Source organism: Jaculus jaculus, chromosome 17 (assembly GCF_020740685.1).
Source record: "Jaculus jaculus isolate mJacJac1 chromosome 17, mJacJac1.mat.Y.cur, whole genome shotgun sequence".
Taxonomy (NCBI): Eukaryota; Metazoa; Chordata; class Mammalia; order Rodentia; family Dipodidae; genus Jaculus; species Jaculus jaculus.
In genome coordinates this window covers 1,575,508-1,719,686 of record NC_059118.1, presented here as the reverse complement: position 1 = coordinate 1,719,686, position 144,179 = coordinate 1,575,508, and the positions used below count along the sequence as shown (strand labels likewise).

The following is a 144,179-nucleotide window of genomic DNA, read 5'->3' as shown; positions in this document are numbered from 1 at the left end:
AGCCCACGGCTTGCATTCCCGTACAGTGTGTGAATGGAGTGGGGGAGCCTTTGGCTAGGCAGCCCCGAGGTCCCCTATCCTCAAAAGATTTGCCAGTGATCTTTGCCCTGCTGGCTTCCTCTCTAATTGGCCCATGCTGTGGCGAGCAATTGAGATTAAATGGTTGCGTGCTGGGTGGCTGAGAGGCAAGGCCTGAAATGCTAGGCATGTGTGTCCCTATTTGGTTCATGTGGCCTGTGTATTCCAGGACTGAATGGAGTAAGTGCTACTGTGGAAGCTTGCTCACAGCACTCCTTTCGGCCCTGTCAAAGCAGGCTCTTCAATTTGGTTTGTAAAGCAGCCTCCACCATCAAAGTGGCTCATACTGGAGCCATTTGAGACACGGGGATGTTGTAAGCAGAAACTAGAAGACACAGAAAGAACTGGGAAGGAGGGTTTTTAAGGCTATCAACTAACAACATAGGTTCCTGTACTATTGCTTGGAGTAGCCACTGAGGGATGGGGATGGGTAACTCACAAAGATCTTGCATCTCCCTAGCGATGTTGGACAGCTTCTGGGGTAAAGGTTGTCACAATTCCACACTGTGGGTACCAAGACCCTAACCTGGGTCTCACTAACACTCTGCAAGAGGATGACCAAAACACACCAGAAACCAAAAATGGTTCACATCTTATCCTGGGAGGATTCTCACATCTTGGCTCCAGGAGTCTGGTTCAGACCCATAAGGCAGAATGGATGAAATGTTCTTCCATATATGAGCCCAGATAATGCCAACCCCTTGCCAAACCTAGAATCAGACACTTTTTCTCCCCTGCATAGTCACACCCCTCCTATAAGCCTCCCATGAGCCCCCTGGATTCATTTGCTACTTTCCCCATCCTCACACTCAAAAGACCATTGCCTTTGCTTTTGTAATCGGCAGAAATAATCATTTCCATCTAACAAGGTTCTTTTTGGTCCCTGTGCAAACAAGTTACAAGGCAAATGAGGAACATTGCTCCTTGGTATTATGAGCTACACATTATACAATGAGAATTGTCTACCATACAGAAACCTTTTCACTCAACCCTTGGATTCTAGGTAAATTTAGCTGTAATATATAAGTAGTATGCTAAGGTCTTTTCTTTTTGTATGTAGGTGGCAGAGCTCTCGCCCTCTTGTCTTTGTGCCCAGCTTAATACAATGCACCAGACTATCTATACATTGAAAAGTACCCAGGACAATGAGCCTGTAAAAGGTGAGGTCATAGGAGAGCAGAGTGGGAATCACCCCTGTCCACCCAAGATAATGAGGAGGAGCAAAGCAGCGGAGCAGACAGTGACAAGCTGCAGCCAGGTACTACAGGAGCTAGAGGGTTTGCTCTGTGGGTAAAGTGCTTGCCATACAAGTGTTGGGACCTGAGTTCAATCCCCACTACTGACATAATATACCAGGCATGGCCATGTATACTGTAATCCCAACACTCGGAAGGCTCAGGTAGGTGGATCCCTGTAGGTCACTGCCCAGCCAATCTAACCTAATTGGTGAGCACCAGGTAATGAGAAACCCTGTCTCAAAGGAGATGGATGACACACCTGGGAGTAACACTGAGGTTGTTCTCTGGCTTCTACATGCACGTGCATACACGTATGTGCCTACACACACACACACACACACACACACACACACACACCGGAAAAATCAATTACTATTCTATGGGAATGTGGACCTTAGTGTATCATATAGCATTCTTCCATATAAGCCAGAAGTCTCAATTTATGTAAACTTCCCATTATTTTAAAGATTAGCAAATAATCTAAATTTAAAATATGGTCTGGGGAGATGGGTCAGTGGTTAAAGGCACTTGTCATAAAATCTTCAAGTCCAGGTTCAATTTCCCAGTACCCTCCTAAAGCCAGATGCTCAAAGTGGCATGTGCATCTGTAGTTCATTTGCAATGGCAAGAGGCTCTAGTGTCTCTCTCTCTGTCTATCTATCTATCTATCTATCTATCTATCTATCTATCTTCTAGTTCTCTGTCTCTCTCTCTCTTCACATACAATTTTTTTTTTTTTTTTGCAAAAGGTAAAAAAGTCAAAATGAAAGTTTGGGCAGACTGAATCTGCAGCCTTGAGCTGTAAAGATTGCTCAGTGGTTAAAGGTGCTTACTTGCAGAGCCTGGCAGCCCCAGCTTTCTTCCCTAATACCCATGTAAATCCATATGCACAAAGAGGCACATGTGTGTGAACTTCCTTTGCAGTGGCAGAAAGCCCTGGTACCACCATACTCACTCTCTATTTCTGTCTCACTCTCTCAAATAAATGTTTTTGTTTTTTATTTCCTTTTATTTATGAGAGAGAGACATGTGTGCCGCCTTGTTGCATGTACCACCTGTGCACATGCATCATCTTATGTATCTGGCTTACATGGGTTCTGGAGAATCAAACTTGGGTCCTTAGGCTTTGCAGGCAAGCACCATAACCACTAAGCTCATCTCTCCAGCCCCCAGATAATTTAAAAGGTTAAAAAAAAAAAGAAAGAAAGAAAGAAAGAAAGAAAAGAAAAGAAGTTGCAGCCTTCATCTTGTGACTTCTGAATTTACACTGAGCCAGTTACAGTGACTAAAGAGGGTGGCCAGGGTGGTTCCATAAGATGCAGAATACAGAATGAAGACCTCCTGAGCAGAAGATGGGTCACAAGATGGTGCCTGAGTGACGTGACTTAAAGCTTCAAGCAGGTGTATGTCCAACTTGGAGATGGCACAGCTGAGGCATGGAGGAGAACTGCGGGCGATATGGTATCCAGTGGCTGAAATGCAGGAAGCATGCTGGTACATCAGGGTGTCTTGCTGACCTTTTGGTTGTCTGGGTCTCCACCTTTCAAGAATATGCACTTACCTGTGTTTGTTGCCTTGAAACACAGGCACAAGTAACCTGGGATTCTACAGGGCTTGTCTCTGAAGACCGGAAGAGATTCCCACACAAAGTATTCTGGTGGGTGGGGGGGAGTAAGTCTGTAAGTATCAGGGCTGGGGAGATGGCTCAGTGGGTAAAGTGCTTGCTACACAAGCATGAGAACCAGAACAGATGTGAAATGCCAGGTGCGGTGGTGCACGCCCGCAACCCTGGTATGAGGAGGTGGAGACAGGGAGTACAGCGCAAGCTGGGCACCACAAAACAGAGCGGGTGATTTAAGGTAAGACCAATTTTCAAGAACAGCAAATCTTTGCAAGTCACTTCTTCGTCCTCCCACTCTTCAAAAAAAAGAAGACAGAAGGGGAACATTTGCTGTTTCTTTAGTGCCTAGAGCCTTCGTTGCATCTGCCCCCTTGCCATGTGGCAACTGACTCTGATGGGGCTTGCTGATTTCCCATCACCATTAATCACTTACTTACATCCCCTGTCATAGCAGGATGGAAAACATCATTGCTAAAGGGCCTCACACTTCATCCCTATGGATCTGGTGTTGTCTCCTGTGGCCAGTGAAGCTAGTGTGTGCAACCCAGAGGCTGTGAGCTCAGGAGAGAAGCCAGAGGAGAAAGCCTGCCTCTACCACTCTGTAGAGATTTCCCTCGGCCTTTCATCTGTGACATCAAACTTTGCTCAGGCATACCCCTCAGTTATGGGAGACATCCTGTAGGAAGGTACTTCCTCAGTGGCCTAAACCATGAGTGGCAGGTGGCCCCATTGCTGTTACCTCTTTTAAAAGTTTGCAGTCCTAAATAAATTCACTTTGGATCCTGAGCTTTCAAGGGACTTTTCTAAATTAACACAGGGGTTCCTTCATTCTGATGATTCCTCACTTCAGGCATGTGGTAAGGCATTTGCAGTGGACTAAGTTGGAATTTGAACACTCTTAACTTGGGGGTTGGAAGCTTGGGTTGCATTGCATAAGTTTGTGGCATCCGACATTGGCCTGAGCTTCCCTAACAGGCAGAGCAAAGCCCCTCACTCTGCACTTCTGGGCAGGTCGGGTCTTTTGCTTCATAAGTGAAAGAAAAGAAAGGCAAGAATGGTGAGGAGAAAGCAGGCTGGGAGACAGCTTTTAGCCCAGCTCCATGGACAGCGCTGAGCAACTGTGAGTGGGGACACTAGAACGAGAGCAGTTCATGAGCCATTGGATGACCCTGCGGACACAGAGAACAAGGACCCAGCAGATGGAATTGGACTCAGTGGTGAAGAAAGCCATTCTATCCTCAACAGAACGGACGCAGCTCCTGGCCCTCAGACAGCGGAAGTCCTGAGACCATTTGCATCCCCACCTTCATTTGCTCACCCCTGGATTCCATACCTAGATGTCAGTACATTTGCTGTGTAAACACCTCACCTCACTCAGACCTAGAAGCATCCTCAAAGACCCAAAAGATATTACCTCCTCTCTTGTCCTCAAGAACAAGTTTCATGTCACTAGAGTCAGCTACCAGTCGTGAGGTTTAAGAGGCTGGAGTCTGTAAAACAGTCTTCTTGCATGGAACTTCTTTTGTTTTGTTTTTTGGTTTTTTGTTTTTCAAAGTTGCCTGGTACTACTAACCTGCTTCTCTGGCATTACTATGGGTATGAAAGAGTTGGCACTGGGTTAGTGTGATGATGTGAATAAGAAGGTTCGTAAGTTTGATGTGACCTCTAGCGGGTTGTCTGTCTTGGGAAGCTGTGGAACCTCTGGGGACATGGAACCTAGCTGGCAGAAGTAGATCACTAGGGAACAGCCATTGAAGATCATACCCACTTCTGGTTCCAGGCCAAACTTATGCCTTTCTGTCTGCCACTGTGATGTGACCAGCCACTTCACACTCCTACCATGTAGAGCCAAGCAGATCCCATGGTTTGTCTGTCATGATAGACTATATCCCCTGAGCTGTGAGAAGAAAAAAAAAAAAAAAAACAAAAAACTTTCCTGCCTTGTTGTTTCTGCCAAGTATTTGACCACAGTGAATGAGAAATGCAACTAATACAGCTCGTGTCAAAGCTTAGCCACTTAGCCAAGCTATCCATGAAAGTCATGTGCTGTCTCAAGTCCCATATGTGGTGATTACATGTTTAGGACCTCTTCTGGCCACATATCTGGGAAGATGTTTTCAGAAGGCTCTTGTACATATTAATTCCCTGATCTTTCATTGCCTGTGGACGTTCATCTCCACAGGGTAGTGGTCTCTAAACTGACTCAAAACAACTATAGGAACCCCATTGTGGGCTAGAGAGATGGCCCAGTGGGTAAAGGGCTTACTCTGAAACATGAGGACCTGAATTCAGATCTCCAGTACCCAGGTAAAATGTTGGATGTGGTGTCACGTGCCTATAATCCCAGTGCTGGGGAGGCAGAGACAGGCACTCCTGGGGGCTCATTGGCCAGATAGTCTAGTCAAATTGGTGAGACCTGGGTTCAAAAAGAGACCTTGAAGCCAGACATGTTGATGTACACTTTTAATCCCATCACTAAGAGGCAGAGGTAGGTGGATCTCCATGAGTTCAAGGCCAGCCTGAGACTACATAGTAAATTCCAGGTCAGCCTGAGTTATAGGGGGACCCTACCTCAAAAGAAAGAAAGAAAGAAAAGAAAAGGAGACCTTGTCTTTCCTGGTAGAGAGCAGTTGAAGAAGACATCTGATGTTGACCTCTGACTTTCAATGCACATACAGCTGCATGCACACACATGCGCATGTACACACATCAATGTCTGGCATGTTGGCAAGCATTTGTAATCCCAGTAATGGAAAGGCAAACATGAGTAGATCCCTGGAGCTCACTGGCCAACCAATCTAGCATATTTGGTGCATCCAGGCCAGTAAGAGACCCTGTCTCCAAAAAGGTGGATGACATTCCTGAGGAACAGCGCCCAAGGTTGTCCTCTGGCCTTCACAGGCACCGGCACACAAATGCACATGCACCCACACACATGCATATGTGCACTTAAAAATGAATAAATTGTTAAAAAGAAAACCAAAATCTAAATTCTACCTACTGTTGTTGGAGACAAGGCTGGCCCCAAACTTGAGACATTCCTGTCACAGCCTCCTTAGTACTAGAATTTCAGTCATGTACCACCACTCTGGGATTAATACAAGAGATATTTAAAATATGAATATATAAATGGGGGCTGAAGAAATGGCTTAGCAGTTAAGGCACTTGTTCGGCGTCAATAAATCCAAAAGCGTGAGATGTAGCTCAGTCGGTAGAGTGCTTGTGTGGCATGCGGGAAGCCCTGGCTTTTATCTTCAATACCATATAAAATGGCCATGGTGATACATGCCTGTAATCCCAGCATTCAGGAGGTAGAAGCAGGAGAATTAGGAGCTCAAGGTCAACTACATATGGATTTTGAGGCCAGCCTGGGCTACGTGAGACCCTGTGTCTAAAAAATAATGGGCTGAAGAGATGCCTCAATGGTCAAAGGTACTTTATTACAATGCCTGAAAGCCTGGCTTCAACTCCCCAGTGCCCAAGTAAAGCCAGATACACAAAGTGGTGCATGTGTCTGGAGTTCAACTATAGTGACAGGAGGCCCTGGTATGCCCATGCTCTCTCTCTCTTTCTCTTTGTCTCTCTCTCTCTCTCTTTTTCAAATAAATCAATAAAAAATCCAAATGTTTGAAATCATACTGCACATGTTGTCTGTCCACAATGAAATTAGAAATTAATAAGATACTTAGGAAAAAATAAAATATCTAGAAATTAACATACCTTTAAACAAGTCAAGGAAATTAGAAAATGTTTTGACATGATGAATAATTAAAATATGTGAATTACAGCTAACAATGTTTAAAGGCTCAGAGAAAAATTATAGCCACAAGCATTCACTTTAGAAAAGAAAGATCAACCAGGCATAGTGATGCATGCCTTTAATCCTAGCACTCAAGAGGCTGACATAGAAGGATCATTGTGACTACATAGTAAATTCCAGTTCAGCCTGAGCTATAATGAGAACCTACCTCAAAAAAAAAAAGAAAAAAGAAAAGAAAAGAAAAGAAAAAGGTCAGCTGGGCATGATGGCTAACATCTGCCATCTCAGCACTCAGGGGCTGAAATGGAAAGATTGCTATGAGTTCAAGGCCAGCCCAGAATACACAACAAAACCCTAATGAAGCAAAGAGAAAGAGAGAAAGGAGGATGGGAGAAAAAGGAAAGAAAGTAAAAGAGAAAAAGAAAAGAAAGGTCATCAACTACTTATGATTTCATGTAATAACTATAAGCAAAAGCAAACTAAACTTAAAGCAAGTAGAATATAAGAGGAAGCTAATGAGGTAGAGATAATAGTTGATAGAGGCTAACAAAATTGGTCTTAGGGCTAGACAGATGGCTTGGTAGTTAAGGTGCTTGCCTGCAAAGCCAAAGTACCAAGGTTCTATTCCCCAGAACCCACGTAAGCCAGATGCACAAGGGAGCGCATGCATCTGGAGTCCATTTGCAATGGCTGAAGGCCGTGGTGTGCCCATTCTCTAAAATACAATATTTTTAAATGATTTGAAAAAGCAGTTACACTAGTTAAAAAAATACAAATCACAAATATTAGGATTCAAAGACCTTAAAGTGATAAGAGAACATATTAATAATATATGACCATAGAAAAAGAATCCAGGTGAAATAGACAATGTGAAAACCACAACTTATTAAAGCTTATAGAAGAGGAAATCAACCTAGAGATAACTTGTTTCATAAGGCCACAGTGTCATTAGTACACACTAGACTGAAACAATGGTGTCACCTCAGCTGACACAGTGGCCTTCACTGGTGACCAGATAAGGGAAGTGCAGCAGGTGGGTTCCTGAGAACACCACATGGGCTCAGTGCCAAGAAGAAGATGTGCCCACGGCTGAAGGTGCCCCGTAAGCCAGCACTGAATGAGAGAAAGAACAAAATTCCTAATGTGAAGCCATCTATTAAACTGAAGAAGCGAAACACAACAAGGACATGTTATTAAGTGCTTTAGAATATCTGGAGTTGAATGAAAGTAGGTTTTAGGGACAAAGGAGGAAAATTTGTGGCCACAAACTAACTCCCAATTCAGTGACTACAAGGATATGGTCAACCGGAGTACGCCGAGACTGGAAGAGGCTGCAGTGAGGCGGGTGAGCACAACAGAACCGTGTTCAAGAGGCGGCCGGGCAGGCGGCACGGAGGCACGGCATTCACCTGGCGTGCACAAAAACAAAACCAAAAGGTAGGAGGCGTTGCTTAATAGAAAGTACATTGACACAGTTTGCTTCTCAGAGATAACACAGGGCATATAGTTGAATATGTTGTCTGCATATAGATCCATAGTGCAAAGCCTAACACACATGACCCTGGATTCAATCAGCGGGTGGAGACAGGGAAGGGAAAGGAAAGGGGGAGAGGGAGACAAGGAGGGGGCAGGAAGGAAAAAGAGAAGGGGAAAGAGAGAGAGGGAAGGCTGGGGGAGAGAGGGAAAGGGAAGGGAGAGGGGGAAGGAAAGAGGAAGAGGGGAGATGGAGGGCAGAGCATATCTAGTTAAGGAAAGCACTGCTATTTGTTACACTGTTTGCAGAATGGGATGGTGTGTAGTTTTTGGAAGATGCAAGATATATTATAATTGTGCCTATTTGTGTTTTTCAAAAGAAAGTTTGCTGGGAGCAGAGCAACCTGATTGTGCAGGTGCTATTAATGCTTCTAATGAAATAGGAGTGTACAGATCAGTTAGAACTCAGACTTTTCCATTCAGCTAAAAGCTCCTTCCTTGCTATGGGCCTATGAAGCACATGCAACAAGCCACAAACATACATTCAATGCAGTAATTCATACCAGACCTTCAATTTTCCTCTGGAAACCAGCAGCTCAGGACAGGAGCACATTTTCATTAGGTGCATATGGAAGGAAGAGGATGCAAACACTTCATAACCCTATTACATTTTTAATCCCTGTGTAGGAGACAAGAGGCACCGTTCCAGTTTAGCCATTTGAATGTTAATTATATATGAGTTTTAGATGAAGTTCTTTAGCCAAAAGACTCATCTTGGTATCCAAGTGCTGGAAGGGGGGCAATAAAACATTTTCACATCTCTACTGAAATAGCAACCACCAGTAAAGTGGTACCACTGATTAAAGAAAAACTCATAATTGAATGAGATTACTTTGGGTCTCATTGAACAACAGTAACTTCCTGTTATTCATGGGGCACACCTTCCAAGATACCTAGTGGATATCTGAAACCCCCTGATAGTACCAAACCCTGGAAATGCTGGGTTTTTCCTGTGCATGCTATGATAGTTTAATTTATAAATTAGGCACAGTAAGAGATTAACTGTAACTAATAATAAAAAGGATAATTATATGCTGTAATACAGCATTATGTAAAATGTGAATTATTGGGGCTGTGGGGACGGCTCTGTCAGATAAAATGCTTGCTGCACAAGTATGAGGATCTGAGGTTGGACCGCAGGGCCACGTAAAAGCCACCTGGTCTTGTTTTCATGCCTGGAATCCCAGCACTGGGGAGATGGAAATAAGAGAATCCTCAAGATTTGCTGACCAGCTAATCTAGAGGAACTGGTAAATCTTGAGTTCAATGATACTCCATCTCAAAAACAAATTAAAAAGATGGAACAGTGATTGAAGAAGACACTCAGTGTCCACCTCTGGCCTCTCAATGAATGTGAACATACACACACACACACTAATAGACATACACACATGCATCCATACCACACACATATATACATGGAAAAAAAAACACTTTTATGACTTTATTTCTGGGATTTTTTCCATTTAGTGGTTAATCACAGGCGCCAGAAACTATGAAAAGCAAAATTAAGGCTAAGGGTTAACTAGTATACTCATGTATGCCTTCAAAAAGCCACCTCTGGGGGCTGGAGAGATGGCTTAGCAGTTAAGGTGTTTGCCTGCAAAGCCAAAGGAACTCGGTTCAATTCCCCAGAACCCATGTAAGCCCGATGCACAAGGGGGCATATGCTTCTGGAGTTCTTTTACAGGGCTTGAGACCCTGGAATGCCCATTCTCTCGCTCTCGCTCTCTGCCTATTTCTGTATCTACCTCTCTGTCTCAAATAAATAAATAAAAATAAAATATTTTTAACGCCACCTCTGGGTTAAGGCACTTATCTGCAAAGCCTATGGACCCAGGTTCCATTCCCCAGAACCCACATAAAGCCAGTGGCATGTGTGTCTGGAGTTTGTTTGCAGTGGCTAGAGGCCTTGGAGCCCCCTTAGGGCTCACTCGCTCGCGCTCTCTCTCTCTCTCTCTCTCTCTCTCTCTCTCTCTCTCTCTCAAATAAATAAATTATTTAAAAAAAAAAAACATTGACAACTTTTTTCTTTCTTTTTTTTTTAATTTTAGTCAGAGAGAATTGGCGTGCCAGGGCCTCAGCTATTGCAATCGAACGCCAGACGCTTGCGCCACCTAGTGGTCATGCGCGACCATGCACTTGCTTCACTGTGGATCTGGCTAACTTGAGATCTGGAGAGTTGAACATGGGTCCTTAGGCTTCGCAGGCAGTGCCTTAACGGCTAAGCCATCTCTCCAGCCCTTGACAATATTTTTTTCAATTTTTTATTTATTTTTATTTCTTATTTGAGAGCAACAGACACAGAGAGAAAGAGGCAGACAGAGAGAGGAGGGGAATAGGCGTGCCAGGGCCTCCAGCCACTGCAAACGAATTCCAGATGCGTGCGCCCCCTTGTGCTTCTAGCTAACATGGGTCCTGGGGATGGAGCCTTGACCTGGGGTCCTCAGGCTTCACGGGCAAGCGCTTAAACACTAAGCCGTCTCTCCCGCCCTCAGTTTTTTTAGAAATAGCCACACTTTGTTTTAGAGAGAATAGGAGCCACTCACTTTCCAGGCATTGACTAACCAGGATCAAGATGGGCCTTTCATGCACATTGGGTTTAAATGGCCCACACTAGCCACAGAGTAAATGTTTTTTAGGGGGAAAGATCTGGAAGCAAGCCTACATGGGAACTGCAAGCAGGCTTGAGAAATAGGAAATGGAAGGTCTTCGGTACCAAGAGGAGGGCCTAGAAGGGAAGTGTGAGCTCACTTTGGCCACGCAAACTTTTGGCCACAACTGCACTTGGGTTTCTGAGAAGACACCCTGGTGTTGGGTTCAGAAACAGCGCTGACGTGTGTCAATCCCAGGTGCTCTCTCTCCTGAAGCTGCGTCTCCTTCCAGAGTTACTTGTCACCTGATTCCACACCAATGTGCCTCGGATGAATGTAGGAAAAGCCCAGGCAGGGTGCTTTCTCTGTGTGACGGACCTGAGCATTGTCCAGTCTCACTGCTAAGAGTCTATGGAGCCCATCAGATGACAGAGTTCATGATGAGCTGGGTGTCTGCACATGGTGTCTGGTGAGGGGCTCCTGCTGTGGCCGTGGCTCTATGTCTCAGGGTAGATGGTAGAAAGTATAAGGATGGCCATCTTTCCCTGTTCATGCACATGAGGACTACCTTCCTTATTTAAAAAATATATATTTAATTTAATTTATTTATTTGCAAGGAGAGAGTGAGAGAGAGAAAGAGAGAGAGAAGACAGACAAGAGAATGGGTGTGCCAGGGCCTCTAGCTACTGCAAACAAACTCCAGATGCCTGCACCCTCTCCTTTGTGTATCTGGCTTACGTTGGTCCTGGGGAATTGAACCTCACTCCTTTGGCTTTGCAGGCAAGCGCCTTAACCATTAAGCCATCTCTCCAGCCCTTTTTTTGTATTTTTTATTCTGTTTTTGAGAGAGAGAGAGAATAGGCACGCTAGAACCTTCAACCGGCTGCGAACAAACTCCAGACACGTGAGCCCCCTTGTGGTGCATGTGTGACATTGCATGCTTGGGTCACTGCATCTCGCTACGTGGGTCCCAGAGATTTGAACATGAGTTCTTAGGCTTCACAGGCAAGCACCTTAACTGCTAAAGTCATCTCTCCAACCTTACCTTCTTTTCTTTAAAAAAAAAAAAAAGAATATTTTTAGTTATTTATTTGTAAGCAGAGAGTGATAGAAGAGAGACAGACAGAGAAAATGGGTGCCAGGACCTCCAGCCGCTGCAAACAGAGTCCAGATGCGTACACCACTTCTGTGCATCCGGCTTTTTTGTGGATCCTGGGGACTCAGACTTGGGTTGTCCTTGACAATATTTTTTAAAGCCACTTCCTTGCTTCCTGTTTTTATTATTTTTCTACATGGGGGGGGTAATCTGAAAGCTGCAGATAACAGCAAATAAGACCCACGCAGGACTTCGTTGGAGATGACAAAGGAGATGATGGTAGGGGCAAGAAGTTCCGGAACTCTTGCCTTCTTGCTGACTTCATTATGCAGCGTTTCAGGGTATGATTAACGTGTGGACACGTTAATCTGTGGACACTGGAAATGTGGTGAAGATATCATTAGAAGGAAGTATGCATCCATCCCACTGCTGCAGAGGCTCAGGAAAGGAAACGGGTTGCACGGAACTGAAGCAGATGGGGCGTCTCCTTGAGAACTACAGCCCATAACCATGAAGGAGGCATTTGGTTTGAGTTGTTTAGGGCCGAGGGAGGATGGGCTGGTGAGTGGACAGGTGTGTATAGGTTACGCCTCCAACTGAACTCCTGAGCTTGTTTGCTTGCTCAGTTTGTTTGTTCGTTTGTTTGTTTGTTTGGAGGGAGGGTGTTGGCTCCCATACTGGAGCAAAACTGAAGTGCATTGCTGGGCAATGAGTATCAGGGAGGAAATAGCCTTTGGCACACTGCCATCTAGTGGCCACTAAGAAGAATTCACTCTAGATTCCTTTTTTCTTTAAATCCAATGCATAGAGAATCTTGTGGGTTGCCCTCTCCTAAAATCAGATGCCACCAGAGTTTAGTAAGGGCTGCTCATAATGGCTCGTTACATAAATCCTTCTTTCATCGTCTCAGACGAGGCATCATCTTGTTGTAAAGATAAAGACGACTCATGTGCAAGGTTAAACCTGCTGTCTAGTTCAGGGCTGAGCTGGGACATCCATACCAACAACCTGTCTCACAGCCCATGACATTATCTACATTAATGACCTGGCTTGGTAGAACATACCTGTAATTCCAACACTTGTGACGCTGAATTGGGAGGATTGAGAGTTGAAGGCCCGTCGGGTTACATAGCCAAACCTATCTCAAAAACAAATAAATTTTTAAAAACTACTCGCCACTCTCTAAAGTTAAGCAGCCTCCTCTAGGTTTTCCAATGTATCTTCCACAGGACCCACAAGTAAAGGTGACTCCTCTGTGACACATGCAGCACACTCCATTGAGCAAGTACAGAAGCCATCCAAGTGAAACTTCAGTAACCTATGGCTAGAATCCTTATGACTGTCACACAGAATGTCAGTTTTTGCCAGTTGGGAGTTGTGGTGGTTTGGCTCAGATGTTCCTCATACACTCATGTGTTCTGAATGCTTGGACCCCAGCTGCTTCCAGGCACTCTTCGCAGTTGTCTCTGCCTCAAGAAAGTGAATGACGTTGGATGAGCAGTGTGATAGCTCTTGAAACAGTAGCCAATGCCACCCTACCATTAACTACATATGGAAAATTCTATTGAACCTGCATTTCAACTGGAAAATGTGTAAGCAGAAGTGTCCAGGTGTGGTGGCTCACACCTGTAGTCCAAGCATTTGTGGCATACAGATAGGAGAATTTCAAGTCCAAGGCCAGTCTGGGCTGTGTAGTATTCTCCAGGGGGAGAGCATTTTCCTAGCATGCTTAAGGCCCTGGGTTTGACCCCAGCACTGAAAAGATAATTGTTAAAACACAAAGTGTTGGGCTGGAGAACTGGCTCAGCAGTCACATGCACTTCCTGTTTGAGGGCCTGAGAGGGCCTAAGACTGCTTGAGTTCCAATCTCCATAGCCCATGTAAAACAACTTGACATGGCCATGCACACCTGTAACCCCAGTCACACAGGGAAGCTGAGACCAGAGAGTCTTCAGAGCCCTGAAAGCTCCAGAATCAGTAAAAGGAGATTCCGGCTCAAAAAGAAGACCAGGTGAATAAGCAATGGATCAGGACACCTAAAGTTCTACTCGGGCCACTGCAGGTGAATGGTCCCTGCTACAGCAAGCACATACATATGAATATGCCACACACATACCACACACTACCACACCACATACATACAAGCTAAAATTAATAAGAAGAATAATAAGAATAGAAGGTGTTGAGCTGGGGAGACAAAACTCGGTCTTGTGAAGTGCTGGCCTAGTAAAAGCCAGAAGAGTTGAATTGGATGTACAGGACCCAGGTCAAAAGCCAGTCATAATGACATGCTCTTGTCATCCCAGTGCTGCAGGCACATATCTAGGGCTATCTGGTTTCAAGCCAATAAAAGAACGTGTCTCAAAAAAGTAGACACTGGAGATTGTTCTGTGGCCTGCACACTTATGTGCACACATGTACATATATGCAACATATATAACATGCAAAAAGAAAATAAAAGTTACTTGTCCTTTATAAAAGGACATAGACGGAACTAACAGTGGCACAAAAACAATAAAAAGTAATCCCCTTTATAAAAATCAAACTTGGCTTTAGAGACTTTTTGTCACATCTCAAGGACATAGGAAGACACATGTTCTTGGCCACTTCATCCTCATCCACCTGCCTCTGGACTGCACAGCATCATAAGCCACTGAACAATGGGAGGAGATGCAATGATGCCTCCAGGTCACTACTGACGGCACTCCCTTGTTGAACATTTCAAGGAATAACAACCTTCCACAGAAGGGGGTGAGAAAAAAAGCCATGGACATTTGCAACATAGATAAAGTTGCTACAGAGACTTGGACCAGCACTTATCTTTTGGCTCAGGACCTTGGCAGGCTGCAGTGATACAGAGGATAGGTGGCCAAGGAGGTGACGTTTCATGCCAGTGAGAGTCACTCTGGAGCTGCAGGTGGAGGTTAGTGGTAGAGCACTTGTCTAGCATGTGCAAGGCCCCAGGTTCCATTCCTACTGAAAATAAATAAATAAATATTAATAAAAATGAATGATGAAGCCCCTATTTCCTCCGTTGTCTTACACAAAGATGTCAAATGAACAGCAGGGTGTGTTTCCAAATCTTCAATCCATACTTCTTATGATGTCAAAGAACATATGAGGTGAGTCCTTCCTCCAGAAATATGAGGTTATTCTTCAAGGTTAAACAGTCAGCCAGAGAAGCTACTACCCAAACAGTAAGAGCATGTACAAATGTGGGTGAAAGAGGTGGTCTCCAGCCTTCATACTCACAAATAGGGGCTAGAATCAAAAAGACATGGAAGTGTTGATAAGGATGTAGACATGCAGGCTCCTTACATACTGCTTGTGCGGATACTCAATAGCACATCAGCTTCACAAAGCAAAGGTCAAAGATAGCATGGAGTTTCCACGACCTGTGGTCCTACCCCTATGTGCCCACCCCAAAGGACTGGAAACATGTCCACACAGAAATGTGAATGTACATGTTCACTGTAGAATCCTTCAGAGAGGCCATAAAGTGAATGCAGCCCTCATGTCTGTCGACCGACGAGTAGATAAACAAGCTATGACATAGCCAAGTAATGGAATACCACTCAGCAATAAGAAGGAATAATGTACAAGTATATGCTACAACATGGATGTGTCTTAAAGACGGCAAGAGAGAGAAAGCCCAGAAAAAATGTGCCATTTGTAGGAAAATGGGTAGATCTGAAGATCACCATGTTAATTGAAATAAGCCAGGCTCAGAAAGACAAATATCATGTTTTCTCACATATGTGGATGGATGCTCCCTGGTGGTCTAGTGGTCAGGTTCACATTGCTGGCAGAAATCTCCCAACCAAGAGCAGCTTGTGGGACAAAGAAGTATATTTTGGCTTACAGACTTGAGGAGAAGTTCCACGATGGAAGGAGAAAGCAATGGCATAAGCAGAGGGTGGATATCACCCCCTGGCCCACGTAAGGTGGGCAATAGTAACAGGAGAGTGTGCCAAAAACTGGCAAGGGGAAACTGGCTATAACACCCATAAGCCCGCCCCCAACAATATACTCCCTTCAGGAGGCATTAATTTTCCAAATCTCCATCAGCTGGGAAACTAGCATTCAGTTTCTGGGGGACACCTGAATCAAACCACCACATATGTGTGTGTGTGTGTGTGTGTGTGTGTGTGTGTGTATGTGGACTGACTCTCTTCATACAGATAGAGACTATATATCTACATACAGTTCCTCTGTGTATTTAAGACAAGAAAGTAGAAAGTATTTGGAGGGAACATGGAGATAATGGGGAGGGAGAAAATAGACAGTAGTGGGCAAATATGAATTAATGACAAAGGTATTTATGAACGAATATGCTATAATGAATAAAAAATATAGAAATGAAAATAAATGTCAGTCAGGAGGATCAGAAGCTTGAGACCAGCCTGTCTCCTGTCTTAAAAATCAAAACAAGGACTGGAGAGATGGCTTAGTGGTTAAGGTGCTTGCTTGAAAAGCCTAAGGACCCAGGTTCAATTCCCCAGTACCCATGTAAGCCAGCTGAACAAGGTTGATGCATGTGCCTGATAGAGGCCCTGGTATGCCCATTCTTTCCCCCTCCCTCCCTCCCTCCCTCCCTCTCTCTCTCTCTCTCTCTCTCTCTCTCTCTCTCTCAAATATAAAATAATTATGTAAAATATATTAAAAATCAAAACAAAGAAAGGGTCTCTCTGTTAGGGTTCTGGAGGGGGATGAGGAGGCAGTAAATCAGCATAAGTCCTCCTCCGAACAGTCAGTGGCTCCCCTGGTTGTGGGGATCTAGCAGAAACTAAGATATCTTCCCATGTGAACTCCAGCTCATCTGGAGATGCGAGTGAAGAAATCCTAGCAGGAGAGAGTGGGTCTGGACTGCACAGCTGGATGCGGAAGTTCTTTTTTAGAACTTAGAGGTGATGCGTTCGCTGTCCTCACCATTGACAAAATTAAGGTAACATCAAGGTCTAGGAGCTATTGGAGATAGGAAGAATAGGTCACATCTCCTTTTTATTTGTGTCTTATATGCATATGTATATGACATATATGTGTGCATGTGTGCCAGATATGCATGTGGAGGTCAGAGGACAACCTCCAGGTGTCTGTCCTTTCAACCTTTTTGATTCATATATTTTGTAATTTTTTATTTATTTATTTATCTGTGAGGAGGGGAGAGGGAGAGAGACATACGTAAGCATGCACCAGAAAGAATTCCACACATGGGTCATATTGTGCACTTGGCTATGTGTGTGTACTAGAGAATTGAACCCCCTCCAGCCCCTCAGCCTTATTTTTGGAAAATATTTTATTTATTTATTTATTTGAGGGGGGTGGTGAGAGAGAGAATGGGTGCGCCAAGGCCTCTAGCCACTGCAAATGAATTATGAACACAGACACATGTGCCATCTTTTGCCTCTGGCTTACATGAGTACTGGGGAATCAGATGTGGGTCCTTTGGCTTTGCAGGCAAGCAGCTTAACTGTTAAGTCATCTATCTCTCCAGCCCTTCAACCTTCTTTTGAGACAGGGTCTGTCTTGTTTGCACTGAGAAGCCCGTCTAGCTGGTCCATGAGCTTCCTGATTCTCCTGATTCAACCTCCCTCCCATTGCCCTGGGCGCTTTGGGGTCATAAAGCATTCTTGCCATCGTGTTTGCAAGCAAGCGCCTTTAACCTCTGAGCCATTTCCTCAGTCTTGAAAAATACACATGTTACGAGAAATATTAGAGTCGCTTCCCTGCTGGGTTTGCCACCCATCTGAGGAACCAGAAATAAAGCTCAGGGAGGAAAACACAGTTAGAGACAAAATCCAGTTCTTTGAGACTTGAGACGCGAAAGGAGCGGGCGCCCCCTGCCGGTCTCACGTTAAATTGTCCTCTCTGACAGAGAAGAGGCCAATTGGCGTTCCGGGCTGAAAGGCTCTGTTTGACACCAAAGACCTTGAAAATGCTGTGCTGGACTGGGCCGGTTGAGGACAGCCACGTCCAGAACAGACAATCATTGTATGGTTTTGGCTGTGTTTGCAGTGACCATGGAGAAAGTAAGGAGGACTCTCCTACTGCAGGGAAAAGCTACAGAAGGGGAGTACCTGATAAAGGAGTTAGAGTTTGCTCATCTTTTCCTAGCCATGGCCTCAGCTGATTTTAAATGAGGCATGGGGTGGTAGGTGACAGTTACTGAAGTACAAGGCAATGTCAGGGGGAATGAAAAAAACAAACCCGCAAAAGGTAGATGTATCTTAGTCCAGTGTAATAGATTAAAAATTGTGGATGCTGAGCTGGAGAGATGGCTCAGTGGTTAAAGGTGCTTGCTTGAAAAGCCTGCTGGTCTGGGTTCAATTCCCCAGTACATACATAAAGCCAGATTCACAAGGTGGCACGTGCCTCTGGAGTTTGTTTGCAGTAGCTGGAGGACTTGGCTCATCCATTCTGTCTGTCTGTCTCTCTTCTATCTCTCTATCTCTCCGCTTGCAAATCAATTTTCTTAATTTTTTTAATGTGGATTATGCTCAGAGTTAAAAAAAAATGCTTCTAGAACATACTTTATGCCAAGCATCACAAGAACTCTATTTTACTTAATCTCACAGAACACGCAGGAAATGTTCTGTCACTCAAATCTTAGACTTTGGTTCTCAAACTTGAGCTTGCATCAGAATCCCTAGAGGGATTATTACAATGCAGGTAGGGGTGGAGAGATATCTCAGCAGTTAAAGGTGCTTGCCTGCAAAACCTGCCAACCTGGGTTCAATTCTTCAACACCCACATAAAGCCATATGGAAAAAGTAATGAGAGAGAGAGATTAAAGCCAGACTTGGCTCAATGGCTCACGCCAATATTCCCAGCATTTGGGGCATTAAGGTAAAAGGATCTTTGTGAGTTAAGACCTTCCTAGGTTACAGTGTAAGCTCTAGGTCAGTCTGGGTTAGAGGGAGTCCCTGCCTCTATAAGCAGGCAGGGAGTATGATTATGGTCTACAGTTACGAGAGCTGTCAATAAAAAGTTAAAAATAAAAATAAAGGGGGCTGGAGAAATGGCTTAGCAACCAAGGTGCTTGCCTTTGAAACCTAAGGACCCAGGTTAGATTCTCCAGTACCCACGTAACCCAGATGCACAAGGTGGCACACGGAGGTTCTGATGCACCCATTCTCTCTCTCTCTCTATCTGACTCTTCCTCTCTCTTTCCCTCTCTCTCTCCCTCTTTCTCCTTCTCTCTCTCTCTCTCTCAAATAAATAATAAAAATATTTTTAAAAATAAATCAAAAAATAAAATAACAGACTAATAGGACCCACACCAGTTTCTTATTCAAGAAGTCTAGAGTTGGGCCAGAAAGTTTGTATTCCTAGCAAGTTCTCTTGTGAAGCTGGTGTTGGCTGGGAATGTTTCTAGATGTTTCTCATGAACAGAAATAGTGTACATAGGAAAGATCAGTCACTTCAGTAGTGACATAGGTAGGCCTACAAGCAAAAGAGAGTTCTTAGAGATTTTAGTGGCTACAAAAGCCATTGCATTGCCTTGATGCACTGACTTCACAATAGATGGGTGACTCCAGCTTGACAGAGACCTAGTTCTCCAAGGTGAATTTGTGTTATCGCCCCATTGTGAAGACATCAGTTCAAAGCTGTGGCTGTTTCTGCCTGAAGTTTTTACCTCCAACTAGAACTGCTGAGATTTTAGAGAAACAGTGAGTTGAGACAGTTGGAGCAGGGTAAGACCCTGCAACTGGTACTTAGAAGTAAGGACTGGGCTGAAGAGGTGGCTTAGCAGTTAAGGGGCTTGCTAGCAAAGCCAAAGGACCCAGGTTCAAGTACTCAGTACACACATAAGCCAGATGCACAAGGTGGCACATGCATCTGGAGTTCATTTGCAGTGGCTAGAGGCCACAGTGTGCTCGCTGTCTCTCTCTCTCTCTCTCTCTCTCTCTCTCTCTCTCTCTCTCTCTCTTTCTTTTTCTCAAATAAATAAATAAATAAAATGAAAGAAATGACCATTGTTCTGATGCTTGCTTTATCTAACTGATGTGTTAGTGATTTGAAGTACCTGTCAGTACAATATAGCTGAATGTGTCCTAGATAAAAGAAGCTTGCATAATTAATCTCATCTCCTCTAGCTCATTACCTGTACTCCTGGAATTCACACCTGTGTGGTAAAGCATGCTGTGGGATAAATTGCTGCTCTGCCTTTCTTCGGGTATTTTATGGGCACATTGTACCACTTATAACACACATCAGTAATATTCTGATGGATTCAACTTATAGGCTATTACTATATTCTTCAAAACATCTGAGTTGCATGTTTGTGATTCTAAGTTTGCCTCCTCCCTTTATCTGAGATGACTTTGAGAATTTGGGAAGTTTTGGTAGAAGTTATAAGAAATAGCTTAGGCAGGCAGTTCTTCTAATATGATATGACCACTGATCTCTTGCAGTGTACTCAAATTACATTTTCTAAAGAAAAAGGTGACATAGGGTCTATTTGGAGAAAGGAAGGAGAATAACAAGAGTGGGAGGTTACCAACTGCTGACTGATTGTGTTTGAGTCCTGTTCCACAGGAGAGAATTAATGCCTAGTATGGAAAATCTACTCAAAAGCCTATGACTAAGAAGGTCATGGACTCTGGGGTGGGGGAGGAGGGCTACTACTGTTGTTTGGCTAAATGGATATGTTGTACCCATTGAATTGCTCTCTAAATATTTATGTTTATACTCATAGATTCATGCTGCTTTTACCTTTGGTTACAGAAGCTTCTTTTTGCAGTTGGCAGGGACCATTGTAGAGACTGAAAATTCATCATAATGCTGAGAATTAGTGACTATTAAGTACCCAGCACTAAATGAGACATCTATACCATGCCTTCCAAGGCTTAGGGAACATTGTTGAAGAGGCAGAAGAAAGAATGTAAGAGCCAGAGGATGGGGAAGAGTGTGTGAAATGCTGTCTTTTGAACATGAAGTGGCCATTGCATTCATGACCTCACAGCAGCTATCATTACATGAGCCTATGGGGGACATTTCACATTCAAACCACAACAGTGATGATATGGCTTGGTTTTGAAACTCTGAATGTAACTTATGAGATGTAGGAGAGCAAATGTATAATTGTGGACTATTCTAATTGATTAGTTTTTGTATCCTTGAGAGCCAGGATTCTCTTTGGGGAAGGACAGATATAACAGAAATTTTAAGTAAAAATCCTGTGGTCATGAATTTGAATTAGGAGTTGTCACGCAAATTTAAAATATTTTCACTTAACTTTTTAATACTGTCAGCTAAAGAGACTTAGAAACATTGAATAGGCTGTTAGCAATAAGCACCCAAACTGTGGTCTTAGAATACAACTTCTTTTTTAAAATTTTGTTTATTTACTTATTTGCAAGCAGAGAGAGAAAAAGAGGGAGGGAGGCAGAAGATGGGTGCATCAGGGCCTCTAACCACTGCAATGAACTCCAAATACATGTAACACTTTGTGCATCTGCCTTTACATAGGTACTGGGGAATCAAACCTGGGTCATTAGGCTTTGCAGGCAAGTGTCTTAACCATTTAGCCATCTCTTCAGCCCCTGAAATACCACTTCTTGTGCAAAAGGCCCCAAGGGTTCTTGGAGAAATGGGATGATTTCAGGAACATGAAAAGCAATGTCCAGGAGTAGCCTAAAACATCTTCTCACATCAGCAAACAGGGACACTATCAAAGATTAGCAGAGCAGCCGGGCGTGGTGGGACACGCCTTTAATCCAAGCATTTGGAAGGCAAAGGTAGAGGACCACCATGAGTTTGAGGCCACACTGAGACTCCATAGTGAATTCCAGGGGTCAGCCTGGGCTAGAGTGAGACCCTACCTCGAAGAAAAAAGAAAAGATTAGCAGAGCAGTGTTTTTTGACTAGGCTTCCTCCGGCAGGAGCTAGGAGGATTTACCCAGCAATAAAAAGATGATAGTATTAGAGGAACTCAACTATATGAGTCTCCAGTTAAATCCACAGAATAAAATGGCAAATTACATCAAGGATTCAAATCCCAAAATCCAGTCTCTAGGACACTTTGTAAATGAGTCCATTTCTTCATGAAAAAGAAGAAGAGAGGGGGCTGGAGAAATGGCTTAGCAGTTAAGCGCTTGCCTGTGAAGCCTAAGGACCCCGATTCGAGGCTCGATTCCCCAGAACCCACGTAAGCCATATGCACTAGGTGGCACATGCATCTGGAGTTCATTTGCAGTGGCTGGAGGCCCTGGCATGCCCATTCTCTCTCTCTCTTTCTCTATCTCTCTCTCTCTCTCTCAAATAAATAAAAACAAAAATATTTAACAAAAAAAAGAGGGGAAAGCTATAGGTTGAGAGACCTAAAGATGTTTAATTTTATTTATTTAATTTTAAATTTTCATTTATTTGAGAGCAACAGACAGACAGAGAGATAATGGGTACACCAGGGCCTCTAGCCACTGCAAACAAACTCCAGTTGCATGCACCACCTTGTGCATCTGGCTTACATGGGTACTGGGGAGTCTAACCTGGGTCCTTAGGCTTTACAGGCAAATGCCTTAACTGCTAAGCCATCTCTCCAGCCCAGGTGTTTAATTTTAAATCAAAACTAAGCCATTGCATATAAGGATGCACATTTGTGGGTTAGGATGTACAAACAAAAGTGAAGGAGGGATGACTTGTTCTAGGGAGGAAGTCAGACCTGGGGCACAGAAGTACTAGACTATTTCCTCACCTGAGTAGTGATTCTAAGAGCATGCACTCTTTTTTTTTTCTTTTTCTGTCTTTTTACTTATTTGTTTTTTTATATAGGGTCTCATGTAGATCAGGCTGGACTCACTGTATAACTGAAGATGACCTTGAACTGCTGATCCTCCTGTTTCCACCTCTCCAGTGCTGGGATTACAGGTGTGCACCACCATGTCCAGTTTTGTATGCCATGCTGGGGCTTTAACCAGGTCCCCTCATATATGCTAAGCAAGCACTCTACTGGACATTCACTCAGGAGTCAGAGGTAGGAGGATTGCCATGAGTTCAAGTCCAGTCTGAGACTACATAGTGAATTCCAGGTCAGCCTGAGCAAAACCCTACTTTAAAAAAAAATACATATATTTATAGATATAAATTAAGGTTTTATCATATACTCAAGAACACACCAGCCTGCAGCTGGTTAAGCCCCATCTTTCCTTCCTTCCTCTCCTCTCTTCTGGTCTTTTGTAATTTAGGATATCTCAGAATTTTTCATTTATCAGTGAAGTGGCAGTTCTCCAAAACAAAATAGACCGAAATGATGGCCTGAGTCCAACTTGAAAATTGAAGGGGGTTAATACAAGACGCCTTCCAGAGATGGCAGCTTAGGACATTCTTAGATGTGCAAGGCAATGTGGAAGCAACGTCATCTCCTGCAGGCCAGCCAGGAGGTCTTGTGTCCTGGAGCATGATCACTTGAAAACGCTAGTCGTTAAGCATCTACCAAGAGGAAATACTTAGGAAATGATGGATTGGCTGCACGTGCAATTATGTAACTCCTCTTGCCTGGAATTAGTAGAGAAAAGAAGTTACACCTGATTACACTGAGTAATTGAGTTCTTCCAACCCAATGGCCCAATCAGCGAGGCTCAAGGTAAAAGAGCACCAGGTGCTTACAGCAGAGTAGCCCTGGGAGTCAGCAGGCTGCTCTGAGTCTGACACTCTTTCGTGACCAGAAAGTTAACTGAGATTCCCAAGTCTAGAATTAAAGTGAAGCAAAATATTTTGGGACAATTTGGGTTTTGAAACCTGTTTGGTTGGTTGGTTGGTTGGTTGGTTTGGTTTGGTTTTTGCAGATAGGGTCTCACTCTAGCACAGGCTGACCTAGAATTCGCTATGTAGTCTCAGGGTGGCCTCAAACACATTATGATCTTCCTACCTCTGCTTCCCAAGTGCTAGGATTAAAAGTGTGTGCCGGGCTGGAGAGATGGCTTAGCGGTTAAGTGCTTGCCTGTGAAGCCTAAGGACCCCGGTTCGAGGCTTGATTCCCCAGGTCCCACGTTAGCCAGATGCACAAGGGGGCACACGCATCTGGAGTTCGTTTGCAGAGGCTGGAAGCCCTGGCGCGCCCATTCCCTCTCTCTCCCTCTATCTGTCTTTCTCTCTGTGCCTGTCGCTCTCAAATAAATAAATAAATAAATAAATTTAAAAATATATTTTAAAAAAAAAGCGTGTGCCACCACACCTGGCTTTTCAAAACCTTTTGGGGTTTTTTCTCAGAGGTAAAAATATTACCATCAATTTATTATACAAATAATGTGATATAGTACTCCACCTTCTCTTATTTACAGAAAATCTTTTTCTTCCTTTAAAAATCTAGAATTTGGGCTGAAGAGATGGCTTAGCGGTTAAGCACTTGCCTGTGAAGCCTAAGGACCTTGGTTCGAGGCTCGGTTCCCCAGGTCCCACGTTAGCCAGATGCACAAGGGGGCGCACGCGTCTGGAGTTTGTTTGCAGAGGCTGGAGGCCCTGGCGCACCCATTCTCTCTCTCTCTCTCTCTATTTGCCTCTTTCTCTGTTGCTCTCAAATAAATAAAGAAAAATAAACAAAAACAATTTAAAAAAAAAATCTAGAATTTCATTATGGCAGCCTCACCCTATTGGCTCTATGGAATAGAAATGGCCTCTCACAAGTCTGCTGGACGTGGTGGTTCATGCCTACAATCCCAGCACTCAGAAAGGAGTCAGAGGTAGGAGGATCACTGTGAGTTCGAGGCCAGCGTGGGACTACATAGTGAATTCCAGGTTAGCCTGGGCTCGAGCAAGACTCTAACAAAAAAAAAAAAAAAAAAAAAAAAAGGCTTACATCCAAATAGCATAGTCAAATCCAGTTTTAACCTTTTTAATACTTCACAATTGTGGTGGAATTTCAACACATGAACCTTGGGGAACACACCAAAGCAATACAAATACACGTAGCCCAAGGTAATTTGGCTCTGACTTGCAACATTCCATCTCTCTCTGATCACAGTTTTATCGGTCCATTCAGCTTTACCAGAGGTAGATATAGCATTCTGGTGGGGTGGGGGGACTTCAGTTCGCACCAGGCGGTAACCCTGTGAGAAAGCCAATGGTGCGTTTTGCATGTGTGAGTTTGAGGTGCCTACCTTGATGAACATATTGGGAAATTACAAAGGGTCCCTAGGAGATTAAGAAAGCAGTCAGAAGTCATAGGTTGACAGTGGTTACTAAAGGGCCCCCAAAGTGAGGACCAACTGTGAGAAGGCACCCTCAACAGCTCCTGGAAGCTGGGGCTTAGCGGAAGGGGAAGGCGGTGGATGCCCCCGGAGCACTTGCCCCACAGCCCCAGGCCTCGGAACTGGAACCTCACGGGCCTCCCCAGGTTGCTCCCGGCTGAGCCCATCTGACCGACCCACTTCCGCTTCCTGCTGCGCGGGCTGGGCGGGCGGTGAGCGGCGGCCACTCAGAGGGCGTCCGCGTTGGTGAGGCCCGTGGGCTTCTGCGAGCCGGCCAGGTGGGCGTCCGGGCGGATGCGACTGCCGACACCACCGTCGTCGGGCCCCGCAACGGCCGCGGGGCACGAGGGTGGCACACGAGGCCTGCGGAAGCGAGGCCTTACGCTGGAGCAGGACGCCATGGGCGGCTGCAGCCCCGAAGCGCGGTTGCGCGAGGACAGCAGACTGAAGAGGAGACTGCTGGCCCCTGCCCCGGCGGCGGGGAGAGAAGACGCGGGAAGGGACCCGGTCGCTGCGGCGTCCTGGGCCGGGAAGGCGGCGAGGCGGTCGGCGGGGGAGCCAGGGGGAAACCAGGTGGGCCCAGCCGACCCTCCGAGCAGAGAGACGACGAAGGTGGAGGAATTTCCTTTGCATCCCCGAAGACACAGTAAGAAAGTTCTTTGCCAGTCCCTCCTCTGGGCTTTGCACCTCAGCGGGCTCCATCTTGGTTTTACGTAGTCCTTAATGGGTGCGCGTGGTAGAGATGAGGTGAGAACAGGGTGGAAAGAATTTTCTTTCAAGGATGCTTGCCCAGGTAGGATTCCTTTGTTATGTATGAGACAGAAAGAAATCCTGCTAGTGTTTCAGTTTGACTAGCGTAAAATGAGGATGATTGTAAGGGGTTTTCATCTGTCTTACAATTTATACCGGTTTATATGCAGCTCTTTAACAGTAAGTAGACCTTTTAGCTGGGACTTAGTGGCATATGCCCATAATCCTAGCACTCTGAAGGCTGAAGCAGGAAGATCGCAAATTCGAGGCCAGCCCAGCCTATGCAATCAACTCTATTTTTAAAATGAAACAATTAATTTAAAATCTGTGTGTTTGGGCTGGAGAGATGGCTTAGCGCTTAAGCGCTTGCCTGTCAAGCCTAAGGACCCCGGTTCGAGGTTCGATTCCCCAGGACCCGCGTTAGCCAGATGCACAAGGGGCGCACGCGTCTGAAGGTCCTTTCAGTGGCTAGAGGCCCTGGCGTGCCCATTCTCTATCTATCTATCTATCGGCCTGTTTCTCTCTCTGTCTGTCGCTCTTAAATAAATAAATAAATAACAAAAAAAAATTTTTTAATCTGTATTTCTACAGGACAATTGAACCATTTAAGTGATAATTTCTTTCTTTCTTTTTTTTTTTCCTGCCTGACATAAAAATGTTTTCTGGTATATTTTGTTGTTCTGATCAGCCAAAGAAAGAGGAAAAGGTACGGATGCCTCAATTGATGATCCACAGCCAGAGATTGACTTGGTAAGAAAGGAATCATTAACCACTGGGGCATCTTTACCAACAGTGGAGTGCAGTGAATTGCAAAATGTGGATTGCTTGCAGTCATTAGCTAAGGAAGATTTGGTAGAAGGCATGAAAAGAAAAGTTCGTATTAAAAAATCTAAAAATTTAGAAAACGCACCTCTCAAAATAATTGAAAATGAGACAACACAAAATGTTAAGGATGAATTACAAAATGAACTGTACAAGAATACTACAAAATACAATTCTTGTAATAGCTTGTCACCTGAAGTAGAAAATAATTCAATTTTTGAGTTACATGCCTACAGTTTGCTCCACTCCAAGGTTTGTAATAATGAAAACACCTTTGGTCATAATCCTGTTGATGGATGTACACACATAGTAAAAAATTCTTCAACATTGACGAAAGAAAACCTTAGGAGTCTTGCAGAGACGAATGACACAGATACTGTTCCTAAGCTCTTAGAAACTGAAGAAAATTTAGTAGGAATAAATAAGTTACTGCTTGAAGAAAATGATTTGTGCCAAAATAAAAATAATAGCTTACTTTCCTGCCTTCAAAGTGAAAAAAAGAAGTACTCAATAGTGAACACTATTGGGAGAAAGCACAGGAAAAAAATGAAGTCTGAACACGGAGAAGGAACAGTTAATGATCTCAATTTCTCTAATGTGTATAACAAGTCTGAGTTAGCATTGCAAGGAAACCAAATTGATATGGAAGAGAAAGAAACAGAGACTATAGAGACTGAAAAAAGTCTTTTAAAAGCTTTGGGGAAAACAAACCATAATACAAACTCTCCAGTGGCTCATTTAAGTCTCCCAGTGACAGCAGAAAAAAAAACAAGTCCTGGACATCATGAAAACACTATGTTTCAGAAAGCCTTTGAATCACATTTGAAAGAAGAAACAAAGAATGCTTTAGAGTCCTTAGAATATAGAAGTATGGAGCCAGAAGAGTATTTTAAATCAATGATAAGCTCTACAGTGAAGTCATTCAGTGATAACCATCATGTTGAAAAGAAATCTTCACGGGAAGATTTGAGAAGTGAAGCTGAAGAATCAAAGGTAAGCTGTCGCAGAGTAATACCAATGACTGGTAAAAGAACTTGGCCATGTTATTCTTGTGCTAGAATATCTGCTTATTGTTGGAAGAAGACTTCCTTACCACGCTCTGATTACTTGTTTCAGGGGTCTCTGGAACATGTTAGGCCACATGAGTCTCTTAAGCACCAAACAAACCAGACTCACTTAACTGACTCTAAAGTATTGCATGACTCTTTAACAGAAAAAACTATTGAGTCCTCAAGTAAAGAAATATGTGATTCTGATTTAAAATGTTTGTCTTCAGTTTCTTCAGTAGAACCTGCTTTGATGATTATAAAGGAAGCTATCAGTAATGAAAAGATAAAATCAGAGGAACCCAGCAGAAGTGAGTCAGAGGTAGCTTCTACTAGTACCGAAGACACTCACTTAACTAATGTGACGCAAAGCCTAACAGCAAATAAAAAAAAGAGAGGGAATGTAACAAAATTTAGTTTAACAGTAGCTAGTCAGGAGGTTGAGGAAATAAATAACTCTACAAACAAATCTATTCATCGAAAAGCGTGCATTGCTAAGCAAACACTTGCAGTTCCAGATGTGGCTAAAATATTAAACACGGGACGACTGACTAATTTTAAAATACCTTTATTGAAGAATAAGACAGGAAAAGGAAAAGAAGTAAATGCCAAGTCATCTGTTAGAGAAGCCTACAGTCCCTTAGAACTACTTGATAATTTATCTGGAGCAGAGGCAAGACAGAATAGGAGTAAAGAAAATATCTCCACAACATCTTCAGGACGTCAGTTGTTGAGCATACATAATAGTGTAACTCCAGGGCCACCTAGTTCACATTCATTCTACAATAAGAATCCCTCTATTCCTCCAAGATTTACAAAGCAAGGCTATGGCAGCAAGCCATCTAATCACATCTCTGAACCAGGCAATATTATTTCTATTAAGGAACCTGTTCCTCTCACAGTTGAAAATAATACATTTTCTTGTGATCTTGGGTATACAGAGCAAAGTTCTTTCTATTCTAAGGAGCAAGAAACATTTGAACCAATTTCCTCTAAAGTTAGTGGCAGAAAAATGACTAAGAGCATTTCAGATCTCAAAGTGGAGTTTCCAGATATTCTTAAAGCATATGAAGATGATGTCCTCTTAATTGATGTAATTCAAGATGACCCAGAGCTCTTTGGAGTCTCCAGTGAATTGGATCTCTCATTAGCTTCGGAAGACTCCAAGATAAGCCAGGAACCCAGTGCTGTTGGAGAGCACCAGTCAGCAGACTTGATTCCCATGCAGCTTCCAGCAAAAAGAGAACCAAGTGATTTGAGGTATGCATGTTCACATATACCTTTGTTGCACATTACTGTTGGGAGTTCAAAGCACTGTCTGTTCTTAGGTGTCACTAATCTATGTAGTAATCATTGTAGCTACAGTATGTTTTAATCTGTTAAATATAGCATGTTTCTGCTGATACCTAGATAGGTCACACTGAAACCTGAGTCAAAATAAAGGAACATGTACATATGTTTCTTGGAAGATAAAATAGAGCATATTAGCATTTAAATTCTAAAATGATTTAGAAAGTAAATTGGATTGCATCTAACAGTTATTTTCATATTGTCTTTATTATGAATATGCAGATAAACTTAGTTTATCTATACAGATTGATGCTGTATATGTTGGCCCATTTTCTACAACTTCCTTGTTAGATTAAAAAGAAAATTGCCTTTCAGGGAGCAGAAATGCCTTGAAAATTGAGATGAGTATGACATGAAAGTAAAATCAAAAGGTAATTTATGGAGCCAGGTGTGGTGGCACACGCCTTTAATCCCAGCACTCAGGAGACAGAGGTAGGAAGATTTCCATGAATTTGCAGCCACCCTGAGACTCCATAGTGAATTCCAAGTCAGCCTGGGCTAGAGTGACACCCTACCTCAAAAAAAAAAAAAAATTCATTTATGGGCTGAGGAAAATGGCTCAACAGGTAAGAGCTTGCTTTGCAAGCATAAGGACCCAAGTTTTATCCCCAGCACCCATGTAAAAAGTCAGGCATGGCACGCATGCTTATAACCCCAGTGTTGAGGGGAGAGGAGAGACATGAAGGTCACTGGAGCTCCCTGTTCTGCCAATGTAACCTAAAAACAAGAGAGTTCCAGGTTCAGTGAGAGACTCTGTCTTAGGGAAATGGGACTGAAGAGAGATAGAAGAGGACACCCAACATGCTTCTCTAGCCTCCACATATTTTTCACATGGCGATTGTACATCTCCATACACATACCACAAAGTATACACACACACACACGCCCCCCAAAAGTTAGAATTTTTAAAGAAAAAGTACAAATATTTCTCATGTATTAAGGTCATTATTTTAAATAATCATTTTGCCCCCAAATAGGACTAGTTTATCTAAAGCAAATTGGTTAGGGTCAAGTAGTAACCTTTATGCTCAGGAGTAGTACAAAATTATATACTATCATATTTTACTTCAACAATTATTTATATCTGAGTGCTATAATTGAATATTGGAATTTTTTGTAAGTAAATTCAAAAGGAAACCTGGAAACATGTCCCACTAAAACTCAATAATATAGGACTTACGTTTCTGATCCAATTATCATTGAGATATCATACTCTTCTCAGTATTATTAGTACTTTGAGAACTTGTAACTGAGTAAGTAGGTTTTCTCTGTCTAGTGGGGGACCAAGAGCTTTATTTGTATAATTAGTCAGAATCTTCCCATTTTGAATATGAAAAAAATAATGAAAAGTTGTCATTTGCCCAAGGTCATGCAGCTTTTAACATTGAGTCTAGGCCTATCTTAATTCTAAAACTAGTGTTTAAGAACTTAACCATTAGAACCTGACTAGGATTTTGAATCTTTGCATTACCAGTGAATAGCTTTGTAGCTTATGATAAGTTTAGTGGTATGTGTTAAAGGAGAAAGCATTTCTGTCAGAATTATAAGGACTAAATGGATGGAAAATATTTTAGCCTAACATTGAGTAAGCAGTAAGGGCTTGTGTTAGCCTTTTCATAGTTTTGACACAAACCTGAGAGAAACAGCTTAAAAAAAAAGGGTTTTTTTTGGCTCATGGTTTGAGGGGTTTTGGTCTGTTGCTTCAGGCCTGAAGTGAGGGAGGTATACTGGTGGGAGAATATGGCAGATGACAGCTTGTCTTGTAGTGACTAGAAAGTGGAGAGAGTAACAGGAGGGGGCTTCAGGCAAAGGACACCACCTCCCCAGTGTCCTATTTCCTTCAACCAAGATGAACTTCCTAATTTCCTACCACCTCCCAATGCCACAAGATTATTAATCCATCAGTGAGTAAGTCATTGTTCAGATCACATCAGCCATCATCATCCATTCACCTCTCAGTGACTGGCTCTACCAGGTGAGAACCAAACCCGCAGTACCTTTTGGGGTGCTTTGAACACAGCTTTCTGATGTGACATTTCATACAGGTACCACCCACTAACTGATTGCACCACTGGAGCTCCACAGAGAAAAAGAGAGGGGCATCTTCATTTGTGTCACCACTGTGTCTGGCACTATGTGCCAGAAGTCTGTTAAATGCTTTGTCTACACCGGGCCACTAAACACACAGAGATGAATGGTGATTTAGTTCAGTGGTGGATCTCTCACCTTCCAAGCATAGTAACACCCTGGATTTTTCCCTAGCACCATAAAAAGTGCTTTTTAATTGCAAAAAAAAAGACCAAAGGGGAAAAAAGTAACACAAGATCAAGACATACAGGCCTCATCTTCACAGAGTTTTACTATATCCAGGGAGACAAATGATTAGGCAACTACAAGATATGATGGAAGAAGGACAAAATTGTGAAGACCTACTGAAGGTAGCTTTTAAGATGAGCACTTGTGAGTAGGCTTTAGCCAGGGGTAAAAGAGAAGCAAGTGCTGTCATAGACCAAGTGTCCAGGTGCTAAGATGAAGAAGCTACAAAGTTGGCCAGCACGGTTAGGAACGATTTAAGCAAAATGACCACAAAATTGACAAATTCCATATTGAAAACCTTTTAACAGGGAAATGGGGAATTATTAGTAATGGGCAATCCTAGGCAAACAAGAGCTCATAGTAAGTTGGAACTTTATCTAACTGTACAGGTTAAGTGCCTTTTAAATGCACAGGAAAGTGCCTTAACCACTAAGCCATCTCTGTAGCCCAGTAAATACTTTCTTTAAAAAAATTATTTTCGGGCTGGAGAGATGGCTTAGCAGTTAAGCGCTTGCCTGTGAAGCCTAAGGACCCCGGTTCGAGGCTCGGTTCCCCAGGTTCCACGTTAGCCAGATGCACAAGGGGGCGCACGCATCTGGAGTTCGTTTGCAGAGGCTGGAAGCCCTGGCGCGCCCATTCTCTCTCTCTCCCTCTATCTGTCTTTCTCTCTGTGTCTGTCGCTCTCAAAAAAAAAAAAAAAAATTAAATTAAATCTTTATAAAAAAAAATTATTTTCATGCTGGGTGTAGTGGTGTATGCCTTTAATCCTAGCATTTCACAGCCTGAGGCAGAAGGATCACTATAAGTTCCATACCAGCCTGGGCTATAGAGAGACCTGCTTCAAAACAACATTATTTTTTATGTGTATTTACATGTGTGCATGGCAAGCATGTGTCATGCTGTGTGTGGAGGTCAGAAGACAATTTTTAAGGGACTTTTAAGTAGAGAAAGAAATTTCTCAAATTTTCATTTTAAAAATTGCAGCTCTGGGCAGGAGGGATGGCTTAACGGTTAAGGCACTTGCCTACAAAGCCAAAGGACCCAGGTTTGACTCCCCAGGACCCACATAGGCTAGATTCACAAGGTGGCACATGCATCTAGAGTTTGTTTGCTGCAGCAGAAAACTCTGGTGTGCCCATTCTCTCCCTCTCTGTTTCTACCTCTCTCTCTCTCTCTTAACTCTCAAGTAAGTAAAATAAATTTTAAAAAATTGCAGCTCTGAGTGTAGAATAAATTGGCAGGGAGCTTTTTGTAATGATTAGACCAAAAGGACATGGTGACTTCAAACAGAAGTGAGAAGTAAAAATTGATTATACAGATGGGGATAAGCAGGAAGAAATTAAGGATGGTGCCTAATTTCTTCCTTATTCAGAAAAGAGCATTACCATTCCCTCCCTTGCAACAAGGCAGGATTAGGGAGGTGATATTGAGACATTTGGGCTTGAAGTGCTCTTTGAGATACTGAAGTGAAGAAGATAATTGACAGATAACAGTCTAGAGAGTTCTTCAGTAGGAAAAAATTACATAGATATGTGCTTTCTGTTTATTATTTCCCATCCTTTAAACCATATACTTGTTGATTTTAGGGTTTCTATTAGAAAAACATACTTCATGTTTTCCAAAGACTTCCAAAAATGGTGAATCTAGAATATTCTGTTTAGTTTTTCTGTGTCTTGGCTAGAACATAATTCTAAACCAGTGAGCAGGTGTAGATATGGAGGATAAAACTCATTTACTGGGCTAGGAAGATGGCTCAGCAGTCAGTCTCTTGCTTGCAAGCCTACTGATCTGAGTTCGATCTTCCTCAGTGCTCACATGAAGCTGGATACAAAAATAGCACACACAACTCTAACCCCAACATGCCTGTGTCAATGGCAGGCAGAGCCAAGAGAATCTAGAATCCCAGAAGCAACAGCAGAAAAAGACCCTGCCTTAGAAGGTGAAAGGAGAAGAGAAACACTCCAAGGTTGTCTTCTGACCTCCACACACAGCATGACACATGCTTGCCATGCACACATGTAAATACACATAAAAAATAATGTTGTTTTGAAGCAGGTCTCTCTATAGCCCAGGCTGGTATGGAACTTACAGTGATCCTTCTGCCTCAGGCTGTGAAATGCTAGGATTAAAGGCATACACCACTACACCCAGCATGAAAATAATTTTTTAAAGAAAGTATTTACTGGGCTACAGAGATTGCTTAGTAGTTAAGGCACTTTCCTGTGAAGCCTAAGGACCCAGGTTTAATTTCCTAGTATCTACATAAGCCTGATGCACAGGGTGGTACATGTATCAGGAGTTCATTTGCAGTGGCTAGAGGTGTGCCCATTCTCTCTCTGTCTCTGTCTCTCAAATTATTTTTTAAAGAATGAAAAGAAAAGTTCTTTTTAAAAAAAGAAAACATTTACTAAATGCAGAATGCTGGGAATCGTTTTTTTTTTTTTTTTTCTGTGTGCCTTCCTATATATAGTTTTTCTTATTCTTTTTTTTTTTTTTTTTTTTTTGGTGCGCATGTATGTGTGTGGTTTTTCAAGGGAGGGTCTCACTCTAACCCAGGCTAACCAGGAATTCACTATATAGTCTCAGCCTGCCCTCAAACTGACAGCAACCCTCCTACTTCTGCCTCCAACATGCTGGAATTAAAGGCATGCTTCACCACACCCAGCTTTTGTCAGATTTTGAAAATGGAAATGTTTGTCCACTTATATTTTAGTATCTTCCATTTGTAGTTTTCATTTGTTGAGCCCTTTGGATTTAAGAATATCTCAATCCTTAAAGTAACCTTATAGATACATGTTATAATCATTTTATAGATAGGATTAGACCCAGAGAACTTTTAGTGCTGTTGCCACAGTTACAGTAAATGTGGGAATAATATTTGGACCCAGATTGGTCCGATTCTAATTTCTACAGCCTTAACTTTGAGATTATAGGACAAGTTTAGAAACAACAGGCTAAGAGAAACACTATACTCGAGCTGTCTTTTTACATTGGGAACAAGAACACATCCACATGCTTGTAAGTGGGACATCTAACACTCAAATGGGTGTAATACTTTAAGATTTTTAAAAGACGTTTCTGTTTCTGCATGCGTAGTATGTGTGGCATGTATAAGAAGAATGTATGCAATGTGTATGTGCAGATACATGTGTGGAAGCCAGAGGAGACCTTCAGATTTGTTCATCTACATATTTCCTTAGAATGAGTCTGTCTCTGAACACAAAGCTGTGGTTTTTTGAGATCTTAGTGATTTTCTTGTCTCTGTTCCCCATATGACTGGAGTTACAGAATTTCGTGGCCTTGCTCACCTATTTATGTGGGCCCTGGGGAATCAAGCTCAGGTGGTCTCAGGCCCTCATGCTTGGTGCAAGTGCTCTTACTTCCCGGCTCCATAAGATTTTTTAAATGCCTGGTGTATATATACTCAGGTTCTTTCTGAGTAACCAAGTTGGAGTGGCAGCACTTCCTAGCAGTGGAGGCTTGCTAAGATCAAAGAGCCAGATGAAAAACTAGAGCAGATGTGCTGGGTTCTGGGTCCCAGTGATTTCCTCTGTCCTGGAGGACCTGATGATGTTGACCAGCTGCAGAAGCTGGGATTATATAGTTAGTGTCCTGAAACATAGATGATCCTGCTAAGATCTGATCAATGTTGAGTTCTGTTTGCTTTATAGTAGAGGACTTGCTGTGCTGGACCCTGGACTACCGAAGCTGGAGATCTGTGCCTCCTTGTCAGCTGGTATGTAGCACTGAAGTGTCTGTACATCTCTCTATTCAGACTGGGTCGGAGGGAATTCACTGGAGCAGAAGCATTCCACTAACCATATGTCTTAGAGTTCCTTAATGTCCTCAGTTCTAACCGACTAGTTGGCATATCGGTTTTTGAGATAATCTCATTTTACTTATTTAGTGTAAAAATTTGTTATGACTTACCTACAAAAAAATAAATTGACCCTTGCAATTTTTATTCTTTGAACTTGAAATATATTTCAACTTTATCATATCTTAAATCTTGTCATTTCAAAAATTACACTCAATATCAAATAATAATTTTAGTTAACCAGAATCATTCAGAATTATAACTAATATGGATATTAATTTTTATTTTGACTTTTAAAAATAATTTTTTGTGCTGGGGAGGAGATGACCATGTCTATAATTATGGGAGTTGTCAATAAAAAACTTTAAAAAATGATTTTTTGGGTTTTTTTAATATTTTATTTATTTATTGGAGAGAGAGAGGATGGGCACACCAGGGCCTCCAGGCACTGCAGATGAACTCCAGATACATGTGCCACCTTGTGCATCTGGCTTACATGGATCCTTGGGCTTCTCAGGCAAGTGCCTTAATGGCTAAGCATCTCTCCAGTCCTTGTTTTGTTTTTCAAGGTAGGGTCTCACTCTAGGCCAGGCTGACCAGGAATTTACCATGTAGTCTCAGGGTGGCCTGGAACTCATGGCAGTCCTACTTTTACCTCCTGAGTGCTGGGATGAAAGATCCGTGCCACTGTGCTTGCCTTAAAAAATATTTTAAGATAGCTGGAACTTATAAAATCTTACCGTCAGCTCTCTTTCTAGCATGTAGCACAGTTATTTTGGTAGGGACTACATTATTTGCTGAACCTCTACTTGGTATACCTATTATATTAGATCTTAAGAGCTTCTGAGCTCTCAATTTTTTTTAGAACAGTCTGAATAGCCTACTTGTTCTGTTTAAAGTTTTTATAGTTGAATACATTATTTCTTTTCAGTAAAGGAGATAAAACATGACTCCAAAGGTGCAAACATTTCCTCTGGAGTGAATGAGACTATTGTGATTGAAAACCCAGGAGACCTCAGAGAACAAATAAAAGATTCAGGCTGGGATGAAAAGGTACTAAGGAATTTTTTTTTTTTTTTTGCATTTTCTTATCTCTTTGTCTTAAAGAGTAATACAGAAATTCTTCTGAACAGTGCTGTGAAGAGACTAGTGTAGCACCTTGTTAATGAATAAAAGAGTCACATCACTGGTCAGGTGATGCATCTCTTGTTGCTTCAGATAGATAAGCACAATATAAACAGTGATTCTCTGGGGGAAAAGGAAGTACTATATAATTACATATTGTGCTTTTCAGATTCACAAACCTGTGTTGTCTTTTCAAATAAAATATTATTTATTTCCTGTTCATTTGACATGGAGTTATGAGCATCATAGAACCTATAGGCTGACACATCACTTATGCAGCCACAGATACAGAGGGCTCAGGGATCACAGCTAAGCCCAACTTGATGCTGGAAAAGACCACTAATACATGATATGGGGAAACTTTGATGTTGAGTTATTTGTTTAAACTTTCTGCCTAGAGCTAAGAATGTAACTCAGTGATAGATTGCTGGCCTAGTATTTGCAAGGTCCTGGTTTCCATCCCCAACACAGTAAAAAAGAAAATATTGTCAGGTAATGTGTATGATTATCTGAACCTTCTGAAAAAATGTAATTGATCCCTGATCCTCTATTGTATCCTTCCCAGAACCCTAGCATGCTTCGATGAACTAGCCAGGTATAGTTTCCCCACCTCTGCTAGAGTCCATCTCTTCTCTCTTTTTTATTATATTTTATTTTTATTTATTTATTTTTTGACAGTGACAGAGAGAAAGAGGCAGAGAGAGAGAGAGAGAGAGAGAGAATGGGCATACCAGGGCTTCAAGCCACTGCAAACAAACTCCAGATGCATGCGCCACCTTGTGCATCTGGCTTACATGGGTCCTAGGGAATTGAGCCTCGAACTGGGGTCCTTAGGCTTCACAGGCAAGCACTTAACTGCTAAGCCATCTCTCTAGCCCTCTGTCTTTAAATTTTATTCTAGGCTTATCCCTTCACTGCTGAATCATTGTCATTAACATATAAACATGAAATCCTTTTGTGGTCCATTGCCCTTTTCAGTTGTTATCCAGCCTGTTAGAATGCTTGTCTGTACCCACTATCTCTTGTTTCTCTCCTCAAGTTCTCTTGAAAGAAAACCTTTCCACATCTACAAGAACCCATTTTAACCTCTCAGGAGACACCCTCATTGCTGAATTTAATGGTTACTCTCTGTCTTAATCTTAACCTACCACCAATACTTGACATGGTTTTCTGTTCTTTCTTGGAAACTTTTTCTGACTTGGCTTCAGAACAAATATACTTGCTTGGTTTGCTTGCTGAAACTTGTCTGCCATATTTCAGGCTGCTGTTTTCTCCTGCTCTCCCTGACATTGCATAAGGGGGAAACCCAGAGCCCAAGCCACAGATCTGTTTTCTATCTAGATTTGCCCCTAGGTGGTCTCATCCCAATTTGCTACATAAATGTCATGTATGCACTAAAACACACAAATGTGTGTCTCCAGCCCAGCTCCTTAAGTTGTAGACTTTCATGTCGAGGCATCTGCTTGCTTCCCCTGCTGGGATGTATAGTTGGATATTTAAAACATGAAAGTTCTCTGCTATGCATCCCCTCCCTACCATCGATCAATTCTTACTGCAATCTCCTGTCTTAATAATGACCCCATCCTGATGACTCAAAAGGCAACAGTTCTGAAAAGAAGTGATGGAGGACTACTTAGCACTGAAACATCTCTACCATACCCTCCAAAGCTTAGGGTCCATTGTGGCAGAGGTGGTGGAAAGAATGTAAGAGCCAAAGAAAGGGCACCACTCTTACAGTGCAGCTGCCCAGACAGAAATTGGCCTTGATATCCATGACCTTGCAGTGCCTAGCAGTACCTTCACAAGACCCTCATGATAGGAGAATGATATCAAAATAAACGATAGACTAATGGAGAGAGGGAGGGGATATCATGGAGAGTGGAGTTGTGAAGGGGAAAATGGAGGAAAGGAGGGAAATATCATGGTTTATTGTCTATAAATATAGAAGTTGTTAATAATTTTTAAAAAATAAAATAAAATAATAACCCCATCCTTTTTCATTACCCAGGCTCAAAACCTTGAATTTCCTTACTTCTCCATTTCCAGACTCTAGGGAGATGCTGCTGATGTCACCTTCACATGAGGTTTAGAAACTGCCATGTTTTATCACCCATCAACACTGCACAATTCCAGACAAATGTCACCTGTTGCCCAGATTGTTACAGTAGATCCCTAACAGATCTGCTTCTAATCTTGCTGTCTTAAAACTTATCACAACATAAGTCTAATGCTGCTGCTCATTCTTCTGCCTTGCGTTCTTCAAAAGCTTTTAATATGGGGCTGAAGAGATGGCTTAGCAGTTAAGGCACTTGCCTGCAAAACCTAAGGACCTAGGTTTAACTCCCCAGAACCCACGTAAGCCAGATGCACAAGGTGACACATGCGCACAAGGTGGTCCATGTGCCTGGAGTTAGTTTGCAATGGCTAGAAGCCTTGATGCACCAATTCTCTCTCTCCTCCTCTCTCCCTCTTCCTCTCTCTCTCTCTCTCTCCCCCCGCCCCTCTCCCTCTCTCTCTCTCTCACTCTCTGGCACATGTACACACTCTCTCAAATAAAATTTCATTTACCAAAATAGGCAACGTGCAGGCCATCCCTTGTCAACCCTTACTCTAAAGTATTGACAAGTATGATTATTAATTAGAATTATAATTTTTAAAAAATATATTTATACTTGGGGCTGGAGAGATGGCTTAGCAGTTAAGGTGTTTGCCTGAAAAGCAAAAGGATCCTGATTCAATTCTCCAGGAAGCATGTAAGCCAGATGCACACGGGGCACATGCATCTAGAGTTCATTTGCAGTAGCTGGAAGCCCTAATGTACCCATTCTCTCTATCAAATAAATAAATAAATAAAATTTTTTTCAACAAAATATATTTGTGTGGTGGCACCCACCTTTAATCCAGCACTCGGGAGGTTAGAGTTAGGAGGATCACCATGAGTTTGAGGTCAGCCTGGGCTAGAGTGAGACCCTGCCTCAAAAAAACAACAAATGTGTGTATGTGTGTGTATTTGTACTTATTTATTAGCAAGCAGAGAGACCGAGAGAATGGGCATTCCAGGGCCTCCAGCCACTACAAACTTCAGATGTATGCGCCACTTTGTGCATCTGGCTTTACATGTATACTGGGGAATTGAACCCAGGTGGTTAAATTTTATAGGCACGAGCCTTAGTCACTGAACCATCTCTCCAGCCCATTAAAGCTTTTGATTTCACTGTGTGTTTGCTTTTTTCTTTTCTATTTCACTTTGATTTTGATTTTCTCCTTCTGCTACTTTCGATCTCATTTGCTTTTTCACCTAAAAGCCATTTAATGACTGAAGCACTATTTTCTGACTGAGGCATTAGTGTTATAAATTCATCTGTAAGTACTGCTTTTACAGCATCCTGCTTTTTTTGAAGAATTATATATTCACATACAGTGCTAAAAAAACACATAGAACATACTTTTCCTCTAGCTTCTTTGAGATCATATTGTAAAACCCAAGAGGAGACCTTGCCTGTAATACTGTCAAGGCATAAAACATTTTGCTTATCAAAAGTGTTCCTTATATTACCCTCTTAGTCATACCTACTTCCCTGCTGCTGTCCCTGTGCCCTCCCTAACCAGTAAACACCACTGACCATTTTCCATTTCTATGTTTCTGTTATCTCAAGAAATTTTTTAAGTTTTTTAAAAAATATTTATTTATTTGAGAGAGAGAGAATGGGCATGCCAGGGCTTCCTGCCACTACAAACAAACTCCAAACACATGATCTACCTTGTGCATCTGGCTTATGTGCGTACTGAGAAATCAAACCTGGGTCCTTAGGCTTCACAGGCAAATGCCTTAACCACTAAGCCATCTCTCTAGCCCTCAAAAATGTCTTATAAATAGTCATATAGTTTTTAATCTCAGATTTTTTTTCACCCAGGGAACTATTCATTCTTTCTGTTGCATGTGTCAGTAATCAGCTCCTTTGACTCTTCAGCAATACTCCATATTGTGGGCTGTGCATTTATTGATGAGCATCTGGATTGTTTCCATTATGGGGAGATTACAAATAAAGCTGCTGGCTGTAAATGCCCAGATATAAGTTTTCATTTCTGTGGGATTACTCACTGTGTTGCATACCTAGATTGAACTTGCTGAGCCTCTGCATTATTCCCTGGCAGTAGGAGACAGTTGAAATCTATGTTTAAGATTTTTTATTTTATTTATTAGTTGGCATATCCTTGAATATCCATGTTTAGTTTTTATAGTCTTAGCTGGACTCTTTGGAGTCTCTCTCCCTTAGGTGTGGTTCAGACACCAGCCTGATTAGAGCCAAGCTTATGATTAGGTTACATGGCTTCATCTCTTAGGCTTCCCACACCTCCACTCCCACCCCCACCCCCAGGATTTTCAGCCTCACTCTCCAGTTTCTGACTTTGCCCCTAAGTGTTGTTTCAGTAGTACAAATTTTTGGCCTCTCAAAGTTGTTCCAAAGGGAGTTTGCCTTTGGGATTAAAGCCGTAAAAACAACAGTTACCCAGTGCTATTCTATGTATGTAGGCTTTCTTCCAGGCTCTGCATTTTGTTTCTCTGGAGGATTTTAAAATATTTTATCCAGAGCTTACAGTTTTCTACAGAAAGATAAGCCTAATAGGTGAGACTGTGCCATTTCTCACAGTAGACCTATGTCGTATTCTTTTTAACTTTATGCTAATGTAGCTTACCATTCATATCTTACTTTACTTTTTGTTTAATATATAACAAAGACTTTTCTTTTTGAATATGTAGTGATGCTGTTTTTACAGTTATGTAACAACTGTGTGAATATACTTGAATAAGTACCACTATTAATAGATATTTTATTTCTATTTAAATATTCTGCAGTATCCATTCGCAAACATAAGGCACTTTGCATGTGAGTAAACATTTGTGGATTAAGTCCGAGAAGTAGAATTGTCACACTGCTGCATGTGGAGGTGGTTAGGACTTACACTCCAAGCACTCTGATGAGAGAGTTGTTTGATCCCCATGTGCATTACCTCATTAAGTCTTTAAAATGTTCGTCTGTCTGCTTATTTTCACAAATCACTTTTAATCTTAAAAAAATTGCATTTCTGTCGTGAATCTAGTTAAGCATCTTCTAGCATGTTTCAAAGCTATTCCCATTGTATGAGCTTGTTTATATTCTCTTGCATTGGCAATTTCATACACGTATGTAATGTATTTTGGTCATATTAATCCCCATTGCCTTCTCATCCCCTCCCACTGCTGCTGAATCCCGTTTTTCACAACTAGTCCCCTTCGTCTCTTTGTCTATAAATTTATATTAATATTCTTTGCCTATTCCTCTGCAACTTCTAGTGTGTATGGGAACATGTGTGTGCATGGTGTTGTAATTTTTTTGAGTCCTCTCAGCCTGCATCCAGTGACTAGCTGGGGAGGATGTTCTCCCTCCACGGGACAGGTGTCTCTTCACTGTTGTGTCTTAAAAGGCTGCACAGAAGCTTTGCAGTTTCTCACAGTCCCATTTGCCAGTTCTTGATGTCTTTCTGGGCCACTGGAGTCCTCCACCTCACCTTGAAGTGCTTCCCCCTTTTTGTAGTCGCTTCAGAGTTTCCAGCCTTGCATTAAGGTCTTTGGTGCATTTTGAATTGTCAGTTGTTTTCATTGTGGTAACTCATCATAAAGGAACATGCTCTTTGTAATGTGTTGTCATGTCCTCTGCTGGTTTTCATTGACTGTGACTTGGTTAGAATTCTTAGTGCTACCTTGCAGAATTCCATGTAGTTTTATTTTGTCAAATATATCCCTTTTTTGTTTGGTTGGTTTGGTTTGGTTTGGTTTTTCGAGGTAGGATTTCGCTGTAGCCCAGGCTACCATAATTCACTATGTAGTTCCGGGGTGGTCTCATACTCACAGCGATCCTGCTACATCTGCCTCTCGAGTGCTGGGATTAAAGGTGTGGGCTACCATGCCCAGCTCCTAAATACATCTATTTCTATATAATATTTGAGTTATGAATTATTTATACAGAAGTCATCGTTTCAAGATTAAGACTTTTCTTGTATATATTTTCTTTTGCTATGATTTTTTCATGTAGGTTAATTATATTTTAAATATTATTATCAAATTAAAATCTATTTTAGGGGCAGAGAGATGGCTTAGTGGTTAAGATGCTTGCCTGCAAAGCATAAGGACCCAATCTCAAATCCCCAGTACCTATGTAAGCCAGATGCACAAGGTGGGGCATGCAGTGGCTGGAGGCCCTGACATGCCCATATTCTCATTCATTTATATTCTTCTCTCTCTCTCTCCATATACACACACACACACACACTCCACCCCACACCACACCACCCCACCCCTACATACATACATAAAAACTTCCTCCATCCCCCTCAAATAAATTTGTAAATTTTTTAAATTTATCTCTGGAGAAAGAAGGTAAACACAAAGTAATAACTTTTTTGTACATCTTACTCTTGATGTGTGAAAATATTTGAACTTCTGCCTATTGATATACTTCATGGTTTCTGCCTCTGGCATCCTATTTAGGCTACTCTGTGCCCTTGAAATTATGTGTATCCATTTTCTGCTTTTTAAATGTTCTTTTGCTGCTATCAAAATATATTTTTGGCCGGGCATGGTGGCGCACGCCTTTAATCCCAGCACTCGGGAGGCAGAGGTAGGAGGATCACCGAGAGTTCGAGGCCACCCAAAAAAAAAAAAAAAAAAATTTGGTAGCCCTAAATTTTAAAAGACCTAAAACCTTGGCTTATGGTGAATTGACCTCAAATTTAATCATCTTTTTTAATAATTGTTTATGAGAGAGAATTGGCACACCAGGGCCTCTAAGCCACTGCAGTCAAACTCCAGACCCATGCTTCACTTTGTATATATGTGCAACCTTGTACGCTTGCATCACCTTGTGTATCTGGCCTATGTGGGATCTGGAGAGTCTAACAGTGGTCCTTAGGCTTCACAGGCAAGTGCCTTAACCACTAAGCAATCTCTAAAGCCCCACATTTCTTTTAATTAACCAGCCAGCTCTACCATTGATTAGGTCATTTGTCAAAGTTTTCAAATGCTGTCTAACATCTTCAAACTTTTATGTATGAAACTATTGCTTTACTTCTCTTTCCTTTCAATTATTTTAAAAGTAAAAATAGTCAGGCATAGTGGCTCATGCCTTTAATCCCAGAGGTAGGAGGATCATTTTGAGTTTAAGGCCAGCCTGGGCTAGAGTGAGACCCTACCTCAAAAAATAATAATAATATAAAAATAGTAAGGAAGGCTTGCTCATATATTATTCTAAGAGTGCTTTAAGCTCATATCATAAAATAGTTTTTAAATACATAAATCACTTAAGAGGAATTACAATTTTGCCATTTAAGTCTGGAATATGATATATTTTTCTGTGTGGTATTGTGGTTTGTTTTTTAGTTCTGGGGACCAAACCCAGGACCTCATGCTTAGCATATGCCCTACCACTGAGCTGCACCAGTGCATTCAATTTGTTCGTGTTTTATAATGTTTTTTATTTGCTACTGTTTGCTTTTTGAGACTTATGTAGCATAGGCTGGCCTCAAACTTGCAGTGTAACTAAGACTGGCCTTGAACTCCCAATCCTCCTGCCTATACCTCCCAAGTTCTATGTGAAGCCTAAGGACCCAGGTTCACTTCCCTAGTACCCACTTAAGCCAGATGCACAAGGTGGTGGTACATTTGGAGTTAGTTTGCAGAGGCTGGAGGCCCTGGCATGCCCATTCTTCCCCTCTCTCTCTCTCTCTCTCTCTTTCTCTCTCTCTAGCTCCCCCCTTGTCTCTCTAATAAATAAATAAATATATTTTAAAAATTCTTCACTGCTGAGGTGACTTGAGGGTGTATTTTTTTAAAGTTTAATAATTGAGTAAAAATAAGCTTGTTTGTTTTTTTTTTTTTCTTTTGGTGATGGGTTGAACACAAGCCTTGCCCATGCTAAACATGTGCTCTACCACCTAGCTACACTCTCAGGTCCTAGCATGTGTAACTTTCTTTCACAGGATGATTACAACCCCTAAAACTCTGTGATATGTCTTATGTAGCATATCTTTGTTTAAAGTATTTCTAGTGAAGAATAAATTTTATGTCCATACATACTAACCTAAAAATCACACAAAACTTTTTCTGAATTAAAAGAAATAAAACTTCAGTTACCTACAATAACATAAAGTCCTATATAATTAAAACATTAAAAAGCTGGAACATATATTAATTGTTTCATCAACAGTAGAATTTTATTTTTGTTCTTGTTTTGTTGTGTGGGTGTATCTTTTGAGACAGGGTCTCATGCAGGACAGGCTAGTCTCAACTCCATAGCCAGGGATGACTTTGAACTCCTGATCCTCCTACTTGTATTTACCAAGTGTGAGATTACAGGCATGTACCACCATACCTACTTTATGCAGTGCTGAGGAGTGAACCCAAGACTTGTGAATGTTAGACAGGCCCTCTACCAACTGGGCCACATCCCCAGACCAAAATGGCTTGTGTGTGTGCATGCAATGTGCCTGCCTGTCTCATATAACCCAGCCTTATCTGTAATTTGCTATATAGCTGAAGATGGCCTTGAACTCTTGACCCTCTGCCTCTACCTCCTGACTGCTGAAGTTACAGGCACATGCCACCACTAGCAACAGTGGAAAGTTTAAAGCCATTGTTCAGGATTTTAAATTATATAGAGAATTGTTTTCAGGGTTGTCATAATGTAATTGTTTCCTTATATCTAATACATTTTCAATAGACCTAGCAAGCCTCATAGTTTAATAAGTATTACAGAAATACTTATTATTTAACCACACCCTCTTCACAGTGCAGAGTTTCAGACAAGGCAAGTATTAAAGAAGAGAAAGAAGATACTAATGAAGTTTGCAAAAGGTCTGTAATATAGTTTCTAATAACTTTAAAATAGTCAATTACCTAATTTATATTTGGTGGTATAATTATGTGAGATGTACCCAGCTGCAAAATAAATTTTTTGAGCCATTAAAAAATAGTGATAAGGGCTAGAGAGATAGCTCAGGGGTAAGGCATTTGCCTGCAAAGCCTAATGACCCAGGTTTGATTCCCCAGGACGTGTGTAATGTCATATGCACAAAGTAGCACATGTATCTGGAGTTTGTTTGCAGTGGCTAGAGGCTCTGGCATATCCATTCATTCTCTCTATTTGCAAGTAAATGAGTAAATATTTATTTATTTAAAAGTACTGATAAAGCCGGGTGTGGTGGCGCACGCCTTTAATCCCAGCACTCGGGAGGCAGAGGTAGGAGGATCACCAGGAGTTCAAGGCCAGCCTGAGACTACCTAGTGAATTCCAGGTCAGCCTGAGCTAGATTGAGACCCTACCTCCAAAAAACAAAACAAACAAAAAGAAAGAAAAAGTAGTGGTAAGTAAAACAGGACATGTGTGACTTTTACAAAGGTCAGAGTGTCTGGAATCAAATGAGCTACATTTTGCAAGTGTTTTCCATGTATTCAGTGACTAGTATTGAACACCCACTGGAACATACAATACCACCCAATTTAGAGGTGAAGGACCCCTTAGAATGCATCTGTCGGAGCCATCCTCCATTTTCACATAGCTGCTGTGCCATGGCACCCCCAGGCAGGGAATGTAAGTGTTCAGGTCCATTTATGTTCAGGCTGTGGACAGCATCAGCACATGGGAACTTGTCAAAAGTAGAACTCTAGGATCCTACCTCAGACACACTGAGCCAGAAACTGAGGGGAGAGATAATCAGTCTTTATTCAACAAAAAGGCATCATGGTACATGTTCAGGTTTGAGAACTACAGTATGAAGATAGGGCAGGTAAGAATGAAATTGTTGTTGGACTGAGAAGATTGTTCCATGGTTAAACATGCTTGCTTGAAAGTCTTGTAACCTGGGTTCAATTCTCCAGCACCCACATAAAGCCAAAATCAAAAAGTAGTACATATATCTGACATTCCTTTGTATTGGCAAGAGGCTCTGGGGCATGCTCGTGCAAATAAATTAGTATTTTTTTAAAGAATTAGATTGTTCTTGACTGTATAAAGACTTTTTTTAAAAAAGGAGAAATAACATGGCTGACTTTTTAAAAATATATTTAGTTAGTTAGTTTGAGAGAGAGAGAATTGGCATGCCAGGGCCTCCAGCTACTGCAAAGGAACTCCAGATGCATGTGCCCCTGTGTGCATCTGGCTTACGTGGGACCTGGAGAATTGAACCAGGATCCTTTGGCTTTGCAGGCAAACGCCTTAACCACTAAGCCACCTCTCCAGCCTATGGCTAACTTTTTATAACTTAAGAAAACATTTTGTTTATAAACTAAAATGGTACCATTGCAATCTGCAGAGGTTCGTGATCAGCCTGGCTCTGCTCCAGTGACAATCACTGTAGCACTGCTCAAGTCACCATTCAGTCAGAGCTGACCTAGATAATCTCTTCATCAGGGAGATTTGTTTCCTTATGTTGCTGCTTTTATTTTATTGGGGAAAAATATTGGTTACACAGATCAATGACATCTCAAGTTGAGAAGACAAGTGAATATTTTGTTAAATTTTCATTATTGTGGATTGGAGAGATGGCTTAGCAGCTAAGGCATTTGCCTGTGAAGCCTAAGTACCCATGTTTGACTCTCTAGGTCCCACATAAGTCAGACATCAAAGGTGACACAAGCACAAGGTCACTCATATGCACAAGGGGCACACATGTCTGGAGTTCAATTGCAGTGGCTGGAGGCCCTGGCTTGCCAATTCCTCCCCTCCACCAAAAAAAGGATAGTCATTGGACTTGCCTCAAAAAAATTTCATTAATGTGATTAAATTTCAGCTGTTATAAGCCCTGCTTCTTTCTGATTTTACTCCTCTACAACCGAAACCCCAAGTAGTAATACCATGTAGTAGTAGGGGCTGCATTTCAAAAACCCCTATGATACCTAAGAATGCAGATAGTACCAAACCCTCTGGTATACTGTACTTTTTCCTATGAAAATTTCATAGTAACTTTTTTTAAATATTTGTATTTATTTGAGAGAGAGAGACAGAGAGAGTGAGTATGGACACACCAGGGCCTTCTGCTGCTGCAAACAAGCTCCAGGTGCATTCACCACTTTGTGAATCTGGCTTTACATGGATACTGGGGAATTGAACCTGGGTCACCAGCCTTTGCATGCAAGCTCCTTTAACCTCTGAACCATCTCTGCAACCCCCATAATAAGTTTTAATTTATAACCAAGGCACAGCAAGTGTTTAACAACATATTGAAAGAACAATTACAATAGTATGCTACAGTAAGGATTATGTGAATGAATACAGTTGCTGGACTGCTGTCACAATTCTTGTGATGATGTGAGATGATGCAATGGCTATGTAAAGAAGTAAAGCAAATAACAAGGTAGGCATAATGATGCAGTCTTAGTAATGTAAGGGTTACTTGAATAAAAGTGATGTAATGCTGAGAGGTAGCTAAATGACTAGCCAGTGGGTAGACACACTGGACAGGGTAATTCATGTCCCCTGCAGAGTAAAGCAAGATGGTAAGGTTTCATCACACTCTGCAGGATAGCGAACAGCTTAAAACTTACAAGTTTTCCTAGAGTTCTCCATTTAGTATTTTTGTACCACGGTTGACCGTGGGCAATTGACATGGACAAGGCAGTCTGTTGTACTTCATTGACTTCATCTCACTGTCAGTTGAATGAGTGGGTGCTTTTCCTAGATTAGAATGTTAGCTAGTGCCTCCCTGACCCTTTTAGCAGGCATAATCAAAAACACTGAGCCAAACATGGTGGCAAATGCCTTTAATCCCAATACTTGGGAAGCAGAGGTAGGAGGATCACTGTGAGTTTGAGACCTATCTGAGACTGACTGCTTAATGAATTCCAGGTCAGTTGGGCAAGACCAAGACCCTACCTCAACTCCCCCCTCCCACCAAAAAATTATCACTTTGAGCCAAGCACAGTAGAGCATGCCTGTGGTCCCTGTTACTCGAGAAGCTGAAATAGGATGGTGGCTTGAGGACAGGGGTTCACGGATAGTACAGGTCAGGAGGAACATAATGAGACTCTTTTCTACAGGGTTTTTGTGTAATTTGGAGAAGAGGTTATTTTGTCTTACGTAATCCACTGTGGCCTCGAACTCATGATTCTTCTGCTTCACATTGCCTAGTGCTGGGATTGCTCTAGCATTTTCCTTACTACCCTATGTTAGTTCACTTTTCTTGTCACTGTGACAAACAAACTGACAGAAGCAACTTATGGGAGAAAAGATTTATTTTGTCTCATGGTTTGAAAGGGGACAGTCCATTGTGGTGGGGAAATTCCTGACAGTAGAGTGTGGCTAGGGCTCCTCACATATCAGTGGACAGGAAGCAAGAACTCAGGCAGAAGCAGGGCCAGGCTATATCCCTCAAGGTCTGCCCCTGCAGCCACCCACTCCCTCCAGCCAGGTTCCACAGCCTTCCAGAACAGTGCCACTGGCTGGGAACCAAGAATTCAATCTCATGAGCCTGTGGGCACATTTCACATTCAAACCATAACACACCTTACTCATATCTCTACCCTAACCACTTAATTTGTATTAGTCTTCTATTTAGAGAAAGGAACACCCTATTAGAAATATTGAAGAAGGGCTGGAGAGATGGCTTAGCGATTAAGCCCTTGCCTGTGAAGCCGAAGGACCCCGGTTTCAGGCTCGGTTCCACAGGTCCCACATTAGCCAGATGCACAAGGGGGCGCACGCGTCTGGAGTTCGTTTGCAATGGCTGGAAGCCCTGGCTCGCCCATTCTCTCTCTCTCCCTCTATCTGTCTTTCTCTCTGTGTCTGTTGCTCTCAAATAAATAAATAAAAAATGAACAAAAACAAAAGAAATATTGAAGAATCACAATCTATAATAAAATATATGACCTGTGCATAACAGTAGGGTGTGTTTCTATTTACATGAGTCTCGTTTTGCTATTTTTAAAATAAGCTTAAATTCTGATTTTAGTTTTTCTGCTCATATAGTATGGATCTTAGAAATGCAGAGGTTGTGGTTGGTGAATGCCAGTTAGCAGCACTGGGCCCCAGACCTCTGTGCTCGTCACTGCCTCCTTTGAACCTAAGTGGCCATCAGGAAGACACAATACCAAAGCTGTGGAAAAATGGTAATACCTGATTCCTTAATAAAACCCTACCACATAAGACATGGCCACTGAAAACAAAAGTATAAAGAGAAAATAGAAACTAGTACAGAATGTGTAGAAGTCTTATTCACCTTTACTTAGCATTCTTGATGGCATGATTTCTGAGATATCTGTATTTATATGACAGTGGTACTGCAGAAAATATCTAAATTATTCATAACTTAATTGAATTTTTGTAGGACTTGTGTCGGGTTTTTTCATAACTCATAAGGTTCTGAACAAAATAAGCTCTGATGAGTGAATTTGAAAGCTAAAGTCACTTTATAGTAGGCACCTGAATCTTTTGTACCTTCCAGGACTCATTTCATGCCACCTGGAATTATGTACTGTGGCAGCAAGTGGCCATGTGTTCTGTGTCAAAAAGCCTTGAGCTTTCATATTGCAAGTTACTGAGTTACAAGAGCTATGCAGCAGAGCTTCAGCTTGTTCCAGGTTATGTCTGGATACTACAGAGGTTACAAAAAGATTTAGAGAAGATATTTTTATTTTTACTTATTTTGCCTTTGGGAAAGATTGTTTTCAAATGCCCTAGATCTTAGTTTTAAAAGACCACTAAAGAACATAGTGTTGGCGATTTCACTTAGCTTGGGCTGCTACAATGCATCACAGACTAGGGAGCTTCAGCAATTGAGATTTACTTCTCACCATTCTGGAGGCTAGAAGTCCAAGGTTCTGGCAAGTTGGGTTTCTGATCAGGGTTCTCTGTAATTCTCAGAAGGCTACCTTCTTGCTAAGTTCACATGCCTTTCTCTTGTGTCCATGAGGAAATAGTGCACTCTCTGGTGTCTCTTCTTATAAAGCCACCCAGTCTCAGAACTTAGGCTTAGGCCTAGTTCCATTGGGGCTTTAGAATATGAGTTGTCAGACAGTCCAACTGAGTCCATAGCCCTGGGCTTGTCAGTGTCCTTCCTTTAGAAAGGATTACATACCTGCACTGTTCGTCATGTTGCTTAAATGAAGTTCTTGGTGCTACTGTGTAGGCTTTGAAGAAAGTCATCTGTAGTTATGAAACCTTCATATCTCACAGGAGCCCACTTGGCAACACAGTCTAAACTGAGTAGGAATGTACCACAGTGGCTGCTTCATGGTCATGTCATTTTTATACTGTTCTGAATCATTTCAGATTTCAGGTTTCCTGGAAGACATTCTGTCCTGCCACTGCAGAGTCCGGAAACCTGTGAAATATTTAAAAGAGAAAAAAATATAGGGGTAAGTCTCTTCTCTTCCAACAGTTATCTTGTGGGGCTAGGAAGATGGCTCTGTGATTAAAGGAAATTGCTTGCAGAGTCTATTGGCCCCAGAGTCAACTCTCTAGCCATCCACATAAGGCTAAATAGACATTTGTTTACAGCGTCAAGAGACTCTGGCAAGCCCATTATGAAAAAGGCATAATAATAATAATAATAAGCTATCTTAAAATTATAACCTACACTTAGGGAATTGTAACTAGAAGCTTCAAGCAGATCCAGACATACAGATTTTGGATGGGGATTAGACTGGAATAAAGGCAAAAAATAAGTAGCAACTTAGAAGATGTTTGCTAGCAACATAAAAGGTTGAACGAGAAGAGCGAAAACCTCTGCAACAGAAAGTACAGGATTATTAGTTCCCCGTGATGGAAGAGGAAGCTGCACTGTGCTCAGCTCATGGAGAATGTTCAAAGCTTTGCCTTTTATCACTTCTCTTTTCCTGCTGATCAGAAAAGCTGAGGAAATTTTTGTTCTTTTTTTTAAACATTTTTTTGAAAACAATTTATGAGAGGAAATTGGCACGCTAGAGCCTCCAGCCACTGCAGCTGAACTCCAGACACATGTACCACATAGTGGGCATGTGAGACCTTGCACGCTTGTGTCACCTGTGTGTCTGGCCTACATGGGATCTGGAGAGTCGAACATGGGTCCTTAGGCTTCGCAGGCAAGTGCCTTAACCACTAACCCATCTCTCGAGCCCCAAAATTTTGTTTTAATGAGTACATCTGAAATATAATGCATGCTGTCATAGAATTAGTGTTTTATGAAAGGAAAGGCAAGAACAGCTAAGGAAGAAGAACCTATATAAACTTACAAAAACAGACAAAGTGTGTGGGGCATGGAATCTATGGGGTAGTTCCGTGATTTCCCATTTGCTATGATCCTAAAAGTGTTCTAGAAACAAGTCTTTAAAAATATGAAGCAAAGTAGCAGCAATTCTGATGGAATATTTTATGGACAAGGAATTGAGAAATTTACTGATAAATCCCTCTAAATTGGTTTGTCTTTATTTTAAAACCCAGGAAGCATCAAATGTTTTCTCACTTGACCAAGGGAACTTGTCTGATTTTCCAGGTGTTCCAGAAACCCCTAGGGTTGGTGATACCCCATAGATACTGCAAATTTCATTTTAACACGTTGCGTGGCTGTGAGCGATCACAGTGCAAGTTTGTCCATGTGCCTGAGCAAGGCGATGAAAAGGTAAAACACATTTGTCAAGGGGGACGGCGCTCCTGTCTCAGTCATGCATTTTACTACTGTGTCCTCATAACTTGGGGTAATCTTCACCTCATCTGTGCTTTTTACAAATGGAATCATACACTGTATTTCTTTGTATTTGGCTTCATTTTTACCTTTTCTTTTTTTTACTTTTTATTTTTTGGTTTTCCGAGGTAGCGTCTCACTAGTTCCGGCTGATCTGGAATTTACTATGTAGTCTCAGGGCAGCCTCAAACTCATGGCAATCCTCCTACCTCTGCCTCCCAAGTGCTGGGATTAAAGGCTTGTGCCATTACGCCTGGCTTATTTTTACCAATTTTTAAAAATTATGTTTGTATATGTATATGACTATGTGTGTATGTGAGTGCAGGTACACAGGTACCACACAGTATATATGTGGAAGTCAGAGGAAAATCCCAACTCTACATTATTTGAAGCAGCACCTCTTATTCACCAATGTGAATGCCAGACTAACTGGCCCATGAGCTTCTAGGATTCTCTTGTCTCTACCTCCCAACTCATAGTAGGAGTGCTGGGATTCCAGGCACACACTACTGTCTGGCTCTGCATGGTTCTGGTGATCCAGACTCAGGTTGTCATGCTTGTACAGAAAGTGCTTTACCCACTGAACCATCTCTCCAGCCCTCTAACTTTTTTTAATAAAGTGTTGCTATGTTTTCCAGGCTGGTCTTGGGACTCCTGGGCTCAAGCAGTCCTTCTGCTTCAACCTCCTGAGTAGCTTGGATTACAAGTGAATTATTGCCAAGCTTGCCTACTTTCACTCCATATTTTTTTAATATGTCTATATTTTTATTATTATTTTTGTTTTTGAGGCAATAAACTTACTCTGTTACCCAGGCTGAACTTGAACTCATGGTGATCCTCCTACCTCAGCCTCCCAAGTTCTTGGATTAAAGGCTTATACCACCTCACTCTGCTTATATATTTTTTACATAATTGGTAATGTGTCATCTTTCTCCTCTGTAAGTAGTTAATATTCTACTGTATGAGTACCAAAATTAATTTTATGGATAAACATTACTATTGATGGGCAGTTGGGTAGTTTCCATATTTAGATAGTATAATAGTGATACTATCGTCTTCTAATAACTATCATTATTCTTCTTGTGTCTCTTGGTGAATGTCTGCACACATTATGGTAGGTCGTACTTAAAGCTGGTATCTCTGGGTCACAGAATCTGCATATGTCAAGGCTTAGCAGATAGAGCTAAACAGACTCCAACTTGATGGTTCCAGAACCCACTCAAGCAGGGTCTGAGGGTTCTGGTTGCATTACATACTTACCAGAACCCACTTAAGCAGGGGCTGAGGGTTCTGGTTGCATTATACCTTAACTATCCTAGATATGATTACAGTTTCATTTTTTTCTTTTTTTATTGACAACTTCCATACATATAATAAACCATGGTAATCCCCTCCTCAAATTTCCCCTTGGGAATTCCGCTGTCCACATTATACCCCTCTCAATCAGTCTCTCTTATTTCAGTGACATCATTTTTACCTCCTACTATGATGGTCTTGTATAGGTAGTGTCAGGCACTGCAAGGTCATGGATATCCAGGCCATTTTGTGTCTGGAGAAGTGCATTTGTAAGGAATCCTACCTTTCCTCCGGCTCTTACATTCATTCTGCCACTTCTTCTGCAATGGACCCTGAGCCTTAGAAGGTAATGACCACAACTTCATTTTAGCCATTCAACCAGAATGGTGGCACACACCTATACAGCACTTGGGAGACAGAGGTAGAAAATCAAGTCCAGGGCTGGAGAGATGGCTTAGCGGTTAAGTGCTTGCCTGTGAAGCCTAAGACCCCGGTTCGAGGCTCGGTTCCCCAGGTCCCATGTTAGCCAGATGCACAAGGGGGCGTACACGTCTGGAGTTCGTTTGCAGTGGCTGGAAGCCCTGGCGCGCCCATTCTCTCTCTCTCCCTCTATCTGTCTTTCTCTCTATGCCTGCCACTCTCAAATAAATAAATAAATAATGAACAAAAAAAAAAGTTTAAAAAAAGAAAATCAAGTCCAACCTTGACTATACAGCAAGTATAAGGCCAACATGAGCAATATGAGACCCTGTTTCAAAAAAAGAAAAAGGAAAAGAAAACTCAGGCTGTAGAGATGGTTTAGCAGTTAAGGCGCTTGCCTGCGAATCCTGAGGACCCATGTTTGACTCCAGATCCCACATAAACCAGACACACAAAGGTAAGGTAAGTGCAAGGTCACAGGTGCCTACTAGGTGGCGCAAGTGTCTGGAGTGCAATCACATTGGCATTCTCACTCTTGCTCTCTCTGTTAAAAAGGGGGAGGGGGGGCTGGAGAGATGGCTTAGCGATTAAGCGCTTGTCTGTGAAGCCTAAGGACCTCAGTTCAAGGCTCAATTCCCCAGGACTCACGTTACCCAGATGTACAAGGGGGTACACACGTTTAGAGTTCATTTGCAATGGCTGGAGGCCCTGGCACACCCATTCTGTCTTTCTATGTGCCTCTTTCTCTCTTTGTCACTCTCAAATAAATAAATAATATAAATAAATTTTTTAAAAAACACTCTAGCCATTGTGGTGGAGGAGAATGATGCCTTCCTGATGGTGTGAAGTTGAGCATCTTTCAAAATGCTCACATTTGGATGCGTGTTTTTTAGAAGCATCCAGGTATGCCTACATTCCCTGGGATTATCTCATACAGTCTATGAGAACTCAGTACAGATTCTTCATTATACATACATGTTGTCCTTATTTTTTATTTCTTTGTAAGTTTCTTTTTCATCCTCTTTAGTGTATTTTATAAGCACTACAGATATCTTTTGAGAAACAGAATTCTTTAATTTCATACATCCATATTTATCTTTCTGTCCTTTTGTAGTGTTTCCTTTTAGCATCCTACTGAAGATATGTTGCCAAAATCATGAAATTGAGTTTTTGTGTGTGGTAGTGGGGTGTTTAAAAGTTTTTTTTAACCCTTTCCTATAAATCTCTAATCTAGCTAACATTGATTTCTATTTATGAGAGTTGGAATATGTTGTTTGTTTGTTTGTTTTCCATGTAGACTTCTAGGTGACCCAGGACCATTTACTTAAAAAAAAAAACTCTTGGCTAGGAATGGTAGTACGTACCTATGCTCCTAGTAGTACTTGGGAGGTAGAGGCAGGTGGATCAGGAGTTCAAGGTTATCCTTAGCTACATAATGAGTTCCAGACCAGCCTGGGCTATATGTGACCCCTTCTCAGATAGTCAGAAGATGCATTCTTTCCCTGCTGCACTGTGGTGTCACCAGGTCATGATTAAAATGATATGTATATGTGGGTCTCTGTGTGCTCAGTCAGCATCTTTAGCATCTCATTAGCAGTTATTTTTTAAATAACTTAAAAATGTATAATGAATCTAGTATGTATTTCAAACCTGTAGGTTAACTGAACATCAGCTTGTTTATTCCAGTGCTCTAAATCATTGTAAAATTTTGAAATAAGCAAAAAGATAGGGTAGAAATTTTTCTAATGCTTATAAAATATATAATTTAGTATTTATATGACTTTTGTAGGTTTGCATGGATGTGTTTAAGAAATATATGAGTGTCAATGAGCTGTGCTTATTGCAGCGTGCAGGTACGAAATAATTAAAATGATGTTGATTTATAAATGTGCTGATTTTCCCACAATGTGCTATTATGTCATAAAATGTTAAAATTTATTTTCAAACTAGGTATGACCTAAGTGTGGCTCTGTTAGGATTTTCCCACAATGTGCTATTATGTCATAAAATGTTAAAGTTTATTTTCAAACTAGGTATGAAAAATGAATACCTACCTAAGTGTGGCTCTGTTAGCTTCAGAAAATATTAAAAATAAATGTGGTAGTTTGGTTAATTTGGGCATGGTGGTACATGCCTTTAATCCCAGCATTCAGGAGGCAGAGACAGGAGATCACTGTGAGTTCAAGGCCAGCCTGAGACTACATAATGAATTCCAGGTCCGCCTGATCTATATAGCAAGACCCTACCTCAAAAAACCAAAAACAAAAATTATAATCCTGGTGTTAGAGATTTAGCTCAGAAGAAATGCATTTGTCTAAAAGCACAGGCCCTGGGTTCAGTCTTCACAACTAAAAAAAAAATTTATTCAGGCTGGGAGTTGGTTCAGTCAGTACCGCACAAACATGAGGACCTGAGTTCAGATTCCCAGCACCCTCGTAAAAACTCCAGCATGGTCAGGAATACCTTTTATCCCAGCACTTAGGAGACAGAGGTTGGAGGATTATGTGAGTTCAAGACCAGCCTGGGTAGAATGAGTCCCTACTTCAAAAAAAAAAAACAGCATGATGATACATGCCTGTGATCTTACTGCTGAGGAGGCAGAGGTGGGAGGATCACTGAGGCTCACAATATAAAACACAGTACAAGAAAAAAAAAAATGTCAGAAAGCAATGGAAGAAGAAACCTGAACCTGACCTAAACCTCTGGCCTCCACATGCACCTGCACACACACATGCGCCCACATAAAACCACTCATACATACCACATACACATGCAAAAATACAAGTACAAGGTCATCCTCAGTTACATAGGCAACTGTGTAAATACAAAAAAGAAAACAAGAATCTATTTGGGGGCTGGGGAATGGCTCAGTGGAGAATGCACTTAATGTTCATCATGGAATGCCCAAGTTAGATCCCCAGGCCCCATGTTTAAAAATAAAACTGGAAATTTTGCTGGGCTTCTGTAATCTCAGCATACTGATGGTGAGGTGAGAGTTGGAGACAGGAAGATTTCCTAGAAGTTTGTGGAGAGCACAGTAAAGAATAGTGGATTAAAAAACTGATTAAAATGAGGTGAACATGTGAGGACTCCCCTCCATGTGTGCACACATGCATACACATGGACAAATAATAAAATATTTTCAAAGGTGGATGTGGTAGCCCACAGCTGTAGTCCCTGTACTTGGGAGTCTGAAGGTTCATGGTAGACACAACACAAAACCAAAAGTCATTTTTAAGGCAACTTATTTAAGATGTACACATTATAACTGAGGAAATTTTGGAATGAGAAAAAATGATCAGTGAAATAATCCCAATTTTAGTAAAATGATGAGGGAAATTTGGAAAATATTTGTGTTACATGGAAAATAAGGAATTGACTGGACATAAACTACTTTCTCAAAGTAAGTTAATAATTTACCACCCTGTAAAATTGAAATCAAAACCATTTTGGAAAAGGGGAGAGGCTCATGAGACACTACACTCCTTGAGAATTTAGAAGCAGTCAGTGGTTGCTGGGGAAAAGACAGACATTTTCTTCAGTGGTGGGGCCACTAGGAAGTTGCCCATGCTTCTGTAAATAACCTTTTACTCATGTTCTATAAGTAACTAATAAATTGATTGAGTCACCAAAAGCAAAACACAACAAAACCAAAAGGTAGATATGAAAGTAGAAGGTTGACAAGTTGGGAAGAGAAATGGGTCCATGAAAGTAAGAGAGGGCTAAGAAAGGGAAATGTGGGGCTGGAGAGATGGCTTAACGGTTAAGCGCTTGCCTGTGAAGCCTAAGAACCCCAGTTCAAGACTTGATTCCCCAGGACCTACGTTAGCCAGATGCACAAGGGGGCGCACGCATCTGGAATTCATTTGCAATGGCTGGAGGCCCTAGTGTGCGCTCGCTTTCTCTCTCCCCTTCCCCCTCTCTCTGCCTCTTTCTCTGTCTGTTGCTCTCAAATAAATAAATAAAAATGAACAAGAAAGGGAAATGTGGATGAGTATAATTAAAATTTATTATATAGGGCTGGAGAGATGGCTTAGTAGTTAAGATACTTGCCTGCAAAGCCAAAGGACCCAGGACCCATGTAAGCCAGATGTACAAGGTGGCACATGCTCTGGAGTTCGTTTGCAGTGACTGGAAGCCCTGGCGTGCCCTTTCTCTCCCTCTCTCTCTCTCTCTGTCTCTCTCCTCTCTCCCCCCTTTCTCTGTCAAATAAATAAATAAAATATTTTTTAAACTTATTATATACACGTATCAAAATATCATAATGAATATTGTTATTATATATCAATATGTACTAATAACATTAAAAAAATTCTCAAGGTTAATATGGGGTTAAAGCAATAAGAATGAGTAGCATGTCTCAAAACATCTCCACCAAGTTACAGTTCCACATGCATATGTACAAACCTGAAGGGCTCCCTGGGAGCTTGGCTCTCAAGAGTACATGTGGAGGCCATGGTGCTTCAAGGGTAGTACATGAAGCCGGGCGTGGTGGCGCACGCCTTTAATCCCAGCACTCGGGAGGCAGAGGTAGGAGGATCACCGTGAGTTCAAGGCCACCCTGAGACTACAGAGTTACTTCCAGGTCAGCCTGGACCAGAGTGAAACCCTACCTCGAAAAACCAAAAAAAAAAAAAGGGTAGTACATGAGTAAGCTCCCAGTCTAGTGCTGATCCTGCTCGCTTGACTTCAAATGTTATTGGCAGCTTTTTTTTAAATTGTTTTTGATACAAATCCAGCAGAGAGAGAGAGAATTGGTGCACCAGGGCCTTCAGCCACTATAATTGAACCACCTTGTATAATTATAATTGTGCCACCTTGTGTGCATGTGTGACCTTGCACTTGCATCACCTTGTGCATCTGGCTTACATGGGATCTGAAGAGTGGAACAGTCCTTAGGCTTCGCAGGCAAGCACTTTAACCACTAAGCCATCGCCAGCTTTTTTTTTGCTTTTTTTTTTTAATTTTTATCGGTCAAGTGTGCTTGTGAATGTAAAACATGTAGAGGTCCTTGCTTTCCACCTCATCCAAGGCAAGGACTCTCTCAGTGTCACTGCTCCTCCATTCAGAAGCTTCTGGGAAATTCTGTCACCACCTTTCTTATTGGCATAGGCACAGTAGGATTACAGAAGTTTCCAGCATTTATGTTACTCAGATTGCATAGCAAGCATTATATCCACTGAGCCATCTTCACTAGCCTGTTACTGCCATTCTCACTTTTTTGTTTCATTCATCAAATATTTCATTTGAAGAAAATGAATTTATATAATATCTGAATACAGAAAACTCAAGCTGGGTATGGTGGCACACACTTATAATCCCAACACTTGGGAAGCTGCAGTAGGAGAATGGCCATGAGTTTAAGTTCAGCCTGGGCTACAGTGAGACCCTGTGTTTTGTTTTGTTTTGTTTTGTTTTGTTTTGTTTTGTTTTGTTTTGTTTTCAAAAAAAAAATACAGAAAGTCTTTTAACTTAGGCAATATGGATATCTTAAAATCAGCAAATGATTATATTTTTTTTCCTTTTCAGTAAACATATTTATGGAATACTACAGGAAATTCCCCCCAGGGATACACTTTGATTTACAAGTACTAAATGACTTTATACTTGCTTTACTCAAGCACTGTTTATTGAAGGAAGTATTTCAGATAGTGAACCTCAGCATAATGGCTAAAATGCTGGTGAGTAACCTGAAAATGTACACATGCTTCATTTGAATTTGGTGGTCAAACTTCCATTTTTGTTGAACACTTCTTAAAGGATACATTTTTCAGCATATATGCACTTGAGAAACATAAGGTATATTGAAAGAAGACATGAAATAAGTGTAGTTTTTTTTTATTTTATCCAGCCTGCTCTGAAAATATTACTAAAAATATTTGAGCATGTGGCTGCTATGAAGTTGAGGAATGCTGTGCCTGCTTTGATTGAGATTTTATGCAAGGTATGTTCTCTCGCCTTTATTCTCTAATATTGAATTACAAAAAGAACTATTTTCGTATATCCCTTGATCTGCCCTTTATTCATCTTCCAGATGCAAAATAATCCTATTTTCAGAGATGTTCTTTTTCTCCTAATACAATCCATAGCACACTCTGTAACTGAGCAGCCTCCCCTCCGTGAACTGTTCCTAGCACTAAAGCAACTGCATCTAATATGTAAATTGTCTTCATCTCTGCTCCTTAAAGAACTAAAGGAAACTCTTTCTCCAAAAGATTTGAGGCCACAGTAAAAATAAATCAATATGTAAATAGAAAACTGACTAAAATAAACAGAAACACAGTCTCTAGGAATTAATTTTAAATTTGGTACTAAACAAAATAAGAATTTTTAATGCTGTCAAAAATACATTAAAATTTTAACATTTGTTGACTAGTTCTTAATATTTGTCCCTCCATAGCCATTCACTTGAAAACAGACTGATGAAAGAAAAGCCCCCAGTCTTTCTTTTTTTTTTCCTCCAGAAGCAGCACTGTAACCACTCTAGCATTAGTGAAAGCCTCATTTTGACTAGATTATTATCAGGAAATTTTCTGAATTAGAAGCTACTTGCATCTATAGTAGTTGTAGAAAATCTCAGTAAGGATCTCATGAATTGTCTGATACTGAATAACTTGTCTCTGCAAAATTTATGCTAGTTACCATCTAAATAAAATTTCTCTTAATCGAGTGTTCTGGAGTTTTCTTTGTTGTTCTGCACAGTTCGTATGGAGCTGACATTTCTAAAAGTTGTTTAAGGCCAGTTTCAGCATCCCTGCTGGGACGATAGGGTTTGGGGATGATAAGACCATATTATTATCACAGAATAAGGTGTCTTTCCTGCTGACATTAGCAGTCTGCCAAACCCCTGAGAAAGAAGTTTAGAGCTGATTTTTATACTCCCATACGGGATTGCCTAGTTTGTCAGAGAAGAGCTTATATTTACATTGGCTTTTGAGCAGCATCAAAGGGTACGTATAAAGTTTTCAGTAGCCAGGTAGCTCATTTGCTCTTTCACAGGTTAGTTTTTCTTATTTATTTATTTCAGAGAGAGAAAAAGAGGCAGACAGAGAGTGAGAGAGAATGGGTATGCCAGGGCCTCTGGCCAGTGCAAACAAACTCCAGACACATGTGCCACCTTGTGCATCTGGCCTATATAGGTACTGGGGAATTGAACCTGGATCCTTAGACTTCAGAGGCAAGTGCCTTAACTGCCCAGCCATCTCTCCAGCCCTCACTGGTTAGTTTTATGGTTGGCCTATTTGATCAAAACTCCTGGTACGGCCATGGAATGCAGAGACCAACAGGTATTCTTTCAGACATCACAGAGCAGAGCAGTCGATGGGGATAGTATTTATTATATTACCTCACAAATTGAGAGAACTGTTTGCTGTAGGCTTAATAGGTAAAGTGTTTTGTTCTGTTTTGTTTTGTTTTTTGCCTCCAAAGTGCTGGGACTACAAGAAGCCGCCATGCCCACCCAACATTTATGTGGGTGCTGGGGATCTGAACTCAAATCCTTATTCATGCTTGCATGGCATGCACATTAGTAACAAGGCATTTCCCCAACTCCTCCTTTTTAAAATTAGAATGGAGGCATGGTGGTACATGTCTTTAATCCCAATACTTGGGAGGTCAAGGGAGGAGGATCACCAGCCTGAGACTACATAGTGAATTCCAGGTCAGCCTGGGTTAGAGTGAGACCCTACCTCAAAAATCCAAAAATAAATCAATAAATAAAAATAGAATGGTAAGCATGCTGTGCATCCAGAGAAGCTAACATAAGGAGTTTAAGGATTAGTATTTATAACAGATGTGAAACAGTTATTTTTACAGTTTTTCACTAAAACTGTTTCAGTTTAAGTTGTTTTAATCATATGGCTTAGCTTGGAGTTTCTAGGACCCACTCAAAAGGTGCCATCTAACTTGCAGTAGTTGTTCTAAGAATCAAAAGACAGAGAAAGATCTCTCAGTAACTTTGTATTTTTATTCTTCAGTGAAAGAAAGTCTCACAAAATGTCAGTTTTAAGTTCCAGCAACCAAAAAGCAGCATCTCACATAGACTAGGTAATGTCTTCACTCTCCCCTGCTGGAACTGTGTTATCCCAACCCAAATTCTCCATTCCTAGTACTACTTTCAAATCTAGATGAAGAAGGTAAAACATACATTCTCTCAAACATTCAAATGTATTTTATATTTAAGTAATTTCTAAACAGAAAGTGTTTGTGCCTTCCTAAGAAAGTGTAGTGTTTTCCCTAACATACATCTCTGTGACATATAGTACACCCTGAGATTGCCAATCCACAATCTTGAGCCTTCCCATTCTCCCAGAATAGTAGCTGGGAGACACCTGCCTCTCACTCATCCATCCTTATACCAGAAGCATCCAGATACTTCCATTAGCTCTCTCCATTAGAGCTGAGGTACATGGCAAAGATGGGAATGAGGCATATGTGAATTAAGGAGAAAATCTTTGAATTGATTTTTTAAATCAAATACTTTATTATATGTTGCAGCCTGTCACCAAGGTTATTTATTTAATAAGTAATCACCAGTTCTTCCCTGGCCAAGGCCGTGGGTGAGGCACAGAACAAACTTCTCAGGAAGTTTACAATCAGAGCGCTATACTAGGACAAACTGATACCAAATAAGAATTACGGGCGATAAAGTGATTGAGATAACTAGGAGAATGGTAAGAAAATTCAATTTTATATTCAAAATTATTGTTTTGATTTTTACTTTAAATTCTTAAACAAAGGCATCTTTTTGTGGTTCTCCAACCTTTGAAGAAATTGTGCTTTCAGATGTTTTCAATGAGCTCTAATTCCACTTTTCACCATGTTTTACCTCTTCCATCAGTCTCTTAGTCATTTCTCATATGTTGGCTTCTCCATTCTTTCATGTTTTTATAAGAATAACTATTTTTTTCTCTGTACAGTTTATTGAAGCTGGGATGATGCTTGACCCAGAACACTTTAATTATATTATTAAGCTTTTATGTCAAGCAAAGGCTTCCCAACAAGAAATAACTACAGTTCTGGAAATCAGATCCAGGTAAGAAAAATCATTGCAGCTAAAGCTCACAGCTGTATATTTTCATGGGATCTGAGAGGGGTGCCGGGGAAGCACTTATACTGACTCATGTGACAGATGTACCCCTCTGGTCATCATGAGCCTTTTTCCTATCTCTTTCCCACTGAACCTTACTCAGGCTGCCTGCCTCTTCTAGGACATACCACATCTTTCTGTGAACATGATTTATGCTCAAAGCCTGCTCCATTAAGAGCAAATAGACTCTCTTACCTTATCTTTACTACTTCCTTGATTCCACTTAAAGCACTTAATATGTGTGTAAAATACCTTAAGTGTTTTTTTTCTCCCTTGCTCACTTCTTGACATGTTAGAATAATGTTCACACGTTGCCCCCATTCACATTGTCTGTTCAGCATGTGAGACTCCATCAGCCTTTTCATAATTTCATCTCTGGTGATCATTATTGGTAGACGATGTGCCACATGATGATGTAACTTGAAAATATATAAGGAACTGTACCACATGCCCTGTGAGTCTGCTATAGCACCCTGAATGTCTTGTGTAGTCAGATGCAGCAACTCTCATCACAGTCCTGTCCTGTAAGCACCTGCATTAATGTCAGTCTTAGCTCTTCATATTGAATTTTTGTTTTGTTTTTCCAAGGTAGGGTCTCACTCTAGCTCAGGCTGACCTGAATTCACCATGTAGGCTCAGGATGGCCTCAAACTTATGGCAATCCTTTTCTAAGAGATTGTCCATCTTCCTCAACATTTGTTTAAAAAGTACATCTTAGGCTGGAGAGATGACTTAGTGGTTAAGGCACTTGCCTGCAAAGCCTAAGAACTCATGTTTGAATCTTCAAGTCCCACGTAGACAGACTCACAATGGCACAAGCACACAATGTCGCACATGTGCACAAGGGGGCTCATACATCTGAAGTTCATTCACAGTGGCTGAAAGCCCTGATACTTCCATCTGGTTCGGGGACGAGGAATGTTTTTGTTTGTTTGAGTTTATCTTTGTGTCTTTCAAGAGTGTTTAATAATTTTCCTCATAAAAATATTCAAGCTGGGCATGGTGGCACATGCCTTTAATCCCAGCACTCTTCCCAGTTCTCTTCCATTTCTCCCAGCCATTTCTTTATGGCCTTGTTCAATTTGTTTAATGTGCTTATTGTAATTTCACTTTGGTATTCTGTGTCTGGAGTTTCCTCAGAGTTTTCACTGGAGCATGCCACTTTGTGACTTGGTATTCTTAGTGGGGATATCTTGCCTTGCTATGTTGTATTACTTGTTTGCATTGGGATTTGTCCATCTCAAGATAGTCCTCTTGTCTTGCTAGGAATGCATCAATAGCACCTCTTGTGGAGCTTGTGTTAAGTTGCTTTGTAAGGTTTGATCAAGGTGGGTGTGGGGTGGCAGTTTATCCACGGGTTAGAGATGGGTATACTTGAAGCTGAGTAGGCTCCTCCTTGTGTGTGCATCATCCAGGCAGGTCTGGGCTGGACCCTGGAAGGCCTGCTGTACTCAGTGCCCAAGCTCTGGAGTATGATCAGCTGGGAAGTTCCTGCTCAGAAAGATGCAGGCCAGGTCATAAGGGATTGGTACTTGCAGAGTGGTAGAGGGAAGTTCTCCTGGGCCCTGGCCTGGGCTTTGAAGTAAGATCAGCTTCAGGGTCTCTACTGGTAGTGAAAAAGGAGTTTGGGGGAGAGGTTACCACATATAGTGTGGCTAATACCTGATCCCAGCAAGTAGAGGCTGGATGCCTGTATAGGGTAAGGGGGAAGTTTACCTGGGTTCTGGTCCTTCAGTGCCACCACAACACTGCCAAAGGCAAAAATGAGATCAGCTCCAGAATCCCTGCTGATGAACACTGCAAGGCTGGAGGAGGGGCTACTGTGTCATGTGGCTTATACTTAGTCTGGGCAATTAGAGGCCAGGTCCCCATGGGGTCACATGGAAAGGTCACCTGGGCCCTGGTCACTCAGCAGTACTCACTGCCTAATGCAAAAGTGAAATCAGCTCCAGAATCCCTGCTGATATCAGCAGTGATGTTGAGGAGGGGTCTCCAAAGAATTTTAAGACATATTAGACATTACATTTTTCCTCTGGCCTTTTAGGTATAAACTATAAAACATTAGGATTATAATGGCAAGTGAGCATAATTAACCCTTTTCTATCATTAAAGGCTACGAATGAGGCAATTTCAAAAGAACTGGAAGTGTGATTTAGACTCAGCCTTGAATGAAGTAGAGGTATGACATTTATCTTTTAAATAAATTGCTGGGATTTCCGAAAATCAATAACAAAATATTTGAGTAATGATACAACTTTTTGAAAGTTTTTTAAATGTGACTGCTAGAGAAAGTGTTCAAGGAAGATATTTTCTCATTCTTACAAGTTAACATTGCAGTGTAGACCTTTGAATTTCATGGGCTGTGGGGTATGGGTGGACCTTACTGGGAGATCATGTGCCTAAAGTACTCACAGTCCAGGTTTCCACTCCCAGCAACACAAAAAAAGTAAATCTCACTGGGCATGATGGCATACACCTTTAATCCCAGTATTCAGGAAGCAGAGGTAGGAGGATCGCCAATAGTTTGAGGCTAGTATGAGACTACAGAGTGAATCCCATGTCAGTCTGGCTAGAGATAGAGAGACCCACCTTGGGGGGGTGGGGGGGAACCTAAACTAAATCTATGGTTGTAAACTATTTTAAAATTAATCTAAAAGGAATTATTCCATTTCAAAGTTAACATCTAAGAAAGTAAAATGCTAATAATAATGAAAGATGTAGCTTGGCAGACTCATTGGTCAGTGGTTTGCTATGTGAAGTGCTGGAGAGCCAGGAACTACACATAGAGTAAGAAAGCCAAGACCGCATTGTGCTCCCCCAGCACAAAGAGTAAGAGCCAGGACTGCAGTGTGCTCTCTCAGCACACAGAGTAAGAAAGTCAATACCACAGTGAGCTCTCCTAGCACAGAGTAAGAGCCAGGACAGCAGTGTGCTCTCCCAGCACACAGTAAGACAGCCAGGACTGCAGTGTGCTCTCCCAGCACAGAGTAAGACAGCCAGGACAGCAGTGTGCTCTCCCAGCACACAGTAAGACAGCCAGGACAGCAGTGTGCTCTCCCAGCACACAGTAAGACAGCCAGGACTGCAGTGTGCTCTCCCAGCACAGAGTAAGACAGCCAGGACAGCAGTGTGCTCTCCCAGCACACAGTAAGACAGCCAGGACTGCAGTGTGCTCTCCCAGCACAGAGTAAGACAGCCAGGACAGCAGTGTGCTCTCCCAGCACACAGTAAGACAGCCAGGACTGCAGTGTGCTCTCCCAGCACAGAGTAAGAGAACCAGGACTGCAGTGTGCTCTCCCAGCACACAGTAAGAGAACCAGGACTGCAGTGTGCTCTCCCAGCACAGAGTAAGAGAGCCAGGACTGCAGTGTGCTCTCCCAGGACTGCAGTGTGCTCTCCCAGAACATAGAGCCAGAGAGGCCTAAAGGATGGATTTTCAGTTCTCAGGTTTTTTGTTTGTTCGGGTTTGTTGGTTGGTTGGTTGGTTGGTTGGTTGGTTGGTTGGTTGGTTGGTTAGTTTGAGGTAGTGTCTCACTCAAGCCCATGTTGACCTGGAATTCACTCTGTAGTCTCAGGCTGGTCTCGAGCTCATGGCAATCCTCTTACCTCTGCCTCTCAAGTGCTGGGATTAAAGGCGTGCGCCACAACTCCCGGCTTCTTAATTTTTGTGGTACACTGCTAATTGTTGGTTTAGTCTTAATTAGTATGTTCATGCCCTTGAAATAATTTTTTTTGTTGTTTTTGAGGTAGGATTTAACTCTAGTCCAGGCTGATCTGCAATCAATATGTATTCTCAAAGTGGCCTCAAATTCATGGCAATCCTCCTACCTCTGCATCCCAAGGCATGTGCCACCATACCTGGCATGAAATAATTTTTTGTTGCAAGAAAGTTTTCTTAGTTTATAATAGAAAATAATAAGAGGCAGTAAGTTTACTAAAATGCACTTTGTAAGCTTCATTGTAAAAATGTAACACCTAAAATTGATATGTGGGCCCAAACCATAAATGGCAAAATAACAGTAAAATTGATCTTTAAAAAGAAACAAAGAGGGGGGAGGGAGGGAATTACCATGGGATTTTTTTATAATCATGGAAAATGCTAATAATAATTTAAAACTAATAATAAAATAATAAAAAAAGAAACAAAGAAATGTGATGCTATGGAGACAGCTCAACCCTGCCACTCACAATCCACTCTCAGTTGTCTCACCTGTCAAATCTAGGTTGGGGAGTGATATCACTGAGTACTTGAGGAACTAAGTAATTAAATGTGTTCATCACTACCTAGTACGCATGGAGACTTCGCTTGGTTCAGAAAAGAAGTGAAGTTGCCAATTCACTCCTCATGTAGAAGTTTGTAAGATTCACAGTGGGGCCTTCTTCATTTCTATATACCTAATGCCTCCATGTGCCTATCTTGTAACATATGTTTGCACGCCTAAGAGTTTTTATTTTTTCTCTTTCTTCCTTTCACTTATAACAATTTTAATAGACTTGTAAAGAAAAAGATGACTGGACCAAATTGGGAAGCCTATATATTAGCATAAAAATTGGCTGTGAGAAACTAACAGAGTTCCAGACATTTTGTGCTTGTGTTGCTGAAACGCTTTCAAAAGATGATAAAGAAGAAAGACCAGGGGTTCCTTTTTGTGAATTTGCTGAAGCAGGTAAAACATCAGCATTTATTCGGGGGCTTGTGGGAGGAAATACTGTTCTTAACAGGCATCTGAAGCACTTGATGATACTGCTATGTGGAGTCTAAAGCAGTGAGCAAGCTCCACACAGCCCTTTCTCTCAGGGTGTTTCAACTTGTTTACTGTTAGGTTATATTACATGAAAAGAGCTAGATGTTAGTATCAAATGTTCCAAAGAACATGAATATATACTTTTAACTTAGATGGATACTGTTATTGCTAGTCAATTATACTAGGATACCTGGATATTTGAAATCACTGAATTTTTACTCTCTTCACTATTGCAAGTCAAATAAATTGAATAAAAGCTTTGAAATATTTTGTTGAGACAGTCTCATGATGTCTGGCCTGCAACTTAATATCTTCCTGCCTCAGCTTCCAGAGTGCTGGAATTACAGGTGTAAGCTACCATATGCAGCTGGAGTATGTGTATGTACTCATCACTGTGACAGTGTATGTATATGTGTGTGTACACATGTTTATGTGTGTGTGCTCTTCATTGTTACAGTGTTTACTGAGAGATGATAGACTTTTTCTGTAAAAAGCCAACTAGTAACTATCTTGGCTTTGGACACACTGCATACAGCCTCTCCCTAGATTCATCCTGCAGGCTGGAGTTTGCTGACTTATGGTTTTGAAAGTGGTTTTGAAAGTAGCGATAATCCTATGTTAGTTTCCTTTCTCTGTCACTTTCAGTTAACTATCTCATTTCCATATGCCTACCTTGTGTTTTAGTTAGCAAAGATCCACAGTATAGTGAAGTTGATAAAACTTTGCTGGGAAGAATCGGGATCAACGCTATGTACTTCTATCACAAGCTGTTGCAGTGGTCCAAGGTACTACATTAAAGGTTTGCTTTTTGGAATACAAAACTTACTTTGGATGCAATTGAAAGAATATAGATTAATCCCGCAGGTGGGAAATTTTCTAATAATCATTGCAGAGAACAGAATGGAACATAGACACAAAATTGAATCCCCAAGTGGGAACAAAACAGATGTGAGATGGTGTCATGAGGTCAACAGCTCTTAAAAACCTTATTATAAGCCAGGCGTGGTGGCACACGCCTTTAATCCCAGCTCTTGGGAGACACAGGTAGGAGGATCCCTGTGAGTTCAAGGTCACCCTGCGACTGCATAGTGAATTCCAGGTCGGCCTGGGCTAGAGTGAAACCCTACCTCAAAAAACAATAAATAAATAAATAAATAATAAAAATAAATTAAAAACCTTATTATAAGTGATGCTTAGGAGGTTATGCTAAATGTCATACTTAATTGAAGCAGTTTTAATCCATAATTTTTTTGGGGGGGGGTTTTCGAGGTAGGGTCTCATTCTCCATAATTTATTTTTTATCATCTATTATTTATTTATTTGAGATAGAGAAAGAAAGAGGCAGTGCCAGGGTCTCTAGCCACTGCAAACAAACTCCAGATACATGCAGCACCTTGTACATCTGGCTTTATATGGGCACTGGAGAATTGAACCTGGGTTCTTAGGCTTTGCAAGAAAGTGCCTTAACCACTAGGCAATCTCTCTAGCCCTCATATATTATTGTGACAACCCCTGAGTATAAGCAGCTTTGTAATTTTGAAAGAGTTCAAAACACATTTCTTAAGATGAACTCAAGTGCTCACAGTCAACAGAACTCTGTCAAGCCACATCCTAGAAAAGCCAGGCATGATGGTGTGCACCTGCAATCCCAGCACTGAGAAGGCCAATATTGGCAAGCCCTACAGCTCACTGATCAGCCAGGCCAGCCTACTTGGCGAGTTCCAAGCAGGTAAGAAACTCCATCTCAAAAAAAGTGGATGACATTCCTGAGGAATGACACCTAAGGTTGTCCTTTGGCCTCTACATACACCACACACACACACACACACAGAGTAGAATTGAATAAAGTCAGCTAGTGGAATGCTCTGGGAGACTATATGCTGTATAAGATGTCTGACATTTTGAGCCTTAGCTCACATGGTAGTGGACTAGTGCCTCAAAGCTGTTTTTCAGATTTCCCTGAGGATGAGAGGAGTTGTGGACTCAAAGTCCAGATGGAAGGCAAGAAGATCAAACAGGGAAAGAAGTGCTAATCAATAGGGCTACACAGAGAGTAGGGTGACAGTTTCATTACTACTAAATGAGCTATTAAAGCATATCTTTTGCTACTTTGTGTTTTCTAACAAGAAAATCATTTCAAAATTGGATTGTGTGCAATAGCATTTAAGTATAGGGTCACTTGTATATATACAAAATTCATGAATTAAAGGAAAATTTAAGCTGGTTGTGGTGGCATACACCTTTAATCCCAGCACTGGGGAGGCAGAGGATTACTGTGAGTTCGAGGCTAGCCTGGGACTACAGAGTGAGTTCCAGGTCAGCCTGGGCTAGAGTAAGATCCTATCTCAAAAAAGACCAAAAGAATTAAAAAAGGGGGGGGGGGCTGGAGAGATGGCTTAGCGGTTAAGCACTTGCCTATAAAGCCTAAGGACCCCAGTTCAAGGCTTGATTCCCCAGGACCCACGTTAGCCAGATGCACAAGGGGGCACACACGTCTGGAGTTCATTTGCAGTGGCTAGAGGCCTATTCTCTGTCTTTCTCTCCCTCCCTCTCCCCCCCCTTTCTCTCTCAGTCTGTCATTCTCAAATAAATAAACAACAACAACAAAAAATTTTAAAAAAGAAAGAAAGAAAATTTATACCCAGACTTATTTACAGAGTATCTATAGACTTAAAGATTTCCAGGAGAGCCAGGCATGGTGGCGCACGCCTTTAATCCCAGCACTTGGGAGGCAGAGGTAGGTGGATCATTGTGAGTTCGAGACCACCCTGAGATTACATAATGAATTCCAGGTCAGCCTGCACTAGAGACCCTACCTTGGGGGAAAAAATAAATAAATAAATAAAAGATTTCCAGGAGATTTAACATCCACTGTGTGGTGGTAGGTGGCAAGTTCTCACAGTCTTGCATAAAGTCAGTCATAGGCCATTGGATACTTGCACCTGCCCCTGGAGACTTATAGAACATAAGGCCCCTTTTAAACACTCACACTTATTTTGCTGAAACGGTCTGATTTATTTAGCCATTAAGAAGGTGGGTTTTCTGATAGTTTAATTGGTGTTGTGGTTTGAATGTAAATGTATGTCCATAGCCTGAGATATTTTTGATTAAGCTTGCAACTTAAGTCTCCAGTATCCTGCTAGAAGGTGTGTGACTGGGGATGGATCTTAAGTCCAGTTCTGGTATAGGTGTGTTCAGATCAGTTTGATCTCTGGCTGCTTGCTGCAGTTGTTTCTCCCTGCTATGGATCTATGGAAGTAAGCCAGTTTCTTCCATCTTAATGGTGCTTCCCCTGGATTCTATAAGCCTGAAATAAAATCCTTTCCTCCCATCCTCCCATAAGGTGCTTGTGGTCTGGTATTTCTCCATCAATATGAAGGTAACAGGAACAACTGGAATTTTAACAATTATATTTTGAGAGATGATTATGTTCATCACCTTACTTGCTATGAGGTGTTTTTTCGTTTTTTTTTTTTTTTTAATGAAACCGGTTCTTTTTTTTTTTTTTTTTTAACAGCCCAGGCTTTCCTCAAACTCAAAATCCTCCTACTTCAGTTCAGCATCCTGAGTGCTCTGATAGCAAGTTTGTTCTCCCCTGCCCAGTTCAAGCTGATTTCCTTTTTAACATAAAAAAGACAGAATTGTTGAAATGAAGCTAAAAGAAAGCCCTTGAAAGATGTACTTATTTATATACATTGAAACAAATGTTTGACTCAGAATTTTAGTATGTAATATTAGAGCAAGGGTCTGCGAACATTGTACCCATGGCTATTTTTTTTTTTTTTGGTTTTTCGAGGTAGGGTCTCTCTCTGGTCCAGGCTGACCTGGAATTAACTCTGTCATCTCAGGGTGGCCTTGAACTCATGGCAATCCTCCTACCTCTGCCTCCCAAGTGCTGGGATTAAAGGCGTGCGCCACCACGCCCGGCTCCCATGGCTATTTTTATAGCCCAAAAGCTCAGAATGTTTATAACATTTCCTGATTTTTGTTTTTATAGTGCTGGGAGTAGAACCCAGGGCCTCACACATGCTAGACAAGTGATTATCACTGAGCTACATTTGTGTTTTACATTTTTTGTTAAAAGCTGCAAATTCAGGCTGGTGAGATGGCTTAGCAGTTACGGCACTTGCCTGCGAAGCCTAAGGACCCATGTTTGACTCTCCAGATCCCATGTGTGCCAGATGCACAAAGGTGAGACTAGCACAAGGTCACACGTGCCCACTAGGTGTTGCAAGTGTCAGTTCTGTTGCAGTGGCCAAGGCCCTGAAGCCCAATCCATTCTCATTCTCTCATTCTCTCCCTCCCTCCTGCTCTCTCTCTCCCTCTCTCACGGTATGTAAAATAAAAAAGCTATAAATTCAAAAACAATAACCAGAAAAATTGCATCAGATCAAATGCAGCTTGCAAAGCCTAAAGTATGTACTGTCTGGCTATTGACAGGAAAGATGTGCCAACCCCTGACTTAAAGTAATAACAAATGTCTAGTTTCTTGTGTCTAGACCAAAGACAATCTTCATGGAGAATGTAAATAATTCTTTTTTGACTTTTTAAGGTAGGGTCTCACTCTATCCCAAGCTGACCTGGAACTCGATATGTAGTCTCAGGCTGGCCTCAAACTCACAACAATCCTCCTACCTCTGCCTCCTAAGTGCTGGAATTAAAGGTGCATGCCTCCACACCCAGAAATAATTCATTTATTGAATCAAAATATTGCTATTTCTAGCCAACAGTTTTATCCTTTTTTTTTCCCACTAGCACTCTGTCTAAATTTGGTAGCAGATTATCTTTATTGTCACTGTCTCCCTTGTTGTGTCCCAGACTGAGCACAGAAAGAAAAGTAAAAGTACATAACCAGTAGTTTCTCACAGCAAGGCTGGAAGTCCTTTTCCAAATGAAGTGTTTTTTGTTGTTGTTTTATCTTGTTTTATTTTTTTTCCTTGTTGTTGTTCTTCTTCTTGTTGTTGATAGGGTCCTACCCTGTGGCTGAGGCTGGCTTAAACTGGCAACAATCCTGCCTCAGCTTCGCCAGTGCTGACATTATAGGCCTGAACTACCATGCCTTGCTACAAATGCAATCTCAGAAGCATAGTGCCTCAAATCCATAAAAGTAAAATTATAGATAAAGACAGTGCAGTATTGGCATGAGAGGGGACAGTTAATGACTGGCAGGATGGCAGGGCTTTAAGAAAAGTCTCAGAGGGTTTTGACAGCCTGTCAGCCTAGGATGATGATTCAGTCTATGTAAATGTCTTCTGCAGATTATCATTGACTTTCTGTGTCTCGTAACATATAAGTGCTTGATACTCAGTGGTCTTTACCTTTATTCCAGGGAAGGAAGGTCTTAGATATACTATATGAATTAAAAATACATTTTACAAGTTTAAAAGGACTTATAGAGCCTGAGAATTTAGCACCAAGATGTCAAATTGTGAATGTTGCTGCAGAAATTTTTATAAAAAGTGGAAGTCTAGATGGTGCCATTTGGGTACTGAGAGGTACGTTCTGATATGTACAACCCTACAACAGTGTGCAATATGTCTCATAAATCCTTTTCCATGTAATTACCTCAAGTTGACACTGAGCTATGGGAGATAGTGCATCCTAAACTCTAGTGACTATGGGTTGGAAAGGTTGTGGGGTAACTGAAAAGGGAAAGTGAGCATAGCTTTAAAGAGGAAATTTGCCAGGCGCGGTGGTGCACACCTTTAATCCTAGCACTCGGGAGGCAGAGGTAGGAGGATCGCTGTGAGTTCAAGACTACCCTGAGACTATAGAGTGAATTCCAGGTCAGCCTCAGCTAGAGTGAAACCTACCTCAAAAAAATAAAATAAAATAAAGAGGAAACTTATGAGTGCCTTGGTAGATTAAAAACTTGTTCTTGCTCTGGACTAAGCACCATATTAAGTGTTTTACTTTGATTATCTTAATTGTCATATAAAACCTGAGTTTGGAAGTATTGCAATTCCCATGTTGTAGATTAGAAAGTATCATTAGAGATATTAAGCAGCTTGACATATAAATGATAGAACAACTAAGGAATAGAGGCCAATTGAAAACCTGAGACTACAGTTTCAGAGGGCCTCCCATTCTGTAAGAAATCTGTTCTTCATGAGCTGTCTGCATGTATCTAAGCAAAAGCAATGTCAGGGCTGGAGAGATGACTTAACAGTTAAGGTACTTGCCTGCAAAGCCTAAGGACCCAGGTTTAATTCCCCAGTACCCATGTAAACCAGATGCACAAGGTGGCACATGCATTTGGAGTGTACAGGCTAGAAACCCTATGGTATGCTCAATCTCGCTCTCTCTCTTTCTCTCTCTCTATCTCTCTATCTGCCTCTTTCTCTCAAATAAATAAATTTTCAGGGCTGGGAGATGGCTTAGCGGTTAAGCGCTTGCCTGTGAAGCCTAAGGACCCCGGTTCAAGGCTCGGTTCCCCAGGTCCCACGTTAGCCAGATGCACAAGGGGGGCGCACGTGTCTGGAGTTTGTTTGCAGAGGCTGGAAGTCCTGGCGCGCCCATTCTCTCTCTCTCCCTCTATCTGTCTTTCTCTCTGTGTCTGTCACTCTCAAATAAATAAATAAAATATTTTTTAGAAAAATAAACTTTCAAAAAAAGCAACTTCAAACCATGAAGCTTATTTTCACTATTAAAGCAATCTACATAGCAGAAATGACAATGAAATTAAGCCAGTAAAGGGGACTAATTTATTACATACAATACATAAAAATTCTGACAATATAATAGTGCCCCTACATGGTAGGTAATACTAGTTCTAGATACTTGAACCAGGTAGATTTTATTTAATAAAGTGGGGTAAGAATGAAGACACTTCAAGAATCTCAGAGTTTTGATGGGAAGATAGAATATGTACCAGTAAAACAAATAAACTCATGCCTAAAAACAAGTACTTAGAAGACAGGTAAGTTCTGCTGTAAGTTCAAGGCCAGGAATAAATAATGGGTGCTAGGTAAGTCTGGGCTACAGTAAGACTCTACGGGGGGGGGGGGGATATATATATATACATATATATATATATGTGTGTGTGTGTATATATACACACACACACACACACATACATACATATGTAAAACTTTACCCTAACACACATAAACTAATGCCCATGTTTGTATATATGAAGATAGATGTAATGCCTTGTATATGTTAGATGTACAGGCTTACGAAATACAGAGGCTGTGAGTAGAGTACATGTTCAGAAACTTGTTGGAAAAGGCTTTATTCAACTTAGCAAACTTAGTTAATGAGCTTTCCAAAGATGTAAAACTGGAAATTACTGAAATGCAAGCTATAGTTGATAGTCTTGTGAAAAAGAAGACATGAAAAGAAATAGGAAGGGTAAAATGATTGGTAAAAGTGGGTCATATAGTCTTTATTTTTTTAGACAGTATCTCACTATGTAGCCCAGGATAGCCTAGACATCCAGATCCTCCTGCATCAACCTCCCACATGCTGGGATTATAGGCATGTGCCTCCATGCCCAGCATAGCTTGTATCATCTTATAATAGGAAACTTGTGCCTAAATGTTCCTAGCAAAACTATTCTTTCTCAAACTGACAGTGAGAAAAGGTTGTTGGGAGGATTATGGAGCAGTCTTTGGTGGTTTGCGACTTTCAACTCTCAACTTTCGGATTATGTATGTTCATATATTCATTTGTTCCTAAAATTCTTGAAAGGTTCTCCAGTTAACATACCATTCCCTAGGAAGGAAATACAAGTGGTTCGTTCTCATTCATGCTAAGTGAATAAATACTCCTTTACAATAAGAAGTAAACCTTAGAATCACAAATACCACTTCCAGCTTGTCAGTCTACCAAAGATCTGAGTTTGGTGATGCACTTTTTGTGACAGTGTAAAGAATGGACAATCACATAGATTCTGTCAGAAAGGAATTCCTAAATAACCATCTAACAGAATTAAAATGTATTTTCTCTCACTTGTTACCTCTGTTTAGGGAAACTTCCTGCAAACACATTTATATCTATTTATAAGCAAATGCATGCAACTATATTTGTTGCCTTGTTCCTATAATCCCAGCATTTGAGATATTGAGGCAGGAAGAACATGAGTTGAAGGCCAATCTGAGCTACAGAGTAAGACTCTGTTTCAAAAAAATCAGGGGGAGTGGGGCATGGTGGCACACATCTTTAATCCCAGCCGTGTGGAGGCAGATATAGGAGGATCACCATGAGTTCGAGGGCCACCCTGAGACAACACAGTGAATTCCAGGTCAGCCTGTACTAGAGTGAGACCCTACCTCATAAAAAGAAAATCAGGGCTAGAGAGATGGCTTAGTGGCTAAGGCACTTGCCTGCTAATCCTGAGGACCCAGGTTCAATTCTCCAGTACCCATGTAAGCCAGATGCACAAGGTGGCACATGCATCTGGAGTTCATTTGCAATGGCTTCAGTCCCTGGCATATGACCCATTTTTACCAATCATTTTACCCTTCCTATTTCTTTTCATGTCTTCTTTTTCACATCTGCATCTTTCTCTTCTCAAATAAATAAAACATATATTTTTTTAATCAGGGGAAGAGCAATCAAGGAAGGCACCTGATATCATACTCTAATCCACATGCACACCTGCACACTTGCATATACATGTGCTTGCACACATACACATGCAAAAGTAGGTAATACAAACTTCAGTTGTGATTTTTTTGAGAAGTGTAGTTTTGGTTTGTTTTTTTTTTCTTTTTGAAGTAGGGTTTCACTTTAGCCCAGGCTGACCTGGAATTCACTATGTAGTCTCAGGGTGGCCTCAAACTCACAGTGACCCTCCTACCTTTGCTTCCCGTGTGCTGGAAGTAAAGGCATGCACCACCGCACCTGGCTTGAGAAGTATAATTTTCATGAGATGTTCATCTTTCTCTTTTGGAAGAGTCAGAATGGATAATCAATACACCTCTTTGGCCTTGTAACCAGCTGGATGTGCTTAACCGACATAACTTGCTCTGTACAATTGCACATGAAGTGTTAGGCAAAAACCTGTATAGACAGACATTTGAAGTTTTGCAAAATCTACCAGGCTTTCAGAATTCTCAAGGTAAGTTGGGTTTTTTTTGTTGTTGTTGTATTTTTTTATTATTGCTATATTTTTATTATTGTAGTATTGTATTGGATTATTATTATATATTTGTTTTGGTTTGGTTTGGTTTGGTAGGATCTTGCTCTAGCCTAGGATGGCCTGGAATTCACTATGTAGTCTCAGGCTGGCCTTGAACTCACAGCAGTCCTACCTCAGCCTCCCAAGTGCTAGGATTAAAGGTGTGCACCACCACACCCGGCCAAGTAAGTTTTAAAAAGTCCGCCTTCATTAACTTTTGCCATCTAGTGAATGACAGTTACTATGAAACAGTTACCCATCTGCTTAAGTTTCAAATTCCAGCATATTTTTTATTTGCAAGCAGAGAGAGAAGAGACAGACTGAATGGGTACACCAGGGCTCCAGCCGTTATAAATGAGCATGCCACTTTATGCATCTGGCTTTTTACATGGGAACTAGGGAATGGAACCCTGGTTATTAAGCTTTGCAGGCAAGTACCTTAACTGCAAAACAATCTCTCCAGCCCCTCCCCCTGCATATTTTTTAAAGTTGCAACCTATTAATGTGTTCTCTGGCTGAGAATGTAGCTCAGTTTGTAAGACACTTGACTGACATACATGAGGCCCCAGGTTCAATCCCCAATATTGGAAAAAGAACTTCTCTGCAAGTTGGATATGCTTTTTTGATGGTTAAAAAACAGTGAGCTGGGCTGGAGAGATGGCTTAGCAGTGAAGCGCTTGCCTGTCAAGCCTAAGGACCCTGTTTCAAGGCTCGATTCCCCAGGACCCACATTAGCCAGATGCACAAGGGGCGCACATGTCTGGAGTTCCTTTGCAGTGGCTAGAGGCCCTGGTGTGCCCATTCTCTATCTATCTATCTGCCTCTTTCTCTCTCTGTCTGTCACTCTCAAATAAATAAATAAAAAACATTTTTTTTAAAAAATAAAAAAAAAACAATGAGCTGCTTCTCTGTGAGTGACCAGCAGCCCCTAACACGAATTCTCACCAACCATCCCTCATTTGTAAGTTACCAGCAAGCTTTATGTCTTAATTCAGTATATTGGGATAAAGATTCCTTTACTCCTATCAAGAAATACAGACTGGAGTCGGGTGTGGTGGCGCACGCCTTTAAGCCCAGCACTCGGGAGTCAGAGGTAGAAGGATCACCGTGAGTTCGAGGCCACCCTGAGACTACATAGTGAATTCCAGGTCAGCCTGGACTAGAGTGAGATCCTACCTCAAAACAACAAAACAAAACAAAAAAAAAGAAAAGAAATAGAGACCTGGGGCTGAAGAGATGGCTTAGCTGTTAAGGCTTTGCCTGCAAAGCTAAAGGACCCAGGTTCAATTCCCCAGGACCCATGTAAGCTAGATGCACAAGATGGCACATGTGTCTGGAGTTCAATTGTAGAGGCCTTGGCACACCCATTCATATTCTCTCTCCATCTATCTCCCCTCTCTCTCTCTTTCTCTCTCTCTGCTTCCCTTCCCCCTTCCTTCCCTCCCTCCCTCTCTCTCATTCTCTCAAATACATAAATAAATTAAAAAAAAGAAATACAGACCTGGGTTTATATTACCTTGGAACATCAGTCAACTTGGAATACTCTGGAGGCTAAAGCTCAAACTGTAAATGGGTAGAAAGAGAGTATCCCCAAACAAAGCTTTGGGTCAGGAAAAAGCTGTGTGGCAGGTTAGAGGATGTTAATTTGAACCCCTCCCTGGGTCTCTTATCATCTCCTCTAACCTTCATTGTATCCAGTATCCTCATTTCTCTGAGTAAAGTGTCCTTCATAATACTGTTACATATTTTTTATCTTGGTCTCACTAACACAATGGCTGCTATTGTGCAGGTCTTTATTGCAGTTGTGTTCATAAGAAACAAAGTAATGCCAGGCATGGTGGCCTTTAATCCCAGCACTCGGGAGGCAGATAGGAGGTTTGCCCTGAGTTCAAGGCCACCCTGATACTACATAGTGAATTCCAGGTCAGCCTGAGCTAAAGTGAGACCCTACCTTGGGGGGGAAAAAAAAAAAAGAAACAAAGTAGGTGTCCAGATTGGATAACAGTTGTGCCTGGTTTTAACAAAGCCCAAAATGGGAATCTTGGTGTAATAAAAGGCTACACATAAGGGTGAGGGAGCAGAGGGACAAACTGGTGTTTTAGGAATGTTCAGGAAGATAGTAAAGGAAAAGAGAATAATTCCTGATATGGCCTGGACTACTGAAATGCAAAATGACAAAGCCCTGGAGTGTGATAAACTGAGTAAAGGGCACTAACAAGTCTCCAAGATAACTTCTCTTTCTCTACAAATTACCAAAGGAACAGAAATAAAGTGAATGTCTACTAGGAGATTATATGTTTTGAGTCATAGAACATCAAGGGCTGAGGTCTGAGCTGTAGTTAATAAAGACAGGACACTGCAGATCCATTCAGGACCAAATGCAGAGGTACTGAAGTCCTTGACAAGCCTCTTCTCACACTCTCCATTACAAAGGGAGCAAGAGTCACTTTTGTAAAATACTTGTTTGTTTCCTATCTACAGAGTATGTAAGATGATGGTGTTATTGTGCCTGTGACTTCTGTGGAGAGTAAGAAAGGGCCAAGGGGAAGAAAAGAGAGTGGTGAAGAGATTAGGATAGGTCCTTCCATCATTGTGTCATTGTTTCTTTCCTTTCAGAAGCCATGGAGGTGTCCCAGTACAGCCTTCTTTTTAATAAACTTCTGGACTCCTGTATAGAAAGTAACAGTCTTGGCATATCATCTTCTGTAGCAGAGTTCATGGTTACAAAGAGCATCCCTATTGATTTTTCCTTTCTTAGGAGACTAATTACTTCTTTAGGAAGGAGTTCTTTATGGCTTAAAGCCAGAAACCACTACAAAAGTAAGTTCCATTTAAAGTTTTAATTTGATATATTGGTTTTGAATTTTGTTTTCTAATCCAGGATCCAGCTATATTTAAATATGCAAGAATAACGGTGGATCCATATTTGAAAGTAATGTTCCAAACAGATCTGTGCTCTTTTGAAACCTATTATTTCTCATTTCCAGCTACTGTACCTTTATTTCTCACCACATTAGCATATCTGCTAGAGTGAAAGGAAAGGAAACAAAGGACAAAATTTGAAATGGTTTGGCATACCTCATAAACATAAAAGCAAGAGTTAAATAGACTGAAATTTAAAGAATATATACTACATGTTTTCTTTGTCTTTGCCATATTCTTGACCTTTATAATTTATTCTGGAACAAAGCCACATGGGAAGGGAAGTCCAGAGGTGCCCATATCAACATCACGTAGCATGTGATCATTTCACATGGCTTCTAGTCATTGAGCTGTGTCCAGTTTGTTTACAGATGTTGCTCTAAGCCTCAGGAACTTAGGAGAGAGCTCAGTTGGTAAAATGCTTGACATACAAGCATGGGAACTTGGATTTGGTCCCCAGAATCCACATTATTTTAAGAGTCAGGCATGGTGATGCATTCCTATAATTGCAACACTGAGAGGAGGAGATGGGTGGATCTCTGGGACTCACTGGTCAGCCAGTCTAGTCTAACTGGCAAGTTTTAGGCCAGTAAGAGACCCTGTCTCAAAAAAGACAGATGGGCTGCATGTGGTGGTGCATGCCTTTAATCCCAGCACTTGGGAGGCAGAGATAGGAGGATTGCCATGAGTTCAAGACCAGCCTGAGACACATAGTGAATTCCAGGTCAGCCTGGGCCAGAGCAAGATCCTACCTCAGTGAAAAAAAAAGAAGGATGGGGGCTGGAGAGATGGCTTGGGGGTAAAGGCATTTGCCTGCAAAGCCAAAGGACCCAGGTTCTATTTCCCAGGACCCACATAAGCCAGATGTTATGCAAGTGCCATTCAACCCCAGTAGTTCTGTTACAGTTACAGAGCTGTATGACCACTACTGTGGTTTCAGAATATATAGCTCTTCTGCAAGTTGCTTAGATCAGTGGTTCAGTCACAATTAGTTTGTCATCTCAGTGGCTCAGCATAGTGGTTCTGTCACTGTTACAGTGCTGTGTGAATCCTCCTCTGCTTTCAGAATATTTTCATCACTCCGAAAACAATATATCTATTAACAGACACTTCCCATGCCCCCAACCTTTGGTTTTTCAAGGTCACTCTGGCCCAGGCTGACCTGGAATCCACTATGTAGTCTCAGGGTGGCCTTGAACTCAAGATGATCCTCCTACCTCTGCCTCTCAAGTGCTGGGATTAAAGGCGTGAGCCACCATGCCCGGCTCCAAATCCTTTTTAAAGTCATCTGTTAAGGCAACTAATGCCTGTTGTGACTCAGAACTTTCATATTAGCACTTTCTCTCATACCTCGTCACACCCTATACCTTATTTCATATACACTGTGGTTTCTGAGATTTGTGCAAGTGAGGTGGGAAAATAGTCTTTGGGGCTTTTTAAAAATGTGCTGAAAGTCTTACTCCAAGTAATTTATAGCTATTGATTAATCCTCAGAGCACCTTAGTGTCTCAACATTTGGGAAGCTGAGGCAGAAGAATTGCCATGAGTTTAAGGCCAGTCTTGGCTACATAGTGAGACATTGGAGCTGAGGAAAAGCTCATTATTGACATTTAAAATGTTATTGGAGGGCCAGAGAGATGGCTAAGGGTTAAAGTTGCTTGCTTGCAAAGCCCGTTCATTTCTTCAATACCCAAGTCAAACCTGATTTACCAAACAGCATATGCATCTGGAGCTAGGCACAGCAGCAAGAGGCCTTGACACATTCATACTCACTCATACTCTCATTCTCCCCTGCTCTCTTTCTCTCTGTTTTCAAGTAAAGAAAAATGTTTTTGATATTCTCATGTTATAGTTTTATTTCCTATGTGTTGGATTCATAATCCAAATTAAGCAACAATTATGAATACATGAAGTTGTTCTTAGGGCAAATCCTATTTTTTAAAAAAAAGTACCTTTTCTTTTTTGTTTTGTTTTTTTTTTTTTTTAATTTTTTTATTAGAATGAGAAACAGGGAGAGAATGGGAATGCCAGGGCCTCCAGCCACTGCAAACGAACTCCAAACACATATACCACCAAGTGCATCTGGCTTACATGGATTCTGGGGGGTTGAACCTGGGTTTTTAGGCTTTACAGGCAAGTGCCTTACACTGCTAAAACAACTCTAGCCCCTTCTTTGTTTTGAGACAGTCTTACTATGTAGCACAGGCTGACCTCAAACTCAAAATCCTGCTTCAGCCTTCACAGTGCTGGGATTATATTACATAGCACCTCACCTGGTTAGGTTTTTAATTATTCTCCAAGTTATGTTGTGTTTACTATGACTTGAAAGCTAGTCATTTGATATAATAAATCCCAAAAGTCATTTTCTTTTTTTTTCTTCTTTTTCAGTTTTTAAAAATCTTTTTATTTATCTATTTGAGGGGAGGGAGAGAGAAGAAAACAAAGGAGGCAGATATGTAGAGTAAGTGGGCATGCCCCTCCAGTAACTGCATACGAATTCCATACCTATGTGCTACCATGTGCCTCTGGTTTATGTGGGTTCTTGGGACTAGAACTTGGGTCCTTAGGTTTCCTAGGCAAGCATCTTATCTGCTAAGCCATCTCTCCAGCCCCCAAAAGTCATTTCCATAGTTTTTAAATAATACTTACTTTATGTGATGTTTCAAAAGCACTTTATAAAGGGAAACATCAAATGTACTAGGATGAAAATTGCACTGCCATATAAAAGGAGCAGTAAATCTGCCACTGTGAAGTCTACTCTGAAAGGTAAGTTACTGTCCCATGTGAGTATTTTGGAAGTTTTTACTTTTACATGTGGGGTAAAGTTTGTTACTTAATTTTCAGGTGCGCTTTCATTAGGCTGCTACCCACCATTAGAGGGAAACTTACACCGAAAACTTCTATTGATTCCTTCCTATTTATCTGAGATTGAAATGCTCCTATCTATTGAAATCTTCCTGGTATCTAGTGCTAGTAGTATACAGAGTCCTGGAACCTCTACACAAATACTACAGATAGTTTTGAAAAGGTTAGTTGATAAACCTTGCATTCTCAATGCAGATTGTGGCTCTCCAGATTTGCTCTAGGATATGTTCGTGGGTGTGTGAGTGTGGGTACACTGTGGATATGTTCCAAACTGTCTTTCAGTTAAATTGAAAAAGAATTTGACCTACTTGAAGGTTAAAACCAAAAAAAGCTAAGGGGTTAGGGATGTAACTCAGTGGTTTGTGCTCAGTGTCTACAAGGCCCCGAATTCAATTCCCAGTCAAAAAAGAAAAGTTAATAGCATCCAATAAACATTGTAGTGACATGTGATTGGATGTTCACAAACACAAATCTGTGGGCACCAACATTTCTCATGTTTAGTGTTTAGAGTTGGTACCTTAAAAGGTCTTTATTTTTTTTTAATCCATGAATCTGGCTTTTTTTTTTTTGGTGGGGGGGGTGGTTTCAGGGTAGGATTTCACTCTAGTTAGGCTGACCTAGACTTCACTATGTAAGTCTCAGGGTGGCCTTGAACTCATGAACTTGAACTCATGGCAGGTGGCCCTACTAATAGCATTCCCAGGTCTTTGATTATATCCAGGCCAATGTTTAGTCTTGTTGGCATACTGAGCTCTGCTGTGTGACATTAACTTCTGTGAGAATTTTATTCATGTTTAGACTTTGGACATATACCAACTACATACCTTGTTTCAGTCTTCCTGACTTCAGATTGCCTTTTTCAAAGCTGGAAGGCGCCTGGCCATTCTTTTCTCCCTTTGACCACTGGTTCTTGTTTCAAGTATCACTTTGTAGGGCCTACATGGGTGTTAATGCAGATAGTAGTCCTCAGGACTTTTTGCTGACTGACCCCTAGGTACCCAGAGCAGGAAGCAGCGAACACAGCAGATGTCTTGTGTAGTAGCCACATCTCTATTCTAAATGCTTATTAGTCTTTCCCCAGAACACTATAAAGTATGGATTTTATGCAAGTCAACAGTCATGACTAATGGCAGGTGAAACTGATAGAAAATGCTGGTAAATTCCCACACTTAGTGAAGCACCTTAAGTCAGGACAGAAAAAAACCACCACCAGAAAATTTTTAAATGTTTTTAATTAATGAGAAGAGAGAGAGATTGAAATTACTAGGGCCTCTTGCCACTGCAAGCAAACTCAAAACACATGTACCACTTTGTGCATCTGACTTTATGTGGGTACTAGGGAATTGAATCTGGGCCATCAGGTTTTGCAAGAAAGTGCCCTTAACCTCTGAGCCATCTCCTCAGCCTTAGCACCAGAAATTTAATAAAGAAATGCAGCTATACAGTTCCATATTAGCTGTATGCTATTTGTAGCAACTAAAAATAGCCCAATATCAATATAAAATTAATGTTTGGGGCTGGAGAGATGGCTCAGCAGTTAATGCACTTGCCTGCAAAGCCTAACAACCTGGGTTCGATTCCCCAGTACCCATGTAAAGCCAGATGCACAAAGTGGAGCATGTATCTGGAGTTCATTTGCAATGGCTAGAGGCCCTGGTGTACCCATTCTCTCTCCCCTTGCAAGTAAATAAAATATAAAATAACTAATGTGATTGTTGATAATTCCAATCTTTATTCTATTTTATGTCATATGAGTTATACTTACTAACTTTGCAAATACAAAGACGACTAGCCATATTCTAGATCAGTGTTACTCAGACTATCATTACAGCCTAGTTAGTGATAAAGTCATTTTTAGGGTGTTGCAAATAGCATTGAGAAAAAAGAAAGATGATAGAAAGCATGTTGTAATGGAAAGTCTTATATGTATATGTTATTAGAACATAATCTCAAATGACTTTTTTAAGGTGAGATGTATCCAAAAAGTTTAAAAGCCACTGTCAAAAGAATATGATGAAAAAAACTGTAATAGTTTAGAGCCAATAAATGTAAATGATTCTTGGGAAGAAACCATATTCTGTTCATCACTTTACAGATGTGAAGAAAACAAATCTCGGACCAAGGATGATTATCAGGCTGCAGTGGAAAGATTAATTACAGCTGCTCGCATATCGGATCCAAAGCTTTTCATTAAGCACATGACCGTCAACATTAACAAGGAGCAGGTTTATAGTTTGGAACATTGTTCTGCCCTGAAGTGGTTGAAAGAGAATATGAAGTGGGCTGGAAAGGTTTGGCTTTTCACAAATAGCTAGTTAAATAAAGGTTTTCCTTTTTAAGTCCAAGTAATCGTTGTTAAAAATAAAAGGCAATTAAAGTAGCTTTCACTGTATTCAGCTTTTTCACTGTATTCAGCTTTTTTTTTTTTTTTTTTTTTTTGGTTTTTCAAGGTACAGTTTCACTCTAGCTCAGGCTCTCCTGGAATTCACTACAGAGTCTCAGGGTGGCCTTGAACTCATGGTGATCCTCCTACCTCTGCCTCCTGAGTGCTGGGATTAAAGGCGTGCACCACCACGCCCGGCTATGTATTCAACTTTTGTACTTTATTGGTGCTGGAAATTAATTTTAATTTTTAATTTAACAATTTTTTAATTTAACAAAAATTCATTTAAATGTAATTTGTAATGGTTTTTATACACAATGAAAAACAATATTCCATGTTACTTTTGATTTCAATTTTGGAGAACCTAGGTGTGGCAAATCTCTTTTTAGTCTTAACTCCAAACAGTGGGAGTGCACCCTCTGAATTCTGCAGTACTAATAAGGGAGGGCCATCACTGGAGCCTGGAGTTTCTCAGCTCAGTACCTGGGCTAGGTTAGCCTGCACTCCATCCAGTGAGCAGGATAGCCAAATGCTAAAGATTACTTGATCACTAAAATTTCAGCATTTTAGGTTAATCTCACAATAATTTTCCTTTAGTCTTTTGGAATTCGACATAATTTCTAATATTTATTTGCTAGAGAGAAAATATGGGCACATGACAGCCTCTTGAAGCTGCTAGCAACTCCAAACACTTGGACCACTTTTGTGCATCTGGCTTTACATGGGTACTAGGGAATTGAACCCAGGGTTGCAGGCTTTGAAAGCATGTGCCTTTAACCACTGAGCCCCCTCCCAAGTCCAAATACTATGTAATTTTTGAATACATGTAATTAATGTATGTTGTTAGGTATGGCTAAAGAAAATAAGAACTTACATATGCCAGAATTTAATTATCTAAACAAGGACTGTTCCTTCCAAATCTAGTTAGGAAGCTCCAACATTTCTTCAGAATCTGTAGCCTATTCTCCAATGTTACAATCCTCAGCTTTACCTGATAATATGAACCATAATTCACATCCCTCAGAACAAATGCTGAACAAGTTTGTGACTAGAGGGAGAGTATTTAAAGAAGTTCACAGAACATGGCTAAAGCAGCATCCTTGAAATAAATCTCTAATCTCACAAGAGTAGTAAAATTAAACTCCTGTATTTGCAGTCTCCATGGAGCAGGTGAGGCCCGGTGTGGGGGAACCTCTGACTGACAGACAGACTAGAGGTCCCCAGAGCCATCTGTAGGTCACTGGTCACAGGCGCTGGGCTGCAGTCACTGGCAGAAAGCCTTCAAAGCCCTAGGGAGGAGGCGGCTGTGAAGTGCTGGCGGCCAGGGCGCTCCAGAGAGCCAAAACACGAGGGAGGAGGTCCTCTGGAAAGATGGGCTCGGATGGCGCCGCCCTGAGCACAGGCTGATCTTGGCAGAGCCAGGAGGCAGAGCACCCGCTACACCGCCACTTTCCGTCCGTCTGCCCGCCCGCCAACCCGTCTGTGACCGTTTCTGGAGGCCGAGGCCGCAGGCTGAGACACAGGGAGAGAAGCCCGCACCGGCCTGACGGTGAGTGCTTAGCATAGCCAGATGGAGCCCAGCGCTAGCGAGGCTAAGACAGGAGCACTGCCACGAGGACAGGGCCTGGGCTACAGTGGGAGAGCCTGTGGCTTAACGTGTTTGTATTTCTATCATAATCTTCCATTTCCTTTTCTTGTGTATACATGTATAAAAGTTGTCAAAAGAACTTTTCTGAGCCGGGCGTGGTGGCGCACACCTTTAATACCAGCACTCGGGAGGCAGAGGTAGGTGGATCGCCACGAGTTCGAAGCCAGCGTGAGAATCCAGAGGAATTCCAGGTCAGTTTGGGCTAGAGTAAGACCCTACCTTGAAAAACCAAAAAAAAAAAAGAAAAAGTTTTCTACCGAGAAAAAGTAGGTGTTGATGACTTCAAATATAATGCAGGTTGGGTGTGGTGGCGTACACCCTTTATCCCAGCACTCGGAAGGCCAAGGAAGAGGATCGCCGTGAGTTTGAGGCCAGCAATTTAAAATGTTCAAAGTTTTTGTAAGATGAAGGTTAAAAGTAGTGCTAATTCTATCTAAAAACTTATGTACCTATAAATAATAGAATTAGATACCGCAGGAACCTTTCGAGAGGGCAAGGCCCCTCGGACAGCATTCTCAAACACTGCCGCACTTGGTTGTCATTTCGGTGACAGCCTCGTCCTGACGGGGCGGGGAGCGCGCATGCGCCGCGACAGTCGCCCCGCCCCCGCGCGCGCTCCGTTACCCTTCACTCCCACCTGCCGGCCAATCATCTTCCGCGTCGCTCCGGCCTCATCCCGTGTCCCGGGGGCGCTCGCCGGCGCCTCCAGAGCTCTCTCTCGGCGGAGCCCCTCAGGGTGCCCGGTAAGGAAGCGGGGAGACGGGGGCTTCGCGGCCCGCGGGTGGACTGGCGCCGACAGCACGGGCCGCCTCGGGACGTGCGCAGGCGCCGTAGAAGGAAGGCCGGGCAGGCCGTAGCCAATGAGAGCGGACGGGCGGGCTGGGCGCGGGGCCGGCGTGGAGCGCGCTCCGGGCACCCGGCAGGAGTAGGTGGGGCCGCCGAGCTGAGGGGCCGGGCCGGGCTCGGAAGACGGCGACCGCATCGCCTCTCTGCGAAGCGAGAAGGCGCACCGGCTTTGAAGCGTTCAGTGTGTCCGGTGCCTTCGCCTTACAGTAGAGCCATGATTTCAATCTCCCAGCAAGACATTTACAGAAAGAAGCTAGAGAATCTTAGGTGTTATAACCCATCTAATGAGATTTCCTGATTTTGCCCTTTTCATTTTATTTTTTCCTCTAAGCAGTGGGAGTGGGGAAAAAACAACCTGATTTTTATATCACTTTGAGGGAACAAATTGTTTGCTAAAACCTTACAAGATAGTTACTAAAGGGATATCTTTTGGCACAATTTAACTTGGTTAAAATAAGTTACCTTTCAATAAAAATTAAGCCAAAAGGCCAAAGCTCAATCCCAGCACTTTTACTCGGCAAACAATTTCTGTGTCTGTCAAAAGTAATTTAAGCAGAAGTGAAGGCCTGTAATCACAGCCCTGTGGAGACTGAGGCTGAAGAACGGGGGTTCAGGCCATCCCAAGCCACAAAGAACTGCAGACATGGGGGGGCGGGGACAGAAGCTAGTATCTCTGTTTGATAGATTCAATTAAACTTGTATACTGGTTTGTATATAAATCTCTTCTGCATCTCCCACATCCCATCCAGGGAAGACACCCACCTTCTCCTTACATAACACCTTCCAGTGAGCCCTCTCCCTACTCTTATTTGTTTTTTTAAGTCAGGGTCTCACTAGCCCAGGCTGACCTGAAATTCACTACTTAGTCTTGGGCTGGTCTCAAACTCACACAGATCCTCCTACCTTTGCATTCCCAGGGCTGGGATTCAAGGCATGCTCCACCACACCTGGCTCCCTCTCCCTACTCTTATGTGAAACCCCTAGATTTCCCATTCCTTGCTATTGTTTTATGGTTATCTGCTTGCTTTGGTTCTCCTAGACTCGGGTTTTGTAAAGATGGGGATTGTGTTAACACTACATAAACCTGGCACAAATAACTGGGTAAATGCCTTTTGAATTGGTGGATTTCGGACCCAGAAGGTCTTCCAAGTCCGGTGAGACATGCACTATCTTTAGTTGTTTGTCTAGTATGCTGAGGCTCTTTCTAAATAGAAGAATGTGAGTTCTGTGGAATATTGACAGAAACCACCAGCAAGAATTCATCAGCAGATAGGAAGCCTACAGTTGATGTGGCTGACAAAAGCTTTTGGAGCTAGTGTCCAAGCACAGGCGAGCACTCCTGTTCTGAAGCAGGATGTCTTCAGTCCCCTGACAGTCATTTGATTTTCTGTGTAGCTCTCTGCAGAAGAGAGGGCTGCCAGCTGCTTGCTATGTAGCCTGAGTTCTTTTCCGAGATCTCTGCACAGGTGAAGCTGCACTTCGTGTATCACAGAAAAGAATTGCACAAGTTTGTTAAGAAAGATTTTAATGTAGACACGAGGGTATCCATGCAAAACACAGCTCTCAAATCAAAGACAATAATAATAGTTTATTCTGAGCCAGATACAAATGACTGTGATCTGGAAGCATGAATTCATTTTGACCCTGAATAACATGTAAACATGATTATATGAACTTTCATAGTCACAGAACAAAATAAAGACACAAATAAAGGCATTTGCCAAATACACTGGCGAGACAATTGGCTATAGCAAAGCAAGGAAATATCTGGTATAGGTTTCAGAGATACTACCTGATGACTTAGCCTTTGGGTTGGTGGAACCTTGATATGGGGATCTGGGGTGCTTTCTCAACTCGTTTTGTTTTGTTTTTTGAGATGGGGTTTCATTCTAGCCCAAGCTTACCTGGAATTCACTATGTAGTCTGAGTTGAAGGTGGCCTCAAACTCATAGCAACCCTCTTAACACTGCCTCTCAAGTGCACCACCAAGCCCGGCTCAACTTTTTTTTTTTTTAATATTTTTGATTTTATTTATTTGAGAGAGAGAGAAAGAGGCAGATAGAGAATGGGTGCACCAGGGAATTCAGCTGCTGCACACAAACACCAGACACTTGTGCCATCTTGTGCATATGATTTGCATGGGTCCAGGGGAATCCTGGGTCCTTTGGCTTTATAGGCAAACACCTCAACTGCTAAACCACAACTCTTGGTTGGGCTTTAATCCAGGAATTGAATGCTGGACTGTCATGGTCACACAAAACTTCCACTGAGCTAGTGGCTTCCAGGTTCTTGTCTTATAAATCAAAGAATTGAAATCCACAGACCAGAGGGTAAAGTTAAAAGAGATTTTATAGCTGGTAGCACATGCCTTTAATACCAGCACTCGGGCAACAGAGGTAGGAGGATCACCATGAGTTTGAGGCCACCCTGAGACTACAAAGTGAACTACAGGTCAGCCTGAGCTACAGTGAAACCCTACCTTGGAAAAACAAACAAAAAATAGAGAGAGAGAGATTTCGCTAGATTATGGATAGGATTTAAGAGAAGGAATGAAGGCAAAGCTCCTGTACAGCAGGGAGGAGTTCCAGAAATGGAAAGGCCCACTTAGAGACCCAGATTGGAGTCTTTTCTAGGTTTTATTGGGGGTAGAACTGACCAGGGAATGCCAGAATTCCACGTGGTCAGGTTTAATCCAGGAATCTTAATCCCCCATTAAAGGGAACTAGTCTAGGAAAAGGAAACTCCTTTCTAGGGAAGGACTCAGGTTGAGTTTAAGGAACAGCAGATCTAAGGAAGGAAGTCCTTTAGTCAGGAAGAGATGAGGAGAAGCCTGATCTTTCTCTGATCCCTAGCAAAGTGGAGACTGCAAGGACATCCCTCACCTTTACTTTTGGGGCCCTATTACCCCTAAACTGCCTCAATTTACTGGTCTGTAAATTAATATATCTAAAAGATTTTATATGATATTTGAAAGGTTTTTTGTTAGACACAGAGGTGGGCAATTAAGAATGGCTATTAAGGAGACTAAAGATAACCCAAGATAATTTGGATCTGGATCTGCACCATTCCAACTCTCTATAGTCAAAAGGTTCTATCAGCCAGCCTAGTACACTCTTTAAATTAGGTATGTCTGTTTTCTGGGAACTTTATTTCACAAGGGAGAAAAAGAAATTGTACACACTGAAAGGTAGAGGCAAGGGCTTCTCTAGAGAGAGTTGTAGGGCTGGAAAGATGGTTTAGCAGTTAAGATGCTTGCCTGCAAAGCTAAAGAACCAAGGTTTGATTCCCAAGGACCTATATAAGCCAGATGCATAAGGTGGCACATACATCTGAAGTTTGTTTGCAGTGTTCAAAGACCCTGGCATGTCTGGTCTCTCTCTTTCTGTCACTCTTTTTCTCTCACCCCCTCCTTCCCTCTCTCCCTCTTTCTTTTTCTCCCTCTCTCTCAAATAAATAAATAAAAATAATAATACATTTTTTTAAGATTTGTAGGTAAATGTTTTAACAATAGCTCTCTCTGTGTGTGAAAGAGAGAGAAAATCTGGTTGTCAATTTGACAGGCTTTAGAATCACCATAAAAATAAATGTCTTGGCATGTCTGTTAGGGATTTTCTACATTGGGTAATTGAAATGGAAAGACCCACCGTAACTGTCACCATTCCATAGGCAGGATCCTAGACTGTATAAAAAGAAGAGAACTAACTGAGCACAAGCATCTATCATTCTGTTTTGTTTGTTCATTGTTAAAGTGAATGTGACTGGTTCCTGCTGTCATACCTTCCCCACCATGAGTCTGTAGCCTAGACCTGTAAGCTGAAATAAATCCTGGTTCCCTTAAACTGATTTTGATCAGGATTTTGCCTCAGCAACCAAACAGTTAATGGGGAGCGTGTGGTGTGTGTGTGTGTACATGTTTGATTGTGTAGCTTTAGAAATTGCTTTTTTTTTTTTTTTTTTTTTGGTTTTTTGAGGTAGAGTCTCATTCTAGCCCAGGTTGACCTGGAATTCACTATGTAGTCTCAGGTGGCCTTGAACTCAGGGAGATCCTCCTACCTCTGCCTCTTGAATGCTGAGTGCTGGGATTAAAGGTGTGTGCCACCACACCCAGCTGAAATTGCTTTTACTTAAAACATTAATTGAATGTTTTGGGATGCCTGTTTTTATGTAACAAAATTTTTAAAAAGGGCTGAAGAGACGGCTTAGCAGTTAAGGTGCATTCCTATGAAGCCTAAGGATCCAGGTTCAATTCTCCAGGTCCCACATAAGCCAGATGCACATTGTGGCACCTACCTCTGGAGTTTAATAAGATTATAAAGTGGCTTGCTGAAGTGTATAGTATAGACTTTCAGATAAGATAAGAGAGTGGTGGGGCTGGAGGGATGGCTTAGCAGTTAAGGCCTTTGCCTGTAAAGCCAAAGGATCCAGGTTCAATTTGCACAAGGGGCACATGCCTCTGGAGTTCGTTTGCAGTGGCTAGAGGCCCTGGTGTGCCCATTCTCTCTCTCTCTTTCTCCCTCTCTCTCTTTCTCTCTTTGTCTCTTTCTCAATCTCAAATAAATAAATGAACAAAATATATTTTTTAAAAAAGGGTGGGCCATGGTTTACAGATTAGAAAGAAACAGATCAGAAAGGTCAAAGGATTCCTCTCTCTATGTGTATGTGTGTGTATGTGTGACAAGGAAGTCAAGGCATATGTTTTTATTTGAAGCCTAGCCATCTGGGAGAAGAGGCTCCTATTGTTTTGGGGTCCGGTGTTACACAAGACCATCAACTCATGGAATGTGAGGCAAAGTTTTGTTGGGTTAAAAAAAAGAAAAGAAAGAAAAGGGAAAGAAAAAAGTCTGGTATATCAGGTCTGCACCCCAGAGGTCAATCTCAGGGTGCAGCCACGAACTGTTCCAAGTGTCACCCTTTATTGGAAGTAACCACATGATGTTTATAGAAGAAGAAAAAAAGGATGTGAGTTAAACCATAAATCACAATTCACATATGAACGTTTCAGTCATAAAAGTAATTTTAAACATAGTGGGGAATTCAGTGCATCTTAGATGATGGGGAAGAAAGGAACTTGTAAACAGGTCTGTTGGTCAGTTACAGGAAGTGCAGTTATAGGAAGCACCTGGGGGTGTGAGGTAGGCCTATGACCAGGACCCACTTATCTGCCTTTAAGGAGTTTTCTCAACAATGCAGGCCCTGGGTAATGCTATTCAGACCAGCAGAGCCTCCTGTTTACCTGTCATTAGCAGAGCCTCTAGTTTATCTACCACCCCCATCTGATTCAACCAGTGTTTCATTCCATTCTTTTATGAGCTCTTCCAAGGAAGTGACTTCTATTTTTCTCTTAAGATAGGTATAAAAAAATGTACAGAAATACAACATTTTTCTCAGTTTACACTGTTGTCCTCTTATTTTCCCTAGCCGCCTATCCTGCTTCCTAGCTGGTCCTATAAGAAAAAGATCATTAGATCTGAATCTTCTAGTCTTCTTGTGATGAGAAAATTGGGATTCCTTATCAATACACCATTATACCAATGCACTAATAAATTTAGTGTACCTTGGGTTCTTGTCTTATGAATTTAATGAATTAAAATCCATAGACCAGAGGGTAAGAGTTAGAAAGACTTTATTAGATTAAGAGAAAGAAAGAAAAAAGAACAGTGAGCTCTGCTGGAGCCTGCCAGCTGAAAGGGTTTGAGCCTGATGGGGAGTGAGGATTAAGGAAAGACAGAAGAGTGAAAGCATGAACTCCAGTCCAGGGCTGAAGCAAGGCCTTAAGCCAGGACTGAAGACATGGTTTATTTCACAGCATTCCTTTTTATATCTTTTTTACAAACAGTTTTTCCATGGACAAAGACTTTATGAGCTTTACAAGTTACTTATCAAAAAACCTTCCCATTACAGAGTTTTTGCATTTCAATCATTTCTCAGTACAAAGGACCAGCCAAATGGCTGAAGATACCTAATCCTGCTTACAGGTAGGCTATTATGGTTATGCTAATGTCTTGCTGCCAGACGGCTTCCAGACACTGAAGATACACAATCTTACTTGCAGGAAGGCTGCTATAGTTTTGCTATTGTCCTGCAGCCAGAAGCCCAGGGCTATGGATACAAGTCCAGCCAAAATGGCTTCCGACAGAGCTCTTGCCATGTGGAAGGCAGGAGGAAGTACAGTGTCCATGTGGGGGTAAGGAGACAAAGGGTGGCTTACCAGAAACCTGGAAGTTCAGGAGCCAGCCAAGAGAGCTTGTCCCCTGAAAGAATCTATTTATAACCTTATTGTGGGCTTCACCTTCAGGCTCAGGTGAGCCAGAGTGAGGGCTGCTTGGTCTGGGCTAGGAGCTGGCTCAAAAAGAGGCCAGCCAGGCTAGAGAGATGACTCAGAGATTAAGGTGCTTGCCTGAAAAACCTAATGACCTGGGTTCAATTCCCCAGTGCCCACATAAAGCCAGATGCACAAAGTGGCGCATGCATCTGAAGTTGGTTTGCAGTGGCTAGAGGCCTTGGTGTGCCCATTCTCTCTCTCTCCTGTTTGTCTCTTGTCACTGTTTCTTTCTGCATACAAATAAATAAATAAATATATATGGGGGGAAAAAAAAGGAAGACAAAGACACCAGCTATGGTAACAAGTTTTAGAGCTGAGCTTAACTAACCACAATGTCAGGATCAGATTTGAATTCTAGGAAAGGGATACTCCCTCCCAAGGAGGAGCTCAGGTTGTTCATGGAAAAAGAGGTCTAGGAATAGAAAGATAGCTTAGTGGTTAAGGCACTTGCCTGTGAAGCCTAATGATCCATGTTTAACTTTTCATGTCCCACTTAAGCCAGACACACAAGGTGATGCAAGCATACAAGGTTGCATATATGCACAAGGTGGCGCACATGGCTGGAGTTTGATTGCAGTGGCTGGAGGCTCTGGCGTGCCAATTCTCTCACTCCCTTTTTCTCTCTCCCTCTTTCTCTGTCTCTTTCAAAAAATAACTACAAGGCTGGAGAATGGCTTAGCAGTTAAAGCATTTGCCTAAAAAGCCAAAGGACCCAGGTTCAATGCCCCAGGACCCACTTAAGCCAAAGGCACAAAGTGGTGCATGCGTCTGGAGTTTATTTGCAGCTGCTAAAGGCCTTGGTGTGCCCATTTCCCTCTCTCCCTCACTCTCTCTCTCTCTCTCTCTCTCTGTCTGTCTGTTTCAAATAAATAAATAAGTAAAAATAAAAAATATTTTTAAAAATTACAAATAAACTAGGTCTAGGGAACTCCTTTAGGGAAGAGATGAGTAGAATCCAACTTCTCTGATCTCTAGCAAACTGGAGACTGCAAAGGCAGATGTAAGGGCATTTCTGCCATTACTTTTGATGGCGGGGGTGGGGGGCTCCCAGTCTCCCTAACTGCCTCATTCTAAGCATTGATATGCTCAAGTTGATTAAATGGCTGACAATCAGATCTTTTCTGATTTTGTTTACCCTAGTCCTGCCTTTTTTTATTCCAGAAGTGATGAAATTCGGTTCTTAGTCTTGCAAAGTTGAGGACTAACTCAAGAACTATATCCCAGAAAAAGGCAAGCAACCATACTGGCAATCCTACTGGGCTCTGCCATCAATTGACTATACTAAGAATCATTTCTTTTGAGAGAGAGATAGTCTCACTATGTAGCCCAGGCTGGGCTTGAACACTCAATCCTCCTCCTGCCTCAGAATTACAGACATGTATGACCACACCTCATTTTTTTAAATTTCAAGGGATAGAGAGATGTCTCACTGGTTAAGATGCTTGCCTACAAAGCCTAAGGACCCTGGTTCACTTCCTCAGTACCCACATAAAGCCAGATGCACAAGGTGGCTAGTGCATCTAGAGTTAGTTCGTTGCAGTGGCTAGAGGCCCAAATGCACCCACTCTCTCTCTACTTGGGCCTCTCTCCTCCTCTCAAATAAGTAAATAAAATATTTTTTAAAATAATAAAATAAAAATTAAAGTTGTAAACTATACAGGAAACATGGAACTAGTAGTTTAAACAATAAATGTAAAATCAACATTTAATATTTAGCATTCAATAATGTTTCTAATTATCTCTGCCTAAGTTTGTATTAAACAGGTACTTACATAAAGAATTAAAGTGCTCTCTCCCCCTCTCTGTCTGTCTCCCAAATAACTTTTTTTTAAAAAGGGCTGGGGCTGGAGAGATGGATTAGTGGTTAAAGCACTTGCCTGCAAACCCTAAGAATGCATGTTCAAATCTCCAGGTCCCATGTAAGCCAGATGCACTGTGATGCAAACACACAATGTTACACATGTGCACAAGGGAGCAAACACATCTGGAGTTCATCTGTAGTGGCTAAAGGCCCTTGCGCGCGTTCTCTCTCTCTCTCTCTCTCTCTCTCTCTCTCTCTCTCTCTCTCTCTCTCTCATAAGTAAATAAGTAGAAATTTTAAAAGCTGGAGGAGGGAATCAGGTGTGGTGGCGCACACCTTTAATCCCAGCACTCGGGAGGCAGGGTTAGAGGATCACAGCAAGTTCAAGGCCACCCTGAGACTCCATAGTGGGTTCCAGGTCAGCCTAGGCTAGCGTGAGACCCTACCTTGAAAAACCAAAACAGAAAAAAAAAAAAAAAAAAAAAAAGCTAAAGGAGATGGCTTAGCAGTTAAGGCACTTGCCTGTGAAACCTAAGGACCCAGATTCAATTCCCTAGTACCCACATAAGCCTGATGCACAAGTGCCAGGGCATGTATCTAGAGTTTGTTTACAGTGGCTAAAGGCCCTGGCACACCCATTCTCTCTTTCTTCCTCTCCTTCCTCCCCAAATGAAAATATGTAAAAAAGAATTAAAGCTTCAAAGTCTCCTGACAAGCACCCCTCAGAATTTCTTGAGAACATGTCAACAGTCTCTGCTTCTACAGGGCAACTGCGTTTGCAGCAAGTTCCCTCATGCAGGTGCTGCTTAAGAGCCACTGCTTCCTTCCTCCCAGTGCTCTTTGCCAAAGCCATCCTCATCAGGTCACATCCCTGTCAGTCTGCAGAGTCACTCCTAAAGGAGACCTGTAGACAAAATGAAGATAGGATGGACTTTGTGGGGAAGCACCAGCATCCGTTCCAGTTCTTAAACATAGCCAGGAAATATATCCTTGACTTTTTTACAGATAATAACCTCAGATCAATAATTTAGTTGGGTAGATACCAGCGTTATTAACTGACTACCTTTGCTTCATTGTGTTGCCTTTGTTTGTTTCAGAGATTGACTATATGTGGACCTATTTCTGCTCTCTCAGTTCCGTTCCATGAATTTTTTAAGCTTTTTTTAAAAATTTATTTGCATGAGTGAGTGAGTGTGTGAGTGTATGTGTGTGTGCACACACACCAAAGACTTTTGCTGCTGTAAAAGGATGAGCTTCCACGGGAGGCAGAGGTAGGAGGATCGTCATGAGTTCAAGGCCACCCTGAGACTACAGAGTGAATTCCAGTTTAGCCTGGGCTAGAGTGAAACCCGATCTCAAAAAACCAAAAATAAAAAATAAAAATAAAGGGATGAGCTTCTAGCTTTCTGCAGGTGGCTGAGGAATTAAACCCAGGTTATTAGGTTTTGTAAGAAACCACCTTTATCTGCTTACAAAGTCTGCTTTTAACTGCTGAGCCATCTCCCCAAACCCTGTCCCATGAATTTATGTATTCATGCTATACTGACTACCTTAGCCTTTTCTTCTTCCTTTTTTTTTGAGGCAGGGTCTCACTGTAGCCCAGGCTGACCTGGAAGTCACTAGATAGTTATAGGCTAGCCTCGAACACATAGAGATCCTCCTACCTCTGCCTCCTGAGAGTGCTGGAATTAAGTTGCCACACTCAGCTTCATTTTCTTTTTGGCATGAGTATGTAGTATGTGCTGTGTCTGCAAGTGTGGTATATGTACATGGGTGTGCAGATGCTCATTTACATACACTATGGAGGCCAGAGGAGGATGTCCAGTGTCCTCCATCCCTCTTCCACCTAATTTCCTACAGAAAGTCTCACTGAACCTGTTTTACAATTAGACTGGCTGAACAGCAAGCCTCAAATGATTCTTTTGTCTCTGTCTCCCTCATCACTGGGGTAACATGGCCATGGCTGGCCTTTTTTTTGGGGGGGGGTTCAAGGTCACCTCTCACTCTAGCCCAGGCTGACCTGGAATTCACAATGTAATCTCAGGGTGGCCTCAAACTCACAATAATCCTCCTACCTAGCTCTCCCTCCCAAGTGCTGGGATTAAAATTTTGTTTAGTTTTATTTATTTATTTGGAAGTGATGGACACAGAGAGAGAGAGAGAGGCAGATAGAGGGACAGAGGGAATGGACACTCCAGGGCCTGCAGCCACTGCAAACAAACTCCAGACGTGTGTGCCCCTTTGTGCACCTGGCTAATATGGGTCCTGGGGAATCCAGCCTCGAACCGGGTCTTAGGCTTCACAGGCAAGTACTTAACCGCCAAGCCATCTCTCCAGCCCAGGATTAAAGGCATGTACCACCATGCCTGGCTGTGTCTGGCTTTTTATGTGGGTGCTAGGGATTGAACTCAGGTCCTCATGCTCTCTCAGTAACTGAAGCTTCTCCCTGCCATAGCTTTAGAAAAATGTCAGTCTTCCAACTTTATTCTCATACATTGAATTGCTATTCTAGGTCCTTTAGGATTTAAAATCTATTTTTGTCAATACCCACAAAATAACTTGCTGGGGTTGTGAATGGGATTTCATCATAGAACTAATTGAAAAGAACTGATAACTTGAGTATTACATCTTGTTCATGAACATGGTATATCTTCCCACTTAGTTCTTTTTTTTTATCAGTTATTTAGTTTTCTTCCCATAGATTTTGTACATATATTACTAGATTAATACCTAAATATATCATTTGCAGATCAACAGTATAAATAATTATGCTTAATTTTGAATTCTACTTATTTACTTGTTCTGTCTGTTTAATCTCTTAGGCAATTAATGGATACCTGGAAGTTGGTGTGCATATATATTCGGAAATGTTTTGCCACTTGAGACCTTTAAGGAGGTAAGCTATATGGTCCAATCTGTATTTATATGGACAGGGCAAGTCTTTTATATTGAGTTAATTTCAGTTTGTTACTTTTCAGTTTCTAAAACTATTTTACATTGTGATGTAAGACAGGAACAAAAAAGGAAAAAGATCTAGGCATGGTAGCACAAGCCTTCAATCCCAGCATTCAGGAGGTAGAAGTAGAAGGGCCACCCTGAGACTAAATAGTGAATTCCAGGTCATCTTGGGTTAGGAGACCCTACCCTACCTTAAAAGATAAAAATTTAAAAAAAAAAAAAAAAGCCCAGTGTGTTGGCACATGCCTTTAATCCCAGCACAAAAGAGGCAGAGGTAGGAGATTACTGTGAGTTTAAAGCCAACCTGAGGCTACATACTGAATTCTAGGTAAGCCTGGGCTAGAGTGAGACCCTACCTCGAAAAACTTTTAAAAAAAAGGAAAAAGAAATTTTATAGGAGCAGACAAGTCTTCTAAGACTTCATTCAGAAATAAAGTAATTCTTAATTCTGTGTGAAAAGCTTAGTGGAAAAGGCAGATGAAATACCCTCCTATCTCAGTCACATTCCAAATATGCAGAATACATAGTCTCATTTTTAGAGTGAAAGAGAAAATGGCTGTTTTAATAGATAAGCAGCCATCATTCAATGAGTACAACGTGGATAGGTGGGTGTGAGTGACACAGAGAATATACTAGAGCTCAAAAATGGCATAGAAATGGGAAAATGAGGAAGAAAATTGAGGGCATTATGAAATATTTCTTCTTTATGTAGGGGTGGAGAGGTTGTAACCAAGGCTGTCATCAAATTCTTTATGTAGGCAAGGTTGGTTTTGTGTTCCTGATCCACCTCTCTAGTGTTGGGATTACAGACATGAGTAACCACAACCACTTTCTTGAATAAGGGTTTCTATAAGGACTAATTAAGATAAAACTGTAAAGATAAAGAATAATTAGTGGGCTACGGAGATAGCTTAGCTCTTAAAGGCATGTGTTTGCAAAGCCTGTAAGCCCTGGTCAATTTTCTATCATCCACATAATGGTAGATGCAAAGTAGCACATGAATCTGTGATCCCAATGCAACCTATGACAATAGAAGGTGGGACCTGGAGAATCCAGAGCTCATGGCTGCAGCAACAAGAGATCCCGTCTCAAAGAAAGTAGAGTATGGCTGGAGAGATGGCCTAGTGGTTAAGTGTACTTGCCTGCAAAGCCTAAGGACCCAGATTTGACTCCCCAGAACCCATGTAAACCAGATGCATATGGTGGCGCCTGTGTCTGCAGTTCATTTTCAGTGGCTAGAGGCCCTGGCACGTCCATTCTCTCTCCCTTTCCTCTCTCCCTCTCTCTCTCTCTCTCTCTCTCTCTCTCTCTCTCATAATAATAAATAATTTTTTAAATGCTTAGAGTGCTGGGCGTGGTAGCACGTGCCTTTAACTGTAGTACAGACACCTTAAGGTTGTCCACTGATCTCACATACATGCCATGGCACATGCATGCCTACACACATACACACACACACACACAAAAAAAAAAAAATAAGTTTTAAAAATAATTACTGAGGGGGCTAGATGGATGGCTGAGCAGTTAAGGCATTTGCCTACAAAGTCAAAGGACCCAGGTTCGGTACCCCAGGACCCACATTAGCCAGATGCTCAAGGGGGCTCACACATCTGGGGTTTATCTACAGTGGCTAGAGGCCCTGGCGTGCCCATTCTCTCTCACCACTCTTCCTCTGTCAAATAAATAAATAAATAAAAATAAAAACATTTTTTTAAAAAGTAATTACTGAAGGTTTCAAATATTGGACTAAGGAGCAAATCATATCCTACAAGAATTACAAACACCGTCAAAACTATCTGTGAGGAGTACAGTGACTGTGGGACTTCAGAACTGTTAGCCCACTGGTGATGTATAGTATGGTTTAGGAAAAGCCATGCTGCCCAGCTTAGTGTTGATCATCATTGGTTGCAGTGAAAGCAGACAGAAGGAATGATTTCAAGAGGCAATGTAAAGAGAAGCTTTCAAGCTAACTTGAGAACAGGTGGGAGTGGTGAGCTCACTTGGGTCTTGTGCTTCGAAAACATTGAGAAAGGCTGTACCACAGTATCAGAAATAGGAATGTTAAGTCTGGTCTGATGGTGTCTGGCTCCTCCTATAATCCCAACTCTGAGGCTAAAGCAGGAAGCTCTCCAATTTGAGGTCAGACGCATGCACCACCTTCTGCATTTGACTTATGTGGGTTTTGGATAATCAAACCTGGGTCCTTAGGCTTCACAGACAAGCACCTCAGCCACTAAGCCATCTCTCTAGCCCAAAGTTTCTGTCTTCTGTGGTATTTTAGGCTGACTGTTACACAAGGAGAAGTGACATGTGTCTGCTCAAAATAACCAACTCATCTCTTGTGACAGGTTCTGCCTAGAGAAGACACTCCCTCACTGGTTTCACTACTCACGGGCTTTGTCGGGAGCCGAAGCAGTCAATGCCTTGCGCCCTTTCTACTTTGCAGTCCATCCTGATTTCTTTGGACAGCACCCCAGAGAAAGGGTAAACACTTTTTTAACCTGTTATCTGTATTTCTATTTAGTTTATTTATCTGTGATCTAATATAATACAGAGTTCTGTAAGTGGATTATTTTTCCATGGTGTTATGATCAGTGCTTTGAATTAGTTTGAAATATTGGAAATACTAACTTGAAAATGAGTAAATTTTCAAATTAATAAATTTAGTAAATATTTAGAATGTTGAAAACTGAAACCATAACTATTGTTTATATGAAAGCTACCATCAGTTTTACATGAGCAATAAAGTTGCCATGTAAACTCTGGAGCAGAGTGATCATGTTTTCTACTAGTTCTTTGGAGTAAAACAGAATTTGAGAGGGGAAAAGCGTTCTTGGTTTGGTCAAATCTTTGTTCAAAGCTGCACAAGGCAGACGTCCAGAGTCTGACAGTTCTAAGATGCAGTTTCCTCCTGCTGGACCTCATGCCTGCATCAGCAGTGTGCTCACAGAGCATAAAGGAGGTGAAAAACATTGGGGCAAACTTGGTCAGTCAGTACATTTTAACACTAGATAATCATACCACAGAGCCAAATGCACTGGAATTATCTCATTGGTTGTTTTTATCTTCGTTAACACTGAGACCTGATTCAACATGCAGTATGGGGCTTGAATGAGTGAGATCTCTAGATGGCACTGCACCATACATTTCAGCACATAGCTGCTGGGTTGAAGACCTGGCTGTGAGTCCACAATAGGAGGTAAGAGCCAAGAGCCTGCCTTCCCCCTCCCCTGCATTCTGGTCTGTGCACCTGTCTCCCACCATCCATCCCTTTGCAATAAACCCTAGCTGAATATACCAACTTTTCTGAGTTCTATGACCCCTTCAAAGCCACTGCACTTTTAAGTATGGTCTTGTAGACACTGGCCACATGTGCCCAGAGTCTGTCAGCTGGTGTTTTTTGAGTGCCAGCCCTGTGCTGATCCTTTGTGCTAGTGGCTCCTTCCTCTGGAGCTACTGAGACTCTCCCAGGCTGCAGTTCCTCTTCAGAGTCTCTTGTTTCCTCCCAGGTGCCCTGTCTCCTTACTTATTAGCTGTATTGTCTCCCCTCAGTGAGGCACAGGCCCTGTGAAGGATGGCCACCCACTCAGGCCCATCACTTGCCCTCTGAAGAACCTGACTCAATCCCCCCCCACCCCGCCAGCTGCTTATAGTCTGGCTCAGAGTACTGCACCTCACAGAGATGCTCAGCTGTAGAGACTCAGATTTAAGAAATCATAGCTAAATATCAAGTTTTTGTAAAAACTGTATCTATTTATTTGTACATGTAGAGAGGGAAGTGCCAGTGTTTCTTGCCTCTGCAAATGAATGCCTATCTGATTCTACATAATTGACTGGAAAATTGAACCAAGACCAGTAGTCTTTGCAAGCAAGTTCCTTTAACCACTGAGCCATCTTTTTAGCCCCATAAATATAAGTTACTAAGAAGTATGTCTCTTCTCTGTTTCCTTTGCCCTGTTTCTGTTAGGTAATGATTTCTGTGTTATCCTTCCTTTGTTTTTGTTCTTTTGGCAAAGGCAAAAATATCAAAAATAATTGTGAAGCTTTTATTTTATTTAATTATTTACTATTTTTGAGGCAGGGTCTGTAGCCCCAGACTAGCCTTGAACTCACAGACATCTTCCTGCCTACTACTGGGTCTTAATGCATGCACCACCACTTTTATCATTCATCATTTTTAGTTTAGGGTTTGTTTGTGGGATTTTTTTCAAAACAGGGTATCACTGTAGCCCAGACTGGCTAGCCCATGAGCTTCTAGCATTCTCTTGTCTCTACCCCCTTCTTACTATAGGCATGCTGGGGTTCTAGACACTAGTGCTACACATGGGTTTTGGGGACCTGAACTTATTTACTTAGCCTATGCAGCAAGCACTTTATTCACTGAGCCATCTCTCCAGCCCTTGTTTCATCTTCATTTTTAAAAAATATTTTACTTATTTATTTATTTATGTGTTTGAGAGAGAAAGTGTCAGAGAGATGAGAGAATGGGTGTACAAGGTCTCCTGCCACTACAAGTGGAATCCAGATACATGCACTACTTTGTGCATCTGGCTTTACGTGAGTGCTAGGGAATTTAACAGGGACCATCAAGCTCTATAAGCAAATACCTTTACCCACTGAGTCATCTCTCCAGCCTCTGTTTTTGTTTTTTGAGATAGTATCTCACTGTGTAATGTAGGCTGGCCCAGAACCTCCTGCCTCAGCCTCCTAACTGCTAAGATTATAAGAGTACATCACTATACCTTGTTTCCACATTGGCAGAAAATAGCTTGCTTAGGAATTCTCATGACTAAGAGCATTGTATAATAAATTAGTGTTGTTTATTTCTCACTTTAAATCATACTATATGCAGAAGGAGAGACTTGAAGTAATTGAAATTATTATTGTTGTTGTTGTTGTTGTTTTCAAGATAGGGTTTCACTCTAGCTCAGGCTGACCTGGAATTCATTATGTTATCTCAGGGTGGCCTCGAACTCACGGTGATCCTCCTGCCTATGCCTCCCAAGTGCTGGGATTAAAGGCATGCACCACCACACTCAGTGAAAGCAATTATTATTAAGCCAAAACTTTGGTAATACACACATGAGAGGCTGAAGCAAGAGGATCTTAGCTTCAGGCCCAAGGCCAATCTAGGCTATATAGTGAGATGCTGCCTTTAACAAAAAGAAGGAAGCTATTCAAGTCATCCTCCTGTTTCTTCAACAAAGGGCATTTCTTTTTTAAAATTTTTTATTTTTCTGTATTTATTTGAGAGAGAGAGAGAGAGGAATGGGCATGCCAGGGCCTCCAGCCATTGCAAATGAACTCCAGATGCATGCCCCCCCTTGTGCATCTGGCTTACGTGGGTCCTGGAGAATCAAAATGGGGTCCTTTGGCTTTGCAGACAAGTGCCTTAACCACTAAGCCATCTCTCCAGCCGGTGGCAATTTTCCTTAAGATCACCCCATGCCACATCATAGTGTCTTATACTTCATATTGTTTCTTCTCTTTGGGGCTGTGTAGTACTCCTGGAATGAAGAAGTTGCCATCATGCATTTAGCACTCTCCATAAGCATTAAAAAGCACACCATATACTGGGGTAGAGTGAAACCCTACCTCAACCCCCCCCCAAAAAAGCACACCATATAAAGACTAACTCCTTACTATAAAGTAAGCTGCAGATATTTGCTCCCATTTGGTTGTCTTATGGCTTTGCCTAGTACATATATAGGGGAGGTTGCATGATATTTCCATGACATGTGGGTATATACATATGTATGTACAGATGCACACCTGTATGAGCAGGTGTGAAAGTCAGAGAATGATGAGGGTGTCCTTCCTCTACTATTCATCCACTTATCTGCAATCAAATGCTCTACCCCTGGGCTGTGCCCCCTCTTCTACTCATCTGACAGAGTCTCTCTCTAAACACATGGCCATGGCTTTCAGGAGCCCCACTGATTCTTTTTTTTTTTTAATATTTTTTATTTATTTATTTGAGAGCAACAGACACAGAGAGAAAGACAGATAGAGGGAGAGAGAGAATGGGCGCGCCAGGGCTTCCAGCCTCTGCAAACGAACTCCAGACGCGTGCGCCCCCTTGTGCATCTGGCTAACGTGGGACCTGGGGAACCGAGCCTTGAACCGGGGTCCTTAGGCTTCACAGGCAAGCGCTTAACCACTAAGCCATCTCTCCAGCCCCCACTGATTCTTCAGTCACTGTTCCCCATAGGACTGGGACTCAGACATGCATGGTCAAACCCAGGCTTTTATGTAGGGCCTGGGAAACATAGGCAATCTCTGGCCCCGGTGCTTACACAGTAGCACTCTTATCACTGAGTCATCTAAACACCCCATTTGTGGGTTGTTAATTTTTTTTACAAAAAAAAAAAATATCTCTGTAGTCTATAACAGAGATATTATCATATTGTATGAAATATGTACAGTTACATAGTTGGCCATTTCTTTGGGGTAGTTAGCCATAGTTGGGCTTTTCCTTTTCCTAGGTCATGGAGGATTTCAGCCATATTTTCTCCCTACTTTCAAGATTGTGTGTTCCTACATCTTCTTTGTAAAACTGTTATTATATGCTATGTGATTTAGAGCCAATCTTTTACCAAACTGCTGTGAATCCAACATTTTTGCTAGATTATTCCTTGTATCCCAAGGCTATATGTGATCTCTTGTTTCCCTGTTCTCATGAATATGCTCTTAATATTTTTCCTAGGAAGTCAATGAAAACTCACTTAAGAGACTAAGTGTCTACTTAGAAAACCTCCAGAAACCAGGCTTCAAGTCTCTGAAACCAACCCAGCTTACATTTTATGTAAGAGAAACAGACCAGAACTCTGATGGCCAAGAACCCCTCACTACTTCTGGTATGTTGTTTTACTCTGATATGTCCCTTGCAAGCATGTGAAATGTGATCATTAGTTCTGACATTGCTGGAATACCTTTGGATCAGTGCCTTGATCATTGAGAAATACTTTGTATAGTTGTTATCCTAAAATTGAACTCTGTTTCTAGCTGCATGTGCTTTCGTCCTTACAGCTGAAGTGTGCTTTGTGTCAATGTTGTGTTTGTTATGTTTACATTTCACTCTCTTACCTTGCCCTCACCATAGCTGTGATGGGGTAATATTTGCCCAGTTATGACCTGGTTACCTTCTCCAAACCCCAGAGACAGAATATGGCCTTGAACCTGGGGCTCCCAGCTTCAATATGTGCACTTTCCAGAGCCTGACCAGTCTGAAATTTTCTTCCAGTGCTTTTGTTACTGCTATAGTCTGCAACAGAAAGCAGTTCTGAAAAGTGGGTTGCCAATGAGTTTGTCTTGGGTTTTAAGTCTTCCCACCTTAGAGAAATAAGTTGATCTTTTTAATGACTGGACTGAGATGTGAAAAAGTGTAGTTCTAGCCTGGCCATCAACCTCTAGAAGGTGTCTATGTGTCTTTCTAGTTGGGGAACTGGGCATGTGTTTCATCTTAGTAGTTAGACCAGTGAGGGGTTTGGTGCCCACCTGTGTACTTTGCCAGGTAGAAGCAAAACAGAATCAAGGACAATAAGAGGGTGAGTACTTCAAAGTAGGACAGCTGAGCATAGTGTCTAACACTCAGGAGGCTGAGGCAGGAAGATTACCTTGGAAGCCAACCTTGGCTTTATAAGAAGACCACATCTCAAAAAATACATATACTTAGGTAAAAGCCAGTCACGGTGGCACACACCTGTAATCCCAGCACTCAGGAGGCTAAAAAGCAGGAGGATTATCACTAGTTGGAGGCCAGCTTAGATGAAACCCTGTCTCAAAAAAAAGGACAAGGCCTGTGGAGATGGCCAAGGAGGTACTTGCTTGCTGCATAAGTGTAAAGACTTCTGAATTAGATTTCCAAACCCATACTAATGCTGGTTTGGTATGGCAGCCCATCTGTAATCCTAGAGCTCTGGAGACCAAGACAGGATTCCTGGGGCAACCTGGCTAGCTAAACTAGCTGAATGGAAAACTCTTGGTTCAAGTGAGAGTCCCTGCCTCAGTAAATGTGGTAGAAAGCAATTGAGGAAGATGCCATTGTCAGCCTCTAACCTCTGTATGCACATGGGCGTCAAACACACACACACACACAGAGTAAATATGGTAGAAATCAATTGAGGAAGATGCTAGTGGCAGCCTCTAACCTCCATATGCCCATGTGCGTCACACACACACACAGTAAATATGGAGGAAAGCGATTGAGGAAGATGCTAGTGCCAGCCTCTAACCTCCATATGCACATGTGCATCACACACACACACACACACACACACACACATACACACACACAGAGTAAATATGGTAGAAATCAATTGAGGAAGATGCTAGTGGCAGCCTCTAACCTCCATATGCCCATGTGCGTCAAACACACACACACACACACACACACACACACACACACACAGAGTAAATATGGTAGAAATCAATTGAGGAAGATGCTAGTGGCAGCCTCTAACCTCCATTTGCCCATGTGCGTCACACACACACACACACACACACACAGAGTAAATATGGTAGAAAGCAATTGAGGAAGATGCCATTGTCTCTAACCTCCATATGCCCATGTGCGTCAAACATACACACACACAACAGAAATGGAGAGATGGCTTAGCAGTTAAAGCGCTTGCCTGCCAAGCCAAAGGACCCAAGTTCGATTCCCCAATACCCACAGAAGCCAGGTGTACAAGGTAACACTTGCATTTCGAGTTCGTTTGCGGTAGCTGGAGGCCCTGGCACACCCATTCTCATTTTCTTTCTCTCCCTCCCTCCATCTGTATTTCTCTCCCTCTCTTTCCTTCCCTCCCTCCCTCTCTCTGCCTCTTTCTCTCTGACTCAAATAAATAAAGAAATATGCATAAAAATAGGTTAAGAAGCCAGGCATGGTGGCACACACCTTTATTCCCAGCACTAGGGAGGCAGGGGTAGGAGGATCACTGTGAGTTCATGGCTACCCTGATACTACATAGTGAATTCCAGGTCAGCCAGGGCTAGAATGAGACCCTACCTCAAAAAAAAAAAAAAAAAAAAAAAAAAAAACCAAACAAAGAAATAGGTAAAGAGTCTTACAGGCCTATCCTTTCTCTAAATTTCTGTCCTTATGTCCTTTAAATAACTTTATTATTTAGAATGAACTTAAAATAATTTAAAGATTTACTGAATCTAATAGGTCTTTGAGATGTAGAATCTATTTCTAGCTCTGCCCCTGAGGAGCTGTGTGACCTTCACCTCTGGGTCTTTACTTACGAAAATGAAGGAGCTGTAGTACTGCATACTGAAGTACTGAAGACCCCTTGGTCCTCTGATGGGGTGGGAAGGACTCCATCTGAAAAGCACTCAAATGGTCTGTGTGGTGACTACTTCTCACCCAGCCCCTCCAAGAGCTAGCATTTGATAGTGTCTTTTCTCCTAGCTCTTATTCTCACATAATTAAAAATATGAGGGCTGGAGGGATAGCTTTGCAGTTAAGGCATCTGCCTGCAAAGCCGAAGGACCCAGGTTTGATTCCCCAGGACCCATGTTAGCCAGATGCACAAGGGGGCACCTGTGTCTAGAGTTCATTTGCAGTGCCTGGAAGCCCTGGCATGCCCATTCTCTCTCTATCTATCTGCCTCTTTCTCTCTGTCTGTCGCTCTAAAATAAATAAATAAAAATGAACAAATAAATTTATTTTTTAAAAATAGTTGTGTGGCCAGGCATGGTGGCACACGCCTTTAATCCCAGCACTTGGGAGGCAGAGGTAAGAGGATTGCTGAGAGTTTGATGTCACCCTGAGACTAAAACTGAATTCCAGGTCAGCATGGGCTAGAGTGAGACCCTCCCTTGAAAAACAAAAAACAAAATAATAATGAATAATAATAATAATAGTTGTGCCAGGCATGGCAACACATGCCTTTAATCCCAACATTCAGGAGGCAGAGGTAGGAGGATTATTGTGAGTTCGAAGCCATCCTGAGACTACATAGTGAGTTTCAGGTCAGCCTGGGCTAGTGTGAAACCCTACCTCAAAACAACAACAACAACAAAAATAGTTGTATGGTAACAACTGTTTTTTTTTTGTTGTTGTTTTTTTGGTTTGTTTTTTTTTTTTTTTTTTTTGAGGCAAGCCAAAAAGACTGCTTTTGGGTTTTATGTGAGAGAGAGAGAAAATTGGCACACTAGGGCCTCCCACCACTGTAATTGAACTCCAGATGTATGTTCCCCCTTGTCTGTATATGCAACCTTGCACACTTGCGCCACTGTGCATCTGGCTTACGTAGGATGTGGAGAGTCGAACATGAGACCTTAGGCTTCACAGGCAAGTGCCTTAACCACTAACCATCTCTCCAGCATGTGTGGTAGCAACTATAATACCAGAACTTTGGAGGTTGAAGCAGGAGGATTGAGAATTCCAAGCCAGCGTGAGCTATAGACAAGGCCATTTCTCAAATTAAAAAGAAAGAAAGAAAGGAGGGAGAGAGGGAGGAAGATAAATTATGAATGTGCTGTCTTAGCCGTGAAAGTTTCAGGAGGCATGTTTGCCAGACCAAATACATACAGATGTTTCTCGGACGATGTTCCTCCTATTCAGCACTCAGCTTCAGATGGAGCATCTTCATGATGCAGAATGACCTGTTGACTTTTGTGGCTTCTCTCCAAGACAGACAGAAGTTACAGAGATAGGCCATGCTTTCTGCAGGCGCTAAGAATAGCATCATTAGTCTGTTCTAATGTGTGGAGGAGAACCAGGCTTCTTTTCACAGCTCCTTCACTACCACTGCTAGTCAGCCAAACGTGAAAGCTTAGAGTGAAGCCAAGGAGGCTTCCCAGTGCAAATTAGGTAGCAGAATTGGTAGCACTAGGACTGGTATTTAATATTTTATTTTATTTTTTTACTTGAGACAGAGAGAGAATGGGTGTTCCAGGGCCTCCAGCCCCTGCAAACAAATTCTAGACACCTGTGCCACCTTGTACATCTGGTTTACGTGGGACCTGGGGAATTGATCCTGAATCCTTTGACTTTGCAGGCAAGTGCCTTAACTGCTAAGCCATCTTTCCAGCCCGTGGTGTCTTCTGAATCATTCTAGTCCAGTGGTCTGGTTTTGACACCACATTATCTACTCATTCTTCCTTAAAATATTGCTGTTATTTATTTGTGCCTTTGTCTTTATGGCAAAGATAGTCACTCGGGCGAAGATTTACTGCTTGTGTGTGACTTTGTGTCCTTTCCAGTTCTTATTACCAGAGCACTATTATATCAGTCATCAAAGGTCTTCCTGGGTAATGGAGATGCAGGAGGTGAATGCTTCCTGGTGATGTGCCTCACTGAAATTACATGAGCCATTGGACATTGTCAATACATTGACATTCTTTTTTTTTTTTTAATTTTATTTATTTGAGAGCGATAGACACAGAGAGAAAGACAGAGGGAGAGAGAGAGAATGGGTGTGCCAGGGCTTCCAGCCTCTGCAAACGAACTCCAGACGCGTGCGCCCCCTTGTGCATCTGGCTAACGTGGGACCTGGGGAACCGAGCCTCGAACCGGGGTCCTTAGGCTTCACAGGCAAGCGCTTAACTGCTAAGCCATCTCTCCAGCCCCTACATTGACATTCTTAAAGGCCTAAGCCATTTTTCCAGACCTACATTCTTCTGGTGGTCCATGAGGAAGTGAACTTTGTTATCAAAATAAATTTCGAACAAATTACGGATTCACTAAGAACTTTCTGTACAAGAAAACTCAAGCAAGTAGCTATAGCCACCTCTGGCTGAGCAAAGATCAAAAATCCTTTACTTTCAGCTAATGTTTACTCATGAACTATTCATTTGCAAAAACAGGTTATGAGAAAAATTAGAAATGAAAGAAAACATATAGCAACAAAAAGATATGATTGATATGTAAACCATTTTTATACATCAAAAAGAAAACGGGGTTGGAGAGATGGCTCAGCGGTTAGACACTCACTTGCAAAGCCTAATGACCCAGGTTCAATTCCCCAGTACCCACATAAAGCCAAAGACACAAAATGGCACATGCATCTGGTATTCACTTGCAATGGCAGGCCCGCCCATATTCATTCTCTCTCTTCTTGTAAATAAATATTTTAAAAAAGAGAAAAGAAACTACAATTTAGGTGTGGTGCTTTGAGCCTGTGATCCCAGCACTCAGGAGACTGAGGTAAGAAGATTGCCCTTAGTGTGAGGCCAGTCTGAGAGTACAGAGTAAGTTCCAAGTCAGCCTGGGCTACAGTGAGACATATATGTATATATATCCACAAGCAGAGAGAGAGATAAAAGAGAGAAAGGGCATACATACCAGGCTTTCCAGCCACTGCAGACAAACTCCAGATGCATGCACCACTTTGTGCATCTGGCCTTACATGAGTACTGGGGAATTGATCCATTGATTCTGCGTCATTAGGCTATGCAGGCAGATGACTTAGCAGTTAAGCACTTGCCTGTGAAGCCTAAGAATCCTGGTTTGAGGCTCAGTTCCCCAGTATCCACATAAGCCAGATGCACAAGGTGGCACATGCGTCTGGAGTTCATTTGCAGTGGCTGTAGGCCCTGATGTGCCCATTCTCTCTCTCTCTTTGCCTTCTGTGCCTCATTCTCTGTCTGTCATTCTCAATTAAATAAATAAATAACATTTTTTAAAAAAGAAACACAAAACTGAGCAATGACAATGAGTGGACCTGAATTCAGATCCCAGAACCCACATGTATGCCAGGCAGTCTTGTGGCCCACCTGCAATCCCACCACTCAGAGGCAGAAACATGGGATCCCTAGAGCAAGTTGGTAAGCCAGACTAGCTGAATCAGTGAGCTCTGGGTTCAAGTGATAGACTCTATCAAAGTAAGTAAGGTAAAGAGTGACCAAGAAAGACACCAGTGTCAATTTCTAGCCTTTGCACTCATGCAAGCACATGTACCCATACTCACATGAACATGCAAACACATATACATTACCACACATACACATTCAAAAATAAATAAATAAATGTTTAGCCTCGGTGTTCAAATATGAAGTAAAATAATCAGTATTATTTTTACCCATTATCATTGAATCTTTTATTGATAATACCCATAGGTAAGAATGAATCTTTATGCTTTATTTTTGGATATGTAAATTTACAAATGTAAACTCTTCTTTTGCAATTCTAGGGATTTGAGCTTAGGCTCTCATATATAATAGGCAAGCACTATACTGCTGAGCTGTATTCCCAACCCTACATAAACTTCCTAGAATAAACTTTGGAATAATCTCACCATCCTCCTCTGGACTCTATACACACTCCCACAGGACATATGTATTTGCACATACTTGCTTAGGGGACTAAGGCAGAAGGATTGTGAGTCTGAGGTCAGCCTCGGATATATATAGTGAGGCTATACAAGAGCTAGAGATGTATATAGTTCAGTGGTAAATAGTGCACTTGCCTAACATGTGCAAGGTAGTATTGCAAAGAAATGTTTAATTAGTTTTAGGAATTATACAAATATATTTCTCTTGTAATCATAGAATTCAATCCCAGCACTGAAGCCGAGGCTGCAGGATCATGAGTTCACAGTCAGCCTGAACTCCACAGTGAGACCAGGTAGCCAGGGTCCTCTCCCCACATGCCCAGTGTCACAATGGAGGCACCCACACATGCTCTAGACACCTGCTCATAGGAATGCTTCCCTGTCCCTTCAGAAACCAAATTCATGGGTAGCATTGAAAATATTCTCAGGCCCATTGGGCAGGATGGGTTAGCAACTGCCCCAAGTCTAGAAAAAGAAATCTATGAAGGGGAAATAGCACTGTGGAGTTTTGGAAAAGGGAAGTAGTTTTCCATGTACAAGCCACTTACCAATAGGATGCATTTTAATTTAAAAAATTGAATGTTTTAAAGATTCTGACTTATAAATGTTGCATGAAAAACTGCTGTGAGGTTAAACAAGTAATCACCCATATTAATTATGTTTGGGGGAATTATATTCTCTAGGATTTCGAGCAGTCAAATTTACTTTGCACACCAGAGATCTGCTAAGCACAGTGTTATATATTCTCAACTCCTGCAGTTTGTCTATTGACCATATCCAAAGCTTGAACACTAATGCACATTCCCAGCCTCTCAAAGAATCTACAAGGATGCCTGATAGGCCCATCAAGTGGGACAAGTCCTACTACTCCTTCACTGGATTCAAAGACCCTGAGGAAGACCTTGAGCAAGCCTCCAGAATGGAAACAAGTCTAACGTATGTAGAAAGTTAATTTAAAAGCCATTTGTGGTTCATGTTTAAATGTCATCCTAGTTCTCTATGAAAGTATAGTGACATGGTTAACCCAGTAACTGTCTTGCTTAAAGTTAGAAGAATACTTCCAATTTAATTTATCTCTTTTTTTATTTACTGATTTTTGAGATGGGGACAGGTAGAGAGAGAATGAGCACAGCAGGGCCTCCAGCCACTGCAAATGAACTCCAGACACATGCACCATGTTGTGCATCTGGTTTACATGATAAGTGGGAATTTGAACCTGGGTCCTTAGGCCTCTCAGGAAAGCACCTTAACTCTAAGCCATCTCTCTGGCTGTTATTTCTCTTTTGATACCAGATATATACAAGATATTTTAAGTTTTTTTAATTCTGTTAAATTTACCCCTAGAGGTGGAAGGGGGCAAAACTCAAACTATATATATATATTTTAACTTTTTTTTTTAATTTTTTTAAATCATTTTTATTTATTTATTTGAGAGTGACAAAGAGAGAGAGAGAAAGAGGCAGAGGGAGAGGTAGAGAGAGAATGGGCGCCAGGGCCTCCAGCCACTGCAATCGAACTCCAGACATGTACACCCCCTTGTGCATCTGGCTAATGTGGGTCCTGGGGAATCGAGCCTCGAACCGGGGTCCTTAGGCTTCACAGGCAAGCGCTTAACCGCAAGCCATCTCTCCAGCCCTTAACTTTTTTTTTGACATGTTGGGCATGTCCAATTTATTTGGAAAGGTGATGCTTAATAAAATTTAATATAATAATCCATATTTAAAGAAAAATATACCAGATATGGTAACAGATGGCTATCATCCCAGCACTTGGTAGGCAGAGATAGAAGGAGAGAGAAATCAATATCAGTCTGGGATAGTGATCCCAATCTCAAAAAACAAAAGGAGCCTGGTGTGCTGACACATGCCTTTAATCCCAGCACTTGGGAGCCAGAGGTAGGAGGATCACTGTGAGTTTGAGGCCAGCCTGAGACTACATAGTGAATTCCAGGACAGCCTGGACTATAGCAAGAACCTACCTTAAAAAAAAAAAAAAAAAAAAAGGAGAAAGAAGGATGGAAGGAAGAGGTGGGGGGGAGGTCAAAGAAAATGGGAAGGGGTGCACGCTTCAGCAGCACATATACTAAAATTGGAATGATACACAGAAGATTAGCATAGCCTGTACACAAGGATGACATGCAAATTCGTGAAGCATTCCATGTTTTGAAACAAAAGAAAAAGGGAAGGGAAGATAAGGAAAGATGGAGGGAGTCAGGGGCAGCATTGCAAAATATCTTGAAGAGATTATTGAGAAAGAATATTTTTAATTATAAAAACCAGATTATGAAATATTTATCATTTGACGTGCCTTATTTATAAAGCCACCATTAGTGTTTACACTTGCATGTTTTTATGTTTGCTTGTTTGTCTTTTGATGTGGAAAGGATGTTAAAATACATTGTTAAGTGAAAAATATGACAAAATACTATGCACAAGGTCGGCATGTTGACACAGGCCCGTAATCCAAGCACTGGGAAGGCAATGGTAGAAGGATCTTTGCAAGTTTTAGGTAATGATAGGGGCTTGGAATATGGCTCAGCAATTAAAGGAGCTCATTTGCAAAGCTTGCTGGTCTGGATTCAATTCCCAAGCCACCCACATAACCCATTTTTGCCCAAGAAAAATGTGGTTTTTTTTTTCAAGGTTGAGTTTCATTCTAGCTCAGGCTGACCTGGAATTCACTGTGTAGTCTCAGGGTGGCCTCACACTCATGGCGATTCTCCTATCTCTGCCTCCCAAGTGCTGGGATTAAAGGCATGCGCCACCATGCCCAGCCAAAAAATATGTTTTAAAAAACAAAAATGGGTCTGGAGAGATGACTTAGTGGTTAAGGCATTTGCCTGCAAAGCCAAAGAACCCAGGTTTGATTCCCCGGGACCCATGTAAGACAGAGGCACATGCATCTGGAGTTCATTTGCAATGACTGAAGGCCCTGGCACGCTTGCTCATGCTCACTCTCTCTTTCCCTCTCTCTCTCTCTCTCTCTTTCTCTCTCTCTCTCTCTGCTGTCTGCTTATTTCTCTCTCTCTCTCTCTCAAATAAAATAAAGTTTAAAAAAAATCCAGTTCAGGGCTGGCTTGGGGCAGCTTGGACCCTGTGAGCTTGCTGCCGAAGCAGGCAGGCCCTTTGCTCCACCTTCCTGACTGAAGTGTCCTTGGGTCCCCAAATACCGGATACCCTGAGCCAGAGAGTGGGAGGGTGTGCACAGTGAAGAATGAGTAGGCCGGATCCTGGTTCCCCGGCTCCTCCCACTTCTCTGGTCCTGAAGGTAGACCAGAGGAGATAAACTCTCCTTGCACTTCAGCAAGCCACACCTGAATCCACAGAGGAAATGAGGAGCAAGAGGGCTGCTTCCATATTGTTCCTGATAATCAGCATCAGGGTGTAGGAGACAGACACTAAGGATACTCAATACCTACCAAAGCAGAGACTCCCAAGAGCTCCTCACTGAAGTAGACTTCAAACTCACCCACCATGGCTCAGGGAATTTTGTGGAAGAGGGGCCAGAAAGATAGTAAGAACTACAGTTTGAAACATCATGCCCAGAGACATGCCCTCCCCCCTCAAAATAACTGACTACTGCTCCCACAGTGCATAAACCACAACCCCATGGGGAATACCTGTAACCCCACTGAGAAGCATCCCCAATGAATGGGGGCAGGGATGGGGGAAAAGAGGGTACCAACACAAGATATATCCACACAAAACATCCTGTTAGTAATAATAATAAACATTAAAAGGGAAGAAAAAAAGTTAATCCCTACATGGCACCCATGCTGTGGCAATTAAGAGGAATACTTTTGGACTGTGTGTGCCAGCCTCCAGGCAGCAGCAAGCACCCTGAGCTTACTGGGTGGCAGGTAGTAGCGTTGTGGTGTTCCATCTGCTTTTAGAACAAAGTCGGTTTTTAAAATATTTTATTTTTATTTATTTGACAGAGAAAGGGGGAAGAGAAAGAGAGAGAGAATGTGCATGTCAGGGCCTCCAGCCACTGCATATGAACTCCAGACATGTGCACTCCTTTGTGCATCTGGCTAATGTGGGTCCTGAGGAATCAAACCTGGGTCCTTTGGCTTTGCAGGCAAACGCCTTAACTGCTAAGCCATCCTTCCAGCCCAGTCAGTTTTTAAACTGTGAACCCCAAATAAAGTATGTAAAAAGCACAATCATCACTTCCATTTTTAAAGATTTATTTTAGATACTGCTAAAGTCCCAAATAAAATAAAAATGTAAGTCAGGCGTGGTGGCGCACGCCTTTAATCCCAGCACTCGGAAGGCAGAGGTAGGAGGATCGCCGTGAGTTCGAGGCCACCCTGAGATTACAAAGTGAATTCCAGGTCAGCCTGAGCCAGAGTGAGACCCTACCTTGAAAAACCAAAAAAATTAAAAAATAAAATAAAATAAAAATGTAAATGGTGTGCAAACTAAAAAAAAAAAATCCAGTTCAACAAAATAAATGCTATTCTTCAGGGGCCATTGTCTAAGCTGAGTCTCCATAATTTCTTCACTTAAATGTTCAATAAAATTCCTATCTTTAATAAATATGACACGCTCATATTTTATTACACTATACTAGAAAGTGAGTTCTTAAGAATAGAGAGGGCTTTCTACACTGCTGGTGGGAATGCAATCTGGTCCAGCCATTGTGGAAAACAGTGTGGAGGTTCCTAAAACAGCTAAAGATTGATCTACCATATGAACCAGCTATAGCACTCCTAGGCATATATCCAAAGGACTCATCTCATTTCCTTAGAAGTACATGCTCAACCATGTTTATTGCTGCTCAATTTATAATAGCTGGGAAATGGAACCAGCCTAGATGTCCCTCAACAGATGAGTAGATAATGTAGATGTGGCACATTTATACAATGGAGTTCTACTCAGCAGTAAAGAAAAATGAAGTTATGAAATTTGCAGAAAAATGGATGGACCTGGAAAGTATTATACTAAGTGAGGTAACCCAGGCCCAGAAAGCCAAGCGCCACATGTTCTCTCTCATATGTGGATCCTAGCTACAGATGACTGGGCTTCTGCGTGAGAATGAAAATACTTAGTAGCAGAGGCCAGTAAGGTAAAAAGGAGACATAAAGGGTAGAGAAAGGAAGGGAGAAGGATACTTAATAGGTTGATATTGTATATATGTAATTACAATGATTGTAATGGGGAGGTAATATGATGGAGAATGGAATTTCAAATGGGAAAGTGTGGGGGTGGGGAGGGAGGGAACTACCATGGGATATATTTTATAATCATGGAAAATGTTAATAAAAATTAAAAAAAAAAAAGAATAGAGAGGGCTGAAGTGATTGCTAGCAGTTAAGAGCACCTGCTTGCAAAGTCTGCTGGCCTAGGTTTGATTTCCCAGTACCTATGTAAAGCCAGATGCACAAACTGGTACATGCATCTGGAGTTTGTTTACAGTGGCAAGTGGCCCTGGTTCACCTGAAAAACCTCACTTTCTTTCTCCTCTCTCTCTCTCTCTCTCTCTCTCTCTCTCTCTCTCTTTCTCTCTCTTTCTCTCTCCTGGCATATAAGTAAATAAAAATGTTTTCTTCAAGAATAGGAAATATGGGGCTGGAGAGATGGCTTAGCAAATAAGGCACATGCCTACAAAGCCTAAGGACACAGGTTCAATTCTCCAGGTCCCATGTAAACCAGATGCACATGGTGGTGCATGCGTCTGGAGTTTGTTTGCAGTGGCTAGAGGCCCTGCTGTGCCCATTCTCACTCTCTCTCTCTCTCCCTTTCTCTCTATCTCTAATAAATAAATAAATAAAAATCATTAAAAAAAGAAGAATAGGAAATATGTTTCAAACATTGCTGTGTACATTAATCTATGACAGATTCATAGAACCCATCCAGTACCTTTATCAACCTGGCATAGCTGGGCATGGTGGTGCATGCCTTTAATCCCAACACTTGAGAAACAGAGGACTGCTGTGAGTTTGAGGCCAGTCTAAAACTATATAGTGAATTCCAGGCCAGCCTGGGCTACAGAGAGACCCTACCTCAAAGAACCAAAAAGACAAAAAAGAACTATGGCATAAATATGGAGGCTGGAGGTATATTTAAGTGGCAGAGCACTTGCCCAGCATGGTGAGTTCAAGCCCCAGTACCAAAGAGACTGCAGCTCTGCCACATCATCCTTCACGCATATGTATACTTAGTTCTTCCTTCACTGGGTAACTGACCTAACACAGCAGACAAGAGTTGCAAAAAATGGAAGTGAAGGTTTTGAAGAATATTCATGTTCTTCAGAACTATCCCGTCTCTAGAAACCTAATGACAAGTTCGGTGCAATGAAAATTTAATTTTTTGCAGTACATAAAGGAAGTTGCAACTATAATGTGACTTGACAGTTGCATGTTATTCTCAAGACAAGATGGTATTTCCCTTCTAAAAATGGTCTCATTAGAAATAAGAATATGGGGCTGGAGAGATGGCTTAGCAGTTAAGCACTTGCCTATGAAGCCTAAGGAACCCGGTTCGAGGCTCCATTCCCCAGGACCCACGTTAGCCAGATGCACAAGGGGGCGCATGTGTCTGGAGTTCGTTTGCAGTGGCCGGAGGCCCTGGCATGCCCATTCTTCCTCCCTCCCTCTCTCTCTCTCCCCCCCTCTCTCTTTCTCTCTCTCTCTCTCTCTCTCTCTGCCTCTTTCTCTGTCACTCTCAAATAAATACATAAATAAAATTTTAAAAAAAGAAATAAGAGTATGATGAAAAGCTCTGGTTGACATTGGAACCGCTTTAAGATAATGTGGTGGTCTGCTTTTTTGTCATTTTATTTTATTTGGTTGCAATACTAGGGGTTGACTCTAGGCCTAGCAAAGCACTAGGCGAGCACTCTGCCACTGAGTCCACCCTCAGCCACGTGTGTGCTTTAGCAGTAGAAATACTCGGGGCTGAATCTAGGGCTAGCAAAGCACTAGGCGAGCACTCTGCCACTAAGTCCACCCTCAGCCACATGTGTGCTTTAACACTAAAAATGTTAACATTGTAATCAGAGTTTGTGTCTCTGTCCTTTATCTCCAGGTCCTGGTTAGATAACAATGGGAAAAGTGCTGTTACCAAGCTGAATAACAGTTTGCCACTTCGGAAGGAGCTGGATCGTCTCAAGGACGAGCTGTCAGATCTACTGCAGCTCTCAGACATCAGGTAATGATTAGGAAAGCCTGATGCAGAGGCTGAGATGTGGAAGAATCACTGCCAGACCCTCTAGGCTTATATATTTGCATTTTCAGTTGCTCTGATAACAGTATCCTTCAGCTGAGTTTTTGAAAAAGTATAATCCAATTGTCTATTAGAAAATTATCAATAATTTTTTGTGTAAAATATGGAAGTAAAGTTTAAATTCTAGCTTTAGTCTGATGGTTTAGCTTTTTTACATAAATTTCTAAGAAAAATATCCCTTTAAAGTGGGTGGTATGGTAGCACACGCATAATTAGCAGGGTGGAGGAAGGAGGATCAGGAGTTCAAGGCCAGTCTTGGATACATGGCACATTTAAGGCCAAGCTAGGGTAATTGAGACTTTGTCTCATAAAAGTAAGAAAAATAGCCAGGTGTGGTGGCTCATGCCTTTAATCCCAGCACTTGGGAGGCAGAGGTAGGTGGATCACCATGAGTTCAAGGCCACCCTGAGACTACAGGGTGAATTCCAGGTCAGTCTGGGCTAGAGTGAGACCCTACCTCAATATATATATCCTTCACCATATACATATTATATTTACATATATAAAGCAATAATTATATTCCATGATGTAAGAGTTGTATTTAACAAGAGGTGGGGAGCCAGACATAATGACACACGCTTGCAATCCCAGATCTTGAGGGCTAGAGCAGAAGGGTCTCAAGTCTTAGGCCAGTCTGAGCTACATAATGAAGTCTAGGCTAATCTGGGTTATACAGTGAGTTTTAGGCCAACCTGAGCTACATAGTAGACCTATCTCAGAGAGAGTGGAGAGAGAGAGAGAATATGTTGTTCCTGCTCTGCCACTGATTGTCAGCACTGAGAGGACAGAGATAGCTCTACATTGTGCCCCAGCAGCTGAGGAGGCCCCTTATAGTTTAGAGACCTCAACTCGAGCAAAACCAGGATCTGTGACTAAGTAGTACGAAGCAGAGTTGAGATTTTATTAAAGGTATTTTCACATAGTTTAACATAGGCTTTAAGCCAATGGCTAGATAGGAGAAAAAAAAGGCTGTCAGCAAGAAAGACACATTCAGGCTGGGGAAATGGCTCAGTGGTCAAGACACTTGCCTGCAAAGCGTCTTGTACCCACATAAGCCAGATGCACAAGATAGTACATGCATCTGGTGTTTGTTTGCAGTGAATATAGGCCCTGGCCCACCCGTTTTCTCTCTCTCTATCTCCCTCTCTCAAATAAATTTTTAAAAATATTTTTAAAAAACAGGCCTGGAGAGATGACTTAGTGGTTAAGGCACTTGCCTGCAAAGCCTAAAGACCCAGGTTAAATTCCCCAGGACCCATGTAAGCCAGATGCACAAAGTGGCACATATGTCTAGAGTTCATTTGTAGTGGCTATAGGCTCTGGCACCCCATTTTCTCAATCTCCCTCTTCATCTTTCTCTCTTTCCCTCAAATAAATAAAATATTTTTTTAAATTTTTATTTATTTGAGAGAGAGAGGCAAATACAGAAAGAGAATGGGCACACCAAGGCCTTTAGTCACTGCAAATGAACCTCAGGTACATGTGCCACCCTCTGCATCTGGCTTACATGAGTCCTGGGGAATCAAACCTGGGACCTTTGGCTTTGCAGGCAAGTACCTTAATTGCTAAGCCATCTCTCCAGCCCCTAAAATATTTAAAAAAAAAAAAAAAAAAAAGATACACTCAACCTTGGATATGTCTTCCAAATTAGAGTAACAAAGTAAGGCATGTCCAAGTGTGGGTTCAGGCTCCTCAAGAAAGTCACAGTTAAAAGTGTGAACAGTAATCATATATACCATTTTGGTGGCTTTCAACTTAACATCTCAAAAGGTAAAGAAACCTTTTTTTTTCATAAATGAGATTACCATGTGGCTACAGAGACGCCTTAGAGTAATGATAATCTGATAAATAAAATCAGAAACAACTGGGGGTTCACAAGGGTTAGAGCATGTCCTTTCCTGGTAAATGGGGTTTCTGATGAGATTCCTAAAAAATTGCAGGTTTACAACTGTGAGAAGAGAAATGTCTTAAGTAGTTTCTAATTGGGCTGGAATTTTTTATTTGTGTGGTTGTTTGTTTGTTTATTGTTTGTTTGAGATAAGGTTTCACTGTAGCCGAGGCACGCCTGGAATTCACTATGTAGTCTGAAGCTGGCCTTGAACTCACAGCAACCCTCCTACCCCATCCCCCCAAGTATGCTGGTTCTCCACCACCTCTAGTTTGTGTGTGTCATGCACACACACACACACACACACACACACACTTATACAAGAGAAAAAAGAGAAAGAGTGTGGATGTACCACAGCCTCCTACCACTGCAAATGAAGTCCAGATGCATGCACCACTTTGTGCATCTATCTAGCTTTATGTGGGTACTGGAGAATCAAACCCAGGCTGTCAGCAAGCACCTTTAACCAAGCCATCTCTACATCCTCTGGTCTTGAATTCTTGCTTCACTGCTAATGAGATATTTTAACCAGATTCCTGACTGACAGGGCTCCTTTCCCTTCTCATATCTGCCAATTTTTGGAGGGGGTTCCTTATTTTATTTTTTAGGCAAAGTCTCACTCTAGTCCAGGCTGACCTGAAACTCACTCTGCAGCCCACGCTGGCCTTCAACTTACAGTGGTCCTCCTACCTCAGCCTCCTGAGTGCATACCACCCTGCATAGCTCCCAGATTTTTTTCCTATTTTTCTGTCCTGCCTCAACTACACCCTGAGCATCATCCTCTTATTTTAATAGAAACAACATAGTAATCATCTGCTTTGTTAAATATTTGCATTCCTCAACATGTCTTTACCCCTGATAATTTATTTGCCATTTGGTTGCCTCTTTAAAAATCAACTAGCTCTGGATGTGGTAGCAGGAGCCTATAATCCCAGCTCTGAAGGGCAGGGTGAAGGGGACCTACACAGTAAGGCCCTGTCTAAAATAAAAAGAATCCACCAATTTAGAAACATGAGATCAGTTAAAACATGGTAAATAGGGTATGCTTCAGAAAGTTCACTGACTTTCTCTGAAGTTAGGCAGTTGAGGTGAGAGCCTGCTATTCCTCCATGCTTAACTGTTAACATGCCCATGTCTGTTGGCCTAGGTGGCAGAGGGGCTGGGGCATCGCCCACCGTTGCAGCCAGCTACACAGCCTGGGCCGCCTAGCCCAGCAGAATCTGGAACCACTTCAGAATGCAAAAGGTAACCTTTCATGCTCAGATGTAGCTGCAGTGCACATCTGTATACTGTGCCAGAGAAGACTTGTCACTTCTTTTAGATAAAGCAAACACTTAAAAATAGCCTTTAAGCTTCTACTAAATATAATCCTGAGTTTTACATTAAATTTAAATAATTATCTTCACCATGCTGAAAGGATGAAGCCTTTGAGGACCTTGACCAAAGGTTTGTGTTTTCTCATCAGGATGTACCATCATATTCACAGACCGCTCTGGTATGAGTGCAGTGGGCCATGTAATGCTGGGAACCACAGATGTCCACCATCACTGGATGAAAGTAAGAAAGAGCTGAAAATCAGGTCTCTCCCACTTGTCATCCACATGCTTTCACGCCAGTGCTGCTATCATGTCAGTGAGCTAGTAACTGTAAACTATAACTCCAGCTGTTCACAGATCTGATTCTTTCTTTCTCCCTTCCTTTCTTTCTTTCTTTCTCTCCTTCTTTCTTTCTTTCTTTCTTTCTTATTTATTTATTTATTTTGGTTTTTTGAGGTAGGGTCTTACTATAGCCCAGACTGACCTGGAATTCACTCCTTAGCCTCAGGCTGGCCTGAAACTCATGCCAATCCTCCTATCTCTGCCTCCCAAGTGCTAGGACTAAAGGCGTGCACCACCATGGCTGGCCAGATATGATTTTTTTGTTTTTGTTTTAGTTTGTTTTTTAGAGGTAAAGTCTCACTCTAGCTCAGGCTAACCTGGAATTCATTATGTCATCTCAGGGTGGCCTTGAACTCATGGCAATCTTCCTATCTCTGCCTTCTGAGTGCTGGGATTAAAGGCATGCGCCACCATGCCTGGCTCCAGATATGATTCTTAACATTACAGAGCTAAGATTTCAGAGGAAAAATGAACTTCTGTGGCAATTTTTTAATATTATTTATTTGCATATGTGTATGCATGTGCACACAAGCCAGGGTATTTGGCCCCTATAAATGAATACCTAAATGCCCATCCAACTTTACATGGGTGGCTGGAGAATTGAACCTGAGCCAGCAGGCCTTGCAAGAAAGCACCTTTAACCACTGAGCCATCACCCTGGCTCCTATAATGCAATTTTTTTAACATTTTATGTTTTTAATTTTTAAAAAATATTTTCATTTATTTATTTATTTGACAGAGAAAAGGGGAGAGAAAGAGGGCACACCAGGGCCTCCAGCCACTGCAAACGAACTCCAGATATGTGCACCCTTGTGCATCTGACTAACATGGGTCCTGGGGAATCGAACCAGGGTCCTTTTTGCAAGCAAATGCCTTAACTGCTAAGCCATCCCTCCAGCCCTTATTTATTTATTTAAGCTACAGAAAGGGAGAGAATGGGCATGCCAGGGTCTCCAGCTCCTGCAAAAGAACTCTAGACACATGTACCACCTTGTACATCTGGCTTACGTGGGTCCTAGAGAATTGAACCTGGGCCCTTTGGCATTGGAGACGAGCACCTTAACCACTAAGCCATCTCTCCAACCCTAGGGCAAATTTTTTTGTTGTTTTTGTTTTTGTATTTCAAGGTAGGGTCTCGCTCTTGCCCAGGCTAACCTGGAATTCACTGCGAAGTCTCGGGGTGGCCTTGAACTCACTGTCATCCTTCTACCTCTGTCTCCCAAGTACTGGGATTAAAGGTGTGTACCACTACGCTCAGTCCTAGGGCAATTTTTTAAAAATATTTTTTGTTCATTTTTTATTTATTTATTTGAGAGCGACAGACACAGAGAGAAAGACAGATAGAGGGAGAGAGAGAGAATGGGCACGCCAGGGCTTCCAGTCACTGTAAACGAACTCCAGACACGTGCGCCCCCTTGTGCATATGGCTAACGTGGGACCTGGGGAATTCAGCCTCGAACCGGGGTCCTTAGGCTTCACAAGCAAGCGCTTAACCACTAAGCCATCTCTCCAGCCCCTAGGGCAATTTTTAACGTGGTAATATATTGTCTTTTCTGAAATGTAGCCCAAGAGCCTGTGTTTTGTTTTGTTTCATTTGTTTTTAATGGATTTACTGAGTGAGGTCTATCTACAGTAAAGTACACATAGTTTAGTGTGTTTAGTTGTATACATTTTAATATGTTTTGTAAGCCAGGGAAACAATCACATGAAGATAGTAATTGTGCCTATAATTTACAAGGCATGCTGTGGTCCTCTGTGTGCTCAGTACCCGTACCTCAAAACCATTGTTAGGGAACAATCCCAAAATAAAAATATTCTGGGCTCTAAAGATGGCTGAGCAGTTAAGGCACTTGCCTGCAAAGCCTAAGGACCCATGTTCAACTCCCCAGATCCCACATAAGCCAGACATACAAGGTGATGCACAAGGTCACACATGCGCACAAGGTGGTACACGTTTCTGGAGTTCAACTACAATGGCTGGAGACCCTGGCATGCAATTCTTTCTTTCTTTCTTTCTCTCCCCCACCACCCCCCTTGCTGTCTCACTCTCACTCTCTTATAAAAAAAAATATTCTGAATGACTGTAGAGATGGCTCAGCAGTTAGAGGTGCTTGCTTATAAAGCCTGATGGCCTAGGTTTGATTCCCTAGTACCCACATAAAACCAGATACACAAAGTGGTGCATGCATCTGGAGTTCATTTGAGTGGCAGGAGTCCCTGTTGCATCCATACTTTCTCTCAATGTCTCTAAGTAAATAAATAAAAATAAAAAATATACTCTTGCCAGGCGTGGTGGTGCACGCCTTTAATCTCAGCACTTGGGAGACAGAGGTAGGTGAATCACCATAAGTTCAAGGCCACCCTGAGACTACATAGTGAGTTCCAGGCCAGCCTGGACTAGAGTGAGACTCTACCTTGAAAAAATAAAAAATATATATATGTATGTATATGTATACATGCTCTAAAAATCAGTATCATTAAGAGTAGAATCAGGCCGGGCGTGGTGGCTCACGCCTTTAATCCCAGCACTTGGGAGGCAGAGGTAGGAGGATTGCCATGAGTTGGAGGCCACGCTGAGACTCCATAGTGAATTCCAGGTCAGCCTGGGCCAGAGTGAGACACTACCTCAAAAATACAAAACAAAAAAAAAAGAGTAGAATCAGGGCTGGAGAGATGGCTCAGTGATTAAAGGTGCTTCTTCTCAAGGCCTGATGATCCAAGTTTGATTCCCCAGTACCCATGTAAAGCCAGATGTACAAAGTGCTGTATGTGTCTGGAGTTCATTTACAGTGGCAAGAGACCATGGCATACCCATTTTTACTCTCTGCTTAGCAAATAAATAATTTTTTTAATTTTTTAATATTTTTGACAACTTCCAAAATTGTAAACAATATCCCATGGTAATTCCCTCCCTCCCCCCACTTTCCCCTTTGAAACTCCAATCTCTATCGTATCCCCTCCCCCTCTCAATCAGTCTCTCTTTTATTTTGATGTCATGATCTTTTCTTCCTATTATGATGGTCTTGTGTAGGTAGTGTCAGACACTGTGAGGTCATGGATATCCAGGCCCTTTTGTGTCTGGAGGAGCATGTTATAAGGAGTCCTACCCTTCCTTTGGCTCTTACATTCTTCCCGCCACCTCTTCTGCAATGGACTCTGAGCCATGGAAAGTGTGATTGAGATATTTCAGTGCTGAACACTCCTCTGTCACTTCTTCTCAGCACCATGGTGCCTTCTGAGTCATCCCAAGGTCACTACCATCTGAAAAGAGAAGCTTCTCTAGCCAAAAGTGAGAGTAGTATTAATATATGGGTATGAACATTAAGAGAAGTGCTTACTGGGCAGTTGGTGAGCATAGCATATACATTTAGCCAGGAAACAGTGGATATTATACTCCTCGGGCTCATAATTACCCCTGTTGTAGGTTTTTAGTATCAGGGATGTATTCCCTCCCATGGAGCAGACCTCCAGTCCAATTAGAGGGCAGTTGGTTTCCACCATGACAGACATGTCACTATTGCACCCATTGGCTCATTTGGCCTGGCTGGACAAATATAAGGCTTGCAGTGTTCACTGTTGGGTATCTCCACTGGTGATTTCCCTCTCTCCCATTGAACTGCATGCAGCATGGCTTTTTCAGCTTTCTGTCAGCTGGTCTACATGGAGGAGGTTTTCAGCTCCGCTCCAACAAGGTTCTCGGTGACCTTGTACCCCAAGTGGGTGGATTCTTCACAATAGGTTCTTACCATCTATTCCTGATGGGAAACCAAGGGCCTCAGCAATGGCCTGTAATGTTTGGGGGGCATCAAGGACCTCCCTGGCCAACCACTCACTGGAAGGTATCCCATCCCTGGCACTGAAAGTTTTCTAGTAACAATCTATGGCTCCTGTGTAAAATTTTTTTAAAAAGAGTAGAATCAAGCCAATCATGATGGTGCACACCTTTAGTTCCAGATTCCAGGAGCATTGCTGTGAGTTTAAGGCCAGCTACATAATGAATTCCAGGTCATCCTGGGCTATAGAGAGGCCCTACCTTGAAGGGAAAAAAAGAGAGATAATTCAACAAGAATAGAATCAAAAAGTAAGGAAGATTAAAAAAAAAAAAAACATTTTATTTGTTTATTTATTTAAGAGAGGGAGAGAGCGAGATAGGCAGATAGAGAGCAATAATGGGCTCACCAGGGCTTCTTGTTAGTGCAAACAAATTCCAGGCGCATGTGCCACCTTGTGTATCTGGCTTTACATGGGTACTCGGGAATTGAACCTGGGTCCTTTGGCTTTGCTGGCAAGCACCTTAACCACTAAGCCACATCTCTAGCCCTAGGATTATTTTTTACAAAATATAATGAATAGGTGATGGATAATTTATAGAACCTTAATTTTGTTGTCATTATAGGTGAATATTTGGTGCCTTCCACTTAACATTGTGTAGATCCTAGCTTTTAATAGAAAATCTAAGTCTTAAGGTTCTCCTGACCCTAGTTCCCACCTCCCCTTCAGCCTTTTATCCTTGCACTCCCAACAAACACATCACACTCCAGTCATGTTCAGCTCCTTATTGATTTTGGACATGCTCTTAATTCTCCCCAGAACATCCCACATTCATCTCCCTTTCTGAACCACATTAAACTTTTAGTCAAATCAGATGTCCGGCCAGCAAACATTGCCTGTACCTAGTCTAGTGTCTGTTGACCTCATGTGGCACCTGCACTGACCTTGGGGCTTTGCTTTGTCTTGTTGTCCCTCCCCCGACTCCTCAGACGAAGATGAACTCTCACTATACACTGTGGATCCAGTTCATTGCTCACGTACACAGTAGGTGATTAGTAATGCCTATTGGATTTAATTGAATTTAGTTGATTGAAAGTAAATTTGGGGGCTGGAGAGATGCCTTAGCAATTAAGGCACTTGCCTGAAAAGCCAAAGAACCCAGGTTTGATTCCCCAGGATCCACCTAAGCCAGATGCACAAGGTGGCACATGTATATAGAGTTCATTTGCAGGGGCTAGAGGCCCTAGTCTGCCCCCCCCCCTTATAAACAAACACAATATTTTAAAAAATAAATTTTGAAGGAGTAGACTAAAATTGGAATAAGACATGTACTTTATTTCTAAAAATGTCTTATTTTATTTATTTATTCTAAACTCACCTGAATCTTTAACTATTAATGCCTAGGACTTACTTTTATTTGGAATTTGTTTATTTGGAATTTGTCCCTTTTGAAAGTCTCTACTCAATTTCTATCTAAAAGTCCGTAGATTTAGAGTGGTTTGTTTTTTGGTTTTGTGGGGGGTTTTTTGTTTTGTTTTTGTTTTTTCTTGGTTTTTTTGAGGTAGGATCTCACTCTGGTCCAGGCTGACCTGGAATTAACTCTGTCATCTCAGGGTGGCCTTGAACTCATGGCAATCCTCCTACTTCTGCCTCCCGAGTGCTGGGATTAAAGGTATGCGCCACCACACCCGGCTTAGAGTGGTTTGTTTTGAATATTAAGACTTCAGCTTATGAGTGTGGGGCTGGAGAGATGGCTTAGCAGTTGAGCACTTGCCTGAGAAGCCTAAGGACCCTGGTTCAAGGCTCGATTCCCCAGGACCCACGTTAGCCAGATGCACCAGGGGCACACGTGTCTGGAGTTCGTTTGCAGTGGCTGGAGGCCCTGGCACGCCTATTCTCTCTCTCTCTCTGCCTTTCTCTCTGTGTCTGTCACTCTCAAATAAATAAATGAACAAATAAAGTTAAAAAAAAAAAGACTTCAGCTTCATATATCAAGTTTCTTAAGATCTTTTGCTTTAATGATCCTTCTAGAAAAAATCATTTTTTTTAAACTTTCTCAACACCATTTTGTACTCCTAGAGTTATTACCATAGCATAAAGCTAAATGCATCCTCTTGTTTGTACTATAGCTTTTTGAAAGATTGCCAAGTTACTTTGACCTTCAGAGGAAACAAACAGCTTTGGAAGACCAAATCAGCTCTCTCCTGGGTGGCATACAAGTTGTGTACATCGAAGAGTTACAGCCAGTATTAACACTGGAGGAATACTATTCTCTTCTCAATGTGTTCTATAATCAGCTATTAAAAAATAGGGTCCCTTTTCACCCACAAAGTCTCCGTGGCTTACAAATGATCCTCAACAGGTAAGTACCTGAAATTGGAAGGCTCCCTCTTGTCCATGGTTGGATTTTGCATGTGCCACATGTCAAAGTGCTTTGTATTTCATTGTGTGGCTCTTAGGAATGTTTTTAAATGGCGTTTTGGAGTGTAGCTCAGTAGCATGCACAAAGCCCTGGGTTTGACCTCAGCACTGCCTAAACTGGGCATGGTGTCACACACCTGTAATCCCAGCACTCAAGAGGTAAAGTCAAGAGAGGAACAGAAGTTCAAGGTCATCCTCAGCTACATAGCTAGTCTAAAGCCAACCTGGGTTACATGAGACCCTTCCCCCCCCCAAAAAAAAGGTATCACTGCTTGTGTCAGTAACCTTGTTCTACTAAAGGAATGAATCTCAAGAACATTCTTTGAATATATGGCTACTACTGGGCAAAGTCAATCCTATAGAAACCTTTATAGGATTAGATAAGTAGCAATCATTTTTGTGCTTCTACTGTTTGCAATATATATTACATAGTACAGACTTTTCTGGGTGCTTAAATGCATTCTCACCCTCTCACAAACTCACTGCAAGAAAGACAGCCATGCAGGTCATAGTACTGCTCATCCCTGGGAAGTGGGTCTTTGGGGGCTTTGAGTCAGTGTTATAACTTAAGATCAATAAACCATTTTCAGGGTAGAGGATTTAGTAATGTTTCTTAACGCATGCTTCATTTCAGTGACAGATATGCTCCAAGCTTGCATGAACTTGGACATTTCAATATCCCAGTCCTCTGTGACCCAGCAAGCCTCCGGTGGTTTATGAGAACCAAAGCCCATCAGGCCCGAGAGAACCTGAAAAGAAAGGAAGAGTAAGTACTGATCACCTCTGGGAGCCCAGAGATTCCATTGGACTTAGAAATAACCAGGTAGTCAGAACTTGGAAATTGTACATTGAAACATTAAAAGTGTACTGAGGCAGGCTGGAGAGATGGGAGAGTGGTCAAGGCACTTGCCTGCAAAGCCTAAGGACCCATATTTGACTCCCCAGATCCCACATAAGCCAGACACAAAGGTGACACATGCACAAGGTCACACGTGTGCACAAGGTGGCACATGTATCTGGAGTTTGGTTATAGTGGCTTGAAGCCCTGGTGTACCAATTCTCTCTCTCACTCTCACTTGTTCTCTCTCTCTCTGTCTCTCTCTCTCATTAAAAGAAGGTCAGTCTGTTGGGCTTGCCTCAAAAAAAAAAAAAAAAAAAAAAGACTACTAAGGGGCTCAGTGTGGGCTCATGCTTATAATACCAGCACTCAGTAAGCCAAAACAGGAGAATCACTGAAAGCCTAAGACCAACATGGTTGTATGGTAAGTTCCTGTCTCAACAAACAAAATAACAACCACCAAAAAGGAGAAAAACAAATGTATTGAAAGGCTAATGGTAGAATACCTTCCTAGTGGGTCAGAGAAGGGATATAAGAGTATAACCTTTAAAATTATGTAATTAATTAAAATATAATACTTATATTAAACATGGCTATTCTACATTTATTTATTCCCCCATCTTAGATGATATTAGAGGTCACTGTTTGGAAATATAATAAACCACATTATATTACCAGCACATACATCGTGGGGAAAGTTCAGGCTTGTTCATACAGAATTCAGCTCAGGAACAATATGGCAAATAGAAATATCAAATAGAAACTCTCCATGTGGAAGAGTAGCAAGAAGAGGGGAAGTTATTATATTTAACAGAAATCTTTGTTTTAAAACCTTTTAACAGAATCCTTTATATGCATTAAATTACATTGAAAAGAAGTTTTAAGTAAACATTGTTGGGTTTTTTTTGTTGTTGTCATTGTTGTTTTCAACTTTTTTTTGTTTGATTTTTCAACATAGCGTCTCACTCTAACCCAGCTGACATGGAATTCATTCTATAGTCCCAAACTGGCCTCAAACTCACAGAAATCCTCCTACTTTTGCCTCCCTACTGCTGGGATTAAAGGCGTGTGCCACTACGCCCAGCTGTTTGAACTCTAAGAGACATGCAATCAGTAGTTTCCTTTAGTAGCCATCCAGCTGTTGCTACATGATGTCTGGTTTATGTGCTGTGATGAAAATGGCCTTACATTCCAAAGACAGTGTTAGCCTGGTGTGGTGGCTCACACCCACAATCCCAAGACTTGGGAGGCTAATGCAAGAGGATTGTCTTGAGCCTGGAATACATAGTAAGTTCCAGGCCAGAGTAAGACCCTGTTTCAAAACAAAATTGATTTTTATTTTTCTGAGGTAGGGTCTCGCTCTGGCCCAGGCTGACCTGGAATTCACTATAGAGTCTCAGGGTGGCCTCAAACTCATGGCGATCCTCCTACCTCTGCCTCCCGAGTGCTGGGAATAAAGGCATGTGCCACAACAACCAGCTTAAAAAATTGATTTTTTTTAAAGATCCTGCCCAGGAAGATTTGGCTGGCATGCATTTGTTCACTGGTTCTTCCAGCCATTATTTCCTGGCCACTGTTGTGTGCCAAAGGCAAAGAGATGTGTGGTCTGTCCCTCCTGGATACATTTCTAGAGAGGTGTGAGAGACCACCCTGGAGGGAGCCTACTGATGGCTGCACTCTTAGAAGCTGATGAGCTTCAACAAGGGTTCTTCTGGTTCAAACCCTGCATCCCAAGGTCAGGAGGTCCCAAGCATGAGGTGCCAGGCTTCTGAGGAGTGCCATGCACAGTGCTACCAGCCCTGTGTAAGAGGTATTGCAGGAGAACTATACCCAGCCTGGCCATACTGAAGGGTAGTTATGGGCTGGAGAGATGGCTTAGCGGTTAAGGCGCTTGCCTGAAGGGTAGTTGTACCTAAGACAAGCTGTCAATACATTATTTTGAATAAGTAAAAAATGCCTATACAGAAAACATTTTTAGATCCCTGCCATGGATGGTGTTCTGTACAAATCAGAAGAGGCCCAACTGGAATATTCTGGAAACCACTACTGTCTGCACTTTTTTGTTGTTGTTTGTTTTGTTTTGTTTTTGTTTTTCAAGGTAGGGTCTCACTCTAGCCCAGGCTGATCTGGAATTCACAATATAGTCTCAGGGTGGCCTCAGACTCTCAGCAATCCCACCCTGCCTCCTGAGTGCAGGATTGAAGGTATGTGCCACCACACCTGGCTCTGTCTACATTCTTGAATCTCAGCAAAGCATGTTGCTTAGTTGTAGATAGGAAAACTGACTGTTTACATCTGTTTACAAATGCTCTCCTGGCTCATGGAGTTTATAGCACTTACTTTTCTCATTTCTATAGCATCTAAGGGTGACTAAATTTAGGATATTTGAGTATTTTTAGCAAAAGCAATATTTAAGTGAGACTAGAACTTGTGACCATGTTGGTTCTACATCACTTACCTTGTCACAGGAGTCTCCGAAGACTGTGGTGTTGGTCTAGCACAGCTGGGAGGCTATGGCAAGGTGGAATTCTCCTAACCACATCCCTCAAGGTGGGGCATGGAGTCTAGCTAAAACACCATACCCAGAAGCTTCCCTGGCCTTCACTAGAGCCTGGTGGCCTCAGGCAAAAGGGAGGGAGCAGCCAGACAACTGAGAAGAGAAAGTGAGAGAAAAGAACCTGGTCTTCATAAGAAGCCATTCCTGGGCTGGTGGTAACAGTTAAGGCACATCCCTGCAAAGCCAAAGGATCCACATAAGCCAGTGTACAAGATGGCATATGTGTAGAGTTCATTTGCAGCAGCTGAAGCCCCTAAGGCATCCATATCCTGTGTGTGTGTGTTGTGTTGTGTTGTGTTGTGTGTGTGTGTGTGTGTGTGTGTGTGTGTGTGTCTTTCTCTTGCTGTTACTCTCTCTCGCTCTCTCTCTCTCTCTTGCTCTCTCTCTCTTTTTCTTGCTGTCTGTCCCTTTCTCTCTCTCTCTCTCTCTCTCTCTCTCTCTCTCTCTCTCTCTCTCTCTCAAATAAAAATAAAGAAAAGAAAACCTTCTAAAAATAAAAAAAGAAGTCATTCCTGCCCAGGGTTTCTGGAAACTCCTAAAGCAAGCTGTCTACTTTCTTCAGTTGCCAGCAGCAGCTAGGCGAAGTGAGCTCTTAAACTGATGTATTTAAAATAAAAAAAAAAAAAGATTGGGGCTAGAGGGATGGCTTAGTGGTTAAGGCATTTGCCTACAAAGCCAAAGGACCCAGGTTCGATTTCCCAGGACCTTCGTTAGCCAGATACACAGGGCCACAGGCATCTGGAGTTCATCTGTAGTGGCTAGAGGCCCTGGTCACCCATTCTCTCCCTCTCTCTCTCTCTCCCCCTCTTTCTCTGTTAAATAAATAAATAAAAATTACACAAATACTTTTAGAGGTAATCTGAGAGTAACAAGCATTGACCACATGGTAACTTTTGGTGTGTCTTCTAGATGTACTTTGGCATGTGTTCAGTATTGTGAAGGGAAGTTACAGCCCCAGCATATAAAAATATATTTACCTTTTATATTCTTTTGTTTATTGATATCTTATAGCAATATTGTTTTTCAATTCAACAGGTTAAAAGTTATTGAAAATGAACTGATACAAGCTTCCACAAAGAAATTTTCTCTGGCAAAGTTGTACAAGGAGCCCAGCATTTCTAGTAAGCAGATGGTGGATTGTTGTAAGAGACTTCTGGAGCAATCACTGCCTTACCTACATGGGATGCACCTCTGTGTGTCACGTTTCTACTCTGTCATGCAAGATGGAGACCTCTGTATTCCGTGGAACTGGAAGAATGGAGAAGCCATGAAGTAACAGAAATCTATTTAAAAAGATAAACTGTTAGGCCTATTTAAAGTAATAATTTCATATAGCAGTATCATTTACCTACTACGACAACAAAGTTTCTAACTGCTGCTTTAAAGAAGGTTTTTTTTTTTTTTAACATGAGTTTCTGCTAAGAAACTTGTTTTTAAAAGGTTTTATCTCCCTAGTCTTACAGTGCTGATTGGCAAGACTGGGTAAAGAGATGCTCAAAGAAAGAACTTATTTTAGTGATATTTAAGGATTCTGTAAGAGTCATATATTTTTATATGAGTGAATGAGTGTTGGTTTGGAACTAGAAAGTTTGTGTGAAGTGCAAGCTTCAGTATAACTCTGAAGTACTTGAACTCATGGCTATATATCACACAGTTCAACGTGCATCTTTATCACACATATACACATATATATACATACAAAATCTTGTAGACAGTAATATACAGTTGATGCCCAAAATGGATAATTGATGGGTAGCAAAAGTTAGATCACCAAATTTTACCCAAGAACAAGAAAATAGAAGGCAAAAGGGCAATTGAATATATGGTATTACCATTGCCCTAAGTTGTTTGATGCCATCTTAAAACCAGTGTCAGAGAATTCAAACCCATAAGCCCATCATTTCTTTTACCCATTAAGATAGTGTAATTGTTGGGGCTGGGAATATACCTCACTGGTAGAGCATATGCTTAGCATGCACAAGACCCTAGGATCTATCCCCAGCACCAAGAAAATAAGATACAACATTGTAACTGTTAGTTTGATGAGGTTCTCACACATGATCTAGAGGAAAAAAAAACCTTGCCTGCTTTCCACAGCTCTAGAAAATAAAGTATAAAATGGTTTCAGGCTATTAAAGGGTTCTGAACCCCTTTCAATCCCTCCACCTCTTTTTCCTGAGTTTGAGACTTTTTAGCTCTGTCCAGGTAAGACTCTGAGTCACCTTTCATTATTAGAAATAGTTTCAACTCTGGTGATGTCTATGTCCACAGCAGAGTGAGAGACCTGTCTCTAGACCCCAAGTATTTCAGTCTGCAGATTCTCCTCAAGTCCTTAACCACAACCCAGACCTCAGTTCATGTGTCGGTTAGAAAGGGGAAGCCCTGTCTAAGACATCATTGAATGGCTTCCCCTGCCTTGGGAATCAGAATAGGTCTTACCCCTGTAGTGCACTACAGTGTAAAGGGGAGTCTAACATTGGTTTTGAGTTTTTATAAAATATCAGTTATTGAACAGTTTAGATGCAGTTGTGTATTCAACTTCCCATGGCTTGTGCATATGATCTCTTTTGACCTGTGCCTGACAACTACCTTGAGCTCTGTTTCCTAAGGTGGCCAGCCTTGCTGCTGTACGTGCTCTCCAAAGCCATGCAATGCAGAGAGGTGGGAAGTGCATTTGTGTGATGCCGTTTCTAACACCAACAAGCAATCTTCAGTGTTACATGTCAAGTTGTGTCTTGTCTCAGAACCGTTACATAATAAACACTACCTATCTCAATCTCACCACTGTTTCTCTTGATGTCCGGTTATTGGTGATTTCACAACTACTGCAGAGTAATAGGAAATTTCCTGAAGTTGGTGATCTATATACACCTGTTTAACTTCTCCCAATCAGTATAAAAGGAAAAGTCCATCCCTGCATTGCACCCTGACACAGGTGAAGCTTTGGGTGAGAAATGGTCTCCAAAGGAATCTGAGTTTATCAAGGCAAAAAACCACATTCTTTTACAATGGTCTGAAAAGTCCGTAGCACACCCACCCACATCCTATTCTGCAGTACAATCCCCCACAATCCTATTTTGTGATAGCATGCAAGTGTGATGATTACAAAAGTGGAATTTTGCAGTTAGCACAGGGTATGGAGCAAGTAACAGATCCCTTAACTGAGACTGCAGCCTCATTCTTGTTTATATGGATCTGTGTTGAACTTTAACTTGTGATGAAGCCTCGAGTGTACGGAGGGTCCAGCAGTCATCTGGGAGGCAGCTTTCTTTAGTTGGGTGTGATATATCCATGGCCTCTCCTCAGCTACGGTTACCACAGTGGGAGTTGTGAAAGGACTTTGATAAAGGGTCCTTGCCAAGGAGGCTCATCATTACCAGCACTGTGCCCCTTTACCCAGACCAGGTCTCCAGGCTCAAGTGAAGATGGTGGCAATTCTAAGTCATGTCCCCTGTGGGCCTCCAGACCAGGGGATGAACCTACTGGAGAGTCTACTGGAGAGCCTACAGGAACTGGAGAAGGTCATAATTAGTAATTTCTGACAGATGTTCATCCCCCAGTTTAGGGAGTATAAGAAGAGGTCTACCATAGAGAATTTCAAAGGGAGGAAATCCCTTCTTATAAGGAGTGCATCTTACCCTCAGGAGGGCAGCAGGAAGAAGATTCACTCAATCCCCGCTGGCCTCTAAAATCAGTTTGGTTAATATTTCTTTAAGAAGACCAAAGCTGGGGACTGGTTCCTGTAACAGCTTCTTCATGGTGATCTGAGCACTCTCAGTCTTTGTAGGAAATGCTTCTGTCCACCCTGAGAAAGTGTCCACCATTACCAGTAGATGCTTATATCCATAAAATCCAGGCTTAACTTCAGTACAATCAATTTCCCAATGCTCACTTGGGAAAGTTCCTCTGAATCTAATCCCTGGTCCTGTCAGTGGGGTTCACTTGTTGACAGGTGTCACAACTGGCAACTAGATCTTTGGTTATTGGGCCGAGGTCCGGGACATAGAAGCATTGTTTAACTAATTCAGTCAATTTGGGGGTCCCAAATGGGTACCCTCATGTAGAGTCTTGAGCAATGTATGTCCTAATGCCCATGGGTGGAGGGTCCTTCCATCCAGAAACTTCTTCCACCCAGAGGGCATTGCCTGCACCTGGAGTGCATCCTCCAATTCCATGTCTGTTTCCATGTAGTCAGGTTGGTTGGGCAGCTCAAGAGAAGGGGGCACCACTAGAATCTCAAGGGGCCTCACTGGTTTGAGGGTGGCTTCTCTGGTCACTTGGTCTGCTGCCTGATTCCCCAGTGCTTCTGGGTGACCCCCTCTTTGGTGACCCCATCAATGGATAATAGCCACTCATTTAGGGAGCCAGATGGCCTGAAGCAGGACCAATATCTCTTGAATATTTTTAGTTTGTTTTCCCTCAAATGTAAAAGCAGTCCCCGTTCTCAGTAGAGGGCTCCATGTACACACACTGTGGCAAAGGCACAACAGCTGTTGGTCTACTCACTTATGACCTTGTCTTCCATATCTCAAAGCCTGAGTCAATGCTATCAGTTCAGCTTTTTGAGCAGTGGTCCCAATGACCAAAGGCTCATACTGTCTTTTCCAATGTTTCCATTGCTGCCCCTGCATACCTGACTGTCAGAAGTAATAATGGAAGTCATTTTCTGATTTGGCCTGCCATCCTCAATACAATCAGATAATAGCCTAGAATTCATATCCTCCATTTATTTTCCAAAGCACAGCCAAATATCTACAGATTCCATAGAAATTTCATATTCCTTACCATTCCCTAATCCTCTGGCCAGGTAGAAAGAGCTAACCAAATAGTAAAGGAAGCCCTCACAAAATTGTCCTTAGAGTTAAAATGGGACTGGATCAAAATCTTACCCTCATACTCATCAAACTCTGAACTCTGCCCATGATCTGCCCTTTGAGCTTATGTACAGAAGGCCCATGGTTCTCCCACCTCACTCTTAAAGTTCCTGCACTCCCTCCTTCCTTCCTAGAAGATTCTAGCCGTCTCCTGTTTTTCAGAACAGAACTTTGGAAGTCCACTAACAATATCCTCCCCTCTCCCACCCCAATGCTCCACTCTCTGACCTAGAAATAGGGGATATAGTCTATATCTCTGACCCTAACCACCTGTCTCTGTCCCCAAAATGGCAGAGACCTCATAAGCTTATTTTACTAACTCATATTGCTGCCAAAATGCAGGGCTTTGTCCTCCTGGGTTCATCTTATCTACCTGAAAAAGGCCCCTCCACCTCCCTCTTTTAACTTGACACCCATAGGCCCTACCTCTATACAGATAACTAAACTTCCCCCTACACCTAAACAGGACACACCCAAAAAGGATCTGTCAGATGGCATTCACCATCCAACAATTTCATCTGTTCCCGACTCATATACAGGAGAGCCTATGGTTAGTGCTCAGGTTGATCTTCATGTCTAAGGAACTTGTGGACTCCATTGAAGAACTCTGACTACAGGGGACCATCATCTCCTTCACCCCAGAGCAGACACAGTCATTATCACTGTCATTATCATTGCCCTTTTCATCCTCCTCTTCACTCCCAGGGGATGTCCTGTACCCCCTTCTCACAGTAACCATGTTCAGTGATATTCTCCTCACACTGGGGCTGATGGCTGTAACCCCTCCAGACTGAATGCACATAGAAAAAGCCTTCTTAACCCTCCTACTCTGGCTGTACTTCCTCGTTTTAATAGTTATATAATGCCACCCCTACTTTCTCTGATAGCATGACTTATAAAACATCCTTACAGATGATCCTCACCCTCTGTCCACCCCATCGTCCTATCCTGCTGACTTGCTTCTTGCCCTGCACTCAGATAGACATGCCCAATCCATACTTTATACCACCAGTCTGTCTTTTTAAGCTCACTTCCATCTCCATGTGCAGAACTCTTTCCCTTCAAAACTGGACATCTTCACAAAAAGCACAGGTCATCTTCCAAGTTGATTTGTTTGAGCTCATGGAATAGATCTTATTGGGTACAAGTCACTGGGAGATGAATTCTACATGTGCCCAGGATACCCTGAAGACAAGTTCTGTGACCAACCAAATCAGTAGTTTTGCCCTGAATGGAAGGAAGTGTGTTGTTATTGCCACATATGCGGGTGGTCCTAATCAGACCCAAGACCCCATAGTTTGGAGGCCCTTCCCAACCCCAGGTGTGCATGGAGTTCACCATAGTCACCTTTGTAGCCTCCTGACCATCACTATTACCTACCCTATAAACTGAAAATGGACATTTGGACAAACCTGGGGTATTCGACTATACGTATCCAAGAGAAAACTTAGGCTTCTTATTTACTGTCCAGAAAAAAAAATGCTTTATAGTTGGTTCCGCAAACCTCAACCAATCAGCCCCTTAACAACATTGGAGACCCTCTCCTTGTCCCTCACCCACCACCAACACCCACTCTCAACCCACGAAAACCCTACTCTTCTCCTTCCCCAGCCCCACCCCTATTAACAAGGCATCATTTCCTGGGCTTTTTTTCATGGTAAGTGGCATACACCTAAAACCCAAACCTTCTTCCTGCGTAGGTCTGGCCGTAGAAACACCTATCATAAAAAACAATAAAACAAATGACAGGTCTCCTCTTAACCCATCCCTGACTTTGGGAGACATAGCTGAGAGTACTTCTTGCCCAATAACTTCTAATTATAACTTCTCCCACTCTCCCTTGTTGACAAATTGTAACAACACCTTGACTACTGTCACGACTGAGTAGAAAGCCTTCTTTGCATCCCATGGGACTTGGTTGGCTTGTACTTCTGGTCTAACTAAATGTATCTTCCTCAGGGATCTAAATGGTGCCCTACCTTATGTGTCACAGTCCAGGCACTTCCCAGGTGTACTCATCAAGAATATTCGGGAGTGAACATATTATGTTACCCTCAGACCTTGAAAGGTGCTATGAAGGAGCTGCCCCATTACTGGTGCCCATCCTGGTGGGATTTAGTGTGGCAGATTCAGCAGCCCTTGGAACAATGGCATTGGTAAAAGGTGAATTGGCTTGTTACAAATGTGGCAACAAATTAACACGCATCTGGGATACCTACAGGACTCCATTACATCCAGGTCAACTCCCTAGTAGAAATGAAGGGCTCTGCATGGTCCTAGATAAGCTTGTTTTAATGCTGATAAATGAGGCCTCATTACAAACACCCTGCAAAAGATAAAAGAAGACCTAGAAAAATGCCAGAGGGAACAAGAAACTAACGATTCATGGTTCCAGCAGTTGTTAGACTGAAACCTCTAGCTAACAACTTTACTTACTGATCCAGTGGGCCCCTTAGCCCTTCTACTCTTTGGGCTATAATTGGACCCTACCTAATTGGTTACTGAGGTTTATCCAACAACAAATTGGAGTAAACTAATGTACTTAAGGACTCAGTACACCACCTTGCCTATCACCTACCCAGAATCCAGCTTTTAAGAATGAATCTCATGGGCTGGAGACATGGCTTAGCAGTTAAGGCGCTTGCCTGCAAAACCAGAGGACCGGGGTTCAATTTCCCAGGACCCATGTCAGCCAGATAGCCAGATGCACAATGGGGCACATGCATCTGGAGTTCGTTCTCAATGGCTGGAGGCCCTGTCGTGCCCATTCTCTCCCTCTCTCTCTCTCTCCCTTTTTCCCTGACAAATAAATAAAAATAAAATATATTTTAAGAATGGATCTCAGGGCTAGAAAGATGGCTTAGCAGTTAAGCGCTTGCCTGTGAAGCCTAAGACCCTAGTTCGAGGCTCAGTTCCCCAGGACCCACGTTAGCCAAATGCACAAGGGGACACACACATCTGGCGTTTATTTGCAGTGGCCGGAAGCCCTGGCACACCTATTCATCACTCTTTCTCTCTCTCTCTCCCTCTTTGTCTGTTGCTCTCACATAAATAAATAAATAAATAATTTAAAAAATTAAAAATTTTTTTAAAAAAGAATGAATCTCAGCTGGGAGTAGTGGTGCACACCTTTAGTCCCAGCATTCGGGAGGCAGAGATAGCAGGATCTCTGTGAGTTCGAAGCCACCCTGAGACTACCTAGTGAATTCCAGGTCAGCCTGGGCTACAGTGAGACCCTACCTTGAAAACCAAAAACCAAAAACAAACAAACAATGAAATGAATGAATGAATCTCTAGGACTAGAGAGACGGCTTAGCAGTTAAGGTATTTGCCTGTGAAGCCTAAGGACTCAGGTTTGATTCCCCAGTACTCACATAAACCAGATGCACTTGGTAGAACATGTGTCTGTGGTTCATTTGCAGTGGCTAGAGGACCTGGTGTGCCCATTCCCTCCCTCACTCCCTCTCTCTCTCTCTCTCTCAAATAAATAAAAACAAAGCTTTAAAAAAATAATGAATCTCTAATTTCCCATCCCTTTATTACCCTTATTACAGGACATCCCTTTATTACCCTTATTACAGGACAATTAAAGGACAAGGCCATGCTGAAGCAGAAACATGCCAGGCAGTTCCACAACTCTGAAGCCTCCAGCAAAATGGGGAGCCTGCCCATTCAGGACACTGAGGATGGGCTTAAGCCCTGGTGTCTTCCCACAGGTCAGCAGGAAGTCGTAGACACTAGAATCTGTGACATTTGTCCTTTTATTTGTCCTCCGGTCTGGAATGAAGGGTTAATGCAGCACTAAGCAACTGGGGCAAACTGGCCCTAATGAAGGCTTGGGAGCAAGGGGAAAATTCCTTTTTACTGTAAACACTTCCCCAGGCCTTGGGCCCAATAAAGAACATCTGGTACACAAGAGCCCACTGTCCCAAGACCACAAAAACAAGACCATAGCTGGGTGTGGTGGCGCACACCTTTAATACCAGCACTTGGGAGGCAGAGGTAGGAGGATCATTGTGAGTTCAAGGCCACCCTGACACTCCATAGTGAATTCCAGGTCAGCCTGGGTACAGCAAGACCCTACCTCGGAAAAACAAAAATAAATAAATAAATAAAGAGTAGTCTATGCCCTGGAGGTTTGGTTTCTGTTTCCTTTTACGTCGGCCAGATTGATTCTGGTCACAATTCAGATCCAACACCAACGACCAGGATTTAATTTTTCTGGTCTTTTGTAGCCTTCCATCCTCCTCCAGCCTCAATGCTCCACCTTCTCTTTGCTTCCACCATTCCATTTCTGCAGCCTCTTCCCCGCCCCCCCCCCCGCCCCCCATCCAATTTGCCCTGACCACTCTGGACCATCTTGACCACTGTGTTACAGCTTGGGTGTAGATCCATTTTTTGCTGCTGTTGCTGCTCCCACTGTCTCCACTGCTAAGGATCCTTCCACTTCCTTCCTTCTCAGCATGTGTGACATGTTCCCCCATAGCCATGTGTTTGTGATTAAGCCCCATACTGTCCCCAGCTGGTAGAGCCTTAGGGAGGTGAAGCCTTGCTGGAGGAAGTGTGTCACTGGGGGTGAGCCCTGAGGTTATTAGTCCAGCCCTACCAGGGGTAAGCTAGACAGCTCACTCTTGTCGCATCCTCCCAGCTGGTATGACAAGAAGTGATGCCTAACCTCTGCTCGGCATGCTTTCCTTGCCACAATGACACCCCCTCCTCTCCAGACTGTAGACTTAACAATAAACCCTTTCCTTCCAAATGCTGCTTCTGCTGGGGTACTTTACCTCAGCAAGGAGAAGGTGAATGCTGCTGCTGCTCTACCAGAGCTGAGCTGCCACAGATCCTCGGAGGCTTCCTGGGCCCTGACCACCTCCAGAACCCATTTCACACCCTGAGTTCACATCTTGCTTGGGCTGTTCCTGCCCCTCAAGGATGCTTTTGATCCTCCACACTAACTGCAAAAGGACTCGAATGACATCCCCAAGTCCCACCTGGACCTTCACTGAGCCTAGCCACCAACTTCAGATCACCTTTCAAGGAACATGGGCCTGAAGAAGAGGAGAGATGCCACACCATGAGGGAAGCTCCCCAGGGATCAGCCTGACCTGGGAACAGCAGTCACAATAGCCTTTGTGCTGACTGCTGCCCACAAAATCCAGGGTGGGCAGAATTGAACCTCAACACTTGGGAGTCCCACTCATCCTGACCTGTTTCCATGTTAACCCAAGGAGGTCTGCTTCCGTCCCTAAGCTTGGAAATCAATATGAATGCTTTGACACCAACAGGACCCCTAAACTTGGGAGGGAGCTGTAGAAGCCAGTATGTGTCCAAAAAAATAAAAATCTCAAATAGGGCTGGAGGGATGATTTAGTGGTTAAGACACTGGCCTGGAAAGCCAAGGGACCCAGGGTCGTTTCCCCAGGACCCATGTAAGCCGGCTGCTCAAGGTGCTGCATGCATCTGGAATTTCTTTGCAGTGACTAGAGGCCCTGGTGTGCCCATTCTCATTCTCTCTCTCTCTCTCTCTCTCTCTCTCTCTCTCTTTCTCGCTCGCTCGCTCGCTCTCTTTCTCACTCTCTCTCTCTCTCATAAACATATAAGTAATTATTTTGTAATCTCAGGTAGCCTTTGTATTGGGTCTGAAAGCATTTGGTGGGTTCTTGTGGAAATCCAGGGGTGGAGCTGATGGGGTGCTCCTAGTTGTAGATGACTGCTCTGCAGGGTGTTTCAAGGGTGAGGTCCTGACAAACACATCCAATGTTCAGAAGGAAAACCGGTTATTCCCAGTCAGGGTGTTCCTCAGCTTGCAGGGGAAGACCCAGGGGGGAGAAGGGCTCGAGGGCGGCGTGCAGGTGGGCGGAGACGAGGCTCCGAGGGGACGCAGTACGGGCCGAGCGCACCCTGGTGGCGAGAGGGTGCGGTGCACAGCAGGGAACCCGGGCAGGCTCCTCGCTCCAGGTCTGTGGGCTGGTGTGGACGGATAGAGGCTTCTGGCAGGTGTGGATGGAAGAAAGTTTCTTGAGCTCGGGTCTTTCAGCACTGCATCGGGACAAGCGGGAGAGACCGGTCTCTGCCCAACTGTGACTGGGACGCTCCCACGCGGAGACCCGGGCCTCTCCCGTGGCTCCTCGCCTGGAACTGCAGGCCCGGCTGCCTCCCCTGCGGGCTGGGTGACCTCTCCGGTGATCTCATTTACCCAGACAAATGAATCCAGAGGTTTCTTCCTCTGCCCAAGCTGACTCCTAGACATGTCTACAAAAGAGAGAATGCGGGTTGGAGAGATGGCTCAGCAGTTTAAGACATTTGCCTGCAAAGCCTGACAACCTAGATTCAATTCTCCAGTATCCACATAAAGCCAGATGCACAAAGAGGCACATGCATCTGCAGTTCCTTTTCAGTGGCAAGAGGCTTATGGTGTGCCCATTCTCAATCTCTCTCTCCTTGCAATAAAAAAATTTTTAAATTTTTTTAAAAGAGCCGGGCGTGGTGGCACACACCTTTAATCCTAGTATTTGGGAGGCAGAGGTAGGAGGATCACCATGAGTTCAACGCCACCCTGAGACTACATAGTGAATTCCAGGTCAGCCTGGGCTAGTGTGAGACTCTACCTTGAAAAACCAGGAAAAAAAAAAAAAAAAGAATGAGAGGAGAAATGGCTCAGCTGGTAAGTGCTTGTCTTGCAAGCATGAGGACCTGAGTTCAATCCCCAGTACATTAAAAAATATATATCATTAGAAAAATAACAAACGAGAGAAACAACACCTGTGCAACTTTCACAATACCACTTGTGATGGTGGAAGGTCATAAGGAGCCAGTACACCTGAGTTTCCAGTCTGGAACCTTCTGGGATAAGGAGGCTCAGGCAAATGCCAGCCAATCTTTTCCAATTGTTTGATTTTTTATTTTTGGTGTGAGGCTGAAACCCAGGGCCTCACATGTTAGGCAAGCTCTCCACCAGTGAGCTACATCCCAGCCTTCTCCAGCACACCTTTTTATAATTAAAAAATTATTTTTTAGTTGAAAGACAGAGAGATAGTGGGGAGAGACAGAGTGGACAGGTCAGGGCCTCTTACCTCTGCACACAGAACCACAGATACATGCACCATTTTGTGCACCTGGTTCTATGCGAGTTCTAGAGAATCAAACCCTTAGCATCAGGCTTTGCAAGCAAATGCCTTTAACTACTAAGCAATCTCTCCCACCCTAAAAATCTTTGGGG

The 144,179-nt window shown here is 42.2% G+C and overlaps 3 protein-coding genes and 1 non-coding gene across 5 annotated transcripts; 3 read left to right on the top strand and 1 right to left on the bottom strand.

The window, feature by feature from the left end:
- Positions 1-25,401: 25,401 nt before the first annotated feature.
- Topaz1 (testis and ovary specific TOPAZ 1) lies at positions 25,402-84,823 on the top strand. The gene is made up of 20 exons (XM_004662014.3): positions 25,402-25,612; positions 26,540-28,985; positions 35,063-35,127; positions 36,140-36,261; positions 45,159-45,223; positions 49,332-49,471; positions 50,634-50,719; positions 51,835-51,960; positions 55,529-55,592; positions 59,269-59,420; positions 59,591-59,683; positions 62,658-62,773; positions 64,940-65,006; positions 67,320-67,494; positions 68,257-68,357; positions 72,902-73,067; positions 76,472-76,636; positions 79,313-79,516; positions 82,463-82,646; positions 84,579-84,823. The coding sequence occupies exons 1-20, from the start codon at positions 25,402-25,404 to the stop codon at positions 84,796-84,798; spliced, it is 4,968 nt and encodes a 1,655-aa protein (XP_004662071.3). The 3' UTR covers positions 84,799-84,823.
- A 1,468-nt stretch (positions 84,824-86,291) lies between these two features.
- On the top strand, positions 86,292-134,867 carry Tcaim (T cell activation inhibitor, mitochondrial). 2 transcript variants are annotated; one of them, XM_045136805.1, is made up of 11 exons: positions 86,292-86,415; positions 98,306-98,379; positions 100,790-100,925; positions 105,148-105,298; positions 112,408-112,660; positions 118,756-118,878; positions 121,989-122,086; positions 122,307-122,398; positions 128,400-128,632; positions 129,326-129,457; positions 133,122-134,867. In XM_045136805.1, the coding sequence occupies exons 2-11, from the start codon at positions 98,351-98,353 to the stop codon at positions 133,360-133,362; spliced, it is 1,488 nt and encodes a 495-aa protein (XP_044992740.1). In that variant the 5' UTR covers positions 86,292-86,415; positions 98,306-98,350; the 3' UTR covers positions 133,363-134,867. The 2 variants fall into 2 exon arrangements, with proteins under 2 accessions (XP_044992740.1, XP_004662187.1); XM_004662130.3 differs by lacking the exon at positions 86,292-86,415 and adding an exon at positions 87,140-87,257.
- LOC123455642 lies at positions 113,783-113,889 on the top strand. Its single transcript, XR_006634031.1, has one exon. It is a non-coding gene; the product is annotated as a U6 spliceosomal RNA (small nuclear RNA).
- A 7,854-nt stretch (positions 134,868-142,721) lies between the features above and the next one.
- On the bottom strand, positions 142,722-143,210 carry C17H3orf86 (chromosome 17 C3orf86 homolog). The gene has a single exon (XM_045136939.1). It carries the CDS (start codon positions 143,208-143,210, stop codon positions 142,722-142,724), a length of 489 nt encoding a protein of 162 aa, XP_044992874.1.
- Positions 143,211-144,179: the final 969 nt, after the last annotated feature.

Excerpts from the sequence above, each read along its gene's own strand:
- Topaz1 (XM_004662014.3), top strand. The coding sequence starts at position 25,402 with ATGCGACTGCCGACACCACCGTCGTCGGGCCCCGCAACGGCCGCGGGG. Across the intron at positions 45,224-49,331 it reads ACTAATGAAGTTTGCAAAAG|TATGGATCTTAGAAATGCAG; the intron begins GTCTGTAATATA and ends CTGCTCATATAG. Across the intron at positions 49,472-50,633 it reads ACCAAAGCTGTGGAAAAATG|ATTTCAGGTTTCCTGGAAGA; the intron begins GTAATACCTGAT and ends GAATCATTTCAG.
- Tcaim (XM_045136805.1), top strand. The coding sequence starts at position 98,351 with ATGTTTTGCCACTTGAGACCTTTAAGGAG. Across the intron at positions 118,879-121,988 it reads CTGCAGCTCTCAGACATCAG|GTGGCAGAGGGGCTGGGGCA; the intron begins GTAATGATTAGG and ends CTGTTGGCCTAG. Across the intron at positions 128,633-129,325 it reads TTACAAATGATCCTCAACAG|TGACAGATATGCTCCAAGCT; the intron begins GTAAGTACCTGA and ends GCTTCATTTCAG.
- C17H3orf86 (XM_045136939.1), bottom strand. The coding sequence starts at position 143,210 with ATGTCTAGGAGTCAGCTTGGGCAGAGGAAGAAACCTCTGGATTCATTT.